Source organism: Cavia porcellus, unplaced genomic scaffold, assembly GCF_034190915.1.
Source record: "Cavia porcellus strain 051 isolate PalLab524CR breed Dunkin Hartley unplaced genomic scaffold, mCavPor4.1 scaffold_11, whole genome shotgun sequence".
NCBI lineage: Eukaryota > Metazoa > Chordata > Mammalia > Rodentia > Caviidae > Cavia > Cavia porcellus.
This window is the reverse complement of record NW_026947494.1, coordinates 45,801,169-45,904,430: the sequence shown is the minus strand read 5'-3', so window position 1 is coordinate 45,904,430 and position 103,262 is coordinate 45,801,169. Positions and strand designations below refer to the sequence as shown.

General features: G+C 35.4%; 1 protein-coding gene, 1 long non-coding RNA gene and 1 other non-coding gene across 9 annotated transcripts; 2 read left to right on the top strand and 1 right to left on the bottom strand.

Moving 5' to 3' along the window:
• Positions 1-2,558: 2,558 nt before the first annotated feature.
• LOC134478098 (uncharacterized) lies at positions 2,559-24,818 on the top strand. Its single transcript, XR_010050491.1, has 3 exons — positions 2,559-2,780; positions 6,515-6,557; positions 24,259-24,818. It is a non-coding gene; the product is annotated as an uncharacterized LOC134478098 (long non-coding RNA).
• A 9,805-nt stretch (positions 24,819-34,623) lies between these two features.
• Positions 34,624-92,879, bottom strand: Gpbp1 (GC-rich promoter binding protein 1). 7 transcript variants are annotated; one of them, XM_063258196.1, is made up of 14 exons: positions 92,569-92,769; positions 91,113-91,407; positions 90,473-91,010; positions 74,104-74,223; positions 60,081-60,204; positions 59,550-59,773; positions 56,104-56,170; positions 55,076-55,135; positions 49,596-49,780; positions 49,004-49,144; positions 47,518-47,685; positions 46,902-47,089; positions 41,218-41,320; positions 34,624-35,114 (listed from the first exon to the last, which is right to left on the bottom strand). In XM_063258196.1, the coding sequence occupies exons 4-14, from the start codon at positions 74,164-74,166 to the stop codon at positions 34,956-34,958; spliced, it is 1,482 nt and encodes a 493-aa protein (XP_063114266.1). In that variant the 5' UTR covers positions 74,167-74,223; positions 90,473-91,010; positions 91,113-91,407; positions 92,569-92,769; the 3' UTR covers positions 34,624-34,955. The 7 variants fall into 7 exon arrangements, with proteins under 7 accessions (XP_063114266.1, XP_063114267.1, XP_063114268.1 ...); XM_063258197.1 differs by lacking the exon at positions 92,569-92,769 and adding an exon at positions 92,862-92,879 and having other exon boundaries at positions 90,473-91,407; XM_063258198.1 differs by having other exon boundaries at positions 90,458-91,407.
• Positions 66,583-66,719, top strand: LOC111757002 (small nucleolar RNA SNORA2/SNORA34 family). Its single transcript, XR_002791388.1, has one exon. It is a non-coding gene; the product is annotated as a small nucleolar RNA SNORA2/SNORA34 family (small nucleolar RNA).
• Positions 92,880-103,262: the final 10,383 nt, after the last annotated feature.

The window sequence follows — 103,262 nt, the reverse complement described above, 5'->3', positions numbered from 1 at the left end:
GAGGAGGAAAGGAGATAGATTCTTCCAGGCCATGCCCCCGGTGACGACTGATCTCCTTCCCACTAGACTTTACCTCCCAACATTATATTTAGCTGTACACTCATTAGTGGGTTAATCTACTGATGAGTATCACTCTCCATAATCCAGTCATCCCTCAAATCCCTATCTGTGAGTTCATGAGACTTTGAGGGAGGGGGCATCTCGATATAACAATTACAGATATTTGCCTTGAACTTGTGTGAGATGGTTCTACTGTCCATTAAGGTAACAAATTCAGAAAGGAAAGTGTTTGGTTTTGGGTAATGGGAAGAGGTCAATGTTGAATTTGAGCCATGCAAATGGCTTTATCTAGAAGGCAATATCATTAGTAGTCATGCAGATTTAGAAACCAGAGAGGGGTACTAGAAAGCAATGAGCCAGCACAGTCAGGAGAGGAGTTGACCGTAGAAAACATAAATGGCATTGAGTTTCCTCTTTCATGGTTTCTAACCAGAATCAAGCCTTAATCAGGAAAAGCTAAAACCCCAGGAAAGGCCTGAGGATACAGCTTAGTAGTAAAGTGTTTACCTAGCGTGCATGAAACTCAGAATTTGATCTCCAGAATTGAAAACAACAACAATAAACCCAATAACCAAAAACTCAATAGAAACTTACAATATTTCTGGCTTGAAGAATCACAGGACAGAGCTTGAGGCAACCATTTGAGGTTGTGGGAAAGTTAGGGGAGAGGGATTCTAGACGGAAGAAATTCAGCGAAGTGCAACTCCAAATTCTATGTATAAACTGGCCATGTTCACCAGACAGACTTAAATGTCAACCTCAGCGAGTGACACAGGGGAGGGTATCTCATTGTTTCTTCATTTTTAAATGCAAAAATGTTTTACATGCTACTTATGAAGATTAAAAAAATAAATATTGTCATGTGCCGTGTAACAAGGCTTTAGTTAAGAATGAACTGCATGTACAATGGTGGTCTCATAAGGTTATAAAGGAAGTGATGTAGCTACATTATAATTTTGTGATGATGCTTGTATAAAAATCTGCTGTAATTCTAGTTGCATAAAAACATACTTGATAATGACAATAAGTGACAATGCTACTGTTTATATGTTTGCCATACTATTCCTTTTACTCTTATTTGGGAGTTTATCCCTAAATATAAAAGAAAGCTTACTGTAAACAGAATGCTGTGTGCCTCTGGCAGCAGCCTCATAGAGGCTGTGTTTACTGTACCATTCTCTGCTTCTCCTTGTTCTGACTTCCACTGCATCTCTTGAGTGTACGGAGAATCCATGTCTGAGATTAATCTATACCACATAGCTTTGTGTGAGTAATATACACTCTGAATTTCACATGGAACAAAATGGGTTTACAACATATTTTCTCAGAGTGTGTCTTTATCATTAAGCAATCCATGGTTGTATGAAGTATTAACAAAGTGTTTGCAATAAGTTACTGCTGCATTAATCAGGGCTGTGGCAAGTGATAGAAACTGAACTCAAGCCTGCTTAGGTGGAAAAGGAACTCAGTCTGTCAACAGCAAGGAAGAACAGAGAATGGCTTCAGAAATTCATTGTTTTTAAGAATACTACAAGTGCCACAAACTCACAAAATTCTGAAATGTAATATTTTAAAATGAGTTATCTGAGATGGTTCTTTAATCCTTTTTCCATTCGGCGGTGATGTGGAGAGGACTGCTAAGAAGCACAAAGCAATAACCATGGAAACAAGAGTGAAAATAATTGAGAGATTAGACCAAGGCAAGTCACTCATTCTTATAACATGAATCATTGACCTATTAGCCAATTCTAAAGAACAAGGGCAAGATCGTGGAATTGCTAATTCTGCTGTGCCAGTGAAGAATGATATCCAAAAAGTGTGTTAAAGTGATAGAGGAGGAGAAACTCCTCAGAGTGTAGATGCAGGATCAGCACCAGTGTTGAGTCCTGTTCGGTTTAATGCTTATTCAAGTAAAAGCTAAAAGCCTGTTTGGAGACTTCAAGCAAAAAAACAGGGTGAATAGTATGCATCCTTTACTGCCAGCCATGCATGGCTTAAGAGAGTCAAGGTTAGAGCTAGTCTTCGTACTAGCTGGTGGGGAAATGGTGAGACTATGATTGCATACAGCATGACTAACTGCCCAAGAACTTCCAGCAACACTTAGAGAAATTATTGATGAAGGTGCTTATTTACTGCAACAGGATTTTAATGTCGATGAGATAGGACTGTACTGGAAGAAGATGCCACAATAAAGTTACACCAGGAAAGACTAAAAGTGATGCAGGCTTCAAAGTTTCTGGTGATGTGAAACTGAAGCCTCTCTAGGTTTTACCATGCAGGAGACACAAAAGCACTGACAAGCACAGCCAAGATCTTTCTATGAAGACGATGTGATATGGTCTGGAGAGTCCAGGAAGGTCAGAACTCTCTCCAGGAGCTAAGACAAAGGTATCTGGATCACCGTTAGTGCTTATTGGGTTTCCACAGATTGGGTGGGTGGGGGTTGCAGGAAGAGGAGGCGCATCTGAGGCAAAAGCCTACAAAAATGAGTAGTATCTTCAAAAGCAGGCTGCAAATTTTGCTGTTTAGGAGAACTGTTTGGTCTCTAAGGTTGACAGTTTTATTGCCCTTAAATTCCTGGAGTGAGAGTCAGTGGCCTGCAGCTGCAGCTTATCTCGTGAACAGAGACTGAATGTGAACTGTTTTCATTCTGCCAGAGTTTCCTGTGTTCAGCGGCTTAACCCTGCACAGCGTGGACCGCGACATTCCTCCTTCCTCCTGTGAGTAACTCTCTTGTCAGTTCACGCCATGCAATCTCCTTTACGCCAATTGTACTACACTGTATCACCATTTTAAGGTAACTAAAATTAAAAACAGTTTATGGTATTTTTGTGTGTAGCTGATTTTTTATGCTTTATTGTATATCTGCACCAAAAGTATGTAAGACTTTATCACATTTACAAACAAATCAGGCTTACAATTGTTCTCCTGGAATGGAACTTGTTTGTAAATTGGGGACTTACTGTATATGGATTCCTGATTCAATTTTCCCTTCACAATATCTCAAAAATGCCTGTAGCCTTTCTAGGTCTTTCAATGGTAATAAATAGTGATCCAGAGGGTATTCCCTGGGCCTTGGAAGGTGCAAGTGAAGATCCTGAAATGTGAGTTGCACTAGCTGTCTACTAAACTGACTTCTAATACAAAGAAACTGAGTAACTTCATGAGGGTCTCTCTCCTCCGTGTCACCTGGCTTGTGGGCCCATGGTAACAGAGGGAAGCCAGGCACTCTGAACGGCCAGCCGGGGTCATGTGCTAGCTGTGAGGTGGAGATAAGGGCTCTGATCAGTCGTTTTTCTACAGTTCTATGGAGTGAGTAGCGGCAAAGTGTTTTGAAGGAAGATGGGAGGGTACTGTAACCAGAAGAAACTGGTTTAGGGTATCAGAGAGACCAAAAGTATTATTTCTAGAAAGGCTCCACCCTAGCTTTACCCAAATGTTCCCTTTTCTTTACTCTCTCGGTGGATGATGTCTACTTTCCAAGATGTCCTCTTGCAGATCTAGCTCCAGCTTCTTGCTGAGTTAATCAGCTTCATCTCATGTAGATAAAATTCACCTTAAAAAGGGGAAAGGTTTTTCTGGTTTACAGTTTTAAAGGTTTTATTTTGTATTTTATTTTTTGAATTTTATTTAAAGAAAGAAAGAAAAGAAAACATTTAAAAAACAAAATAGAAAAAAAAGTAAATACAGAATTCAAAAAAATTAACATTATAAAATCACTAGTTGATACATTACGTATTGGCATCCTAACAATAGTTGTCAAAGTTACAAAATCGAAGCATAACAAGTGGCTAGGCACTCAAACATTGACAGTGCAATCTCTTCTGTTTAATGATCTAATAGAAATTTAGTAATATGGTCATCTATCTTACACACTATACATGTCATTATATCCTTTAGAATACTTTCCTTCCCTTTCACATTTACAATATCTTATACTTTTTGGATCTTATTATTCTGTCAGTTTTTTTTATACTAGAGAGACAATGTGATGCTTGCTATTTGTGAGTCTTATTTCCCTAATGAGCATATTCTCAAGTTGCTTCCATTTACCTATAAAGGCCACAAGATCATCCTTTTTAAAGCTGAATAGTATTCCATTATATTAAAAATATCACATTTTTTTCATTCACTCTGCAGTTGAAGGGCATTTTGATTGTTTCCAAGATTTAGCCATCACAAATTGTGCTGCTATGAACATGGGTACACATATATCACTGTGACGTGACCTTTTCAATTTTTCTGGGAAAATACCCAGGAGGGGAATAGCTGGATTGAATGGAACTTCCACTCCTAGTTTTTTAAGAAATTTCCATAATGATTTCCACAGTGGTTGCACCAGTGTGCACTCATACCAACAGTGGAGAAGTGTTCCTTTTTCCCTACATCCTCGCCAACATTTGTTATCAGTTGTTTTCTTGATGGCAGCTATTCTCTCCAGGGTGAGATGAAATCTCGATGCTGTTTTAATTTGCATTTCTCCAGTGACCAGTAATGGTGGAAATTTTTTCAGATGTTTGTCATTTTGTATATCTTCATCTGAGAACTGTGTGCTCATCTCTTAGAGGGGTCTTTGAATTTGGGGGCTTGATATTTTTCAGTTCTTTAAATGTTCTGGATGTAAGTCCTTTGTCTGAGGAATTGTTGGCTAAAATTCTTTCCCATTCTGTGGGTTTTCTTTTCACTTTATTGGTGATTTCTTTTGAAGTGCAAAAACTTTTTAGTAAGGGGCTGGGGATTTAGCTTAGCGGCATAAGTACCTGCCTTGCAAGCAGGCAGTTGTGAGTTTGATCCCCTGTACCGATAAAAATGAAAAAAAGACAAAAAAATTTTTTAAAAAACTTTTTAGTAATGTGAGATCCCAGTTGTTGATTTTTTGAAGTATTTCCCATGCAGTTTGCATTTTATTCATGAATTCTCTGCCTACCCCTACATCTCCAAGATTTTTACCTATCTTGTCCTCCAGTAGATTTAACGTTTCTGTTTTAATATTTAGATTCTTGATCCATTTTGACTTTAGTTTAGTGTATGGTGATAGGCATGGGTCTATTTTTAGTCTTTGGCATATGGAGAGCCAATTTTTCGAACACCGTTGATTAAAGATGCTATCTTTTTTCCAGTGAACTTATTTAGCCCATTTGTCAAATATAAGGTGGCTGAGTGTCTTTGTAGTTGTGTTTGCACCTTCTAATATGTTCCATTGATCCTCAGGTCTATTTCTTTGCCTGTACCATGCTGATTTTATCACTGTGGCTTTGTTGTATAGTTTCAAGTCAGGAATTGAGATGCCTCCTGTCTTGCCTTTGTTGCCCAGTATTGCCTTTTCTGTTCTAGGTTTCTCCTGTTTCCAGATGAATTTTAGGAATATTTTCTCTAGATCTGTAAGGTATGTTAGGGGTATTTTGATGGGGATTGCATTGAATCTGTATAACAGTTTTTTGAGTATGGCCATTTGCACAATGTTGGTTCTTCCTAACCAAGAGAAAGGAATATCCTTCCATTTTCTAATATCCTCTTAAATCTCCTTTTTTAGAATAGTATAATTTTCAGCATATACGTCTTTTACATTCTTGGTTAGGTTGATTCCTAGGTATTTCATTTTTTTAGATGCTATTGTGAAAGTCAATATTTCCATAATTTCTCTCTCATGGAGCTTTTTGTCTGTGTACAAGAATGCTATTGATTTTTGAGTGTTGACTTTGTATCCAGCTATGCTGCTGAATTTGTTTACTATCTCTAGTAGTCTTTTAATGGAGTTTTTGGGGTCTTATATGTAAAGTATCATGTCATCTGAAAATAATGATAATTTTACTTCTTCATTTTCTATTTTTATTCCTTTTATTTCTCCCTCTTGTCTGATTACTCTGGCTAATATTTCCAGAACTATATTGAATAGGAATGGCGATAGTGAACATCCTCGTCTTGTTCCTGATTTTAGAGCGAAGGCTTTCAGTTTTTGTCCATTTAGTATAATGTTGGCTGTTGGTTTGCCATAGATGGCCTTTATGAGACTTTGTACATACCATCTATTCCAAGTTTCTGTAGGGGTTTTATCATGAAAAAGTGTTGGGCTTTATTAAAAGCTTTTTCTGCATCTTTTGAGATGATCATGTGATTTTTATTTTTGGCTCAGTTGATGTGGTGTGTTACATTTATTGATTTGCGTATGTTGAACCACCCCTGCATTCCGGGAATTAATGCCACTTGGTTGTGGTATTAATCTTCTTCATGATTTAATGCATTCTATTTGCCAATATTTTATTGAGAATGTTTGCATCAATATTCATTAGTGAGATTGGTCAATAGTTTCCCTTTTTGGTTCAGTCTTTCTCTGGTTTTGGTATCCGAGTGATACTTGCCTCCAAGAATGATTTAAGGAGGACTGCTTCTCTTTCAGTTTCATTGAAGAGTTTTAAGGAGTGTTGGTGTTAATTCTTCTCTAAATTTCTTATAGAATTCAACCATGAATCCATCAGGACCTGGGCTTTTCTTTGTTGGTAAGTTTTTAATCACATTTCCAATTTCAGTAGTTGATACTGGGTTATTCAAAATTGCTATATCTTCTTGATTGAGCTTTGATAATTCATATGTTCCTAGAATCTGTCCATTTCCTCTGTGTTTTCACCCTATGTGAGTAGAGATTTTCAAAGCAAGTGTTCATGATCTTTTGAATTTCTGTGAGATATGTAGTAATTTTCCGCTTTTCAGTCCTTATTGCATAGATTTGAGTTTTTTCTTTCTTTTTCTTGATAAAGTTGGCCAAGGATTTGTTTATTCTCTCAAAAAAACAGCTCTTTGACTCATTAATTCTTTGTATTTTTTTTAGTTTCAATTTCATCAATTTCTGTTCTAATCTTTACAATTTCTTCTCTTCTATGAGCTTTGGGTTTGACTTGCTCTCCTTTTTCTAGAAGCTTGAGATGTAGCATTAGGTTACTTATTTGTGTTTATTCCATTTTCTTGATGTGACTATTCATTGCTATATATTTTCCTCTTAGGACTGCTTTCACTGTGTCCCATAGGTTACAGTATGTTTTATCTGCATTTTCATTGTATTTTAGCTATTGTTTTATTTCTTTTTTTAATTTCATCAGTAACCCACTGGTTATTCAGAAGGTTATTATTTAATCTCCATGTATTTATGCAAGTTTTGCAGTTTTTTGCCATTGATTTCCAAATTTAGTGTGCTATGATCAGATATTATGCATAGGATAATTCTGCTTCCTTTGCATTCAGTTAAGAATGCTTTATAGGTTAATGTATGGTCTATTTTGGAGAATGTCCCATGTGCACTGAGAAGAATGTATATTCTGATGTGGTTGGGTGGAACACTCTATAAACATCCACTAAGTCCATTAGTCCACAGGTAGGATTCAATTCTGTTATTTCTTTGCTGACTTTTTGTCTACTTGATCTATCTCTTTGTGACAGTGGGATGTTGAGATCTCCTATTGCAATTGTGTTTTGTGTATTTGGTTTTTTATGTCCATTAGTATTTGTCTTATATAGTTGGGTGCTCCTGTATTTGGTGCATATATATTTATAATTGTTAACTCTTCCTCTTGTAGTTTTCCACTTACAAGTATGTAGTAACCTCCTTTATCTCTTTTAATCCTTTTAGGTTTGAAGTTCACTTTGTCTGCAAACAGAATAGCTACCCCTGCTTTTTTTCTAGGTTCCTGTTACATAGAAGACTGTTTTGACTTTTAATCTATGAGTTCTTTTTGGGTCAAATGTGTTTCTTGTACACAGCATATTGTGGGGTTCTGTTCCTTGATCCATTCTGTCAACCTATTTCTTTCGATAGGTGAATTGAGCTCATTTACATTTATGGATATCACTGATATGTACTGGCTTGACTTGTGGCATGTTGGTTCCCTGCTTTTCTCCCTTGTTTAATTTCTTGTCCAGCCTGGTGGTTTCTTTCTGTTGTTGTTCTGGAGACTGTGGTTATTTTGTCACAATCTAGCATGGCTTTCAGTACTGTTTCTAGGATTGATTTGGTGGACATGAATTCCTTTAGTTGTTCTTTGTCATGAAAGTATCTTCTTTCTCCACTAAATTTGAAACACAGTTTTTCTGGGTACATTAGTCTGGGTTGAAACTTGTTTTCTTTTAGGGCTTGAAATACTTCACTCCCAGCTCATCTTAACTTTAAGATTTGTGCTGAAAAATCTGCCATAATTCTCATAGACTTTCCTTGATAGTTGAGCTGTGTCTTTTCTCTAACAGCTTTTAATATTCTGTTTATATGCTGTATGTCTTGGATCTTAATTAGTATACGTCTGGGTGTAGATTTATTGGTTGGTTGTGACTTTTTGGCATTCTGTATGCCTCACTTATCTGCATATCAGATTTTTTCCTCATGTTTGGGAAAGTTTCTGCTATTACTTCTTTGAATAGTTTAGTTATGTCATTTGCATTGACTCCTGCATCTCCACTGGTGCCTATCAATCTTATATTGTTTCTCTTGGCATCATCTTGAAGCTGCTGGATTGTAATTTCATGGTCTTTTTTGTTTTTATAAGTTCTACCCTTTCATGATTGCTATCTGCAATCCTGTCTTCAAGGTCTGAAATTCTATCCTCAGCTTCATTTAAATGGTTTTGCCTGCTTTCAATAGAGTTTTTTGTTTCATGGATATCTCTTTGAACTTGTTTCATGGATTTTACTTGTTTTCTGCATTGGTATTCAAAGTTTCAATTTCCTATGCTCCTGTATTTTTTTATCTATTTCTTCTCTACCTATGTTGAGCAACTTATTTACTATTGTTATATCTGATTTATGTAAGACATTATTTCTAATTTGATTTCCTCTATAGCTTCATGGATTTGTTTCTTTACTTCATTTGCTGTCTTTTCAGAGACTCCTGTATATGACTTTTAAAGTCCTCTATTTCAGTGTTGCCTGTACTTGCTCCGGTGGACTAGATGTTTGAGATTGCATTTTGCCTTTTCATTTTGTCATTTTCACTTTTGGGTAAATATTTGGTCTTTCAATCCCAACAGTCTCAACTGTCTGTAGTGTGAATTTTAGGGTTCTACTGTGTGGTTAGTGTTTGTCCCATTGCTGGGTGCTACAATGTAGAGGAGAGCCAGTCTCCTGAATTCCTCCTACAGGGCCTTTGGATGAGTCCTATATTCTTTCTGGGCTAACTAGCCTAGATGTATTGATGTAGATCAACTCTTAGTTCCTGCCTTTGCTATGTCTTAAGGTTGTTGCAGATCACCAGATCTCCCAGTCTATAGTATTTGTGTTAGCTGAGGCCCTACTGTATTACTGGGAGTCTCATAAGCTCTTTTAATTTTCTCCAAGTTGGTGGAGACCTTACTGGCGCACTCCTCAACCTGTCTGATGTTCTCTGTATGGAGGTGGGGATTACCCACTGTCTTGCCAGGCCTGTCAAGGTCTTATACTTCCACTCCTATTTACCCACTGCAGACCTCTATTTTAGGGGCCTACTCACCACAATGACTGAAGCCTGCTGAGGTCTTCTGTTTGGGTGAGGGGTTCCTGAGTCTCCCATCCAGCCAGCATAGTAATTCACTGTAGTCCAAGGTTCTGGGAGAAGGGATTCTGTCCAAAGATCAACTGCAGTACTACATCCAGGAGGTGGGTGGGTTCCCCAAGGGATGGGCCCACGGCGGCAGTCTGAGGTGGCTCAGTCATGCTGCAGATGTCCCAGGTGTTCCCACGGAGGAGCAGGCCCGGTGGTGGAAATCCAAGGAGGCTAGTTCATGCCAGGGTGTCCTAAGTGTTCACAGCCAAGGGGCAGGCCCAGCAGTGGCAGTCCTAGGGGACCCAGGCCTGCTGGGGCAGCCCAAGTGCTCCTGCAGAGGGGTGGGCCCAGTGGCAGCAGTCCCAGGCAGCTGGATCATGCTGGGACATCCCAGGAGTTAACAGCCAAGGGGCGGGCCCAGCAGCAGCAGTCCTAGGCCTTTATTTTATTTTTTGTACTGGAGATCAAACTCATGACATCACGTTTGACAGGGAGGCATTTACACTGCTGAGCTAAAACCCCAGCCCAGTTTTAAAGGTGTTAGCTGTGGTCACTTGGCTTTGGGCTTGTGATGAGGCAGAACATTGTGATGAGGAATGCATGGCACAGTGTAACTGCTCATTCATGACAGCCAGGAAGCAAAGAGAGATATTAAAAGGAAGGGTCCCAATATCCCCTTGGCTGGCAGTCCCATGACCTACCTTCCTTCCACTGGGTGCCACAGGCTGGAGAGCGGATCTTCAGCACATAGGACTTTGACAGGTATTCAAGTCCCAGCACACATCAGTCTCCTTCCCTGTGCCTTTTATCTTCCTCTTCTTTTTCTCAATTTTGTTTAATGCTTCTTTATCTTGAAAGAAACAAATTTCCTTGAACTTGACTTTTTCTTGTTGCTTTTGTTCTCTGTATGTCAACAATGAGTCTTTCAGAATTAGATCTCAGACCCTTTATAAGATTTTTCCTTCCTATAATTGCTAAGCTGGGGCTGCCCAAGTTCTGACAAAATATACATCTATATTTCACAGCCACAACCTATCCCTCTATTCCTGACGTGGTGGCATACTGTCCTTTCTTGCTCAGAGATTTGTTTAGACTTACTTTAACCCCAGAATTTGTAATATACCTCTGATGTCTCCAGTTTTTCTTGCAAGGCATTTGAGAATTATAATAAAAATAGTTAAAAGTTAAGAGCTTCAGATTTTAAATTGCTTATTATGTATTAACCACGATGCCAAACATTCTTTATAGTCTTATTTAAATGTGTCACTTAGCAATTCCTTATCATGCTGTGCTGTTTGCTTATGTCTATCTTTCCCAGTAGACATAGGTCAGGGGCTAGATGATCTCCATTCTTACCTCCCTCCACTTGATACTGTGCATGAACACAGAAGAGACTCATGCTTTGCCTGTGTATTAAGAGATTCTACTATTCTAAACAGTCACTACAGAATATAAGGCTATCTGTATAGGCCTCAACATTGATCTGACTGATGAAGCTGCTAATCCTCAGCCTGACCCAGAACAAAGCTATTTTTCTAGAAAGGTTGGCAAATGTTTTGTAAAGGGTCAAGTAGTAACTATTGGATCTGTGAGCTCTTTCATCTCAGCTGCAGCTGATCAATTCTACCTTTGTAGCAGGAAGGCAGCCATAGACAATATGGACACAAGTGGGTATGGATATGTTCTAATAAAACCTTACTTTCATGAACTTCTTCACAGAAGTCAGAGTGAAGAGCCAAAGATAATATGCATCCTGGTCTTTGTCTCCAAATGGGCTGCATAAGCTTAAAGATTTCCAGAGAACACTTTTAAAAATATATTTATACCTGCCACATATGCTATCAATGAGTTACTTTTTCCTGTCAAACTTAAATTCATTATTTTTAACTAAAATTTGATTCTTATTTTATTCAGTGAGAGGAAATGACTGTCTTGGGAGCTTGGTTATTGCTGTATTAAATAAATTAGTACTCTCATTTGCAGGAAAAATACTCTAAGACCCCCAGTGGATACCTGAAACTGCAGATAACACCAAAATATGTATATGTAATATGCAATATATAATACATAATATGTAATTTTCTATATATATGTAACTATGATAAAGTCTAATATGAATTAAACACAGTAAGAGTCTAACATAAATTAGACACAATAACAACATAAAACAATTATAACCATATAATGAGACTGGCATGATAATCCATGCCTGTAATTACAGTACTAGGGAGGTTGAGGCAAGAGATTCACTGGGATTTTGAGGACAGCCTGGGCTGCATAGCAAGCTAAAATCCAGCCTGGACAACAAAGTGAGACCTTGTCTCAAAACAAAACAAAAAATAACAACAAAGAAAACAAAAAAGCAACAACCAAGAAAACCAATATAGTACAGGTTATGTGACTGTGATCTCTCTGTGTCTCAGAATATATTCTTCTTATGACGATGTTAGATGATACAGTGCCTACATAACAAGATGAAGGGGAGTAAATAGTGTAGACACTGTGACACAGCGTAAGGCTGCTCACATTACTTGAGCAAAATACTGCAATGCCTCTATAGTTAATCCAGAGGCTAAGATGGCTGCTTAATGACTAATGAGCAGAGAGCTCCTAAAGTTTGGATGTGCAGGACAAAGAAGTGATGCATGATCTGGGCAAGATGGAGCAAGCATGTGCAAGATTTCATTTATGGTACTTGGATGAGTGTGTAATTTAAAACTCACAAATTGTTTATTTCTGGAATTTTCCATGTTTCAAACTACAGTTGCACTTATATACATTTGGAAAAGCAAAACTATGATGAACGGGAACTACGATCATGAATTCTGTGCTTTCAGGTGGTTCTGGGACTTTGCACAGTTTTCTAATGTGTCTGTTACCTTTAAAATGACCTTCAGAAGGAACAACAATGCTAAAAGTATATGACTGAGGGAATTTGGTGAATTAAATATTTTGGGTTTAAATGCTAAACTAAAAAAGGACTAAAATTGTCTTCAGATCCACTTGGATCAAATTAGGATACAACAACATGGAGAAGGAAGCTGTTCCTGAATGTCCCTCAGCTTGTTCTCAGGCAGGCTTCCTGTCATGAGCGTTAAAGGCTGCTCCATGCTCATGCCCTTGTGAGTAAAGCTCATAGAAAAATATACACTGGAACCTCCAAACAGGCACATTAGACATCAGCAGACATGCAAGCCTGTCACTGCATGTGATTACTTAGCCTGGATCATAGGAACGAAGCTGAATTTCCATATTTCCCACAGGAACTATGTAGATGACAATGGGAAGTAATGCTCCACTGTGCCATGTTAGTTTCTTATTGCTACTGTGACACTTTGTTATAAATTGAGTAGTTTAAAACAACACAGGTTAATCTGATAGCTCTAGAAATCACAGATGTGGAACAAGTGGCACTGGGTGAAAAGTCCAGGTCAGAAGGGCTGCAGTCCTCTCAAAGGCTCAGAGAAAAGATGCATCCCTACCTCTTCCAGCTTCTAGAAGCCAGTGCCCCTCATGGCTTTCTACCTTCAAAGCCAGCAGTTGCATCCCTCTAGCCTTTGGTTCTGACCTCCCGACTCCTTCCTTTCTAGCTCCTACTTTCTCTTTTACTTCGTAGCATCCTTGTGATCACACTGGGTCCATCTGTGTGTGAAATCATGAGATGTTCTACCTAAGATAGAATCCTGTTGATCAGAGAGAGCACCTTCTGAGGTGGAGCATGGAGTCCATCTGATAGGCTACATTTACCCTAAACCAGGCCGGTAAAAGCATGAACCTTTCCTCTTGCTGACCCTAGGAGCTGCCAGAAGCTTCCAGAAGCTGTAACTACAAGTGGCCCAATTGGTCCTAGAGATAGTTACTGGCCAATCACACTTGGACTTATGCACTTTACCTCTGACTATAAGTTTTTCCATTCTTCCTCCTCCTCCTCCCACCTCTTCCTGTATGTGTGTGTGTGTGTACTTGGGAGTGCATGTGTGTGTTTGCAGTACTGGAGATTGAACTCAGGGGCTTCACGCTGAGCTACGTCCCTAGCCTTTTCTTAATTTCTTATTTGTGACAGGGTCCCTTTTAAAATTTCTTATTTTGAGACAGGGTCTTACTAAGTTCATAACTTGTCCAGCACAGGCTTGCATTTGTGATCCTCCTGCTCAAAGTGCTGGAATCCCACCACCCTTGGCTGGTTTTACTTTTTTATGTTTTTTTGGTTTTACTTTTTTAAGCTACACTGAGTGTTTCAATTTTTGAACACCTCTTTCACTTGATTTTGGCCAAAAGGCCAGGAAACAAGTAGAACACTTTTCTTTTTAATTAGGTGGAGGAGAAAATACATGCCAGGCAGGGTAATTTGGGTTCTAGTTTTAGTTAATTCATTTAGGTGGCTGCATATTTTGGGTAAATCATCATTTGTTAAAGCTGAGCTTCCTGTCTGTAAAATGGTAGTTCCCTTAGATTTAAACTCCCTTCTTAGATCTTGCTTAGATTCTCTTTCAGGACTTACGTTTGATGATAGATGGATAACATCTAAAGCTGTTCCCACCTTGGTGGGAAGGTAAGTCTTTTGGGAATACAGGATTCTTACCTAATAAACTATTCATACTATAGATTATTATAAAATTATTTTAAAAATGAAATGTATTTATATATTACCTGAAGAGATACCTCTGAAACATTAAGTGAAAAGAAAATTATACAATATTATGTAAGGTCTGATCCTACTGTGGAAAACTTTGCAAAGGAAAAGAAGTAAGTATCAGTGCATGTATTTTTGTATGTCTTTGTATGAGCACAGAGAGTCATAAAGGCCTCTCAAGAGTGATGACTTCTCGAGAGATGGCATTGGATAGGGGTAGAGATAATTATCTTTATATTAAGTTTGAATTACTTAAGTAATTAATAAATCATTTTTAATTTTATTTTAAAAAGAAAAAAACAAAACAAAGCATCCAAAACTAAACAGAACAAAGTAGAGCAGAATAAAACAATGCAAATAATACAAGATTTCAGAAAAAGACAGCAGGAAATCAATAGTGGCTACCATAATGTCTCTTATTTTCTTCAAAATAGTTGTCCACACTTTCATGCACAATAAGTTAATACACATCAAAATAGTATAAAAGCAATCAAAACACAAGAACAAGAACCTTAAGGGCTTTTAAGACCAGACACTAGGAAATCAATGGCTACCATAAGGTCTCTTGTTTGCTTCAAAATACCTGTTCATATCTTCATACATATTAGAATCAAATAATTGAAAACAGACTAAAACCAATCAAAGCCAAGAATAAAAGCATGATTGACTTTTGAATCAAAATGATAGGAAATCATCAGTGGTTACCATGGTGTCTCACTTTCTTCAGTATAGTTGTTCATACTATCATACACACTAAAATCAATTCTTGTAAACTCTTTAGGTGAAGTTCTGGGCATATATAAGCATATGCAAGTACATCTATCCTTTCTGTATTGGAGGAAAAAACAAAATAACAAGTAAATAGCTCTATCTAAGAGCCCAAAACAATAACAATGTAGGCAAACATTCAAAACAAAGTGGTTGGAACGTAACAATTTTTGCTGTTTTGCATAGTTATCTTCATAAGTCTTATTTGAATTACCAGGTGCAGTCATGCAAAATTGATCTAATCTTACAAATGTTATCTGTTTGTTCCAAGAACTAATAGAATTAGTAGTACAATCATCTTAATAATCTTAAGTGTATATATAAATTTATATCTTATTTTGTTTCTCTTCTTTCTTTTCTCTTTTTCCCTGAGTTATTTTTTCCTCTTTGAGTGCAATATTTACAATATATATTGAATATTTTGTATCTTATTTACTCTTTTAGTTTCTTACACTAGGGAGACAATATGGTATTTACACATGTGAGTTTGATTTATTTCACTTACAAGTACAGTCTCAAGTCGCATCCATTTATTTATAAAAGCCTCAATGTGGACTTTCTTTATAGCTGAGCAGTATTCCATTGTATAAAAGTACCACATCTTTTTTACTCATTGCTCAGTTGATAGGCATTTGGGTTGTTTCCAAGATTTAGCTATCACAAATTGTGCTGCTATAAACATGGGTACACATATGTCACTGCAATATAATGTTTTCAGTTTTTCTGGGAATGTGCCCAGAAGTGGAGTAGCTGTGTCAAATGGGACTTCCAATGCCAGGCTTTTGAGGAAACTCCACACTGATTTACATGGGGGTTGCACCAGTCTACACTCCCACCAACAGCGCAGAAGTGTTCCTTTTCCCCACAGCGCCTTGAACATTTGTTATTGGTGGTTTTCTTGATCCTGGCCATTCTTTCTGGAGTGAGATGGAATCACAGTATGATTTTAATTTGCATTTCTCTAATGACCCATGATGTTGAACATTTCTTCATGTCTGTATTTGCCATTTGTATTTCTTCAGCTGAGAAGTGTGTATTCATCTCAGATGCCCATTTTTGGATTGGGTCTTTGAATTTCAGGGGTCTGAATTTTTTTAATTCTTTATATATTCTCAACAACAATCCTTTGTCTGAGGGACAATTGCCTAAGGCTTTTTCATAATTTGTGGGTTTTCTTGTTACTCCGTTGAAGATTTCTTTTGACATGCAAAAAAATTTTAATAAGATGATATCTCAGTTATTGATTCTGGGAAGTATTTCCCGTGCAGGTTGATTTTTGTTCATGAACTCTCTGCCTACCCGACGTCTTCAAGATTTCTACCTACTTTGTCTTTCAGCAGATTTAGTGTTTCTGTTTTAATATTTAGATCTTTGATGCATTTTGACTTTTTTAATGTACAGTGACAAGCATGGGTCTAGTTTTAGACTGGCATATGGAGAGCCAGTTTTTCCCACACCACTTATTAAAGAGGCTATCTTTCTTCCAATGAACATGTTTGGCCCCTTAGTCAAAGGTAAAGTGGCTGAATGTGTTTGTGTCTAATCTATTTCATTGAGCTTCAGGTCTGTTTTTATTCCAGTACCATGCATGCTGATTTTATCACAGCTTTGGAGTATCATTTCAAATCAGGCATTGTGATGCCTCGTGCCTTGCTCTTGTTGCCCAGAATTGCCTTTGCTATTCTAGGTCTCTTCTGGTTCCAGATGAATTTTAGGAATGATTTCTCTAGATCTGTTAGTTATACTGCTGGTATTTTGATTGGAATTGCATTAAATATGCATAACAATTTTGAGAGAATGATCATTTTCACAATGTTTGTTCTTCCTATCCATGAACAAGGAATATGTTTCCATTTTCTAAGGTCCTTTCAATTTCTTTTTTCAGAGTACTGTAATTTTCAATGAAAAGATTTTTACTTCCTTTGTTAGATTAATTTCTAAGTATTTCTTTTTTTGATGCTATTGTGAAGAGTGTGGCTTCTGTCATTTCTCTGTCAGTGAGTTTGTTGTTTGTTGTGTTGTAAAGGAATGCTATTGATATTTGAGTGTTGACTTTCTATCCAGCTACATTATTGAATTTGATTATTATACCTAGAAGTCTTTCAGAGGAGTTTTGGGGGCTTTCTACTTAGAATATCGTGTCATCTGCAAATAATAATAACTTTCTCCTTTCTTATCCTTATTTCTTTTACTTCTCTCTTTTGTCTAAATGCTCTGGCTAATATTTCCAGTACAATATTGAATAGGAGTGGTGATAATGGACATCCTTGTCTTATTCCTGATTTTAAAGTAAAAGCTTTTAGTTTTTGACCATTTAATATAATGCTGGCTATTGGTTTGTTATAGATGGCTTTTATCAGATTGAGGTAAAGATCATCTATTCCAATTTTCCATAGGGTTCTTATCATGAATGAGTGTTGGACCATATCAAAAGTTTTTTCTGCATCTATTGAAATGATTTTATCTTTTACTCTATTGATACACTGTATTACATTTATTAATTTGCATATGTTGAACCATCCCTGCATTCTTGGAATGAATCCCATTTGGACATGGTGTATAATCTTCATGATTTGCTGCATTTTGTTTGCCGTTATCTTATCGAGAATTTTTTGCATCTATGTTCATTAGAGAGATTGGCTTGTAGTTCTCTTTTTTGGTTGGGTCTTTCTCTGGTTTTAGTATTAGCGTGATACTTGTTTCCAGGAATGAGTTAGGGAGAATTAATTTGCTTTCAATTTCATTGAAGAGTTTGAAGAGTGCTGGCATTAAGTCTTCCTTGAATTTCTTGTAAAATTCTGTAGTGAGTCCATCAGGACCTGGGCTGTTCTTTGTTGATAAGGTTCCAATTACACTTTTAATTTCATTAATTGAAATTGGATTATTCAACAGTTTTACATCTTCTTGATTCAGCTTTGGTAACTCATATGTTTCTAGAAATCTGCCCTTTTCTTCTGTGTTATCAAACCTATGAGAGAAAAGGTTTCCGAAGTAGGTATTGATGAAGTTCTGTATTTCCACAGAGTAAGTAATGATTTTGCTCTTTTCATTCTTTATTGCATGAATTTGAGTTTTTTCTTTCATTTTTTAAATTAGATTAGCTAAGGGCTTATCAATTTTATTCATTCCTTCAAAGAACCAACTCTTTGATTCACTAATTCTTTGTATTGTTTTCTTAGTCTCTACTGCATTGATTTCTGCTCTGATCTTTATCATTTCCTCCCTTCTTTTGACTTTGGGCTTGACTTGCTCTTCTTTTTCTGGATGTTTGAAGTGTAGCATCAAGTTGTTTGTGTTCATTCTGTTATCCTGATGTGGGATTTCACCATACTAAGTTTCCCTCTGAAGACTGCTTTCACTGCATTCCACAGGTTCCAGTAAGTTGTATTTGTATTTTCATTTGCTTGCAGACAATGTTTAATTTCTTTATTAATTTCCTCTGTTATCCATTGATTGTTCAGGAGTGCATTATTTAATTTCCATGTGTTTATGGAGTTTTTGCAGTTTCTTTTGTATTAATTTCCAGTTTTATAGCACTATGATCAGATAATATGCATGGGATAATTTCAATTCTTTTGCATTTACTTAAGTATGTTTTATGGGCTAGTATATGGTCTATTTTAGAGAATGTCACATGTACAGCTGAGAAGAATGTATATTCTGATGTTGTTGGATGGAACACTGTGTACATGGCTACTAAGTCTATTTGTTGACAAGCTTGATCAATTCTGTTCTTTCCTGATTTTCTGTCTAGTTGATCTGTCTCTTTGTGCCTAAGAGATGTTGAAGTCTCCCCTTTGTGTTATTGCTTATTTGATTTTTCATTTCTATTAATATTTGTTTTATATAGCTGGGTGCTCCCATATTGGGTGCATATTTATTTAAGATTGTTATCTCTTCCTCTTGAAGTTTTCCCCTAACAAGTATGTAGTGACCTCATTTATCTCTTGATCATTATTGGTTTGAAGTTCACATTGTCTGCAAACAGAATGGCACCCTTGCTTTTTTCTGGGATCCTGTTTCATAAAATATTGCTTTCCATCTTTCGACTTTCAGTCTATGAATTTCCTTTTGAATAAAATGGGTTTCTTGTATACAACGTATGGTTGGATGTTGTTTCTTGATCCATTCTACCAATCTGTTTCTTTTAGTGGGTTGAGGCCTATTTATATTAATGGTTATAACTGATATTCATTGGCTCATTTTTGTCAGTTATCTTTCTGCTGTTGGTTGTTTACCTTTTGCCTTTGTTTAATTGGTTCCCTTGCCCAGCATTTTTTTTTCGTTAGTGTTCTTGGAGTCATAGTTATTTTTATGTCTATCTAGAATATTTTTCAGTATTCTTTGCAAGGTTGACTGGTGGTCATAATGTTGTTCAGCTGTTCTTTGTCATGGAAGTCTTATTTTTCCATTAGTTTTGAAGGACAGTTTTTCAGGGTACATCCATCTGGGTTGGAAGTCATTTTCCTTTAGGATTTGAAATACTTCACGCTCTTCTTGACTTGATCGTTTGTGTTGAGAAGTCTACTGTGATGTTGATGGGCTTTCTTTTATAAGTAATCTGCCTCTTCAAATAGTTTTTGTTTGTTTGGTTGGTTGGGTTTTTGTTTTTTGTTTTTTGCATTTGGTTTTTTTTTTTTTTTTTTTTTTTTTTTGGTATTGGGGATCGAACTCATGACCACATGCTGACAAGGCAGGTGCTTATGCTGTTTAGCTAAGTCTCTGGCCCTTTAAATAGCTTTTGATATTCTGTTCTTATGTTGAATTTTTGGGATGTTGATTATTATACGTCTGGGTATAGATTTATTTTGGTTATGGCTAATTGGAGTTCTGGATTCTTCACTTATCTATCAGTTTCCATTGTCATGTTTGGGAAATTTTCAGCTATTACATTTTTTTTTTTTTTTTGTACTAAGGATGAAACTCATGACTTCTCACTTGCCAAACAGGCGCTTATGCTGCCCCAGCTCAGCTATTACTTCTGTAGTCTTTTGATAACATTTGTGTTGCCACCTTTTTATTTACACCTATCAATCTTATATTGTTTTTCTTTGCATCATCTTGTAACTGATGAATTGTTATTTCCTGATTCCTTGTTATTTTTAAAAGATCTTTCCTTTCCTATTCATTAACTGCAATCTTGTATTCAAGATCTGAAAGTTTGTCTTCACTTTTACTGAGATGGTTTTGCCAGCTTTTGATGAAATCTTTGATTTCCTGGATATCTCTTTGAATCTGTTTTACACATTCTGTTTCTTCCTTATGTTGTTCACTTATTTCCATCTTTTTGTAGTGCTCCCCAATTGTTTTTAACTGCATCTTCTTTAGCTGTGTTCAGCATTTCTTTTATTACATTTATCATTTCTTCTTTTACCTGAAATATTATTTCAGATCTAAGTTCCTTTACAGCTTCATGGAGTCATTTCTTTACTTCAGTTGCTATCATTTCATATGTTTCAGATGCATGGCCTATATTTTCTTCTATATCCATGTCTCTTAGGCCTATTTGGCATGGGTTGTAGGTTCGAGATTGTATTTTGCTCTTTTGTTTTGTCATCTTCCTGTACTCCTCTGGAAAAGCCAAATGCAAGGTCTCAGTTGCTTGCTGGGTTGAGAATATCTGTCCATACTGCAGGAAGTTTCTCCAGTTGAGTGGAGGTCATTAGTTAGGCCTTACCAGGTCCTAGTGGCACTCAAAGCCTCCTCAAATGTGGGGAGTAGGTGGGCAGGCCTTGAGCACACCCCACATGATACTCTGAAGTGCCCTTGCTGATTGGGGATGCTGGGCAGAGCCCTACCAGATTCTGAGTAAGTTGCCAAGGTTGCACGGCTGGATGGGGTTCACTGTGCAGGACTTTGTAGAGCGCCACTGAACACAAGTGGCTCCTGAGCCATGCAGGGTAGCTGGGTAGGGCCTAACCAGGCCCCGAGGGACCTACCAGAAGGTCCCTGACTGACTGTAGATGCTTGGGAGAGCCTTACCAAGTTCTGAGCGAGGTACTGAGATTGCACAGCTGGATGGGGCTCACTGCAGGCCTTCAGCTTGCACTCTATGACTCCTTTTATTTGAGAAATTTAATGTATAAATAATGTAAAGAGCAAAATAAAGATGCAAGAAACAGGAAGATAGATCTAGAGATGAAAGGAGAAGAGAGGGAGGGGAGGGAAGAGGAAACAAAGGAATTAAGATATGTTATATGATGGAGACCACTACAAATCAGCTCTGAATAGGATTTAAAAATGACCAATTGGCTTTCTATGTTTACTTGTGGGTCTGTACCAGGCCCATCCCCTTGTCTGGAGATGAGCCTTGGATTCATAGTAAGTGGACCTCTATGAATCACTGGTCGTCACTGAAACACATAGTGATCTGTGATGCCATGATGCCTCAAAGGACAAGGTAAGGTCACAGCTAAGGACCCTAGCTCCAACCCTAATTAACTAAAGACTGTAGCTATAGGCTCCATAGTCCTGCAATAAATCCATAGTCCTGCAACCTAGAGATAAGACAGCTCTCTTGATTGGAATAATTTACTACTTGGAAAAGTCTTTGGACTGACTTCCAAAGTCCTGCTCAGTTTCCTGCACTTTCCACTCTAACCCCTTCCTTTGTTTGAAAGTCAAATAAGGGGCTGGGGATTTAGCTCAGCGGCATAAGCACCTGCCTTGCAAGCAGGCAATCGTGAGTTTGATCCCTGGTACCGATAAGAAGGAAAAAGACAAAAAAAAAAAAAAAAAAAAAAAAAGGAAGTCAAATAAAACAAGCCATCCACAGAAATTTGTCTCAGGGAATTTTAAATTCTGCTATGAAACTTTGATACTCCTGGAATCCTAAAATTATGTCACTTGTCTCTTTTATTTAAAGCTTCACAGTCCACTCATTTGGGAGGCTGCAGCCTGATCAGTCCATGATAGTTATGGACCTGTACCAACTACCCATGATGAATGTAATCACCTTGTACTACAAACAAATACTATGAAGAAAAAGAAAAAACTGCTTTAGTTGCTTTTCATTTCTTGTATTGCAACATTCTTAATTGTTTTCCTATTTCTTAGTCTCCCTTTTCTTCACAATGTTTGCAAAGGATGTTCCATGTTCATGTTCACATCACTGTCCTGGATAACATCATTTGGTACTTCTTCATTATCTCCATAAAAATACTCAGACATTTAGGTTGTCAAGATCTCTGCTTGCCATGCTTTCTTTTCACTATTCTTCCACAAATAATCCTTCAATATGATTCACACAACAGGCCCTCTTCTTTAAACATTTTTCTACCCAACTAACACTGTTTCCCAAAACAAAAATCAGATGCATGTCTGCAGAAAATGTTCTGATGGCCTCTATGCATGAAGTAAAACTCATACTGTTGTGTTTATTTCCTTATTCTCTCACTAGATGAAAAGGTTTATGAAAGATGGGCCTCCAAAGTGGCTACTATGTAGTAAATTCTCCATAAAGTTTTGTTAAACAAATGAATGAAAAATGCTTTTAAAAGTTGCTATATTATAAATGCATGTGGATGTGGTGAGAACCTCTACTGAAGACTTTCCTAATCACAGCATTTAACCTTCTCTTTCAATCACTTAATAAACCTCCAAAAAATTTCTTCAGGCTCTTCCATTGCCTTAAATTAGACATCCCTGAAACAAGTGTCTTACTTTTTGTTCTTTATATCTTTTGGTATCCATGAGGAATGTGTTCCAGGACCACTAAAGTACCAAAATTCAGTGACGTTCAGAATACTTATATAAAGCTGTGGTATTTTCATGTAACCAATGCACAACTTACTGTATACTTTAAATTATCTCTAGATTGTTTATAGTGCCTGAAAAAATGTAAATACCATATAAGTAGCTACTGTGTTATTTAAAAAATAAAAAGGAAAAACATTTGTACCTATCCCACACAAATAATTTTTTCCAAATATTTTCAATTCACATTGGTTGAATTCCTGGATATGGCATCTGCAGACTGTAAAATGATCTGAAAGTCTTTGAACAGTTTGGGAAACAAAGAGAAAATCAATATATCTACATTATATCATCAGATATACATATCCACAGTAACAATAAGAACAACCACTCACATTTTCCATTTATCTAAGAGTTCCCTGTGAACATAATCACCCTCACTCTTCAGTTAGAAGTAAATGAACCTACATATTCAAAATATATTTTTAAAAATCTATTTTAGAAAAGGCATAAGAAAAATGTTAATTGAAAATACAAAACTATAATTTAATTATAAAATGAAATTAATATCCACTCTCAAAAGAAATGTAGATCCATGAGAATTAAAATAATAAAGTCTAGAATCAAAGGCTAGAGATATAAACCCTGTCAGACACATGGCCCATCTTATTAGAAAACTAATTGCAATAATGAAAACTACTAAGCTTTATGTTGGCAATTGGAGAGTAAGAAATGAGAGAATGGTAGACTGGTCAACTCGAGAAAGCTAGTAAGAATCTACTTCACAATGAACACCATCATTTCAATGTGCGTTAAAATGAAATAGGAAGTGGGATGAAATTGATTCAAATAATTTATTTGGCATGATCAAGATAATTAGGAGTGATATCAAAGTCTTACTAATAGAGAAGTGGTAACTTAAATTCAAATACAGCTCAAAATTAAAAATAATTAATGCAATACTTTTTTCTAAATTGCTTTACAACATTATACCACCTGAGGGCACCAAAGCCTTAAAAGTCTTTTCCTATTTTCTGCTCAAATTTTTTCAATGAACGTTTTTGAACATTATTATACATTTTATAGACAAGGAGCTATACAAAGATAAATAAAACAGGATTACCGGTCTGTGTCAATGACCTTAAGTTTGAGGTCTTAGAGATGCAGAAGAGAATGTTATGTGGGTTTTCTCAGTTGTGTTTGTTTGCTTGGTGGCTTGTTTGTTTGTTTGCTGAGATAATGGGGATCAGATTCGACCACTAAGCTACACCCAAACCCAAATGTCATGTTTCAGACTAGTAGTGGTCTTAGGTCTAAGCATGTCGAATCTATCCTTGCAAGTGGTTCTCTAAGTATAGCCCAGACTCCTGGGAATCCCGCAATAAGCTGTCTACAGTGGAAAATCAGGGAAGCTATTAGCATAATTCAGCATAAACTCCAAGTCATGACAACCAGGAAAACCAATGATATAACTCTTACTTTAAAGCTTAGAAACTAGGATACCACCGAGAGAACTTTGGAGTTCTAATGTCCAAGGAAGCACAAAAGTGTACTAGCTCTGGAACAGAAATAATTAACTGTCTACCTTTTTTGTTATATCCAGGCCCTCAGCTGATTGGATGGTACCTGCTCACAATGGATGAGGATAGATGTTTTTCCTTCAGTCCACTGATTCAAATGCCAGTCTCTTCTGGACACGGCTAACAGAAGCATCCAGAAATAATGCTTTACCTCTCTCAATGTATCTTTTATACTGATCAAGTTGATACCTAAAATTAACCATGATAATAGCTTTCTCTATACTCTCATTTACTTATAGGTTTGCCCAATTTATCTGAAGTACAATTCCTCTCACTTCTATGAGTTAGAAAATATTTTGATGTCAGTTTTATGCCTTTTAACATCTTTAGATGTGGATGTGCAGCTAGGAATTGAAAAACGAGTGCTTAATATCAATAAGGGAAATATTAGTATTACTGACAGGTATTCTATTTAAAACAGTAAAAAATATTAATTTTATTAAATTTCAAACCTTGTGCATACCTCCTTTAACTTTCTATTATGAAATAAGAAATCCACCTAAGCCTAACTTTTGTATTGCTCAGATTTTGCTATTTTCAAAGGATGAGGTGAATAAATTATACCTGTGTATCTAAAGCAGCTTATACCATCCATGATTTTTTTTGGTATTTATTTATTTTTACACAGGAGAAATCAGGGCCAGGCTCACAGGGCAGGAGAGTATATGTGGGGAGGGAGTAATGGCAGAACCCAATGCTAACCCTAACCCTACATCACCACCACCACCACCACCTCCTGCCATGAAGATAACTATAACTAGGGAGGTACAGTGGGCTGAGGTTGCAGACCACAAATTCACAATAGCTAGTTTTGCATACTTCCTTAAGGGATAAACAGAGGCATCCATGATTCTTTTAATGAGTAGAAATAAAAAATAACAATTTTTAAAGTAAGAGTTAATAAATTTCATCACTAAAGATACATCTTAACAAAACAAATCAAGTTTGGGGCTGGAGATTTAGCTCAGTAGCATAAGCACCTGCCCTGCAAGCAGGCAGTCGTGAGTTCGATCCCCGGTACCGATAAAAAAGAAAAAGACAAAAAAAAAAAAAAAAATCAAGTTTTATCACACTGAAACTAGACAACCCAAAAGACTATTGAAGCCTTCAGAGTAGTCACATTGCTGAGTTCTGCACTTATCATGAACTCAGCACAACATCAGGCTATGAATGATTCTGGTGATGTTGCCATTATTTAGAACATTTTTGATATTATTCTTTGAAATATGTCTTCTGAAGTCAATACATATTTTGAATGTCTTTCATAGTGGCATTCCTTGGCCTTAGAAGATCTTCCTTAACAAGTTGTGGAATTCTTCCTCTCATTGTGCAACACACCAGAGAAGAATACACAAAACATGCACCTTGTGCAGGCTTTAAATATATTATACTGGGGCTGGAGATTTAGCTCAGCAGCTTAAGCACCTGCCTTGCAAGCAGGCAGTCGTGAGTTCAATCCCTGGTACCAATAAAAAGCAAAAGACAAAATAAATAAATATATTATACTGCACCTATGTTAAATGTTATTTTCAAAAGTATCATAATTTCTGTTCAAAGAGAAGTCTTTGGAGTCTTTTGGAAACACCGGATTTTCAAGTACTGAGAATACATGTAGCTTCACAGAAATTCCATCACTTGTGTTCCCTGGATTTAGTTATAAACATAAAATACAGATATGTAGGTAAAATAGAGGAGGCTTCTGGAGACAGGGCTCCATTTTTTTTTTTTTTTTTTATATTGTGGATCCTCTCATCCTTTAGCACTAAACTTTGTTTATGGTAACTGATCAGTAATTGTTTTATTTTTAGATATGGGTTACTTTGAACAGGGAAAACAAGCTAACATAATAAAAGAGAGAAAAATTGCTGGTCTGGCCCTAGAGTGCTGGGTCTAGACTGAGAAGACAAACAAAGAAGGAACATGAAGAGTCACTGTCCCCACCACATATCGCCAAGTTTAAAGTTTGTTGACATTCCATTCCTCCCTGCTCTACTCACACAGTCCAACACCAGTGTGGTGCTGAGGGACTTTACTCAGAACAGTCAACAATGAGGCTGTGTACCTCTCTCATGGGCGGAATGGGATTTGTTTGATGAGGCTCAGATACCTGTACTCATTGTGGTCCTAGAGAACTTTGTACTTTGTCTTTATTGTCAATGGCCTGGAATGGATACTGACAAGGCCCATTTTGAGCAAAGTCTGTGGAATACCATGAATTAGGACTCCAAAGCCAGATCCACTAATCCAGAAGGCTTATCTTTGCGAAATGTATGTTTCTAATCATGGAAGACATTTCATATCTGACTGAAAGCTAAGGTACACATAGTGGTCAGCAATTGTGCATGAGTACGGCATTGGGAAATATCTGTTTCAGGGCAAACTTAATACCAGGAGCACAGTGGATGAAATCCCACAGTAGGGATGTGAGAAGGGGATCCTTTGTGAAGAGCCACAGAATTTTTACATTAGGAAAACCCTTCACCTGCAGAGAGCATGGGATAGACTTCTTAGATATTGTAGGTCTTTTTCAGCACCAGACCTCTCCAAAAGAATGGAGCCACACAGAAACACAAGTGTGAGGGAGTCTTTCAGCATGGAAAAAAATCTTAAGTGTGGTGAGCACAGGAAAGTCTCCTACCACATACACACACTTGCACAGCACTAGAGAATCCATACTGGATAAAGAGTTACATGAGTTTAATGGGTGTGTGGACATATTGGGCCTCAAACAGATATTTAGCAGGAGACAGTCCACTTGGAGTGCAGTGGTAATGCATTCAGGTTCAAATGTAAACATGTTCAGCACTAGCCTATTCGCTTTGTAGAAAAACCTCATGAGTATGCCAAATGTGGGAAGGCTTTGTGTTGCAAATCCAAACTTGCTGAAGGTTGAGGTGTAGCCCAGTTGTAGTGATAAACATGAGGGTCTGGATTCAATCCCTAGCAACAGAACAAAACATCTGAAAAAACAACTTTCCCAGAAAATTCACACTGGCAAGACCTTCAGTGTGGCAAACGTAAAAAATTCTTTTAAACAAAGCTTGTCTTATTCAACAGCAGAGATTACACAAGAGCAAGGCCCTTGTGAGTACAGTGAATGGGGAAGATGCTTTGCTACAACTGCAGGGACACCAGAAACTTCATACCAGATGAAGGCCTCAAGCCAATTCAGGGATGAGTCTGTTCTGAGGGATGCAGATGTCGCTCAGTGGTAGGGAACTTGCCAAACATGCATAAGGTCCTGGGTCTGATTCACAAGTAGATTCAGTACAAAAAACATCACAACCTAGTTTCATTAATTCAGTCAATGTGTGATATTGGTGTGAAAGCACTCAGCCAAACATCTGGCTTTATTCAATGCTATTAATCCTACACAGGATAATGGCCTTAGGCCTTCAGGGATATGTTTCTATCCAGTGTAACAGCACTACAATGCCTTTGTGACAGAGGTCTTGATTTTGCAACTAACTCCATATACCTGAATGTAACAAACAGGGAGATTTCCCTGGAGTTCCATGTATGTAGGAAGTTTGCAAGAGCTGCATTTTGCATTTTAATCTGACCAGGTCAAAATCAACTGAATTATGTCATTGCTAGATTCATTGGCAGAAAGCAGTCATACTTTACCATCTGGTAGGTCTATAGAATGTTTAGAAAAGTGTGTTTCTACACTCAGCACCATATTCTGATCTGTATTTTCCATTCTCTTTTTTCTGACAATTCTGGTATGAAACTCAGTTTTAAACCAAAGAACCCACTCTGGGTATTCTGATGGTAGCTTGTAAAATTCTCCCTTGCAGCATTGTTCATCTTCTGTAAATCATGGGCCTGGAAACTATCTCTTTCCCATTGTTGATCTGTATAAAGGTCTTGTTTAAGTAAAGTAACAACTTATTAGAACCTATCAGTGAGGTATTTTATTAGAACCTATCAGTGAGGTATTCATGTGATATACTACTGAAGAACTGCTTTGGGCAAATTATCATACAAGCTAGATACTTGTTCAACCTTTCTTCCATCCCAGCATGTCAAGAATCGTCCTGTCACTATGACAGTAACATTTACTCTAAATGAATTCATCTTAAGTCACATCTGAGATGAATTCACAAGTTTTCCTGCCTTATCTCTGTTTTAAGCAATCATAATATGGGTTTTGTTTTTGAATTTTAAACATAAACAAGAAGTCTAAGACATTCCAGTTCCCCACTGCATTCAGGACAAAATCAGTTGTCCAAATGATAGATGTTTTATGACCTGACTCATGCTGTCTCACTAGCATCCTTTTTCTTATACCTGTATCAAACTCCCTAGGCTTTCGAGGACACAGCAGGCTGTTTCTTTACCTAAAATTCCCTTCTGCCTTGTGTGACTACTAGTAAAGTGTTCCTCATAGAAAACCGAACTATGACATCCTCCAGAAACCTTTCTGTGAGTTGTTATACTCTACTCATCTTCTTTGTCCCTATGTTCTGTGCACTGCATACTTGAAAACCATTTGCAGGATTCTATGCTACAAAGCTGTGATCAATTTCAACACAGGATTATTCTTTGTATTATTTCCACAAGGCCTGACTGAGCATGCTTTCCTCTTACTGACCTAAATTTGAAATTGCAGTTACAAGTCAGTCACTAAGAATTGAATTTAGGGCCTGCTCAACGAGTTACACCCTTCTAAGACAGTCTCTCAAAGTTCCAAAATTGCCCAGGATGGGATTAAATTCACAATTCTCCTGCCTCTGCCTCCCTTGGATTATAGACCTTAGCTACTATGCCCAGCTTTCATCACTTATCATAAATGAAAAACTAGAAGCTTTGCTTCTGCACCTCTTCATGCTGGGATCAGATGCATTTCCATTTAGGATGAGAACAGACTATTTAAACCCCGGCACCCATGACAATGTTTAGTTCTGCCACTAGTTATGTCTGATAGGATTTAGCCCTTTCTGCAACTTGTTTCCTATGGATTTAGGTTCCATGTGGTACTTCTGTAGTGGCTTAACTGTTTGAGGTAGGTAATTCTCCATCTGCTTCCTGGACTTCAGATTCAGTACATTGATTTTTTTTGCTTTCTTCATGGATCTTTCACTCATCTTAGGCTGCCTACTTCACTGTCTGGTTCCCCTAGCCTATGTCTCGTGCTAGAAATTAGCTTCATCACCTATAGCTTTATACAGCATCTGTACAACTCCACATACAGGAACCAAAATCCTAGAAAAAAGGTGCATTGTGAAAGCAACTCTGAATGACAAATGTTGAGTCATCATTTGTTTCAAAATTCTTGTCCTATTTGTTTCCTGTAGCTGGTAGGGAGATACTCCTGGTACTTACCATGTTCAGAACAAAATCAGAGACTGCTGCTTTTAGACACAGGTAAGCTCTGTCATTGTCTTGTTGAACTAGTTTTCCTATTTATCAATAAAAATCATTGTATTGCATTTCCTACACTGTCAATGAGGATGCAATACATTTAACCTTTTGTGGCATATGCGAAAAGTATTTTCTTAGCAGTGTTTTGTAAAAATAAAAAATGACACACAAGGGTGCAAAGACCACACACCACCACCCAATAATTCACCTTGATTTCTGAAGTCCTAGGTGTTAAGACTTACACACAAAGATCAGGAACTACTCTTTCTAGCATTGCTGGAATACAAAAAAACACATTTACTCATCTTTAGCTGCTTTGGTGAAAGCTCCAACAGATATCACATGATCTAGAGTATTTACTGTCTGAAATTTTACCAACACCTAATTTAGAAAATAATCTCCAAAAAAGAAATTACATACTCCTTAACAGATGGCACAAGGCTTCTATCTGGTAACAGAATTCACTTCTCAGTACACACACACATTTTAAAATTCTATCAAATAACTCATTTTACTAAAATCAAAATAATTTTTAAAAAACAATGTCAGAACAGTAAGTCCAGATTTAAAAGGAAAAATACTGACAATACCATTCCTAAAAAAGTATATAGCAGGGGGGAAAAAAAGGAAAAATACTAACTCCAAATAAAATGCCTTTTAACCTGACCAAGTAAACTTCTCATAAAGCAACTACACCTAATTATAAAAGTATCCCAACTCAAAGAGAAAGTACATTGGGTTAACCAATTTGTAGCAATTAAAGAAACTTACATCCAAAGTTTTAAGGCTGATAGGGAAAAAAAAGTATTTTTCCCTTTCTTGCAATTAAAGAAATTTTATATTAGAAGTTTTAAGCCTGTGATTAAAAAAAAAAGTTATGCTCCTAGTTAACAAAAGACACACAGGCATCCTACAACAAAAGTAAGTTTAGGATACAAATGCCCATTAAAAATGAGTAACTGAAATGAATTAAGACAACAGTTCTCTCCCCATTGTCATGATTCCTCAGCCCATATCTTCATCTTCAGCGTTCCATAAAAGTATGAAGAATCTTAACAAAGTAAATGTAGAAAGTTAAAAACAAAATGAAAAACTAGTTTACCTTAGTGTAGTGCTTATTGACACAAGAAGCATGTGATATGCCTGAGGTTGTTCTATTCATAAAAATAGAAAGTATGGAACATCCTTGTAATCAACTCACAAAACCTTGATAGCATTAACGTTCAAGAGTCATATTTCACAAAATTGGTGAATCTCAAATTTAAAAGATCAAGCTTACCTCATAATTGAGCATGAACCCAAAAAAAACGGAAGTAGAAACAAGACAGGTCAGTTTGAACACACTGTGACAATTCACATTGTCTCACATCATCTAGAACCATTTGAAATAGTATCTGCCTGTTTATGTAATTTTAAAGGTTTAATACTAGTGAAATAACCCCTGAAATTTATGAAACACCTACCATAGGCTATAATTTATACCAGTTTTTCCTTTTCATCCTCATAACCCTAAGGATAATTTCTAGAGAAACCAAGTTATCAGGATTTAGGTTCAACTAGTTAAGAGATAAAGTCAAGTTTCAAATCAGGTGTAAATATGTCCAATATATTGTATGCCAATAATTAGAATAACCAGGGGGAATTTTACATATCCTATAGTCCACACCCAGTCTAATAATCTTTGGGAGGGATTACAAAGCCATTACTCATTTTTAAGTTCCCTAGTAATTAATATCAATATACAGGTTAAGTTTGGCAGCCACAACTACATGTACTCCTATATATCTCAATGTTCAATGTAGCAGTGTCCTAACATCTAAAGGATTTGATACAATTATAATTTCAATCATTGTGCCAGATTGTTTCTACAAAATAAAGGATGGACAGAATTTAAACAATAACATGTGATTAAATTGTACAAGTTATAGCTCAAATAATAATAATTTATGAGAAAATGCTTTCAATTAGGGTAATTACTGAATCACACATGCTTAAGTCCCAGATTACAAAATTCTTATTAAAAGTTTATCAAAGGGGAGGAGAAAAGTACAAAGAATTCAGATGTGTTATGTACCAACTCCCCACAATAAATATAATTATATATTGCAATCACATACTAATAAAAATAATATCTTTTGAGATAAAAAATCATTTGGAGCTCTCCTTGGAGTCCTATCATTATTGTAAAATCCTAGTATTCAGCCTTGCCTACAAAAAGGAAGTAACATTAAGCAATACCGTGTCACGGTAAGGCTTTAAGAATTACACTGTTTGAAATGTCCACTACCATCTCAATAGCCACGGAACCATTGTAACCTCAGGTAACCTAAACTGTCCTGAAGTTATCACAATATCCAGTTAAACACAGCTGGGATTTTGGAAGTTACAACAACACATTCCTAATGGTGTAAATCAAATTACAAATCTTACCTTATAGAAACTTTTCACAAGTATGTGCCTTAAAATATTTTAAAGTTTCTAAGATATTACAAGACACAAATAAAACCTGATGTCAGGTTATAGTAACTTTTTTGAGTCAAAAACAAGTCACATTGAAATTGAGTATTTATGTAGCTATTTTCTAGTAGCAGCAAATATAAACACTAGTGAAAGTGACTGTATCTGCTTAGGAAATACAAACACTAAAAAAAGGACTAAAATACTCTAAATCTGGTCTATCCAGTAGATTAATTTCCATTTCAATCTTAACAGATTTGTGGTCTTAAATTCTAACAAAACACTTTTCGAAATGCTACTTCAAATCATTACAGAAACTTTTGCTTAAATTAATTTATACAAAAATAATCAGAGTAGATGATAATGGAAAGGATTTACAAAGGAGCAGGGAGCTGGATATGGTGGTGCAAGTGTATAATCCCAGTACATAAGAGACTAAGGCACAAGCATCGCCATGGGCAGCCTGGATTACACAGTTGAGTTCAAGGCCTGCCTGAATCACATAGTGTGGCTCTATCTCAAAAAAAAAAAAAAAGAAAGAAAGAAAGAAAAGAAAAAAACAAGTATAAGGAAAATTTTAGGCCTATTACCATTAAGTACCTTGGCTGTGGTGACTGTATGCATCAAAACATCAATTTTATGCTGTACATGTGTTCTCTGATGTCAACTTCTACCTCGATAGCGGTTAAATATTTTGCTACTGAAAAAAGTTTGATATCATCATAAAGTACTTTGTGTCAAGCTACATGGCTTAATTTTGAGTTCAATTTCATACTGAAATGGTACCAAGACCACTACCACTGTACACCTACAGTTTAACTAATTCCTATACTTGTGAGTTACCTATCCAGCAATCTTAATCATTAATCCATTATTTAAACAGTACATTAGTTATGCTCATTTTAAAGACACTCTCTTAAAATGTGTGTATATGATTCTACACCTTAGTAACCACTTGTTAATGCCATCACTTAATAAATGGAATTGTATCATTGTACTTTACATTTACAAAAGTAAACTACTAAAAAAAAATCTGATGGCAGAAAATAGTATTTAAAAAAATCTCTGCAATTAGAAAACTCAGTAAGATTTTAAATGCAAATATTTTTTAGGTTTCTTCTAGTTATTTTAGCAAAAAAAAAAAAAAAAGGTATCTGGTTAAGATTTCATCTACCTATTCATCAAACAGTGCAATTTAAGACTTCCAAGATATGCAATATGTGACACTGACAATTCTGTCAAAGAATACTTTAGGTTGGTGGTGGTGAACCTATAGTGTGATACCACAGTGGGCTGTGTACATCATTAAAAGCTCCAAAAGGTTCGCCATCGCTACTTTAGGATTATTTAACTCTAGCTGATTACAGTGGATTGTACCAAATTACATTTATTAAAAAGCCTATTTTGAAACTTAACACATACTTAATTATTTGTTACTAATTTACCCTCAAAAGTTTAAAGGGGTACAACCAAGTTACCTCTGTAATATCATCATTACCAGTCTCAATGTGAGCAGTAACACCAAAACCAAAAACACAGCTTGTGGTTAAAGCTGGGGAGTCTGGGCAGGTTACTGATGTAGTAACAAAAAAACTCTTGCAGTTTGTTAAGAAACACAATTTAAAAAACGTCCAACTGGCTGGGGATTTAGCTCAGTGGCATAAGCACTTGGCTGGCAAGCACAAGATCATGTAATAAAAAAAAATCAACCAGCTCTCAAACTTAAGACATAAAGTCTGACATAAACTCCCAAATATTTCTGCTCTAAGCTCAAGCTCTTTATAATTAAGGTATATTTTATACACAGAGATAGGGAAGGGGGAAGCTAAAAGCAGATGAGGGTAAACAAAATCAGAAAAATCAAAATACAAATACAGAGCTAAAATACTCTTCCAGCAGTAAGAAATATAATCTTAAAATTAATGTCCAAATGAGAATGGTCAAAATTCATTCCTTGTGCAGTGCATTTTTTTCCTGCCTCAAAAAGTAGCCATCTTTAATGAACAAAGTAAAAAAGTAACACATGCTATATTTAGAAACCAATACCTTGAACACTACAGAGAACAACAATATTCTGAAAATCCAGTTTATTTTCCATGTTGTGGACAGATTCAGTGTGATCAGTTTTTCTGCATGTGTAATAATTTATCAAAATGAGTTTTCCCACATGCCTCTTTGCCATCAACTCCGAAAATTCTCATATGACCACATTCCCAAATATTTAAAGATCTTGAAAATCACCTTTTAAAATTTGAAACAAAGTATGGAAAGTTCTGTAACACTTAGTGCACTATAAATAGCTAAAGAGGGATTTAGGTTTTAAAAGGTGGCTAGTACAACAGTTGAGTTCAGAAAATTAATGTTTTAGTGTACTTGTTCCAGTTTTAGCCAACATGCTACATTTTCCTGTTTGCTTTTTTGTTTTTTTTTTTTTGAGGAGTGAGGTGAAGAGGCGCATAAAGTGGATCTGAAGATTTCCACTGTATGAAAAAGGTAAGACTCTGCAAGCAAAACTGTAAGCTGCCTTATTTTTCCTTAAGACCTGGACATTTTAAGACAGAAGCTTTGCAAAACATTACACAATTTTTTATTAAATGAGAAAGTCTCATTTGTTACATTGTCACATTGCTAGTCAGAGAAATGCTGCAGTGATGAAGAAAGTCAATGTTGGATCAACCGTAAGTCCTCATTTCTACAACATTCATTTACAAAGAAATAATGTTCAACACAGCCCAACACAATATTCTTGGTTTTCTTCATACTGAAGTCCCCCAAAAAAATCATCTTCTAATGGGGTATTTTACTACATAAATTATAGTTCTTCGTTTTTACAATTTACCCCAAACTGCATGAGAGATGTATCATACTAAAATTTCTAAAGCTGTTAGGAAATCCTTCACACATCGTCGTCATCTGATGTGTCACTGCTACTTGTCTCTGTGTCATCGTTCTCAATTGTAGGTTTAAAAGTGCTGTTTTTCCAGGGTCCAAACTTGAAGTCACAGATCAGGCCATTTTTCAAAATACCATTTTTTCTCAGACCATTCTTCTGTAACTAAAACGTTAAAAACAAACAAACAAATTTTCCCAAGTGTTATGCATTAAGAATACTATAATAAAATACAACTACAAAACGTTTTGCATTCTAAACCCTAAAATATCCACAGGTTAATATCATGGTATCATAAGCCAATAAATATTTAGATACATGTAACTAATCCAACTAATCTAAGAAATATCCCCTAATAGCTATTCTTTGGGAGAATAAACAGTATGTACCATCTACCAAACCAGTACAAAAAAATTAATGTGAATAGTATAGTAGAGCACAGATTTTGGATCCAGATAGGGTAGATGTAAATAATTTTGTCAAACATACTAAGTTTACCTTTCTGTAATTAAACCTTTCCAAATTTTCATTCCCTTATATGAGCAATAAAGAACCTTTATTCTGCCTACCTCAGTGTGTCACAGCCGTTTGTTATCACTGAAAACTCTAAAAGGTTTTCCATCACTGGCTTAGCATGCACTTAGCAACTATTAAACTACAGTTATTATTTTTTATAATGATGACCTAAGTTAACACAGCTCACAATGTAACTTTAGCCCTACTCTGTACAATGAGGTATGTAAAGTAACAAAATCAAAGAATCTTTTGATTAACCACAGAAATTAGGATACTGAAGTCATTTCTGAATATGGGCAATCATAAATAAACTGCACAGTAACAGGAGTTGAAGAAAAAAAAACAGAGTTGGAAAACTGATGATTAGCACAAACACCACAATAAGGATATATAAGACAAAATAAAATTATTGGTAATATATACCCCATTAACTCTGGCCTAAGTTTCATGAAAAATCTAAGACTAAGTTAATATTTGGATTTGCTTATGGTTGTCATATAATAGAGAAGATTCTTTAATTATAAGGATTAAAAAATAATTTGGAGAAAATGCAAATCCTAGGCGCCACTACCAGTATGGTTAATTCTGTTATGTGTACAATAAGAAGTCTAGTCTTGACTTTCAGTTTCCTTTCCTTTTTAATTCTCTGTTTTCCACAGCAGATTTTCTTTACCACCTGACTTTTATTCTAAACTGTCATATATCATTCAAACTACAGTACTCTGAATGTAAGAATAACCACTTGCTTTTAATAATTACAGCAGCATGCCAGGCAAAAACTGAGATTATCTAACAAACTAGGACAGATATACAATGTTATTATGATCTTTACTTAAAAGTTGCCCACTCCAACACTTTTTCTGCCAGCAGCATTCACTTTACTCTTACTTTTGTCTTACTTTAATCCTTGCACCAGGAACATCACTGCCTTATTTTCTCCCTCAAAGGCCAATTCAAATCCAGTTCCTTAATTATGTTTTCCCAGATCTCCTTAAGTGGAATTACTCTCTAGATTAACCACTAGGATATAAAATCTATGAAGGGGAAAAAATTTTCCCAGGATTCTAGAACAGTAACATGAACTCCAAAACATTTTCAAATGGGAAGGGGAACAACAAGGAAGGGGTAGGGGTAGACAAGGAAGGGAAAAAGAAAAACAAAAAAAGGACAGATGAAAAACAATGGAAATAAAGCTTTTGTAAATGGGGAGGGACGGAAGGATTGAAGGGAATGGAAAAAAAAATTACAATGTATTATATACAGGTAGAAATTCTCTATGATGAATGTGATAAATATGTATGACAAATATAATACAAAATGAAGTTTAAAAAAACAAAACTTGTTGAATATGTACCATCTCCTCTTTCCCTGCCACTCATGCCCTGTTTCTAACCTGGAATACTTTTAGAACTATTATCACAGAGGAATCTACCCTCATTAAACTATTAGTCTGATGGAAGAGCAAAACTGCATAATACCCAGGCATTATTAAATACTCAAATGCTTGTGAAGCAAAAGTTTGAACTTAGGATTTTAAGATTGTTACAGGTATAATATAAATCCTTTTAAAATCAGCATTATCTCTAATGATATTTTAGGCATCTAAATACCAAATATTATGGCATTTTTAATATAACCATGCCTCATCACTACTTCAGAAAACATACATACATACATGTATCATTATCTCCAGCCAAAAATGTATGCAACTGACAGTTATTTTACTATCAGTAATTTTATCTACCTGCTATCATCCTGGTTAGCTAATATTATGTTTTCCTTGGAACACTACTCTAGAATAGTACCAGTACCAGTAGATTTCATGGAATGCTTTTCTTCATATTAAAAAATAAATAACTAAAACTCCTTCAGGCTTGCGAGAAGCTCAATGGTAAAGCACCTGGTTAATTCACTTGTACCAAGTTCTGGGTTTGATTTCCAAAACTGCAGGATAAAAACTCTGCAAATTTTTGTAAGTTAATTACCATATAGTGAAGTATTAGTAATCTGGATGTGTTTCAAAAACATGAAAAATGACATTAGTTAGTTATAATGGCTATATTTTAAAAAATATCCAAGAAAGGCTGACCTCTTGGGACAGAAAACATGTGACAAGCTCTAGAAGGGGCTGAAGCTGAGCATAATGAAGACTTCATGCAAAGGAGAAATAGAAAACCTGGGGATACTGCAAATGTTCTTTATTATGATCATAGTCACATGATTATATACATTTGCCAAAATTCATGTACATTTAAGGTACATTTTATACATAAATTGTATTACAAACATGAATAAAAAATCCTTTAAAACAAATCAATAACCAACTTCAAAACTGTGTTATTAAAGGTAATTTGGGGCTGGGGATTTAGCTCAGCAGCATAAGCGCCTGCCTTGCAAGCAAGCAGTCGTGAGTTCGATCCCTGGTACCGATAAAAAGGAAAAAGACAAAAAAAAAAAAAAAAAAAAAAGATAATTCACTAAGTACTTCTGAATTAAAAAAAAAAAATTGTGGAGCTGGACATGATGGCACACACCTGTAATCCCAGCACTTGGGAATCTAAGGCAGGAGGACTACTGGGAGTTTAAGGCCAGCCTAAACTACACAGACTGTCTCAAAAGACAGAGGGGGCTGCTGAGCACGGCGGTGCACTCCAGTAATCCCAGCACATGGGAGGCAGAGGCAGACGGATTGCTGCAAATTCAAGACCAACCTGGGCTACAAAGTGAGCCCAAGGCCAGCTTGAACTGCACAGCAAGACCCTGTCTCAAAAGAAACAAAGAAAGTGCTTTTTAAAAGGGGAGAAGAGGGTTCGCTAAGGAAAGGAAATAAAGAAGTACGTAACATATGAAACCTCAATAACCCAACACTGAAACAGAAAAATTGCAGGAAACAAAATCCAACACACAAAAATCAGTTGCACTAACACATAACACTAACAATGGACAATTCAAAAAGTATTAAGAAAATATTCCACTTGCAATAATAGCATAATTAAAAAGAAAAAAATTTATAAGTACTATATAAGCAATAAAATTCACCAAGGCAAAAAATGTGTATTAACTGAAATCCACAAAACATTCCTGAAATAAAAGGATACCAAAAAATGGAAAGACTTCCCACTGAAGCTTAGAATACTTAGTATTATTAAAATGTCAAAACTACCAAAATGAAGATTCAATAACAATACCTTTCAAAATCACAACTGCATTTGTTTCAAAGAAAGAGATCCTTATAGAATCTGAAGGGACTCCAAAATTTTTTTCTCCGCAATCCTGAGAACTGAATTGCTATACCATATACACTTTTTGTTTTTTGTTTTTTTTTAGGGAGAATCTTGCTAAATTGCCCAAGCTGCCATGTAATTTGCAATCTTCCTGCTTTAGTCTCCGGAGTAGCTGGGATTAGAGGCATGCAGGAACATGCCTAAGTTCTTGATTCCAAAACTTATCACAAAATTACAATAATCAAAACAGTGCAATCCTGGCACAGATCTAATCATTAAGGAAACAAACCAAAACTACATCCCAAACAGTTGCCAATGAGAATGGTTACTAATTTTTTTTTAAATATACAAACAGAAAATAACAATTGTTAGCCAAGAAATAGCAAAATTGGGACTCTTACACAGTTGTTGGAAACGTAAAATGGCAGAGCCACTGAAACACAGTATAACAATTCCTTCAAAAATTTTTCAACCACTGTAAAAATCCAACAACTGCTATGCCAGATACACATCCAAGATAACTGAAAAAAAATCAAGGGTTTGCACACTTGTTTGCAGAGCAGAATTATTCACAACAGTCAAAGGTGGCATTAACCCCAAGAATATATTGACAGATGAATACAGCAACTAAAATGGGATACAGTCAATACTAATTAGCCTGAAAAGACAATTCTTGACATATGAAACATAACTGCTAGATGAATTCAGTCCATCTCAAGCGCATAAATATTGTATGAATCCACTAATATGACTCATGGGAAATAGTCAAATTTTACAGAGAAAGCAGAATGGCTGTTTTGGGGACCAGAAATACCGGGGATACTAGCGAAGTGGGCTGCTACTTAATAGTTACAGGATTTTCATTTAAGAAAATTAAAACCATTCTGAAAATAGGTATTAATAATAGTTGTAAAAAATATGAATATAGAATTTAACTATAGTTAAGTCACTGAACTATACATAAAAAATATGTTTAGCATCATAAATGTTAAAGTATGGGTTTTTTAAAAGTGAAATTAAAAAATAGTATTTTTCACTGTTCAAAATATTTAAAACTGAAAATAAAGTCCATTAAATTATGAAGTTAGTTATGCATGACTGATTTCTTCAAAGATTCTATTCAAAACTGTGACTCATAATCTTAATTGTCAACTTCAATGGCTTGATAAAGGCCTAGCAGATTAGACAACGATGCTGAGTGCATCCAGGCCGGTCATGAAAGAATAGCCTTGAGTACTCACCAGTTTCTCTCTGGCACTATGAACTTCCAGCTACCATGAACTGAGCAGCTTTGCTTCACCTTGACTCTTTTCTGCTATGACCTTCCTGATGACCAAGAATTAAATCTCCCAAAACATTAGCTACATTAAACCTTTCCTCCCTTAAATGTCAGGTTCTTTGTCTTGATAATGGAAAAGCTGACTAACACAAAAGTATTTCTGAAGATCGCAGTACAAATGGTACTACCTCCATATAGACAAGAGGCTCTGCATAAACAAAATAGTTCACAGACACAAAACAGATGAAATATTTTTATACAAGAGAAAGGACTGGGGCTGGGGGTTTAAGCTCAGTGGCATAGGGGGCTGGGGATTTAGCTCAGTGGCATAAGCACCTGCCTTGCAAGCAGGTGTCGTGAGTTCGATCCCCGGTACCGATAAAAACGAAAAAAAGACAAAAAAAAAAAATGAATTAACCCTAAGTTTTATTGGTCTTGTTCTCTACTGTTTTGTCCAACTTTATAATATCTAATAAGATAGACAATTCTTTTTAAGGAAACAAGGGACAACGTTGATAACCACTGTTGATAAACTTGTACTCTGTTCTACACCATGTGCTATGTCTATCCTTGGTATTGACTGACAGCTTTTTTTTGCCATATTTGACTGTATTCTTCCCCCCCCCCCCAAAGAAAGTATTAAGCACTAAGGAGTACTAAAATCCAAGATGTGTAAATTTTGTTGTAAAAAAGAGAGGGAAAAAAAAAAAAAAGAAAAAGAGCTCTAACGGATATAACAGCAAGTGTGTTTGGGGGTGTTAAATAGCTGACTTTATCAATGTTTTTGGAACATTGAACACAGCTGTTTGCAGTCTCCCTGTTTGAATGTCCACCTTGTGTTCTTTGATACTGTGATTTGAGGAACTGTTTTCAAGAAAATAGTGTGTAATCTACTAGCAGGTAATTTCTTACTGTTATGGTTTTTTGTTTTGTTTTGTTTTGTAGTTCTGTATTGCGTGTACCCTTACGCCGCTTTGGTTTGTTTTGTGTTTTTCTCTTTTTCCTCTTAAATAAAAAAAAAAAAAAAAAAAAAAGCTCAGTGGCATAAGCACCTGCCTTGCAAGCAGGCAGTCATGAGTTCGATCCCCGGTACCAATAAAAAGGAAAAAGACCAAAAAAAAAAGGATCAAAAGTGACATTACTTTATAATGTAGAGTTTCATAATTCTTAAAACTGTAAACCACTCCTGTTGCTTCTTTAAAAGGAAAAGTAATTTATAAGTAAACACGAATGATTCAGGTTTTCTTACCTGTTCGCTAATAACTTGGAATTCTCTCATTTCATCCTCAGTTAAGGGTGCACATGTTTCATCATTTTCACTGTCCTCCTGCCAGCCCATCTCCTTCAATAACCTGAAAAGAAGGGAGACTATAAGGTTTGATTTAGAAAACTGAGCACATAGGAAATTTCATTTATGCTTTGGATATTTTCTGAAAAGAAGTAAATCAGATTAAGTTAAATAAACTACATTAATAGTAAAATGATGAACTGCCTAATTGGTTAATCTTTGGTATCAACACTAGGCTAAAAATCTACAACAGAGAACTGAAGAAAATGTGCCAAATTTCTACACTGAAAGTAATGGCAATACTCCTCTCTTTTTTTATTCAATACCACAATTCCAACATATGTATTCTTTACTACTTATTAAGTTTTCTACTCTGAAAAGAAAAGGCAAAAGGCATGAGTGCACACCTGTACTCCCAGCAGTTGGGAAGCTGAGGCAGGAGAATGACTGGGAGTTGGAGTCCAGCCTGGTCTACAACAGTGAGTCAAGGCCAGTCTAAACTACAGTCAGACTCTGTGTTGAGGGGAGGGGAGGAAAAAAAAGGAAAGGAAAAAGAAAAGAAAGGAGGGGAGGGGAGGGAGAAAGGAAAAGAAAAAAGAGAAAGAAAGAGGAGACAGAAAAGAGTAAGAAAAAGAAGGGAGAGGGAGGGATAGCTTAGCCTATTTTTTATATATATATATATATATATATATATATATATATATATATATATATATTTTTTTTTTTTTTTGGTCTTTTTCATTTTTATCGGTACCAGGGATCGAACTCACGACTGCCTGCTTGCAAGGCAGGTGCTTATGCCGCTGAGCTAAATCCCCAGCCCCTATTTTATATTTTGTAATTTATTCTTCTACTGATATAATCATTTAGGTGTATGCCAATCATACCTAACACATAATTAAATGACAGTCATTATGTTTTACAATAATAAAAATTACTTTTAAAATCTCTCAATCAGAATCTAAGTAAAAATGAGTACCGAATAGTCTTTTCTGTTCAATTTTTAAAACAGTATCCTTTCACATTATATAAACAGATTTAAGAAAGGACTAATAACTTTTTCTTTTTTTGGTGCCAGGGACTGAACTCATAACCTCGCATTTGCCAAGCAGGCACTTACATCACTGAGCTAAACCTCAGACCCTACCAATAACTTTCTCTAGTTGGGCAAACAAACACTGCAATAATAGCTACTGCATTTGACTCAATGACTTTGAAGTTTTTGCTACTTCTGAGGCCATTTATCTCGTACTGATCTGACAGTTGTTTCTAAATTGTGTTCCTTAAGTTTTTTTAGCTCTACTTACCCTTAAACATCTTTCAATTTATCTCTCTCCTTCAATAGAAGTGTTTATACCTTTTTGCAAGCCTCAACAAATACCAATATTCAATAATCTTGACTAAAAATCAACATTCGTATTTTTCAATATTCCCGCAAAGAACAAAACTTTGGTTTTCTGCTCTACCTCCATGCTCCACTATATACTGCACTGAACTCTGTTGCCCAAACAAAAATGTCACAGTCAATATTATTTCCATCATTCCCGTTAGTCATTTAGGTTTTCTTTTCCAATGCATTTTCTTTACTTGTTAGCAATAGGGCCTCTATTTGGAACAATACTTCCACTCCCTTTTATTGTTCAATTAATGCCACCTAATCCAAACTCTATACATTTGGATGAGTAAAACTAACTGCTTTTGCTAGGTCCATGTATTTACTTCTTTAAAAACTACATTTTCATACAGAACACATTACCACAAGTATTATAAAAGGGGATATAATAAAACACAAACATTAACCAGGTAAAGTGGCAAACAGCATTCAATTTTGTTTAGTAACCCAAGTTCCTGGGTTCAATTCCCAACAATAAAATTTTAATTCTCCAGAATGATACTGTATATGTACCTGATTATTTAATAGCTATTTAACACTTGAACAAAAGAATTATTCTTGAGAACTATAACACCTGATTTTTAAATTCCATCAGTATGAGAAGGTTGTATGCACAGAACTTAAGCATCACAATTAAAAATAAAGTTGACTAAAATTATCAAGCCCTGGGAAAGAAGTTTCACTCAATTTTTACATAGATATAAAATCAGGAATCTCTCAGAACCTATCATTTTATTAGCTCAGGAAAAAAATGTATTAAGACATATAGCTCTGGAACACTTACAAACATGTATTCTACTTTAGTTAAAAAAAACCAAAAACTTGAATCTTGAAATTTTGTTCTATCTATGGCTAGTAAAAAAAATTTTCATAGTATCTTCTCTTTCACCTTCCATCAGTAAGTGATAGAATTCCTACAGTATTAATTCAACAAACGTAATTTTGTAACAAAACAAGCTGTCCAGAAGAAAGGAGAGGAGGGGTGACGACACTCTTCTGTTAAAACTTTTAAAGAAAACCTAGGTATACCAGCAATCAGGAGGCTGAGGCAGGAGGCTTGCTATGAATTCTAGGTTGGCTTGGACTACAGTGAATTCAAAGCTAGCCTGAACTACATATAAGACTGAAAACGCAAAAACAGACGGAAAAAAAGAAAAAAGAAAAAGAAACAAAACTTAGGTATAAAACAAAGGTATGCACTGTTTTAAACAGACAAAATAACTCATAAAATATCCAAAAGTAGACATGTATGTAAAAAACACTCGTTCAGGTAATCAATAAAATAATCATCCACATAGTTATCACTGATAAATTTTTACTCATGATGAGTCTCAATATTTTCTCCCCAGAGCTTACTCCAACTTAAGATATTTTCAGGTTGCTTTTTAGCTTAGTTTCTAAATTCTGTTTTCATTTCCCCCATTAGGATTTACACAGAAGCAAATTCTGCCAATTCTGTTCTGCCAAATTCTGTCAAGTACTAAAGTCCTCATGAATGAAACAAGAAACCACTAAAATGCTTTCCACACTAAGCATTTTCTCTACAGATCAAAAACAAGACAATTAAAGCACTCAGTATAGCTATAAAGGATTATAAGAATATTTTCTAAGAGGTATAGATCAACTTTGTTTGCTATAAAGTAATGCAGGGAAACACTAAAGCAATAAAAAAGTACTCAAGGCTTCAATTTTCTTATTAGAACCATAATAAATAAAACCTCCTAGGTAAAAAATATGCATTTTTTCATCACTGCTCTTCTATTGCCTATGTTTAATCTTCCTTAAAAAGAAATTGTTTTTTACTATCATTAGATTATCAAATTTATTTGTATATTTTCTCTCCTATAACAGATCTTTCTACCACCTGACTAGAAACATTTAAATAGACTATAAATTAGAATATTTTGGAATATCATTGCAGTAACTGATCATTTTAATGTCATTTAACCAATCAGCTTCATTCCTAGTAGTCTAATACCCACAAATACTGACGGATACAAATCCAAGGATGTTCATATCAGCAAGATTTGTAAAAGTAGATAAAAGAATGTAAATCTTGATCAATTGGTAAATACTTTTATAAATTACAACCACACTACTCAGTGAATTCAAAGGGTAAATCTAAGAGGATAATGGAGAATACTTTAAACTGTTTAGTCTTTTCAAAGAGAAATTATGACCTATTATTATTTTCTATGTGGCTTGACACTGCATGCATGACTCCACAGATGAGAATCACAAGTTATAAACCATTTTATCTGAATAGAGATCTATAACTTAGGAGGAAATAAAAGTTATTCATTCACATTAAATGTATACTAACAAAATACATTTTGAACAAGTGAATTTATAGATGTTATCTGATCAATTTAATTCTACTTTAATCTACCTAAATTCATGAAGTGAGCATTGATATTCATCACTAGCCTAATAAATTATTTAACTCAAAAGTTAAGTCCACAACAAAAAACTATAAAATGAAAACAAATGCTTATATTGCCATATACACATTATATTTAAAGACACAACAAAATGTGATTTGCGGAAGAATAAAAATGAAAGACCATAGAGATGAAATAACACACAATTCGAGTAAAAAGATTACATAGGTTTTTAAGGGAACACCTAAATAGATTGTGTTGTGCACGTATAGACAGGTTAGAATTTTAAAGGCGTAGGTGCTATAGAGGGTTAGCTCAGTAAATACTCAGTATGCAGCAAGACCCTGAGTTTATGCCCCTAAAACCTCCCATACCCAATTAAGATAAAGGAATTTAGTTTAATATAGGCATAATCAAGTTCTCCATTACCACAGAAGTAATGACATTAGAGGAAAACTGAGAAGTAGTCACGAAATCTTAATGGAAAAACAATTCAGTACATATGAGTTAAGAGTAATAAGTGACAATTCTTTCTAAAAATTTCTGCTTCAAACCATAAAATCATAGGGATATTTTAAAAAATCGAAATCCATACTTAGATTTGAACAATCTTTAATTCTGAGACTAAATATTAAGTCACTACTATTTTAAAAATGGCTTTGTATATAATGATGAAAACAGAAAAGGCTCTTGAGAGCTGGCAAAAAATAAATCACATATTAAGAAAATTGGATATCCATTATGAGAAAGATGATTTTGAACTCCTACCTCACATCATACAAAAAGCTTTCATAAATGATCAGCAACTGGACTTCAATCATAATTAAAAAGTTTCACCTTTCAAAAGGCACCATTAAGTAAAAAAACAACTTGAGAGAATGGGAGAAGATATCTACAAATCATACATACCTACCAAGCTTATACACAAAACATACAATAAACTCTTGAAACATTAATAATGAGAATGTATCTTAAAAATGGACAAGGTATTTGAGTAATTTTTCCCAAAAATGGCATATGAAAAGATGCTCAAAACTTTAGTCATTAAAGAAATACATATTAAAAGCCACAAAAAATACCACTTCACACAAAATAGCCACAATCAAAGATAAATGTGGTACCATATGCTGGTGTAAATATGAAAAACTAAAACAATCTATATTGCTTAGGATAAAAATGATAGCCATTTTATACTCTTGTCAGTTTTTCAAAATGTTAAACAGAGCTACCTATGTCTAGACAATTCTACTCCTAGATCTCTACCCAAGTAAAATAAAAAATGTTCGCACAAAATCTTGTACATAAATATTCACAGCATCATTCATAACAATGAAAAGGAGGAAATAACTGACACTTTAACCAATGAACAAAAAGTGGTACAACCAGTGCACTGTTGCGTAATTAAAAAAAAGTAATGATGTAATGAAAACAAGATTAGTCAAAGAAGCTAGACACACACACACAAAAAAAAGAAGCTGGACACAAGGACCACGTATTATAACGATTTAATCATATGGCAAAGTCCTAAAAGGGAAGTCTATAGGCAAAAAACGAGTGGTTACATGGAGCAGAAAGTGAAAATTAAGAGTAAATGCCAAAAGGCACAGCTTTCTTCCAAGAAAGGTTTTAAAATTACATTGCAATGGTAACTGTACATTCAATTTACTCAGTATCATTGCCTGGTACCCTTAAAATTGATAAAACTTATGCTATGTACCAATACCTCAATAATCCTGTTAAAAATAAATGAGGTTTGTCAGTGCACCTCAGTAGTACAGCACTTGCCTAACATGTATAACAACCTGAGCTGTAAGTTTCACAACTCCATACTATTGGATATGCCAGAGAAAAAAGTAAAAACCAATACTGACCTGTGTTCTGCCTCAAGAGAACTGGAAAGAACATCAGTTTGTGGAAAAGTTGAAGATCGAATAATCTGTTGGGAAATTACTGAGGCATTGCCATTCTCTTGTGGAATTTCATTTTCATCAAAGTTTCTGTTTATATCCCTTTCTTGATGAGTACTATTGCTGTTATGCAAACTGAATGAGTCGTCATCCTAGTTTTTAGGGAGTACAAAAGAGGGAATGAGCTCTAAAGAACATAGTTACTAAAAAACTTTAATAAATTCTGGCAAGATTCCCATGGAGAATATGTAAGTGTGATATTTACAATCATTACATTGTGAGCACACTGTAGTAATGGAAAAATGAGAACACTTAGAGCTTTTCAGAATCTAAGTAGTCAAATCTACTCAACAAAGGCACAACTGAAAGGATGAGGATGGAGACAGAGAAAAAGAAAACCAATATAAACATATTTTTAACACGAGTTTTAGCACAATGAAAAACTATTTTAGAAAGAAGTCATTATTTATACAAATGGTTAGCTATTCTTTTTTTAGTAAGAATTTGTTCCAAAATCTTAAGTATTTGCATAAGTATTCCAATGACTGTATCAATTCAAGTATTACTGCAAATCAATTACCTTTTCTGAGCCAGCATGACTTTCATCTTCATGTTCCTCTTCTACTCTGTCCCTTTTCAATGCTTTCAAAAATTCACTCTTCTTATCAGTGCGCATCCGTGTCAGTTTGGTTAGACGAGGCTGTTGATTAAGTTTGTCAACAGGCGAAGAGGAATTCGAACGATTACACTAACAGGAAATTCAGAAATACTAATAAATATGTATCCATGAACTGGTATCAATATAAAGTTCACAACTATTACAGCTCTCTTTTTTACCTTTATTCACATGTAAAACTGGCTTTCAGAGTCTTTTTCTCAATCCCTACGTATTTTTTTCTTTTCACTTAATGAGTCAACAAAAGAATGTTCTCTCAGAGACAAGGAAACTCTTGATAATACCAGTGACACTTTTTCAAATTATGATTCAAAAGTCCTAGGATCCAAACAACAGATCCAAGAAGATATGTTTTTCAAATTTAACAATACAGTTAACATTTTTTTGATCCCAGATAGGTGAGGAAAACTCTCTGGTGTGCGAGTTTCAAAAGTTTGGCCAAAGGAAAGAAAGCTACATGTACTCATTTTCAGTGTAATAACGTTCCCTCTTCGTCTTCTCTCTCTGCCTTAATGTTGACATTAAGATCCAGTTTCCCCCAAAAAGATACTTGTAATTCTAAGACAATGTATACCTCATTATTAATCAAGGTTCAACTGCACAGCATGACTTAGAAACATCAAATATAAATTATGCAAACAAAAAGGGCCAGGGATGTAGCTCGGAAATCCCTCAGATTTGATCTACAGTACCACTACTACTACTACTACTACTACTAATAATAATAATAATAATAATAATAAGGCAGTTTTCATAATTCATTTGTTAAAAATATTTTTTCTAGTTGATGTATATAGAGGCTTCACTTTATTACTTTACTGTTTAGTAAGTTTTCAAATCTTAAAAACTTCTCAAAGTTCAAAAATAAAAAAATGTATGTGCACCACACTAAGGGAACTAAAATAGGTCATTTTATGAATTACGTATCTTACTGTTAAAACAGGTCATTTAATGAATTATGTATCTTACTGTTAAATTATGATTAGCAGTGGGGCACAGTGATGCATACTTATAGTTCCAGCTATTCAGAAAGCTGGGGCAAGAGGATCACTTGAGTCTAGGAGTTCCAGACCAGTCCGAACAAGACAGCAAGACTTTGTCTCAAAAAAGCATTATTAAAACTGTAAGTGAGACATGGTGATGCACCCCAATAATCATAGCACTTAGGGTAAAACAGGAGGATCACTTCAAGTTCAAGGATAGCCTAGGTTACATAGTGAACTTAAGTCTAATCTGAACTATACAGTAAGACCTTGTCAAAAAGAAAAGAAAAAGAAGAAAGGAGAAGAGGAGTAGAAAAAGAAAAGAAAAAACAAAGTGAAGCAAAGCAAAGCAAAAGGAAGATTACTCAAACTGTTACAGTTCCCCAAAACAATTTTTAATGCCATACCTCTTTCACTGAATTTGTCGATGGACTAAAATTCTTGGCAGTTGATTTAAAAGCATTGAAGTTGCCAACACTATATGCAGACTCATGAGGGAAAGAAGTTCCAACTTTATTTTCTTTAGTTTGGCTTTTCCATTGTATAGGCTAAAGAAAATCAAACATCAATGTGTATCAAAGACAAGACTATAGAAAATAAAGAAAAGCCAAATGAACACAATAAGACAAAGATAACTACATTTGGTTCATGAAGAATTTTTTTGTTACTTCATTTCTACATGATTCTGTTCCTTTCTGTCTTTTCCTATAAATATAATTAAAGCTTAATATTCAGATGAAAACAAATTTATTTTTTCAAAGCTTTATAAAGCTTAAAGCTTTTCTAACCTGATAAAACATATTAGTTTCAAAAACCTAAAGCTGAGTACCAACTAAATAGCATTTTATATACACACACGCAGTTACCACTAACAAATACATCATACATGTATCGAGCAATACAAAATCTATACATTTCATGCACTATTAAACACACAGGGGACACACGTCACATACATACATAAAAGATAATTTTCACTTCTCACAATTTAGAACTTACTTTTGCAGGTGGAGCAGCAGGCTTAGGGACTAAGCCTTTATAAACACTTGGACCAGTTCCATTCTTAACTGACTGCGACTGAAGATTTCCTACTACTGGGAATCCAGATAGCTGTAAATCTTTTGTATTACCTTTCTTAATGACCAGCATTCTTGGAGTTCTAGATTTAGGATTCGGAGGATATTCTGCACAAATAAAGCACAAACAAGAGTTACACAGTGCTTCAAATTTTACAATAAAACAAATCCAACTAAAGAATACTACAGTTCAAATCCAACCAAATATTTTAAACAGCTGTTTCCTGAGTAAGACAGTTAAGTCAAATAAGTGTAAACTATATACCAGCTTAAGAAATAAGACTAAAACAATCTGACAGTATACAGCAAGAATTGGGCAATGTCATGTAACACAGATGAATTCAATAGACAAGATTGAAAAACAAGTTTAATTAAATTGTAACATTTTTCCTTAATTTATGAAAAACTAAATTTCACCCTATTAACTCTTTACCAGTTTTTTCACTCTACTTGTAAAATCACAGTCAATAAGCAAGGACCTACCTCTATTTCTTAGTATCTACATTAATTAAAATAGTAAAAAGAAAACTTATGTTCATAATATTGTTTCATTAAATATTTACTTACAATCTACTGTACAGGGCATCAGAGAGATGGGACAAGTAACTCAATCTTGTTTTTTAAAGATAGCACTAGATCTAACTGCAAAATGCAGGCTTTTCTCTAGACTATTGTACTTAAAATATAAAACACTTCACTGACTTTAATTAATGTTCATGTGCACTACAGATATACATACACAGCCACAATTACTGTAGTGAAGTATCTTTCTTTACAGAAATTCTAAAAGCATGTTTCATCAATCCATTTAGAAGATTTAATTTTAAAAGAGAAATCCCAAGAAAATCTAAATCAATAGTTCTGCACATAACATATCCTATGAATTGATGAGCTGGGCAGAGTTCTCTGGGGACACCCTGGCCAGAACTACACCAAACTTACTACTGGTTCATCACAACAAAACTACACAAAAATTCCCAGAGGAACCTGTTAAGAATCTCTGGTTCATCTAGGGCTTCAAACTTTCTCAAAGAGAATACTGATTTAGTGCTTTACCTAATTGTCATGTTGACAGACAAAAGAATAAGAGCTTAGAAGAAAGAAAAAGTTCATCTACCAGGACAACTTTTTTCTTAAATACCTAACAATCTATTGGGGCCAAGACGTCTCCATCCTGTGACAATACTGCTAACACACTAACACTAGATGAAATCTTATTCCCTAGGATATAAGGACTAGGACAAACACTTTAACTTTTTGAGTACCTAAAAAGGTCCAATATGAAGACCTTAAGAAAATAAATAAATCAAACATCTTCAGGTGCACACAAGAATGCAGAAAGGTACATCACTAATAAAATGGATACCTTTTCTGAAGATACATGACAAAGTGAACAAAACAAAAAATAGGATGATCTCAGACAATCAAGAACACTAATGTAAGTTTGCAATGATTACTTTTGGTAAGCAGATGATGAAAAACATGAATAAAATATTTTTAAAGGCACCTGATACTAACAATAAAATTTAAAAAGAAATCTTGGCCTAAAACTTAAAAGCTAAATTAAATAAAAAACCAGGGTTTTGAAAAAAAAGACCAATGCTTAAGAAATAAAACAAATAAAACAACAGCACAAAAAAGTGCATGGCAAGAGGAGACTAGGTCTTACTGTGTGGGTCAGGCAGGCCTTGAACTTGTGGCAAACCTCCTGCCACAGCCTCCCAGAATGCTAGGATTACAGCAGCAAGCCACCACACTCAGCAAAATTAGTACTTTTGTAATGTATTTATTAGAATTTGAACACTAGCACCATGGCTGCTAGTTGTACAACTCTGTACAAGTTATTTAATCTTTTTCTAGAAAATGGAGGATAACTGTGAAAGTTAATGTGAAATGTTTTATATGTAAATAACTACAAATTACAGAAAAATTACACATCGTCTTCAATAGTTGCAATTCAAATTAAAAGTATGATTTTTCAAAAATTTTATCTTGACCTGTAGAGGTAGAGAAAGCAAAAAACAACAAAAGCACAATAGAGCAATCTTTATCCTTAAATACTCTAAACTTGCTCAGTTAAGAAAAGTTCTTTAAAAAACAGAAGAGATGATAAACTGAATTTGCCTCATTCATATTTTATTATTTGAGTTTTAATTATTTTATATTATATCTATATTTAGATTATCTCCAAAAATAACCTATCACAGATTACCTCCAGAAACTTTCCTAATTAAATATTAAGTTTTTGGATTCAAACACTAGTTTGTTAATTGGTAAAATTAATGAGAATGACACAAACAGTTTATTTTTAAAGAGAAAGTTCATATATTAATGAAAAAAGGTGTTAATCCCTATATAAAAGAATTAGAAAACACATCACTTCAAGTAACTTCCTTTCAAAAACTGTGTGTGCTTTATTGAGTGGCATTCATGTAAGCAAGTGTTCTAATATTAAAATTGTATTTTTAAAAACAAAGTAAATTTATTGAATTTTCATTCCCTTATTTCTCCCTCCCCTACAAATAACTGTAATCTGAGAGCAGTATCATTTTGTCTTGACATGTTTTCTCCACATAGATGAATAGCTTCATTCCTTCAATACAAAATCAGCGGTGGAAGGAAAGTGACTCAGTTCGTCGGAAGACAAATTAAAATATTGCAAAATTAGTCATACAGATAATTCTGAGCTGTAATCTCAATTCTTTAATCTCTTCTGTCTTTCAAAATACTCAATACTTACATACACAAAGTCTGATTCAATCTCTTAGTTAAGTACTTCTTTGATCTAGCATCCAGAAAATTCATCTCTACCTTCTAATATACAACTACATTTTCCTTATTGGCTTTGAAGAAAGTAATTATCTGATAAATAATCATTTACTAGACACCTAGGCTGAGATTTTAAAACAGTAGACAATTTAATGCTTTTCTCATTATTACTGTTGTACTATCTCACCTAACAGATGAAGAAATTCATTCAAAAATGAAGTTTACATTATCTGCCTAAAAATCTAAGTAATACTTTAGATCTAATGTTAGGGTCTAGACCTATCTGATTCCAAACCCATTGTTTCCAGAAGAAATGGAAATTAAGATATTTCAAAAGGCTTACCATCTCCAACTAAAAATACTATACTGAATGATCAGGACAACAGGCTTCCAAGAATACTATCACTAGTATTCAGGACTACCATGATTTTGATACCAGTTACTACATTAGATAACTTTCCATCTCAAGATAAGGGGCAAATTTAATGCATAAAACCCACACAACCAAAAGAAAATACTATCTGAATTAAGTTAGCAATGTTAATCTGAAGATGAAACTTGGTCATAAGGTGATAGTAACTCACATCAAGTGCAAAGAATCTCTCTACCAAGCAACTGAAGCGAACTCCTGTTGTGTACCCTCAAATGTAAGATAGAAAAATTATCTAAAATCAGTTTTTAAAGACTGATTTTTATATGCATTTTGATGGTTTTGAAGATTTTTTTTCATTTCTACATAATTAACAAACCTGTTCTGGTTTATAGTACTATAAGAATATTAATTAAAACAAGTTTCACTAACAATATTTATCTTGATAACAACCAAATGGTATTTTTCCTTTAATAAGGTTCCCAACACTGGTCATATAATGAAGAGCCTTGAAATACATGCTGCAAATACAAACGACTTCCATACTAATGTTTCTAACTCTAATAAAATAAATGTGCATCAAATTATCTACACATCCCATTAGTTTTTCCTTCTCAAACTTGAACATGTCTTGCATAACCTTCTTAAAATGTTTTGACTTTCTGTATGACACTGAAAGAAAGTAGAGTTATTTCAATACTCATGAAAAGAATTCTATTACAATGACTTCTTTATTTTTATCAAAAGTCCTTTTAAAAACAACCTCACCGGTTTTCTTGAGCTACCTGATTTAATATAATTATGTCACTCAATTTGTATGCTTCTGACTAGTACTGTGATTCTCTAGAAAACAATACCACTTTACAACCAGTCATTAATTTGTTTTGATTCTGGGGGTTAAACAATTTTGTAATAACCTTTACACTCCAGAAATCAGGTTAAGTCAATCAAGTTATCAAGGTATACACAGAAACATTAAACTAAAACATGACCACTAAGTTAATTTCCAGTAAAATCACCAAATTAATTTCTAGTTAAATTTTTCATTATTTAATTTGTTAAGCACTAAATGTTCTAAACTCTGCTGATAAAATGTTGGTGACATACTCGCTCACTGACATAAAAACAGCCAGGACTTCTGAAAACCACAAATTAGTAAATAGCCACCAACTGCATCTCAAACATACTTCAAACACACACACACATACCACTTCCCATTAAAGTAACAACAACACAATCGTTTTTAAATTCTCATAGATACACTAAAGTATCTTGAATTCCTGTTTGAGTCATATTATTAAGAACATGTATACGGTTTATCTAGTAACTATTAATCTTATACACCAAAGAATTGGGATACTAATTAAGACAAATAATAATAATAAAAGGTCACAAGTTTATGCTGCACAAGGATGTTTCTAATAAAGCCAGCTTAAGTTCTTAGTAGAATTAAATTTAAGCAAATTAAAATTATTTTAAATGGTTTAACTACTTTCCCTTAAATTATTTTTTAATTGGAGTATTATGTTCAGAATCTGCCAATGTTTGATATATAAAAATCATAGTTTTGGGAACAAACTGCTTTTTTCTTCTTATACATATTAACATTTTCATTAGTAAATTTTTACTTACCTGGAAGGAAGTATCACTAGAAAAGTTCTACTGAAGTCTTTCCTAAAATTCTCTCGTCTTCCTCAGGAACAAAGCTATTCTAAATGTTGCAATGAGGAAAACAATACTTGGGAACCCAGAGGGGAAAGTGAGAGAGGAATAATGAAGTGATACAATGAGAGTTTCATTGTATTTCTATGGGAAGTACTGGGGATTTAACAACCATGCCACAATTAACCATCTTTTTTTTATTTTTAATCCAGACACATTTCTCAGTTTACCTAAAAGTAAACAGTACACCTTTCATTTAAACATCTTTTCAACTAGTATTCAAAATCCTTAAGATCAGCCCTGAAACAGCAGAACCAATATCTTTATATTAATACATTTTAAGTCTCATTATTTTCAAAAATGTCTTTGCCTTTAAAACATTTCTAAGATTAAGTCAAACAAGGATCATTACCAATAGTATCTATAGGTAGTTTTATATGACAAATGCTCAGTGACATTCTATTTTTTAAAAATTTACTCATTCTAACAAAGTAAGAATTATTCCTAATTTCTTAGAAATTCTATTTAACACCTTCCAGGTGGTTTCTACAGTCTTATGCAATCAGCTGTTCCCAGAAAAACTGAATAATAAGGAAACATACCTAAGAGAGGAGCTTGGGAGATTTTTTTGGTTGGGTATGTGTGTGTCTGGGCGTGTAGGCCTGGGGAGAGTGGCAGAAATACTAATTTGCAATACAGAAAAAACAATGCCATTCACATGGTTCTAACAAAAGTGCCTGACCACCCCCACCCACCACCCTCAAAAAACCCTTAAATAAAAGAGGGAGATCAAAGAAACAAAGTAATTCCCCGGAGTTTCACCCAATAAATACAACTGAGTTTAAAATAATGCCTTCATTATTAGGACTAAGAAACTATAAGCCACAATCCTTTGGTCTTAGTAAGTTAATGACTTTCAAAACAAAAATACAGAAGATTGGTACAAGTTTCAAGTGGACATAGCACTCTGAATTTGATACTGAATAATTAAATTTATTTTCCAGATGTTAAATCTTGTAAGATTTTCCATTATTTTAAACTTCACTTGACTCTTTTAAAAGCTGTCTACTTTATAGTACACATCAGTGTACTTTAATCTTCTGAAGAGGCAATCAAACTGTACTCATTAGTTTTAAAGGGAGTTGTTACCAAAAATCTCATTAAGCTTTGAAAATCAAAAAGGCAAATAATTTCAAATATAGACTAGCTCCACTGGAAAATCTATCAAATTATTTTTAACAGCCTAGGAAGAGTCATTTCACAGGTTAAAAAATTAATTTTGTCACATTATGATCAGAGTACTTATTTTTCCATTCAACTAAGTTTCGAACTATGAGAAACAAGTTAAGTTTTTTGGATTTTAGATTATCGGGCTGCTGCTGTAAACTTACATTAACAATCATTTCCAAAAAACTCAATCAAATTGAGGACACTTAATGGCACTAACTTTGCAGATGTACTATTTCAAGTAAAGCTCTTCTACTACCTCAAATCTTTTGTGTTAACTTTCTGTAGGTTAGCACACCAAAAACAGGTATTTATAGAGAAATTTTTAGTATGGCCTACTATTATTTAAAAAAAAATATACCCACATTTTGAACCCCTCAAAAATAGATAAAAAATCACTTACCCCAAACACCTGCAGCTAAAGATTTATTCTGATTTGGTTCTCTTTCATATTCAGGATTTAAAGAAGGCTGGAATAAAGTTAGAATTAAAATTCTTAAAAGTATTTAAATGTCTCACATTTAAGCAATAAATCCTTTACAAGCAATCTCATAAATATAAATCCTGTAACTGAAGAACCTGATATGATCAACTCTTAATAATTAATAACTACTCATAAACTTTACTTATTTTCAGCTTACTCTGCTAACCATAAAAATGCTGTCTATGTGCACTGCTAGCTGAAGGGATAAAAAAGTTTTTCTAATCATCCATGAGTTTCTGATGAAAGTATGAATTTTTAAAAAACAAAAAGGGCTGGGTGTTGCTCAGCAGTACAGCGCTTGCCTAATAAATGAGAACCTGAGTTTGTTCCCCAGCATCACGCACCACACAAACACACACATACACAAAGCAAAACAAAACAAAACAAACGACAACAACCAAAGAAAAAAAATAAACAGCACGGTTATGCATGTGTGTAGTCCCAGCTACCTGGGAGGCTGAGGCAGGAGACTGGCTTGAGTCCAGGAGTTCCAGGCCAGTCTGAGCAAGATAGCAGCAAAGAGAGAATGTGGTCTTTGTATCAGGCTGAGATATAATTCCTCCTTAACATAAAGTCAAGATCAGAGAAGAGGAAGAAGGTTATTATCACTGGGTTGCTTTAGTTAACACACTTGTTCTCAAAGCAAAGTGAAAATTTTTATTTCAACTAGTAATACTCAGGATTATTAAATAGAAAAAAAAAAAAGATGAGTGTTGAATGTGTATTCTAAACCTGACCTTGGTAGGTATGTTTAGAATCTTAAACTTTGTGTTTTATGTTTTTCACATTACCTGGCAACACAGCCAGCCTCATCTAAAGAAGATGATACAAGTTAAATAAAATGAATGTAAATAAATATTTTTGAATAACTCATATAAAGTATTACTATGCACTGAACTGATATTACTGTAAAGCCTCAAAAGAATATACATGCATACCGTAATGATTCATTCCTTGATACATACAAATTGAATAGGGTTAAGATTTTGTGGCTGACTATAAATGCCCTCCCTCCCTCCTTTTATAAACTTGAGTACTGGGGACTGAACAAGCACTCTACCACTGAGCTATATCCCCACTCCCAGCCCTTTTTATTTTGACAGTGTCTCACTAAGTTGCCCAGGATGGCCTAGAACCTGGTATTCTCCTGCCTCAGTCTCTAGAGTAGTTAGGACTACAGAACTGTGCCACCATGTCCAGCTGCATTTCTTAATTATACTGTATTATTGGACACATTAGAAATTACATTCAATTTACATTCCATGTCTAAGATTATAACAAATGCTAACCAGGATCTTGGGAGCAGAGCTGGGAGATAATAACAGCATCAACTAGCTTTTATTAAATGTTTTACTGGGGGGATTTGGCTCAGCAGCATGAGCGCCTGCCTTGCAGGCAGGCAGTCATGAGTTCAATCCCTGGTACCGATAAAAAGACAAAAAAAAAAAAGGTTTTACTGTATGTCATGAACATGATTCATAATTGATTCACTTGCATTACCTATTTAACTCTCACAACACTAAAGACACCACTATTATTCTGTATGGTTATAAAAATACATTTTTCTAGTGCTATCAAATGAAAAAAAACAGACCACTCAAGTGGGAAGGCACAGATGCCAATGTTACTTGAAACACGACTTGAGAGTAAGTATACTGCATTGCTTTCCTATCCTAAATCAAATCTATCAAATTGTCTCCCTTATTCAAACTCTCTACTTATACTTCCAAATGTAGTTTGGAAACCTGTCTTCATTTACCTCAGCTACCTAGCTCAAGCCATTATTTTCTCCTAAACCACTGACACTGCTCTTCTAACAAGTCTTACTTCCACCACAATAATCTACTCAAGATCTAGCAACTGTAATAGTTTTAAAAGTAAAACCTATTACATTAGCTATTCTTCTTTTGTTTTACCCAGTACTGGGGGCCACTGGGCTTGCTGGAGATTGAACATAAGGCTTTTACTATGCTAAGAAAACATTCTACCCCTGAAATGTGTATTCAGTCCATTTCAACAAAGCTGGTTCCTTTCCTTTTCATGCCAGCCCCAGATTAAATATCTTTTCTACAAAAGCCTCTCTTTTAACTTTCCAAACCCAACAGCCAAAAACTATGAATTTCTTTTTTATGTTCTCAATGCTCCTGCTAGAGGAGCAATCTTAATGAAAACAGGTACCACATATTCTATGTAAGAACTGTCACACACAGTCAGTCATTCAAATGTATAACTAAAAATTAACAATATATAGAAAGATAAAAATATAAATTCTCTCTATCTGTAATACATTAAGACTTCCATAAATCATAATTACTATGTAAATAGGACTGAATACTGGACCAATTTTTCTCTAATTTAAGGACAGCATTTACATAATCAACATGATAGGAGCTAAGAACTGGAAAAAATTACAAAACCTTTGCTCTTTAATAGTTTGTACTTATTTTCAGCAGTAGAGTTAACATTAATTATATCTGACTTAAGATAAAAATTAGTGTTTTCCCTGATCACAATAAAACTTGAATAGAGAAATATTTGTAAAACATAGAGCACTATTCTAAGAGTAGCTTAAGGATCACATAGGAATAATCAAGTGCTGACAATACAGGGACTAGGTTTAGCTTTAGGATAGATAGCTTGCTAGCATGCACAAAGCCCTGGGCTCAATCCCTAGCAGCACATGCACGCGTGCGCGTACACACACACACACACACACACACACACACACACAACAAATTAAGTAAATAAATTTGTTGAAAATAAATAAATTAACAATGACAATCCAAATAAAATGTACTGGAGCTAGTGTGGTGGCACATGCCTATAGTTTCAACTAGTCCAGAGTGTGAGATATGAGGAACACATGAGGCCATGAGTTCAAGACCAACCCCACCAACATAGCGAGACCCTATCTCAATAAATCAATCAATTGATAAAATGTATTGGCAAAATGCTCTTTCCAAAAGCTTAATAGTTTTTAAAACCATATTATGATGCAATTGCAAATAAACCATAACTACTAGCTCTCAGCAAAATCACTTTTCTACAAGGAATAAAATAACACAAGTACACTAAAAGTTTTTAAAGCTATATACATAGTGAGGTGCTGGAATAACCTGAAGGAGGAAGAGAGAGAGCGTGTGAGAGGGAAAAGGAGGAAAGGAGAGAGAGATTAAGTGAAAAGGTGAAAAAAGGCAGGAAGTAATTAGGGGAAGGTAATAAAAACTCCTTACAAAATGTTAGGCTTATAAAATAACTGCACAGGTATTTACCTGGCAAGTGTGATTTTTACAGAAAATAACCTGCATTAATAAAGCCTCCAAAGTTTTCCCTGATACTAAAATGCCACTTTTTAAGAAACTTACAAAATCCTCAGCCTCAAACTGTTTTCGTTCCCTTTTGTCTTCTTTCCTCCCAGTTTCATTGTCAGGTATGTTATTTTCATGTAGTCCTTGGCTTTTTCCAGAATGGAAAATACTGCTACGAGAACGAGAATTTCCACCATGGTATCCCCCTCGGTGATTTATGTTTTCTGTACCATTTCTGCCGTGTGTACGCCATCCATTTTTTTCTTTCCTTCCAAAGGTACCTTTGAGGGTACGAAAAGCAATTATCAGAAATATGCTAAAAATAAAATATGCAATTTCTCTAATAATCAAAAAATAAAAATTAGAATAAGACAGTATTTCACGGGCCAGAGATTTAGCTCAGCAGTATAAATGCCTCCCTGGCAAACGTGAAGTCAGAGTTCAATCCCCGGTACCAAAAAAAGAGACAGTATTTCATGCCGATGAATATAAATTCAAAGCTAGTTACACTTAAAAGATTAAAAAGCAATCAAAACAGCCTTAAAACTATGAAGAATATTATCCTTATCATTCCTTAGCAAATGTTACCTCCATTAGGACGTCCAATACCAGAATCAAAGCCATCTGAAGAATTATGTCGTCGACGATTCACATCATATCGATTTTCTGTCCATGAAAAATTTTCAGAGTGTTTTTCAAAATTCAGTGATGACTGAAATGAAGTATTAAACATACAGATAAATATACTTATGAACCTAAATAACTTTTAAAACTATTGACAGTCCACTTTACTTTCAAGAATGTTAAATGGTCAAAGGAGAATACTGTGTAGCTGTCTTCCAAGTATTTATTAACTGGTAACTCTACATGAGATAGAATCCATTTCTGGGTTTTTTTTTGTACCTATAGAAACAGGCAACTTCTCTACAAGTTTTCAAGGGTTACTATCTTCTTTTCCAAAAAACTATTAAAGGTAAAACAATGTTATAAGGGACACAAGTTACAATATGATACATTTCTCATAGCAAAGTGTAACATTCTGAATGAGATACTAGACTACTTTATAAATATACACATTTTTATTATATCGCAAAGCTTTCTTCTAATTCAAAATAAGAACTGCCAAGTATTAGTTCAGTTTTAAGTTCCCTAGATTGATTTCTATTCTCTTTTCCCAAATCAACTATCTTAATGTGAAAATCACAATCAAAATCCTCACTAATTTTTTAAAATGAGCAAAGGATACGAAAAATAATTATCAGAAATATGAAGAGCCAAAAATATGTAATTTCTCTAATAATAAAAAAATAAAAATTAGAACAAGACAGTATTTCATGATCAATGTGAGTAGCCAACTAAAACTTATCTACTTCCAGAGTCAGTCATTTCAAGATTACCATCCTAGACTTAGTTAACAAACTCTCAGCAATGTGTCAGCATTCTCACCGATTCCAGCAAGCCACAATCAGTCTCCAACTTGTTTTCTTGATTCTGTCAGCCCTTTTGATTTGATTTGATTTTTGGTATCAGGGATTGAACTCATGACCTCATCCTTGCCAGGCAGGTGCTTATGCCACTGAGCTAATTCCCCAGCCTGAGCCCTTTTTATTTTAATATATAATGATCACTATTCACCACCCAACATACAATAAATGGAGGAAAATGTCAAGACCTTCTCTTCATCAAGTCATTATTAAGCAGCTAAATCTATTCAAACACTTCCCTTTTTCTTTAACCGCTCACTACAAATTTAAGATTAAAAAATAAAACCCCAACATCACCTTTCAATAGTTTGTAACTCACATACATCCTTCAACTCCAATCCACATGACTGAAATGTGCCTTAAATTTTAACTCTTTTCTCTTTTTAACTCTTAAATTTTGCTCTTTTCAGGCAAAACTTTTGGAACAAAGGACTGAAAATTACAGTTTTCTCCCCACACAAATTATGATCTATCTTATTAATCTACTTTATCTTTCCTATTTATGAGCAGTATTTTAGACACTATGGAGAAGCCAAAGAATATTACAGTGTACACTTATACCTATAAAATTTAAGATGGCATACACAGAAGATAGTTGTGACCCCACTCAGAGCACCAGATAACTGATATAATAATTCAAACTTCATTATTGTAAATCATCAGTATTTCTGTTTTCAAGTATCACTAAGTCATATTCCTTACATTTTATGGCTTAAGAATCTAAATACTCAACCCAAATTTTAAAACTACACAGTAAAATAATCATTAAGCTGAAAAATTGGGTTGTTTACACCAACAGTGATTTGTGGGTGCATAGTGCACCAACAGTGATTTGTTGACTGCATAAAACATAGTAAGCCATAAACTGTGGCTCTTCAGGGAGAGGATTTAGCAGATATTTATCCTAACAATACTATCAACAGATAGATGCAAAGGCATTGTCTTGCTGCTGTCAAGGTTTAATGATTAAACAGATTTCATTCCTCTTCCATCACCTCCTCTCATCTCTTTTTACCTGTCTTCAAACTTTCTCATTAACAATTATTAAACTGATCTTCTATAGGATGAGTATAAAAAGGCGCTACTACATACTTATTTCCACACTTCTTATTTCAATTAGCCCAGTTCTAACATTACATTTACGTAATTCTCTCATTTACACACTTCACTACACTACCATTACAACTTGCTATCTATCTGCCTGCCTGCCTCCAAAATTATTTCATTTATACTGTCTTTGTCAAACTGATCATATTTATGTTGTATGGTTGCCCTTTTTTAATCCTCAACCTATTGGTCTGTGACATTACAGACTGACAGAGGGCCTCTATTTTAAAAAATACTGTTCTTCCTTGTATTGTTGGACATCTGGCTTATTCCTCTGTCTATAACGGAAGAGAAAGCATTATTCTTCAGTGTTGGTGACTTGTTCTAATCTTCTAATAGTGTATTCTCTAGATGCATTTATCTAGTATCAAAACTTAATTACATGCTGAATCATCAATCCCAATTCTTTTTCCCAGTTTAGAGCTCAATGCTGGTCTCTAAGAGGTCTGCTGATTTCAAATTGAGATCTCCTGGGCATCTGTAATTTAAACACATCCAAAACTGCAGGGCTTGGTGGCACACACCTATCATCCCAGTATTCAGGAGGCTAGGACAGAAGGATCTCAAGTTTCAAGGCCAGCCTAAACTATATAATAAAACTCACTTGTAATGAAGAGAAGAATCCCCAAAACTTATCTGTTATATCATCTTTATGTTTCTATTTCTTGGGTGACAGTAACTAATATTACCTGGGTCTCCTAAAGTCTATTATTTGAGAAAAATTATTTCACTAAAAAGACAAAACGAAAGTCATTTTCAAATCAACAAAAACCAGAGAAGCATTGTAACTTGCAGATCTACCCTAAAGGACATACTTATAAAGTCCTTAGGACTGAAAGAAAATGACAACAAAAGAAAACACATATAATGATGTGAAATCTACCAGAAATGGTAAATGTGTGAGAAATGTTAAAAGTGTGAATACTCCTCTCTGAGTATGTACATATATACATGCACTGTACATACCATTTGAAAAACTTCATTCTCAATCTGTAAAACAAAATAGCTGCATAATCCCCTGAATAACCAATGACTTATAAGTTTATCTGGGAAAACAAAAATAGGGAAAGCCACAGGAAAAAAATATCAAAATTAGAAGCAGAGACTGTAAGTCATGCTAAATATTAAACATATCATACAAATGAGCTTGATTCAGACACAGGAATAAACAAAAATTTAAATAATAATAGTTTTAACAATGAATCTAAATGAAACTAGGCACACAGCGTCAGTCAGTTCCTCACCCAAAACCCATGGGACAACGTATTATTTGAATTTCAGAATTTTAGAGGTGTGTGTGTGGGGGGGGGGTGTATGTACGCATACATAAATATGTACATGTGTGTATACACACACACACACACACACAAAAACAATACCATAATCAAACTTGCATAGTACTTCTTCATATGTATGGTATTTCAAATGCACAGAATTTTGTGCGTATTATCTATATATAAAATACGTCATAAACATGCTTAGTATTTCTTCACAGTACAAATGGGATTTTTTAAAACCCACAGCTATATATATATATCTTTATATATATATAGCTTCACATATCTTCACATTATAATGTAGAAATAAATTATGAAAAGTTTCCTTGCTTCTTGGTTTGGAACTACAGTGGGGTGGAGCTAATGCTCACTGTCAAGTGCTTATCTACCATGCACATACACAAGGCCCAGAGTTGAAACCCAGAAGAGTGAGGGGGGATCACAAACAAACTACTACTAGCTGTAAGATAAAGGAAACCAAATATAACACCTTAACATGCTATAATCAAGTCATGCTTATCCAAGGAACAGAATTATGGGGGGGGGGGGTTCTTCATTTGTTCACCACATTAAGTTCCACTTCCATAAACTTAAGAATATAACATTTTCATCTGTTTAACATCCATAAAGTTCCTTTCACTCATTTCCTGAATTTAAAAAATACTGTTAAGACATACAGAAAAAGTATTTGATAAAACTGAATAGATCCACTTATGATATAAAAAAACAATTATCTCAGAAACTAGGATAAATCTGACAAGTTACATCTATTAAAATTGTCTAACATACAATGGCAAAGTATTAAGGTTACTTTAAGCCCTCAGTTCCTCATACGCGGTCACACATGAAAAATATATACTTCAGCAAAATGTACACATAAAAAATATATACTTTTATATACACATAAAAAATATATACTTCAGCAAAATGTAGTTGGCTGTGCATCTCAGTAGTTAGCTGCACTAAGCCAAAACAGGAAGCAATCTTTGTATTCACCCTCTTGATGAATGGCAAGGTGTATGCACGTGTCAAAGTATGAATAGTATCACCCACATTATGTGCTGGTACAGTTTTGTTTATTTATAATCTTTTAAATTATTTTCTTTTGATTTTTCTTATAGAATTAGCTCTATTCAATGCAATATCACATTAAGATCCACTTTTACAACTTTGGGAGGAAGTTGAAACTAAATTATCAGGTGATTCTGCTATTGATGATGACTTGGATTGTGTAAGCCAAACAAGGGAATCAAATTTGACAAGAGATCTAACAAGAATACAGAATGAAGATCTTGATTAAGATATTAAGATGAGGAAGAAAACAGTAATGTAAATATTTGACTTGTCAAAATGCTACAAAATGATCATGTATACCTGAATGATCCAATGTTAGAACTAGGTTAGAAAATGTTACTAGGTTCTTGCCAGAGGTGAAACTTACTGGATGAAACGCCAACATTGTGATTCAATGTTGGTTATAAAGGATGGCATGCTTAAAGATGTTCTAAAATACAGTAATAATGAAATACAAGAAAACATTCTATAAGCATCAATAGTAATACTCAAAGCCTTCATAGCAGAATTTTATTAGAGAATTTATGGAGAAGTGAAAGGTGTGGCACTGAAATTGTTAGAACAGTAACACTCAAAAGATTTGGTTTCCTTCAAATTGCCTACATTTTGATAACAAAAACACATGCCAAGAAAGAAAACAAATCTGACAATTTGGCTATTTTGTTCATTTATTGAAAGCTTTGTTTCAAACTGTCACGCAATTTATACACCATCTGAATACATGACAATTGACAATTTGCATCATTTCATGAGTGCTGAAGCTTTAGGTAATATATACTAAACAAACCTTCCAAATATGGCGTAAAAGTATACGCTCCAGTAGATGTGAAGACATTCACACCTTGAATTTGGAAATGTATCCTGGAACTCAGCCTCCAAGTCTTTCTTTGTGCAGTGATAAACCCTATGATTTTGTGAAGAGATCTGCTGTACTTACTTAAAAAAGTAACCCAAATGTGACATTTGACAACTGGTTCACTAGTTACTCATTGATGTTACACTTGCTAAAAGAACACTAGCTGACCACTACAGGAACTATCTGCAAGAACAAAGTCCAGATGCCTCACATATGTTGCAAGTTCACAACAGAAAAATGTATAGTACAATTTTTGGATTTCTGAAAAATGTAATATTGGCCTCCTATATGGCATAGAAAAACAAAGTACTGATTCTGTCAACACTGACCATGATGATAAGACTGACTTATTAAGATTGGTCATGGTGGTGCATACCCACCTGCAATCACAACACTCCTAGGCTAAGGCAGGAACAGTGAGTACAAGGCTAGCCTGGACTACATAGTAAGAGCCTGTCTCAAACAGCAAAAGATGGATAATGAATGCTCAATACAAATGAAGCCAGAAATGATCACATTTTTACAATAAAACAAAAGGTAGAGAAGATGTTGTTGAGGAGTCATGCAGCACGTCATTCAAAGTGTCGGCCAAAGGTTTTGGGGTTTTTTTGGGTCTTTTTCCTTTTTATCGGTACCGATCGAACTCATGACTGCCTGCTTGCAAGGCAAGCGCTTATGCGGCTAAGCTAAATCCCAGCCCCTAAAGGTTGTGTTTTTACTCATGGGTTTTACATGTGAGGCAGTTTCACAGTTTACAAAAAATAAGCACAAAATATCACAGAAATTTTCTCAGAGCATTAGGACTACAACTGATAACTCATCAATTACAATAGAGGAAGAACAGTATATATCTGCCCAAAGAACTCCTTAAAAGAATTCTACAACAGTCCAGTAAATGGAAAGATGAAATATCACCAAGAACAACCTAAGAAAACAGGAAGAGCAGCAAGATATCAAATACGCCCTACCAAAGAAGAGAGGAAAACAAAAACCATGTGCTATCAATGTAAGTGATACTTGTGTATAGAACATCTTATGTCATGTGTGAAAACTGCCTTAGGTGTGATAACTGAACTAAAGACTATTTTTGTGGTAGAGTTTTGTTTGTATTTTTACTATAATTCACATAGGAATTTAGCTCTGCTTTTTTATAGATCTTGTAAGCAGATAAAACGTGATGTTGACAATGTTGATGTTTATTCTACATACTCATTATCAATTAAAAATGTAATATTTTACAGATATTTTCCTGTTACATATATATAAAACTCATAAATTTAAAAATTGTAATTCTGGCCCTAAATCAAGGCCAGCAGCTTCCTGATGCTGTTGGTTTCAAGCAGGAGTCTAAGGAAGTGTCTTTCTATAGTCTGTGGGCCATTTCAGAACTTAGGCAGTGAAATGGTCAATTTCTTAGAAAAAAACAGCTTGGGGGCTGGGGATTTAGCTCAGCGGCATAAGCGCCTGCCTTGCAAGCAGGCAGTCTGAGTTCGATCCCTGGTACCGATAAAAAGCAAAAACCAAAAAAAAAAAAAAAAAAAAAGAAAAAGAAAAAAAACAGCTTGAAGCAACCCCTCCTCCCACCTCCAACCTGAACGGCTGTGAGCATGGCAGGCTGCAGCAGCCCAGGACAGGAGCCACTGGTGTTTACTGGGACCCTCGCCATGCTGGGACCTAGAACGACTCCCCCACCCCGCGCCTGCCCGCACTGCCCCGTTTTGTTTTGTTGAACTTCAATATACATGAAAGTATGGACAGCTATTTTGAAGAGAATGAGAGACTCTAAGACAGCCATTAGTGACTTCCCTATTGTCTGGTTTTGAAGACCTAAAATGCCTTCCTCCTTCTGTTCAGATCAGTCTTCTATTATGTTGTTTTATATGAATTCTCTGTACACGAAGACATGGACAACTATTTGGAAGAAAATAAGAGACAATATGATAAATAGTGAAGATCTCAGGTCATCTAGCTTTGAAATTTATATCTCTTACATTGCTTTCTTATGTGCTATATCGTTCTGTTTTGTTGTTTAATTTTACCCCCTTTAAAATAAAAATAAAAGGCAAAAATATTGTAATTCATCAACAGAAATATTCCTAAAAAATAAACAGTATTATACACCTCCAAATGCATCTTTTAAAAAAAAAAAAAAATACCATGATATCCCTGGGGCTACAATGATACTCACTATAACCACTTAATATCAATCAGTCTATACATTTTGCCAGACACATCAGGAACAAAAGGCCTTAACCATTTTATTTCCAGGACATTTCTTTGGAATGTGTTTATGCTTCAATTTCCTCCAACATAAACAGGTAAGCATAAAGTCAGGCCATTTAAGGAAAGGGTGTGATAAATAATTAACATTAATAACAACAACAACGAAACACTACAGAGCAAGCTTTTCATACACAGATATCTCAATGAATTTATTAACTACCAGTCTGAATTTTCTCATTCTCAGCCTAAAAATATAAATATAACACATTTTCTTTTTTTTATTTTTATTTTTTGGTCTTTTTCCTTTTTATCGGTTCCAGGGATCGAACTCACGACTGCCTGCTTGCAAGACAGGCGCTTATGCCGCTGAGCTAAATCTCCAGCCCCATATAACACATTTTCTATGCAAGCTAACATTGCTCACTCGGTTAACGTGTTGGCGTTATTAACCACAGCTTTTTTAATGTTGCCATTAAAGAAAATGAAAAATGAACTGCATCTACACTCTTTATCTGACCACAAAATTCTTGGCTATCAAATATTAAAATACAAATATAAAAATGTATTCTTCACTATGGAAGTTGACATATTTCCTTTTTATGAAAAAGAAAAGAATATCCTGCTTTGTTTCCATTTCCTACCACCCATCTTAATACCACACCTCTATGATCTTCTTTCTTCAAATCATTACTACCACAAAAAGATTCAGCAGCCTGTTTATAGTAATTATTCTATCATCTGTCCCAGGTTAAGATGATGGGAATAAGATGCATCTAAGCAAAGGAAATTTTCTACTCATCTAAATTTTTCAGTCTGCGAAACTATTTCAGTAGTCCTTCAATAATAAAAATGTCACTCTTGAAACTACCAAGGGAACATGAAATGGAAACTTCTGTTTATATGAAGTATGGTCAAAAAACAGTGAATGCTTAAATTTTTAACATTTATTAAAATTATTAAAAGACACTGCCATTAAATGCACTCAAAATACCCTGCTCCCAATTCAAACATATCCTCATCACTCTTTACCACTTTCTGAAGTAGTGCTGGAAGTCCTCTTCTGTGATTATCTTTAGTTGCCCTGTCATGGTTGCCCTGATTTTCCAAATCCTTTCAAAACGCTTACTTTTCATAATCATTTTGATTTTAGGGAAGAACCACAAGTTGTATGGTGACAGATCCAGTCAATAAGATGGGTAAAGATACACTGTAATGTTTTGAGACTGCCTGTCTGTTGGATGAGATGTGACAACATTCACCATATATTCAGTCACAACTCACACGTGAAAAAAAAACTGCCATACTGCTTTCAGAATGTAGAAACATGGATGGAATAAATTTGTTCAAAATGAGGGAAGTATGGAAGGGGGGGGGTTAATGGTAGTGTTTTTACTATAATTTTAAAATTTAAATATTCTCCCATTTTCAATCACACTGCGTATCTAAGCCATTCAAAAATACTATGTAAAATTTACTTGCCATTATGGATAACTATAATAGTTCAAAACCTGGATAAAATCAATCATATGCAGTTTAGAATTTCACCACATGAGGGGGCTAAAATTCCACATATCTCAAAATTACCCTAAGTGCAGTTCTGAAAACAATTTTTACCCTTTACATTACCTTTCTAAACACAAAACCAAACAAAAAAGAGACTATTACACTGGAATAGAAAACACAATAGTAATTAACACCTGTCCCATTCAGAACAAGATTAAAAGAGAAATGACATCGACTAAAAGTCTCCAGTGGAGAACAAGTGGTCAATTATAAATGGAAATTCATGACTAGTGATTTTGAAAAATGAAAGGATAAGACAGAGAAAAGATATAATTTTAAAAAGTATCACAAAAAAAGACTGTGTTTGTGTTGTTAAAATCACTTTCATTAAAGAAAAAAAAATCTAAAATATCCCTATAGTTAAGAATTATGATTCATAACCACATTCTAGAGGTAATATTCAGTCAGAAGACTTTAGAAACTATCTTTTATCATGATGGTCTGTACAGTTTAATAGACTTTGGAAAATAGTAAGGATTTCACTACAATTAACATTTAAACGAATTATGGTTGTTTTTTTTTTAAACCAGTTTGTAACTTTTTATTTTGGTACCAGATTCGAACTCATGACCACGCGCTCGCAAGGCAGGCGTTTATGCCGCTGAGCTAATACCCAGTCCCATTGTAACTTAACTTTCTAGTTGCTAACTTTTAGTGTTCATTATATGAGCATTGAGTCCTTAAAAATTAAAATAAGCCTAATACTTATTTCAGAGAAACTGACAAAAAGAATTGAAAAGGAAAATGTAAACCAATGTGTATCCATCCAGGCTCTAAATCTGATCTGAGAAGCAGTAATCTTTAGTGAAAGGTATAAGAACAGTAGAAGAAAAAAGAGCACAGAAGCAAATCCCAGACAGTTACACGAGGGAGAAACAGAGAAAGAGTAATAAGAGATCTTGGTATCTTAACAGATAAGTCTCCATTTCTCAAGACCTTTATTTATGAAATTACAGAATTCCAAGATGAATCCTATGAAAAGAAAACAGAACAACAGATATATCTAAATTCTAGTCTAGGCTCATGCTAATTAGCCATGTGAAAGTAAGACAGGAAAGTGAGTGAACTTTTCAAGGATTCCTGTATAAAACAGAAAGGTAAATCTCCTAAAGAATTGAGAATTTTGCCACCTGAATTAATCTTTTTCAATATATTATGAATCACATTTATTACAGCCAGACAAATCCTTGAGAAACAAATTTCCAAAGTATAAAATTGTTCTCTGAAGAATTGTTTTAAAAGCCAGGCATGGTGGCACACTTGTAATACCAGCACTCAGGAGGCTGAAGCAGAAGAATTGTTGCGAGTTTGAGGCCAACCAGGCTACCAAATGAGCTCAAGGCCAGCCTGAACTGCGTAGTTGACACCCCGTCTCAAACACACACACACAAAGTACCACCCTATCTGAAAAAGACAAAAACATAAATAAAAAAAGAAGAACTGGTTTTAATAAAGTTCTCTAAGAAATGTTTGTATACCTAAAGGTACTAGACAAATGTCTTGCTCTAATAAGGAAACAAGCAGATGATCAAGACCCTCTCCTGATTCCTCTGTAGAATAAAAGAAACAAAAGCATAAGAGACCACTGTTAAATGAGGCACATTGCTGGGGAAGTACATGCTGCTCAGTGTTTCCATCTAGAGCACCACCACCACCCCAAAAAGACAGAAAAGAAAAGGCAGGTTTTTCCAAAGTCTCTATGGTTTCAAATCACTCCTCTAATTGAGACCGCTTCTTAAAATGTACGCACACTAAATGGACAATGTTTTATCTTCCTTCATGGAACACACTATGACATCTTACAATAAATCACTTACTAGGAAAAAAAACTATTAAGTTGATTTATATTCTGACAGTGTGGTATAATCCACGTCTCTGTCTTTGATTCCTGGTCACACAACTTAAAACCTCTAGCAATTTCTAACTGATGGCACCTTCTGTTATTGATAATAAAGTCCTTTAACACACCTGGGCTTAATGCTAATGAGGTTAATTAGGGTATTACACCCCCACTGTCTGAGGAAGCACTGAATCTCCCTGTCCAAAACCTTACCCTATCCATTCATATTAGTTAAAATAAACTGGCAAAGTATTATTCTGAGCTCTAAGAGTCATCCCAGTAAATTAATCAAATCAAATTTGGGGTGGAGGTAAAGAAGGTCCACAGGAACCATGGTTCATACTCAACTGATCAAAAGTACAGGCGTCATGGGACTTGCCCTGGACATCAAGAACAGTAGTAGTCCAGCATGCACACCTGTAATCCCAACACTTGGAAGGCTGAGGCAGGAGAGTCAACATAGTTCAAGACCAGCCTGCGCTACAAAGTGAGTTTAAGGCTAGCCTGAACTGCATACTGAAACCCTGTCTCAAAAAGATTCTTTTAAAAAAGAAAAAAGGAAAAGAAGTTTTATGAGACTGAAACTTTAATCTATAGAAATAGGAAGACAATGTTAGAATTAAAATGAATTACAGTATACACATTGGTATATAAAATGTCAAAGAAATGTTTCATATTTGATAGCACAGGGGAAAAGAATTTTTCCTTTTTGAAGACGGCCAAAAAGAGGAAAATCTACTAAAACTAGTGTTTTCCCAATATACAGATTCTCTAGTCTGAAAAAAAAAAAAAATCAAAACGTAAATTTTGTATGTACAACAAATATAGCTTAACTGAACCCAAATATAAACTGCAACAAAAAACCTCAAGTGGCAAGAAATTATCTATTACTTAGGAAAAAATGATTAAGAATTTACTTTCATAAAAATAAAGGCTTAAATCCTTAACTATCAGCTAGCTCCTTCTCTAATTTCCTCATATTGGGGCAAATATTCAGACCACTGCATGTCTGTGGTTGTTTTATATGTCTATACACTAGACAATGCTAAGAAGTCCACTGAAAGTTCCCAACAATCACCTTCTCTACTAACAAGGTAAACTAATCAAAAGGATTCATCAAAAGAAAAAGATTATTTCAGTTTTCAATCAGACTATTGGTTCAAAGTAATCACTAGTAAGCTCATAATCTATGTGAAGAAAGCCTATTATTAACACTTTGGAGAATTTTCTTACTTTCTTGAAAACATGCCAATTGCACACAACAGTCTTAGGTGTTTATAAATATATTTGTACAAACTATGCATAGTTTTGTTTGTAAGTGAAAGGAACATCTCTTGTTGAGTACTTTAAAGTTAACATCACTACTGAAATTTTAGTCATGTACCCCTCAAAAGCCTTATTCATATGAAAAAGTCGTCTTCCAGATACACTGAAAATACATCTTCATAGGGAAAAGTAAAGCAGGTTATCCGAATAGTGTAGAAATTCTTACTGTGTATTACATACATTAATTATAAGGCAATGTTTCTTTGCTTAATAGTGTGCCCTTGGGACAATTTTTATTATTCTTATTTTTAGTAGTACAAATTTGCAGCCTATTGATCATATACATCATTGAGAGTTTAAATGTTTTGTTTTTAATCATCTGAACTCTTAAAAATTTAGAACTACTGACACTTAAGAATTCTGAAGAATATGCAGTATTTGAGCCACAATCTACTATCCCTCCCATTCACTCTGTGCAACTAAGACAAGCCTCCAAAAAGACATGGCTTCTTGACACCTAGCTCCTAAACAAGAGGGTCTAGCTCACTGGTAGAGTCAGATCAATAATGAGATCTTATCTCCTCCAAGTAGAACTGAAAAGGACAAAGTCCAGGTGAGCAGTCAAAAATTCTCTGGGATTCCTTTCCTCATCTTCCTATTTCCCCCAATCAGCAAAGGACCCAACTGTTCTTGGTTAAACTACCTAAATAGATTTTGTCTATGATAAAAAGCAGTTCTCAAAGGAACTGACTTAATTTCAAACATAGCACAAGAAAAGTTCACGCCTAAGAGAACTCTTGGAAATGATGGTGACATTTAGTGATTTAAAAAGCAACAACAGGTTGGTAGCTACTCTCAATGAAAAGCAACAAGCTAAAAACATTAGGCTAGCTGGTATAGACAGAAGCAGGGAAAACAGGCAGCTAAGATGAGCAGTACAAAGGTCAGAAAAAAACCTTAAAAGTTTGGCCTCAAAAACTATCCCTTACTCAAAACTGAATCAGAAGTAGGAGCAATTTATGCCCCGAAGCATTGTTGAAAACTATACAGCAATCAGCCAGCAATTAATAGAGCCTAAAATAAGGTATATACAAGAACAGCCATCTTCACACAGATCAGAGAAAGAGATCTCTGATCAAACCAGGGTGCCCATGCCATTCCTAACTCAAATCACTTCACTTTCCCTCTGTGGAAAAAATATGATCAGTATTTAAAATAAATTCAACAAGAATTAGGAATAATTCTAATCACTACATCCATGGAATTATGTTCAAATTTAAAGTCTGGAAAAGCATTCTGCAAACGTTAAAGTACAACATGTATGCTGGATATCATCACTACTTGACTGAGAAATACCAGGTGATTAAAAAAATAGCATAGAAAAAGGCAAGATATATAAGTAACATTCAAAATATTTGACTATTATGAATTAAACTGCAGAACCTTGAATATTACAGAAGACAATTTTGAAGGAAATGGTTTAATATGCTGATGATATACTGAAATCACACTTTTTAAACCATTGATTACACGTAACAAGAATATAACATAAATGTACAATATTTCTGTGCAAGGCAATTAAGCCTTTTTTTCTGGTTGGTTTTTTGGTTTTTTTTTTTTTTTTTTTTTTTTTGTCCCCCTACACTGGGGATCAAATCCAGGGCTTCACACAAGTGCTCTAACACTGAACCACACCCCAAGCCTGAGCCTTTACTTTTTTTTTGTTTTTTTTTTTTTTGTTTTTTTTTTTTGGTCTTTTTCGTTTTTACTGGTAGCGGGGATCAAACTCATGGCTGCCTGCTTGCAAGGCAGGCACTTATGCCGCTGAGCTAAATCCCCAGCCCCGAACCTTTACATTTCTATTACGCTATATATAACACCAACTAAGGAGAGGAAGATAGTTAGATGCAGCAAAGAGTACCTTTGTTGAGGATGGTGGAGTAGGAAAATTAAGCCAGGCTGGAGCAAAGTCATGCTGCGCCATTTAGGTCCAGTCTCTCCAACTCAGTGAAACAAGGCTTCAACACCTCATGGCAAGTCCCTGTTATACAAAAATGGAAAGAATTAAGACTTGCATACCCTAGGTAAAATTAGCTCATATTAAACTCCTTTAAATTACAATTATTACAATACCATATCCAAGATTCCATTTTAAAATGTTAAATAATAATTCTAAGAGGCTTTTTGTTCCGAACTAACCTCCCACACTGAACCCCAACAGGTCAGACCAAAAATCAAAATGGAGTCACTGAATTTTCACATCAACAAACTTTGAAACTAAGTTGTTACCTTGACTTCAAAGAAAAACAGGGCCAGTATATATGCTAAATTTCCCAAATCACCATGATAATGAAGTTTCCTCTGCATTCTTTCCTTCCAAAGTAACCTGATATTAACCAGTTACTTCTTCATTTTTCTCCCTGTCCCCTCCTTACTTTGAAGTCACCCATCTTCTTTTGCTTGTTTTTTCTAGCACTTTCCTGTCTGTACAATTTATACTGAGTCCATCAAAATGATTATTCTATTTTATAAAGATTCTAAAGCTGGTAAGCCGCACTTTGTGCAGGGTCCAGAAAGAGAAAAGCCAGTGTCATCCCGAGAATCAGCTGTGCTGGGACTGGGAGGAGCTAAACAAGGAGCCAGCCTTTCTGGGAAGCCACACAAACCATGCAGGGTCCAGAAAAACAAAAGTCAGCACCTTCCAAGAGTCTAACAGCATAGAAATCCAATTATTGTTTTCACTGTTTTGTTTTGTTCTGACTGTTTTGCTTTATTCAATGTTATGTTTTGATTAGTTTTATTCTGTTTTGTTTTGGTTTGATTTTGCTATACTTGACAGAATGGACAACTAATGTGAAGATAGTAAGATATGCTATGGTAGCTATTGTTTTCCTAGTATCTTGCTTTGAAGTTCTGTACTAATTTCACTGTTTTGTTTTGATTGGCTTTGCTATTTTGTGTTGCTAGATTTTATCTTTAAAATAAAAAAAAATCAAAAAAGATCCTAAAATACCAAATAAAGCCAGTTAAAATCTTTAAAACTGTAAGTATATATTTTTACAATAAAATCTTAAGTCTATAATGATGAATACTAAATCAGCTGCAACGGTTGGAGATGACTGCAAGAGGAAAAAGCAATTTCTTGGGCAATAGGACATTATCTTGACTATGATAGTGCTTATACAAACTGTACAAATCAAAATTCTTTAAACTGTACATTTAAATCTGGTGATCTTTCTGTATATTCTACCTCAGAAAAACTTTTTTTAAAAATCAAACAGAAGCCGCAGATTTAGCTCAGTGGCATAAGCGTCTGCAAGGTACACATGAGATTGAGTTCGATCCCTGGTAACAAAAAAATAAAAACAAAAATAAAAATAAAATAAGACAACTAGAACCAATTGCTTTCCTAATATGAAGCATATAGTACCATCAATGATATACTGTATTGTTGTCCACAGTCAAAACGTAACCTAAAATACTATCTACATATGCATTGACAGGAAATTCAAGAACTAACTTAAAGGACATCTGGGTAAAGTAATCCACCACATTCATAATCACAGAATGTCTACAGGTTACGAAACAGAAGGAAAATTCCTGCAGCTTCACTTACTGTTAGTTTCTTGCTTTTATCATCAATGTTGATGGTCACCCACTGGCTTTACTTATAGACAATAGTGTTGACATATGTTTCAGGAGTAAGACAGTAACGTGTGCTTGTTTTTCAGTAACTTAAAGGTAGCTCAAAACTGGTTGAAACCACTAGCCCTTCACATGGATCTATGAAGCTTTCTGATGGATAAGCTTTACAGACCCAAATCAACACTTTTAACACCATCATCATTTTCTGAACATACATCCTATGAAGATGCCATGAAGTTTGATTACACAGTACATGTACATACCACTGTTCACTCTCCCAACCTCCAATCATGTTTCTGTATGCCTCAGGCCACTATAGGTTTATTATTGTTGTTGTAGTTGCTGCTGTTTTAATCCTGTAAACACCCCAACCCCATCTCTGAGGATATAGATTTGAGACTTGAGTCTTGATAAAATTGGGCCACCTTGTAAATAAAACACTTTCTCTTTTTCAAATAAATTCATTGATTAGTTAACTAGCATTGAAAATCACAGACAATACTGCCCTAGTTTGATAATAAATAATCTGGTTTCAATAAATGGTTTTTAATGTACCAGTGAAATATAATGTATATATCTTACATGGATCTTCTTTATGAAACTTTTAAAAAAATAATAAATGATTTTGAATGTTCTCAACACAGAAAATTGATAAATGAAGTGATGACTATGCCAATTATCCTGGATCTTATCAATACACATGTACTGAAATATATCACAGCCTCATATATATGTACAATTATCATATGCAACAAAAATGAGTTTTATGTATATATTTTTAAAACCCCAATCAAGAACCTAAATATAAAAATTGTAACTATAAAATTCTTGAAAGAAAATGTGATAAGTTTCATGACTTTGGATTTTGGAACAGATTCTGCAGTGACACCAATACCATCAGTAATAAAAATATCTAGTCTAGATCTAGAATATATAAAGAACAATTACAATTCAACAAGACAAATCAAAAGTAAGCAAATGACTCGAGTTGGTATTTCTCCCAAGAAGACATACAAATGGCCAATTAACTACAAAAAATACATTCAACATCATTGGTCATTAAAGAAATGTGAATCAGGCCGGGGATTTAGCTCAGCGGCGTAAGTACCTGGTTTGCAATCACAAAGTCATGAGTTCGGTCCCTGGTACCAAAAAAAAAAAAATCAAAATAAACATAAGAATAGTTTATATCTATTAAGATAGCTACATAATCAAATGGTCAAAATACTTATACACTAATGTTTACACAGCAGCACTATTCAAAATAGTCAAAAAGTAGAATCATCTGTCTGTACATAGACAAATGAATGAACAAAATGTGGTACACATACATACAAATGGAATGTTAGCCATAAAAAGGAGTGGCATATTGGTACATACTGTAAGTATAAACCTTGAAAACATCCTAAGTGAAAGGCTGACAGAAATGATTATATAATGTATGATTCCAGTTATATGAGCTATCTATAATACATAAATTCATTAAGTAACAAAAAACAGATGAGCTGTTGCCAAGCACTCTTGAGAGGGCAGAATTTCATAGCAGTAATTTCAAAACCCTGTGGATGTACTAAACGCCAAAACTGTACTTGCTAAAATGATTAACTGTGATTTTTATCTCTAAGAAAAAATGAGAGTATAATTCCTCAAATAAAGTAAACCATGAATCCAGACAGATATAAGTATGTGTATTTGAGGAATCTCCAAGTTTTATTACTACAACTTTTCAGTAAAATAGCCTGGAAAACACTTTAAAAGATCAAGGGAAAACAGTATTACTAGTGAAAGACCAATTTGACATGTGTGCCACAAGACTGAATGAAACAAACCAAACAAGTACTGTATCTCTTCTATAATATTCTACACCAATGATGTATAACATCAGTATGAATATTAGACAAGTCAACTCATTGAGATACTAAATTAACGGGCCCCAAATTTTCCAAACTATCAAGTTACAAAAGAAGAATGAGAAAAGGAGGAAAAACTGAAAACAAAGCTTTTATAAATGGGCAGAGGGGCATTGAAGGGAGGGTAGGGAAATGGGAAAAAGAATCAAGTTATATCATGTACAACAGGTACAAATTCTCTATGCTGAATGTGATCATTATATATACCTAAAATGTACCAATAAGAATCATAAACAAAAATAAAGTGAGAAAAATAAGCCAGGCATGGTGGCTCACGCCTGTAATCCCAGCACTCAGGCTGAGGCAGGAGGATCCTTGTGAGTTCAAGACCAGCCTAGGCTACAAAGTGAGCTAAAGGCTAGCCTGAACTGTACAGCGAGACCCTATCTCAAAAAGACAAAAACAAAAAAGGGAAAAATAACTTTAAAAATTGGCCAAGATATGAAACACGTTCATTTCATATTTTTATCAGTAAGTTAACTTTGAGAAGTATACTCTGACCTTTTTATTCCACTTGATTTGTTTGCTTCACTATTTTAGAACAATAAAATTCTACCAGCACTTAGTAGGTATCTAATGAGTAGTGATTTCCAGACTTCCCTTGATCTTCTCTGTAGACTGTAACGCAAAAGAACTTACTTAGGCAGAGCCTTAAAAACTGTTTTTAAACAAACTAAAGAGTTATGAACACAAGAAAGTAAATAATATTAAAGTAAAAATAAAATCCTTGCCTAACAAGCATATCCTCTAAAGGAAGCAAAAAAATTTTTGATTGCATGTTTTAGTTTGGGTCATGAAAGTATCCAATTGTTTTGCCCTGTTAGCAAATGCTGTGCTTAGACATAGATCAAACTATTTGTAATATAAAACAGTACTAGTGAATTTCATAACAAATCTAGGGATTTAGAAATATTCAACTTTTCAAAAGATTCCACTCTAATGCTCCTTTTACTGTATGTACCAATCCTCCTCAGTTTACCTCTAACTTAATCCTCAAAACCTTTCTATACTTATTTGGAGTAGTGGGTTGTCATAAAAAACCAAAAAGGGGAGTCAAACACAGTGGTGCATGCCTGTAATCTCAACAGTGTGGGAGGCTGAGGCAGGTGAACTACAATTCTGGCCCAGCTTGCCCAATTCCAACACTCAATACTGCTCCCCAAAATTTTTTTTTTTTTTAAAGAGATGGAGTTTTGAATCAATATGAAGGGGCTGGGGATTTAGCTCAGCGGCATAAGCACCCGCCTTGCAAGCGCATGGTCATGAGTTCTATCCCAGTACCGATAAAAAAAAAATTTTTTAAATGAATATGAAGGTCCTGAATATAATCCCCAGTACTCTCAAAATCATAAGTTACAAAAACTGTAATACTTATTGTTATATATGAAAAAATACATTAATGCATCAATGTATGCTCATTTCTCCAAAAAATTTTATTCAAAAAAAGCAATCCATTTTGGAAACGGGATGTTTTTAATTCTCAATTTTGAAACTTATAGAGCAATGAATGAAATATTGAACAAATTCAAAATATACACAGAAAACGGGGGAGGGATGAATCATACAAGGCTGGATGTGTAGCTCAGTCACAGAATGCCTAACAGGCCCAAACCTCTGGGTTTGAATCCCAGCACACAAAAACAAACAAAATTAAACTGACTTACTGTCCTACACACAAAACATGAACATTACTCCTTAAATACATTTATTCTTACTGGATTTCTCATTCCTCACAAAACTGAAATGATAAATCTTTCTGAAATCAGCCTATAGGACTTTTTTCTAAGTTCTCATAAAGGTAAATTTTAATTTATTATACTGCAAATAATTAAACTAACTGAGATAAAACAATCTGAATAAACTCTTATTGAATGGCCAATACGGGCTAAGCAATGGAAGATACCAGGCTCAGAGGACAAGCCTATCTCTAACAGCCAACCAGTGGCAAACGTAAGTAACTTTAAACAATTTGCGGCTACAAATCTTTTCAGATAAATGGTAGGTATAACAAATTACTTTTTTCTTAGAAATATTTTTCAAAAAACTGTCAACAGATAAATTACTTTTTTAAAGGCTAAAAACATCTTAAACAACAAAGAGGCAGAATTGGAAGTGTTTGGTTTTTGGCTTTTTTGGTTTTTGAAAGTCTTTCAATTATGTTCAGGCTGGTCTCGAACTCATACATAGTCCACGTTAGTTTCAAACTAAAGACAGTCCTGCCTCAGTCCCAAAATGCTGGGATTGCTGCGATCTTGGAAACACTGGATGCTGTTCTAATACCTGAGATCCAGCAGGATAAGAGAATCACTATCCTCAGAAAGACTGGCACCATTGTACCCAATGCTCCTAGCCATGGGACTTCCTTGTTCCATTACCTGCTTATTGGCCTCTTCCTCCTAAATGTCCACCACTGATACCCACTTGAAGATATTCCAACACTGTATTCAAAAGTAGAAATAGCCTGTATTCGAATCCTGTTTTATAATTTCTGAAATGTTTGCATTGTACAATATCTATTTCTCTTAATATTAGGAAAAAAACTACTTATCAAGTAAATATTTACCCAAATAAAATACCCTTACATCAAAAGGTATCCTACACTGTAAGCACTGTGGCAATGACGTGCTCCAAAAGAATTACCCTGAATAAACTGGCAATGTATTTAATGACACCTTTTTTGTGTTTTTTACAGTACTAGAGATTCAACCCAAGGTCCTGTGCATGCTAGGCAAGTGCTTTTACTTAACTACCCTTCAATAAACTTTACTTTAAAAAAAAAAAAAAAAAAAAAAAACAGGGTTTATAACTAGAGGAGGTACTACACATTCTTTAAGATAAAAAGGTGATATAGGGGACTGGGGGTTTAGCTCAGTGGCATAAGCACTTGCCTTGAAAGCAGGCAGTCATGAGTTCGATCCCCAATACCGATAAAAAGGAAAAAGACAAAAAAAAAAGGTGATATAGACATTGTTAAAATTTACAAACTTGTTAGTTCTAAGACTCAAAACTATGTCTTTTAATTAAGCAGAAAACTGTCACACAAGACAGGTGGATAAATTTATCACTGTTTCTCCTCACCTCTCAAGAAGGAATGGCAGGCCCAAGTAGGCAAGCAATGAAGCAACCACTTTGTGTTAAAGAACTTAAAGTCAGGGAAGTTCTTTGAGCACACCTCTTATAACAACTATTGGAAGCTTCCTTTCCACACATGTATACTAAACCATCCTATAACAAATATATCTGAAATAGATGAGTCACTAAACTCTCACCAGTAACAACTGGTTCAATTACATTCAAGCTATTTCTAAATTCAAATACAGAAAGCTCTTTGGAGATACCTCCTAGAGGGCCTTGAACAGCACAAGGATGAGAAATCACAGTTAACTCAGCAGGCCAGGAAAGTACTTGTTAAGTTTTATAGCTGCAATGATCTGTAAATGTGCTTTCAGAAAACAAATCTAGTGGCAAGGAGAAGACAAGTCATCCTTGAATTCTTATCTCATGCAGTTCACCAAACAATATTTAACCTCTCTGACCTCATTTCTTGCCAGGGCTAACCCAATATGCCAGATTGGTTTCTCTTACATTGCTATAGTTACTCCTCCTGGGTCTCCGTGTAGGGTTCTGCTCACTCAGCCATATTCGCTTTTCTCAAGATCTTGCCCCAGAGTTCTAAATGTAGTGATTAAAAAAACAACCTCTCAGGGCTGGGGATTTAGCTCAGCAGCATAAGCACCTGCCTTGCAAGTAGGCTGTCGTGAGTTCGATCCCCGGTACCGGTAAAAAGGAAAAAGACAAAAAAAATTAAAAAGAAAAAAAAAAACCTCTCAAATCATAAAAAATCAGAAATCAAGTAAGTACAATAATACAGCTGACTTTCACAGTTAGCTACTAAAAAAAGTATTATTATTAAAAGTTCTACTTCACAAAGAATACTATATATATACATACTTTGAATGTTTTATGAAACAAAAAAGTCCTGAAATTGATATGTAGTATTCTAAGATCAAACAAATTTTACTATGTGTTTCCTAGTCTTGCAATTAATATGCTTTTTACCTTTTGTTTGAAAACCATTGGAATGTAAATCATAATTTGTATCAAATTCCACTTTATCACCAGGACACATAAGGTATTTGCTTAACAGATGTGTATTACTTAAGAAAACAAACACTTTAAGCATAAAAATATTTCAACTACACAGCCACACTCACTGCACTTATGTGTTCTTAACTGAATGGATAATCCAAAATATGAGGCAGCTGACTTTTTGAGTAGCAAATAATTACTAATAAATATAAAGTTACAAAAAAATTAAGGAAATCATGATCACTACCATAATAAAATACTCAAATAATGAATTCATTCATTCTCTTTACTATTAACCATCACAAATACAAGATTTTCAGAATCATAGCGACATCCTAACATCAAAGATGTTACAAAAAAGGGCTGGGGCTACAGTTCAATAGTACAGCAGCAGTTCGGCATGCTCAAAGTCCTAGGTTCAATGTCTATGAAAAACATGGAAATAAAAAAGAAAACAATGAAGAAAAAATTGTGGAAATAAAAATGAAAACATAAACCACCTCATGAAATGTCTGGTTAATAAAAGCAGAGACACAATTAGCTGATGATAAGACAATGGAATTCAATCAAGACCTAAAACATAAATACGGAAGGTAAAATAAATGGGGAGGGGGAGAAAGAAGGGAAGGAAAGAGAGGAAGGGGGGAAAGATGGATAGGGAAAGGAACTGATTTTGACTGCCAAGACTCCATATTGATCCTTACTTCTCAAATGAAGATGACAGATAATACATAAGCAAGTGTTACAACCTGTAAATTACAATTACCTCCAGTACTGTTAAAACATGCCTACAGATGGCAAAGTTGCTCTACTGAATTCTGTGAGGGGATGACTCCATTTATATGTGACATTTGTTCTAGTCTTTCTCAAATACCAAATTTTTTTTAGTGTATTACAGTGTATGGACGTTTCTGTTTTCTCAGATATATTGCTGTAATTTCTTTTTTGGTACCAGGGACTGAACTCACAACGCTTGCTAGGCAGACGTTTGTGCTGCTGAACTAAATCCCCTCCCCTTCTGTAGTACTTTTTAAAGTCCCTTTTACTATGCTAAAATTCTTCCTTTATAGCATGTGATAAAAATAATAGATAAATATAATCAAAAATGTAAAAGGGACATAATTCAACATGTAGTGCCACAGTGGTTTGTCTAGAAGAGGAACATTCCTATCAAGGAAGGAAGTATTTTAGCACAGTAAAGGATACTTTAAAAAGTACTCATAGGGCAACAGTAAATATGTGCAAGGTCCTGGGTTTGATCTCCAGTAATGTCCCTCCAAAAGATCCACTCATGATAAAGCAACAATAAAACCAAATGAAATAGGCAAAAAGACTCAAATATTTCTCCAAAAATACACAAAGAACTAATCAGTATATGAAAACACTCAAGATCACTGTCTAGAAAAATGCAAATAGAAACCACAGACATCACTTTGTACCAGTAAAATAGCTACTAAAACACAGAAAATAAATGTTGAAAAGGATATGGAGAAATTGGAACCTCTGTGCCCTGTTAGAATGAATGTGAAATGGTACAGCTGATATGGAAATCGTTATGGTAGCTTCAATTACAAGCAATGTTACCATATGATCCAGCAATTCTGTTGCTCATTATATACGCAAAAGGATTAAAATGAAAAACATGAACAGTTGTTTGTATACTCATTTTTATAGTAACGTTTTACACAATAGCAAAAAGGTAAAAGGAATTACAGTGTCCACCAACACATAAACAGACAAACACATACAACTGAATATTCAGCCTTAAAAAAGGAAGGAAATGATTCTACAACATAAGCCTTGATGACATTATGATTAAACAAAATAACTAATCACAAAAAGACACAGTATGATTTCATGTATTTAAGGTTCACCTAAAAGTACTCAAAATTCAGACAAAAAGGAGCTGGGGATATGGCAAAAAGGGCAATCACATTAAGTAAGTGTGTAGTTTCAGTTTAGGAAAACAAAAAAAATTGTAGTAATGTGTGGTGGTGATGGCTACACATCGTAAATATATTTTTATACTACTGAACTATACATTTAAAAATGGTATTTTTAGCTGAATGTGATGGCCATACCTGTAATCCTACTACTCTGGAGGCTGAGGCAGGAGGACTGATGTGAGTTTAAGGCCAGTGTGGGCTACACAGTGAGTTCAAGGACAGACTGAACTACATAGCAAGATCTTGCCTCAAAAAACAAAATATCTGGATGGCACACACTTGTAATCCCAGCACTCAGGAGGCTGAGGGACAAGGATCCTCGTGAAGTTGAGACCTCCCTGGGTTACAAAGTGAGCTCAAGGCCAGCCTGAATTAGCTGAGACTGGGTCTCAAAAAGATGAAAAAAAGAAAGGGGAGGGTTTTTTTTAGCCAGCCATCATGGTGCACACCCACAATACTAGTACTCTAGGAAGCTGAAGCAGGATGATCACTTGAGACTTGTCTCAAAAAAAAAAAGGAAAAGAGCTGGCAAAGTAGCTCAGTGTCAGATTCTGAGTTTAACCCTCAGTACTAAGGAGGGGGAAGGGGGATATTTTGCTATTTATTGTACCATAATTTTTCTAATTCATTTACTATACTAATTGGGAAATTAATGTACAGCAAAAGGCATCAAAATGGGAGCAGGGTACTAGCTGAACCTTGGACTACAGTGTGGGTGTTAAGATTCCATCATGTCAAAAAACCCAAATACCACATGTACCTTTACCTCCACAACCTGTATGGCAGCTACAGAAAGTTTCAAGTCTCCTGAACCCATATAAACACAATACATACTTTCTTTCCAAACTGTCTGATAGTCTAATATCCTGTATGTGGGATGAAGATTATGACTATTTATGAGGACAACTAGTAGATGTAAAAGACTACCTCCTATTGTGGTTTTTACATATATCCGCAAATCCTTTAGCAAAAGCTAGAGCCTAATTCCCGTCTTGATTTCAGGCAAAACTTAGTAGTAGTGACTTGCTTCTAGCAGACAGAATGTACCGTGTAAGTGACTAAGTCACAAAAGGTACTGCATCTTCCTTCTCAGATCACCCTCTCTGGTAAATCCAAAAGCCATACTGTAAAGATAATCCATCCACATGGAAAGAAACTGAGTACTTCAGCTAATATCCAACCTTAATTCTACAGACCCTCTGTACCATCCTACAAGAACCACCTCCATGCCTCAGTCAAACTGTAGCCCTAGTCAACTTTCACTTAGATTTTATTTAAAAAGCTGAAAGGAAATGAACAATCAACTAAACTGCTCTTGACTGCTAATCCACAGAAATTATAGTGTATTTTTTTAATTTACCAACTTAAATATATGAATTTATATTAACTGAAAATCTCTTCCATTTGTCCATAAAGACACTTCCAACAATTTTTTAGTTTAACAACTTTTTTTAAAAGTCTTTTTAAATTTTTATTAGTACATATTTGCAGTATATAATAGTAACTAACATTCATCCTGGGGAATCAGCACAACTTATGTTAAATTCTTTTTTACTTCCCCTTACCCTCCCTTAATCCTCTTCCCATTTGCAAAGATCTCTCTAAGGAATTTTTAAAAAGTACTGCAAGTCCTAAGCTTTAAAGAGAGCCTAATTTATTTGAATTTTTAACTTCCAGTTTTTTTACTAAAAGAAAAAAGTATGAGAAAAAAATATGTAATTTTTAAAAGTTAATCTGAAAACTGAAGGGCACAAAAATCAAACACCAGAACACAAGGGCTGGGGATTTAGCTTATGGGCATAAGTACCTGCCAGGCAAGTGCTAGATCCTGAGTTCAATCCCTGGTACCAAAACAAACAAACAAAAAAACCAATGGGTTCCCCAACCTGTGAACAGAAAATTGGCTCAAGGAAAATATATAACAGGGCACACCTATAATTTCATTTCTTGGTAGGCTGAGGCACAAGATCACTCCAAATTTGGGGCCAGCCTGGGCTAAAAACTGTGAGTTCACAGCCAGCCTGAATACACAGGGAGACCCTGTCTCAAAGAACCAAAACAAACTGGGCGTAGTGGCAAAAGTCCCTAAATCCAGCACTATGGAGCCTGAGAAAAAAGGATAGCTTCCAGTTTAAGGTCAGCCTACATTATAGAATAAGCTCAAGGCCGGTCTAAACTTCACAGCAAGATAGTCTCAAAAACAAAAGTGAAATTTTATACAGAAAGATACAAAAACTAACAATTACTTACAGGCATAGATTCAACACTTTATTTTTTGAGTGGTGGGGGAAGGTGACAAAAAGGGAAAAAACAAGCAGTTGAAATTTTAAGAGCCCAAACATAGGGCAACCCATGCAGACTCCTCCAGTGTCTAGGGAACTAGTCCAATTCCTCATTCCTTTTTTTCGGTAAATTTTCCTGCTCTAAAAAAGAAACTCAACTGAAAAAGGGTTATCAGTAATTTTAAACATTCTGTTTTCCCTGAGGGTTCTACTGAAAGCATGGAACCTATACTTCTCCAAAAGTACATGGAAGCGCCACAAAATTACCAATTTCTAAGAATTCTCAGAAATCACTGGCTCTCACTTTCATCCACATACCCAAACAAGAACCTCTGGTGTACAAAACAAACCAAAAGGCAGGGAACACATCTCTGTGTTTGGAGGGCGGTAGGCAGAATAGGGCCTTGAACCCAAGACATGCAAGCAAGAGCTCTATCCCTTTTTATTTCTAAGGCAGAGTCTCATGTTGGCCATGAGACTCCCTAAGCTATGTGTCATAAACATAAAAAAAAAAAAAGTCAAACATTCAACTCTAGGGATACAGGTAATGCTACTAATAAACAATATAATTTTTGACCATTTTCAAAATACTGGTTTGACAATGTAAAATATATTAAGAATCTTAAAATTGGTATGGTTGCAATAAAACTTTACATTACATTTCACAAATTAACAAAGTCTCCGCATCATATTTTCCATTAGCTTAATGTGGAAATATACCAAATGGGAGCCGGTAAACATGTAAGACGACACATGTCTTTTTCTAGGTATTCCAGTATCCTCAACTAAGTTTGCTTCCCATTAGCATTTTTTTTACTCCAGCCTAAATTAACTTTATCTTAATCTAAATTGTGTCCTAAACATTTTTATCTGGCCACATGTACCAACTCTCCATGATGAACTTAAATCATCATTTACTGCAAACATGTGCTAATAAAAATTTTAAAAACAAAAACAGCAAGATGACTGGGTCAAAAACATAATCTGGCCTACTTTATAGCATCTATGCTTGTTCTACTTTCAGATCAGAAGTTTAAATCCTTATTTTCTTCTTCTCCAACTCACCCAATTTTTCTTCTTGCTTACTCCTATTCTTTTCCCATTATTCCTCCCTTGCTCAATTTTAATGTACTAGCAGAGGGCTTTTTATTTTGTTTTGTTTACTTCTGTTTTGGAGGGTTTTTTTTAAAACACAAGGTCTCATGGAACCCTGGGTTTGGAACTAGCAATCCTCCAGTTTCAGCCTCCAGAGTGCTGATCAGATGCTTTAAGCATAAAACACCATGTAGTAATTTCAGTTCAAAAACAGAAAAACTGAAACAAAACTAATATACGTTTAGTTCCATACCTATGGAAAGAGATATTATGGGTGAATCAGATTCGAATATAATCTAAAATCATGTTTTAATTTTTAAGTCATCACCCTCACAGCTATTCAACAGTAAACCTAATAAATTCCTGTTCTAGCTCTTAACCTCACCAAGCTCCACTTGGATAATAACCAGTATTTACCAAAATATCCAGGCCTGGTGGTTACACCTGTAATCCCAGTACTTGAGAGGCTAAGGCAAGAGGATCACTGAGAATTGAAGACCAGGCGGGGCTACAAAGTGAGCTTAAGGCCAGGCTAAACTGCACAGCAAAATCCTGTCTCAAAAAGACAAAAAAAAAAAAAAAAAAAAAAAAAAGAACCAAAATAGTATCCTTAAGAAGGGAATGTCAGTACGACACAGTAAGAATATGAGTTGGGCTGGGGTAATAGAATCTGCCTATTGTGTGCCAGGCCAACACCTATCACTGCCAAGAAAGGGTTAAAAAAAAAAAAAAAAAACAGAAAAAGCAGAAGTGCTATATGGCCAGCTTTAGAGTCAGACTTTTAGGAGTGCTGGTCAAGATTGTAATTCTAACCAAGTAACTTTCTACAGTCTTCTTAAATCTTAATTTTCTCACACACTGTAACAGTGCTTTCTTCATAGTAGTATCTTCACAAATTAAGATATACTGTGTACAAGGCAAAAACACAATACCATTACCATCTATAAATGTTAACTACTACAATTAATTCTAGACCTGTAGTTTACATTATGGGAGAAAAAAAACTGAACCAACAGAGACAGGAAGAGGTACACATAAGAAAGAGGAGAAGCAGTCCAACAATTGTTCTCTTTGTACTCCACTGATACTAGAGTTCAATTCCTCAAGATTATTAAAAATATTGGCCAAGTGTGGTGGCACACTGTAATTCCAGCACTCAGGAGACTGACACAGTACAATCTCCGTAACTTCAAGTTCAGCCTGAGCTACACAGCAAGTCCCTTTCTCAAAAAAATAAAGTAAAATATTAAAAATATCCAAACATATTTGGGGATGTAGCTCAGTGGCATACGCGCCTGCCTTGCAAGCAGGCAGTCGTGAGTTCGATCCCCAGTACTGATAAAAAGGAAAAAGACCAAAAAAAAAAAAAAAAAATATCAAAACACTCAAGTAAGAAAAATCTGTCTCTGAACAACTCATGTAAGTAAGGTTCACAAACATTAGCCTATTTAAGGGTTAAGTTAAAAACCCTAGTCCCTGGAAAAATTTATCTTGACCCCAGTGCTTGTGCTAACACTATAAGGGAAACAAAATCACAAGTAACAGTCCAACTTCTTAATCACATCAAAGACACATATTTTCTGAACAAGCAACTTGAAAAACCATTAAACTGGAATGCATAAAATACAAGCTCTCCCAAAGTCAGAATGCTCTCACCAATTATTATACAAATTAAGATTGAAACTCAATTAGAAATTACTAAACACAGATCTAACAAAAGATGTATGTAACCTCATCTATTATAAGCAATTGTCAGTCAAACTTTAATTTCAATTTTAACGCAGATACTAAATGCTACAAAATGAGTATCAGAATATCTAGTAGATTCTTGCCTTTTTGTATAAGGGAGCTAAAAATTCAACAGGTTAGCCAAAAAAATTGTTTAGAAATAAATGAGCAATTAACAAGTTAGTAAGCCATCCTTGGAAAATTGTTCAAAAATTATAGTCTTTCATCTCAGAAAAATAATTAGATGAAATAAACACTAATTGTGTCAACACTCATCTTCCTCACTATTATTTTAAAATTTAGTGTATTTTAAAAAAAAATTAACTTAAAAAAAAAAAAAATCAAACAAAGCGACTATTAATTGTAACTGAAAACGTTCAGTCCTAGCCAGTTGTGAAGATGGGGATCCTGCTGAGAACAGCCTGAGCAACTTATGGAGACCCCGACTCAAAATAAAAATAAAAGAACCCGGGATGCACCTCAGTGGTAGAACACCTGCTTTACATGCTCAAAGCCCTGGGGTCAATCACAGTAAAAACTCTTAAATATTAAAAAGATGATTTTCGTCATTTGCCCAAAAAAGACTCCTAAAACTGCAACCATTATTAACAACTTTTCAGAAAAATGCTTTTTTTTATAAAATTAAGCCAGGTTAGGGGCTGGGGATTTAGCTCAGCAGCATAAGCACCTGGCTTGCAAGCAGGCAGTCGTGAGTTCGATCCCTGGTACCAATAAAAAGGAAAAGACAAAAAAAAAAAAATTAAGCCAGCTTAAGGTTGCTGGTTGAAATCTATGTATACACATATATTCATGTTATTTTAAAGTTTTCATTTTGTTGTTTTCAAGTAGAGTCTCATTAAGCAATTCAGAATGGCGCTGAATTCACTATGTACCCTGGAACAGGGGACTGGCCTGGAACTAGGGGAGCCTCCTATCTCATGTCAAGTCTCCAGAATGCTGGGATTACAGATATGTACACCTAGCAATTAAAAGGTTCTGAATTTAGCTTGCTGACTTTTTGTCTCTTTCCCGCTAATAAGTTTTCTTTTTAAAACCAAAAGCCTAATTTGAAATATAAAACTACCTCAAAAAAGTTGTTTGAAAAAATTTCTACAATGAATTAAAATGTCACAAACAGTTACACCCCAAAACAACACAGGTTGTGAAATACCAGACTACAAACCAAAACCTGTAGTACAGTTTAATGTTATGTATCTCTAAAATGGAACCTAATAACACAAAGTTTAAACTCACACTTAGAAATAAACTGGCTATGTAAAACAGCTAACAAGACACAAAATTTCTGCTGTAAATTTTCTACCTTTCTATGGAGTTACAAAGCTTAAAGTTAACATTAACATAAACACAAAAACTACTTTTGACACTGTTATAAATTTGAAATACTCTTAGTTTCTTTTTTTCCCTGCATTTTAGCTAAGACAATGGTTAATGGTTGTTTTTAGACTGTCCAGGAAATTGAAGCTAAGTAATATTATCACAAGAAACTGAAAGGTTTCCAACAATAACAAAGGATAAATTGGATTCTCATCAGTTTACAAATGAACACTTGATTTGCTCACCATAAGAGTACTTACAAATTCCAACAGGACTGCACAAGAAGGTGTTGACTTTTTCTCTGTAATCTTTATGTTTTCCAGTTTGTTTTTTTATTTTGTATCCTCTGAAATATCCAAGTTCTTTGAAGATACTTAACCTATGACTATTTGACATAGAGTTATTTCAAGTCAGCTACCCATACTTCTGTTTTAAAGTTTTCATATGGCTATCTCCAAAATTAGCCAAGTTCTTTGGATTTAAGATCAGTCTTCTTTATTATTCCATGTACTTGTCACTGTTGTATTTATCCCACTCCAGAAGAAATATCCAAGTTATGAGTCAAAAAGCAGAAACAAAAAGAAAATTTCACATCTGAAGAGTACTCCTAAACTTCAGCATACAGACACGAATAGCTATCTCAATACTACCACGCTGGTGGGAAACTGCAACATCTTAAATTTCCCCGTAAATTATAAAGGTAACAAGAAAAAAAACTCTGTATTCTTTCAATATCTTCATCCAGAAAAGCTGTTCCACTGAGACATGGGAAGGACTGAGGTCAGAAAATCCCTAAAACTTAATAAAGGTAAAAATAAATTGCCATGAAACTTCAGTAATAGTTAAACAATAATTTGAAACTGCTGAAACTACTCAATACACAAATTAATCATATCTTACAATTTTGGCTGAAGAACACCAACAGCAGGAGGGGGTGCTACCAGCTGAAATACTTTAGCCAGTTATATAATCCGTTTGAACCAAAATATTGATGAATATCTGGGTCTCTTTCTGGGTAGCTTCTTGAATTGATAGCACTATCAATTAACTTCAGAGACGATTCTTGCCAATTTTAATAAACTTCTGGGGCAAAATTATCCAAAAACACTGTAATTCCAAAATGGCCACATGAAATATCCGGGGCCTTTTACACAAAACTCAGAAGACGATCTTCACATCTGAGTAATTCAATCACCTGTAAAAGTTATAAAAACAAGTTACACAAAGTTTTGATTTCGAGCTAACAACCAATCCCCAGTTTAAAAGTCAATCTTGTGAGAGAAATTTGCTTCTATTTAATCCTAGGAGAGCCTGGAAAAGGGATGTGCCTAACTAAGCATTCAGTAAGTCTGCTGAATGGGGGGGGGGGGGGCACGGTATCACGTAGTACAAATGCCGGTTTGAACTGGAAACACGATATAACACTGACAGATTTTATGAACAAAAATAGTTTTGGGTAAATATTGAAACTGGAACTGGAACACAATCTTACGAAAGACCTAATCCTATTTCATGTACCAAAGAAAAGTAATACACAGACGTGTGCTGCCACGGACACTGGTACTGTGAATGTAACTTGGAGAAAAGAAGCTTCCTCCAAATTAAGAGTATCTAAAAGAGGAAGCATTATTTTCTCCCAGAGGCTAAAAAAGGTGGATATGGACCAGAACAGTACGTTTCTGAATTTTGCCTGAGACAGACCTTCCCCTCTACGAAGGGCTCCAATCGGGTAAAGGTGTGGGTTCCTATTTCCTTGAATTAAGAAAATAGGTTTCTCATTAAACTGGGGGAGGGTAGGAAAAACCAAGCCCTTTTCGTAAACCCCAGAAAGAACGATCTTTCCAGTCCCCTCAAACCCCACAGGGCTCCACCGAAGCTGCCCTCACCTCCGTCCGCCGCAAGGGTCTCGGACCTATGGGAGGCGGGGAGAGCTGGGACAAGTCAGGCGCCGCCAAAGAATCAGCCGAAGGCCACAGCTCGGCCTCGACTCCCTCCACGACGCCGGGCAGGGTGCACAGGAGGCGGCCGCGTGCTGAAGGCCCCGGGAGAGCCGAGTGCGGACGGCGCCTGACTAGTCCTAGCCTACGCCATCGCCCCCCCCAGCCTCGTAGCTCGGCCACCCGCCCCCTCCCCACAACCGCCACCTCCGCTCCGCCGAGCTGAGTCAGTCAGCACCGGGGGAGGCCTCCCCGCGCCTCCCGCCCCTCTTCTCCTTGCTCCCCGCCGCCCCCGTCCGCGGGAAACCGCACGTCGCGCCGCCAACGCCGCTCCGGCCCCTCAAACCTCGACACCGACCCAGGCACCCTCTTCCCTTCCTCCCCCGGGCTCCGGTGCGGAGGCCAGAGAATGGTGTTACCTTCTGCCCCACCAGAGGTACCCCTGGCCTGGGGGTGCCGCTGCGCTCGATCCCGGGAGGAGGTTTTCGGCACTTTGAATAATCCCCTTTTGCCGCTTTTCCCTCCCCCACAACCAGTCTCAGTCCCAAAATGGCGCCGACCCGATCCGCAATGTTCTGGGCCAAGTCTCGCGAGATCGTAGGTGGTGGCGAGGCGGGGAAGGAACCACAGGGGTTGAAGAGAAGAGGTGAGGAAGGCGGGGCGAGGAGAAGAAGGAGGAAGAAAGGGTGTGGAAGAAGTGATGCGAACGAACCTACTGGGCGGGGCAGCAGGAGGAGCGCTTCTACCAGAGAACCTTCTGGCCAGAGCAACCGCTCACGCCCTGGTCAGACAAGCCCCACCCACTACGTCGAAGGCTGGGGAAGGCGTGGCTACGATTGGGGGCGGGGCGTCGAGAAGGCCGGGAGGCAGGGACGCGCCGCAGCAGAGGGGGCGGTGGCTCTGCGCGGTGACGTCAGGAGCAGCTGGAGTCGGGGATTACCCCCTGCTGCTGACGTGAGACGCGAACAATCGGGAACGTTCTGTGGAAGGGGGAATTCCCCGCCGCTCCTCAAGGGGTCCCCTCCTCCCCCCTCGCGGGTTCGCCCCGAGCTCGAATGGCGAGGCTGCCGAGAGGGCGCGAAGGAAGCGCCGCATCCGCGCGGGCTCAAGGCGACGCGCCGAGCGCCTTCCCGGCCTCCGCGCTCCAGCCGGGCTGAGTCGGGGAGCGGACGTCGCGCGCCCGTGCGCGGCGCGGCGCGGGCTGAGCGCTGCCTTGCAGGCGTAGGAGCGGTCGGGCGCCCGAGAGAGAGCACAGGTACCCTGAGCGTGTCGGAAGTTTGTCCGGCGTTCGGAGCCGGCGGCTCACGAGACGATCTCTGCGGGAAGGAAGTGGAGATTCTCTCGAAGGGTGAAAAGCGCCACGAGATACAATCGTGTCGACTATCAGTCTGCTTTCGTCAGTGAACTCTTCCAGCAGAGGTCTCAGGGCCCCACGCAACCCCACGGTTTTTCGTTAAAAATGTATTCGTTTCTCTTACTGTGCTTAACCGAAGGCTAGCTTTGAAACCTATGATGCCAGCATTCCAGAAGGAAGGAAAATAACCACAGGAGTTTGGGAGGCAGGCAGAGGGTGTTTTAACAAGGGAAAATCCAGAAAATAAGTATTTGGCTCTTCGCCCTCTCCTAAACCTCAAGAGCTTCGTGCACAGAAACTTTACAGTCCTTTTATGTGTTATTATGGGGTGTATACTTTAACGGAGAGCTTCTAAAAGCTTCCTGAAAGACAGCTGGAATGTAAACTCCACCAAATTCACACAGCTTTTATTTCAGTCTGCATTGGGAAGATGGCTCTTTGGCCACGGAAAGACCCGCTGGGTGCAAAGGGAATTGAGGCTTGCAAGATGCTAGATTTTTTTTATCACATGTGTCAGCCTCAGAGATGAGTGTTATCCTCATTTTGCAGATGAGGATACTGGACCATATTAGGTAACGTGTTTAACGTTGCACAGTATAGAAGTTGAGGGCCGAAACTTAGATGTTCCCGGTGGAAATGCAAGTCTATATGGATCGTAATTCACACTGTACACCACACCCGTTTGCATCTGTAGAAGTCATTCATGGGTTGTGAAAAGACCCGTTTATGCTCCTATTTCTAAATATAACGTCAAACCAAAAAATAAGGAAAAAATTAATAGTTTAAACATAACAGATTATGTCTTTCATATGATCGAAAAGACACTGTATAGTTGGAAAACAGTGAAGTAGGGAAATAATTGTAATGTGTTTAATAGTTTAATTATATATCTTTAGTGTCTATTTTTACTTATAAATATATGTATCAGAAGCTCTTACAAGTAAGTAAAAGATAACCACATTAACTCTTTAACAAGTCAAAGAATAGTAACAGCTAGTGTAGAGAGGCAGAGTTATTATATGGAAAGATATTCTACCTCACTAGAAACCAGAAAAAAATAAAAATAAACTAACAGTGATATACCAGATTTCCCGTAGCAGATTGCTATTAGTTTAAAACAACTAAAAAGGTAGTTGAGGGTACAAGGAATAGGCACTTATTTGCACTAATCATATCAAGAATAAAATGAGGATTTAGCTCAGCAGAGTAAGCGCTTGCCTGGCAAGCATGAGCTCATGAGTTCGATCCCTGGTATAAACAAATTAATAAATTTTATTAAAAAAAGAAAAGGCTGCATAGGCATTCTGGAAGATGATTTGGTTTTGATAAAAGTGAAAAGCTGGGTAGCCAGGCATGGTGTGCATGCCTGTAATCCCAGCCCTTGGGATGCTGAGACAGGAAGATCAGAGTTTGAGACCAGATTGAACTACATAAGGAGACCCTGTCTGGAAAATGAAAACAAAGCTAGGAGATGGACATAATAGATCATTCCTTCAATCCCAGCTACTCAGAAAACTGAGGCAGGAAGATTGCCAGTTCGAAGCCACATTGGGCAACTCAGACTCATCTCAAAAGAAAAAAATAATGTTTATAAGATGGAGTTGAGCATGATTGTGCATGCCTGTCATCGAGAGGTTAAAGCAGGAGAGTAATTTTGATTTGAGACCAGTCTAGGCTCCATAGTGAGTTCAAGATCTGCTTGAACTACATAGCAAGACCCTGTCTGAAAAAAAAAAAAAAAAAGATGGACATATGAAAAGATGTCCACAGAATACCGTTAAGAAAAATAAGAGGGCTGGCTCAGTGGTATAAGCTCCTGGCTGGCAAGAAAAATAAGAGGTTACAAAACTGTGTTTATGAAACTCCTTTTTTGTCAAAAATATTCCACAATAAACATCATCATCATATATTGCAAACATACTAATAAAGGTATTTGAAACTATATATATTATATATATGTATATATATAATATATATATAGCTTTATTTTGTCTTTTGAGACCACCAAAACAATTTTCTAAAGATTAAGTAACTTGGTCCAAAATAATAACTCAGATACTCAATGATATGTAACAAAGGCATTTATTTCTAATTTATTTGTAATAGTGAAAACCAGAAAACAAGCATCCATCACCTGATGGCTACTTACAAAAAAAATTAGCAGATCTGTGTAACAGAATACTATACAGCAGTTTAAAAAATAAGGGAGTTGTGTAGTTCAGTGGTGAAGCATTCACTTGGCATGTTTGAAATCCACAGTTCAGTCCCCAGCACAGCAACAACAATAATAATAACTAGTATGTAAACCAGTATATACTGACATGGAAAGATACTCATTATATCTTGAGAGAAAAAAGTTAGTAGCAAAGCAATGTATGTATCTTGAGCCAGAATCGTGGCATATGCTTGTAATTCCAGCACTTGGGAGACTGAGGCAAGAGGTGTTTGAGGCCAGCCAGAACTACATAATGATACTTTATCTCAAATCCTGCCCCCCAAAAACTTGATCACTGGGTTTTTTAAAAATATGTATGTTGGGGACTGGGGATTTAGCTCAGTGGCATAAGCGCCTGCCTTGCAAGTGTGCGGTCATGAGTTCGATCCCTGGTACCGATAAAAATGAAAAAGAAAAAAAATATATATATGTATGTCGGTACAGGAATGGACAGAGTCTGAAAGATAAATAATGTTCATGAAATCAGACATGTTATATAAACTACTATGCTATTTGAATGCACTGTATAATAATTTAACGTGTAAAATTTAATTTCCCGAAGATCCACAACAGTTGAGAAACACATTAAAAGACTAATATAAGAAACCTTTTAGCAGCTTTCAAAACTGAATCTGGGGTTCTTCATCTCTGTTCCCATTGTAAACCCTGCACTTAGTTCTATCACTAATATCCACCCATTTCCACCCTTTCATGGTAGACATTAGAAGACATCCTTATTCTTCCTTTACTATGCTACAATGTGATTATTAACTTCTTACCTGTTTCTAGCACTAGACTCAAAGACCTTAAAAGCGGGGAGGTGGGGCACAGACCTGGGCTGGAGGCCTAAGTGCCTGCTTGGCAAAAGCGAGGTCATGAGTTCAATCCCTGGTAACAAAAAAAAAAAAAAAAGCAGTATCACTGGTGTGGTGGACCACACCTGTAAACTAAGCAGGAGACTGAGGTAGACCATACATTTGAGCCCAAGCTGGGCTGTATAGCAACTTTGAGACCAACTGGATTTCACAATGAGACATCGTTAAAAAAAAAAAAAAAAAAAAAAAAGAACAAAACAGTGACAGTCTTACACCTGTTAACCCACAGCAACCACTACAGTTCTAGCCACAATGTAAATTCTCTACTAACATTTGCCAAATGCATGACAAGTTCTCACTAAATTGCCCAGACTGGCCTGAAACTTGTGATTCCCCTGTTTTAGCTTCCTGAGCTTAGCTTCCTTAGCTAACACAAGACGATCACAAGTTTCAGGCTAGTCTGAGTAGCTGCAATTGCAAGTATGTGCCACACTACACACAAGGTGTAAATTCTTATCTCAGGTCTCTGCTACAGGTAAATGTCAGAGCCTCTGAATTCTTACACAATTTATACACACTTTTATTCATTTTTTTTCTTCTTTGTATCAGTCTTTCTACATGATAAGACACTTATAAGGGACACTGTTCTACTGTTCAGCCCTAAACCAATGCTCACTATACGTGAAGAAAGGTAAATTTGAGCCATTAGTAGAAAAATGATGCACCTTGAGGCTATAATGTTCAGTGAAATAAATCCTGTTCATAAACTTATCACATGGTCACTTGTATGAAAAACCCAAAGTATAAATAAATTAAAGGCAAAAATATGCATAGTAAGAAAAAGATCTTTTGCAAATGGAAAAGAGACTATGAGATGGGTTGGGAAGACATGTAAAAAGAGTTAACATGTTTTATGTACATGTTCAAACTCTCCATAATGAATATAGTCATTAAATACTACAAACATAAACTAATAAAAATTAATTTTTTAAAAAAGTAAATAGTCTAATACTAATATTAGGAGTGTGTTCAAATAACAGTCCACTAAATCTTAAAAAAAAAAAAGTCAGGGCCAGGGATTTAGCTCAATGGCAGAAGCGCCTGCCTTGCAAGCGCACAGTTGTGAGCTCGATCCTCAGAACCAAAAAAAAAAAAAAATCAGATCTCACCCACATGTGAAAATAAAAAATCCAGGCAGATGTGGTGGCACTTGTAATCCCAGCACTTAGGAAGCCAAGGCAGTAGAATTGATGAGAATTTGAGATCAGCCTCAACTACATTCTGAATTTGGGACCAGCCTGGATTACATGATGAGACCCTGACTCAAGAAAAAAAAAAAAAAATGTTAAACTTATAGTAGGCCTCAGTAAACTGAGTTTTATTGGATATTTAGTGAAGCTTGAAATACCCCCAAAAATATTTCTTCTAATATTACTCTGTAATATCTTAGTTACTTTTCTCTCTGCTGGTACAAAATATATAACACCCAAAGTTAAAGGAGAAAAGGTTTATTTAGCTCACAGTTTGTAGAGTTTTGAGTTCATAGTTGGCTCCAAGGCAGGGTGGCATGGCAAAGGGGCATGGCAGAAGGGCATGACAGAGAAGTAGCTCAAAGAAGGTAGAAGGCACCAAGCTACAAAAGACCATCTTTCTGTCCCTTTTAGTTATCCAGGTTATCCACCCTTAGGTCAGGTAGCACTCACACCCAGAGTAGAGCACCCTTATTCCTACCCAGAACTATGCCACACCAATCAGTGAACTAAATTAGTAATCACACATTCTTAACCCCAGCATCACATACTCTAAATTCAGTCACTTATGGAAAAGCCTCACTCCTGACCGCATGAGGCATTGTGGGGATAAGCCATAACATGTAATAGAACTACTGTATTACTGACTGAATGATAGAATCCACTTGGCCCCTGTTCCCACATCCTAACACACCTGCCAAGCTGTGAGGTCACTGAGGATGTCCAGACACTGAGATCTAATGAAGTCAATGTCCCCTTACCCTGTTCACAGCTGAGGTTGTAGCTCTCCATAGACAGTCTAAATTGAGGCTTGACTATCTTAATTGGGAAAAAAAAATGGAAAACCAGACTTTCTCCTTAGAGTAAAAAATAAATATATTTAAATACTCTTTCTTCCTATCAGAATTCACTGGCTATGTGGTTACTAAATCAGTCCACTGATTGTTTTGGCTCCACCCCAATCCTGGCAGCCTGGATACGATATAAAAGGAGCAGAAAGATGCTGTTAAGGTCCCTTGTTGCTTTGCCACATGCTTTGCTGCCATGAACTATTCTCTGCCAAGCTGCCCTGCCTTTTAGCCACCTGATTATGGCTTGAAGCCTCTACAAACTGTGAGCTAAATAAACCTTACCTCCCTTTATTTTGTATGTCATGTATTTTGTCTCAGCAATGAGAAAAGTAACTGAGCACACCTTCATTGGAAGAAAAACAGCCTCTTTATTAAATAGTATTGGAAAAATTGGCTCTCCACATGCTGAAGATTAAAACTAGACCAGTATCTCTCACTATTCACTAAACTAAAATCAAAATGGATAGAAGATCTAAATATTAAACACCAAATTTGCTGGAAAATGGAATAGGTAAAACTCTTGAAGACAGTGGTGTAGGCAAAGATTTTATGAACAAAACCCAATCACATGGGAAATAGCACAAAGAACTTTGGGTGTCAAGCCTTTTGTCTCAGTAATGAGAAAAATAACAAAGACACAGATGTGTTCAACTGATCAGTGTGTGAAAAATATGTGGTTCTGTGGAAATCAGTATGGGTTATACCTCAGAAAATTAGGATTAGAGGTCCCATTTGACCCAGCTATTCCCCTTCTTAGTATCTTCCCAGAATTAAAAACATCATACCACAGCAATATGTGTGCACTAATGCTTATAGAAGTGCATTTTTTTGTGGGTTTTTTGTTTGTTTGTTTGTTTTTGGGGGGGTTGGTATAGGGGATCAAACTCATGACCTTGTGCTTGCCAGGCAGGCATTTGTGCCACTGAGCTAAATCTCTGGCCTAGCAGTGCAATTTTTGATAACTAAATCTTGGAAACAACTTAAATGCCCATCAACCAAGAAATAGATTTTTAAAAATGTGCTATTTTTATACAATGGAGTACTACTCAGCTATAAAGAAGGATAAAATTGAAACTTTTGTAAGTAAATAGCTGCAATTTAAGACCGTTTTCATAAGTGAAATAAACCAGACTCACTTGTAAACATCATATTGTCTCCCTGCTGTGAGAAACTAAAAGAGAAAATAAGGTCTAAAATGTACAGTAGATATTGGGAAATGGGAAGAAATTGTTCAAAGGGAAAAAAGAAGGATGGGGGAAAGCGTTAAGGATGGAAAGAAAAGGGGGGAAAATGCAAGTCAGTTATACTGTGAGACTCTCATAGTTTATTGAAAAGGAAAGTTTGTGCTAATATCAATTGGAGAAATTTTTATACCCGTATCTTATACTCTGAACAACTACTTTAAAGGTAACAACATGCAATGTATTTAATATTGTTATTCTGTTATTTTGGTATGAAATTTTGCTTTACCTTTTTTCCACAGAAAAAGATGTGTTTTTTATACAATGGGGTACTACTCAACCATAAAGATGAATAAACGAGATATTTATAGTTAATGGATGGACCTTGGGACCATGCTCTTAAGTGAAATAAATTGGACACATGTGTATAAATATTTCCTTATCTCTTTGTTGTAAGAAACTGAAAGTGTAAATAAGAGCCAAAATGTATAATCGAAATTGTGAAATAGGAAGAAATTGTTCGAAAAGAAAAGGGAAATAGGGAGGGAAAAAGGGGAAAGGAAGGATGAGAAAAGAAAAAATGAAAGAAAGATAAAATGGAAATAAAACTTCGTAAATAAGGAAGAGGGTTTGACAGGAGGATGGGGGAAGGGGGGGAATCAAGATATGTCATGTACAAGTACAATTTCCCTATGATGAATGTGATCATTATGTATATCTAAATGCACCAATAAACTTAATTTTAGAAAAGACATGAATGTACTTTTTTTTATTATACTTCAGAAACTTTATTGAATTAATAGCTTCCCAAGTAAGCAATTACCTTCCAATTATTCTACTTGAGTGAATTAATATTCTTTGTAACACAGAGCTTACTTGCCTAATGGGCATGTAAGGACACTGACATGCTAAAAGGCATGATCAAAAACCATAGAAAGTCAGAGTAAAATTAAGGCTTCTCTTTTGATCCCCAGTATAGAGCCTTGAAGTTTTCAAATAATCATAGATCACTTCAATTTTAGTCAGCATCAGAGCTATGTTCTCATTACCTAGGCTTTTGTTAAAATTCATAGGCATTGGCTGAGGATTTAGCTCAGTAGCAAGAACATCTGCCTAGCAAGTATGAGGTCATGAGTTTCATCCCTGGTACTAAAAAAAAAAAAAAAGATTCACAGGCATTAATGTAGAATATCTTCAAATTTGTGTGTCCTAATCAATTTCTTCCATCAGTGTTTTATAATTTTCACTGGAGAGGCCATTTACTTCCCTGGTTACATTTATTCCTAAAGTTTTTTTTTTTTTTAATTTTTATTTATTTATTTATTTTTGCTGTTAAGAATAGGACTGGGTTCTTTATTTCTTAGCAATTTTGTATTGGCATATTTTTAAAAACAACTAATTTTTGTATCCTGCAGACTTAATAAATCTTTCAGTTCTAATAGTTTTGTGCCAATAACTTTAGGGTTTTTCTATATATAAAATCATGTTTTTAGCACTGGCCTCCTCCTTTCCTATTTTCTATTTATTTCTTTCTCTTTCATAATTCACCTGGCTAAGATTTATACTACTATATAAATTGTTTTCTGGCCTTTTTGGCTAAGATCAAGTATCAAGAACTAGTATCTGTTCTTAATAGTCTAACACAATATGGACTAAGCGTGGTGAAGTGGACATCTTTGTGTCACTCCTGCTCTTAAAGAAAATACAATTTGTTTTTTCAACTTAGAAATATGGCATGGATATCTTTTGATGACCATACACCTAGAACTCATTTATTACTTTTACAAATTGTGTAATAATCCATTGGAAGAATTTGCATCTTGTTTAACCAGCCTAATGAAAGGTCACTTAGTTTGTATTACCTTTTCCTTGTATAAACCATATAGCAATAAGCATTTCTGAATTTAGAGTATTTGGAAAGGAAGACAAGGGAAATAGGAAAATTATTATACCAGTAAGTGAACCATTGAGCTACAGATGGTAGTTTGGGAAAGGTGGGTTTGTTTTTTGTTTTTGTGGTTTTAGGAATTGAACCCTGTACCTCAAACATGGTATATGTTCTATCACTAAGCCACATACATTCTCAGACCCCAAAGAATAAAAGGACGAACTGACAAAACGACATTATCTATTGTGTATTGTAATTACTTACCATATTTCCCTAAAAATAAAGCCTAACTGAAAAATAAACCTAAATAAGATTTTTCAGTATATTTGTGATATAAGCCCTACCCTGAAATTATGTTCCAGTTGAGATCATCAGCCAGACAGATGCAATTAGTACATCCACTGTAATACGCAACAGATATATTGACATAAAATAATATTAATATAATTAAATATGAATAATATTATTGATGTAATACTTAAATTACAATATAAGTTATAATTATTTGTGAATATCCAAGCAGCACCTTGGGTAATACATAAACACCTATGTAAACAGATTAACTCAAATTTATTGCTAAATGACCAAAGTATAGATACAATGCATGAATAAGATGCACCTGCTAACAGACATATTTGTGTCTAACATGAATCTTAATGATTCATTACGGCATGAGTTGTAACAGATTTACTTACTGCACTGTGAAGTACTACTTTCTGAATTTTAGTGCCTACAATTTTTTGTCACTTTTGTGCAGATATCATTTTTCACTGTCATCATTTTTGTTGTCACTCCCGCCTGATAAGTCTTCAACACTTGATTTAACGGAAACTTTGTGAAGCATCACATACAAGAGGTTATAACTTGGGTGAAGAATTCATAGGATAAAAATCACTAACAGCTATGTTGTCGATGCATGTCTGGCAGGCTATATAGACAAGAAGCACTCATTCAAGGAGAGCTCTATTGTTGGATAGGAGAGATTTCAGCCAATGGTTCTACAAAGATGGAATCTCAAGAAATTCAGGCCAAAAAAAAAAAGAAAAAGAAATTCAGGCCGGAGTTCAGGGTTTGGAAAATTATGATGTTCTAGAGGAAGGTGGTATGACTGTATTTGAATTACTGTACATTTTTATGGGAGAATAAATGTAGATTACTTTACATAAATAAATATAGATTGTTATATATGAAAAAAAAGATATCCCCTGAAAGTAAGCCCTATTGCATGTTTTGGAGCAAAAATTAACATAATACCAGGTTTTATTTTAGGGGAAATATAGTAGTTATATAATCCATGTTGTCATTTTCTTAAAAGTGTTATTACTTTTACTTTAATAGATACAGATTAATCTGGATTCCATACAATAGTAGAGCACAAACTTCAGAGCTGAGCAGAGCTGAGCTTGAATCCTAGTTTAATTCAATTCAGATTTTTTTATTATGCTATTGCTGTACTGTCTGTTGAAGATACAGAATGATTAAAACACAATTCCCACTCTCCAAATTATAGCCCAGAAGAGGAAAATGACAAAAGAATTTTGTTTACTGTTATATTCTTC

Coding starts and splice junctions, on each gene's coding strand:
- Gpbp1 (XM_063258197.1), bottom strand. CDS start 74,166: ATGGCGCAGCATGACTTTGCTCCAGCCTGGCTTAATTTTCCTACTCCA. Junction 47,090..47,517: donor GTCATGCTGGCTCAGAAAAG/GTAATTGATTTG, acceptor CCTAAAAACTAG/GATGACGACTCATTCAGTTT. Junction 41,321..46,901: donor TCTCTTGAGGCAGAACACAG/GTCAGTATTGGT, acceptor CCTTCTTTTCAG/GTTATTGAAGGAGATGGGCT.